Consider the following 144,179-nt stretch of genomic DNA (forward strand, 5'->3'; position numbering starts at 1 on the left):
AACATTGGTACTATTATATTTTATAAAGTGTTTGAAGCACTTGCACACCTTATTTAATCTTCATAATAATAATAATCTTCATAATAATCTTGCAATGTAGTCAGATCAGAGATTATTATCTTCCTATTGTAGATGAGGAAATTGAGGTCCAGAAATGAACAAGGGAGGTCTGCATGTATGTATGTCAGAGAGGTAGTAGGTGAATTTGGTTCTTTTAGCATGTAATCCAGTACTCTTTCACATAACCGGAAGACAGGCACACAAACAAGCCCCTAGCACACACAGATGGAATGCAGTGCTTGGCACATAGTAGACATTTAACATCTTGTTAAATAAATAAGTGATAACCATATGTGTTTAGCCCAGAGGTATGCAGAAGGCACAAAAATTTGCTATTTGTATTGATAACAATTATTTGGGTAGGAGATGATCAGTTCCTGAGTAACTATGTCTTGTGGTCAAGAAAACGAAGAGAAATATAATGTCTTCAGTCTGGAGGAACTTTCATTCTAGGCGGGGCTGGATATGTTTTCATGACAAAGAGTCAGTTTCCTTGATGCTAAAGTGAGGATAATAATCACAGCTTTATTTATCCCATTAGACTGTTGGGCAGATCAAAAGAGACTCTGTATGTGAAGGTGTTTTATAAGTGCCAGATACACATGTGAACTGCTACGATATTAATATGGCAGTGCATGGTGATTGCCAACTGGGGGCACTACTAAATTCAGAGGCGAGAGGAAGCTCTACCTAAAGGGATGTGGGGAGTTTGGAAAACATAATAGAAAAAGGCATTTCCAGGAGGCACGGAGATGGAAGCCCCAAAAGCCAGAGATGGAAAAGAACAAGATGTATTTAAAGGTAAGTGAGCAACTTGATTTAGGAGCGCTTATAGAAGGCAACAAAAGGATTTATGCTTGGAAAGATGGGTTAGGGTGTATTTGGGGCTGCTTTGAGGTCTTTGTCCCGGGTGAGGGCGTCTGATCTCAAATGTAAACGTGAGGCTTATCGTGAGATCACGATTGCTTTCCATTTAGCTAATTGCAAATGAGGAAAGCAGAGAAGATATTTAGGGAGCTAACCAAATTCCTAAAGAAAAAAAATGACTCTCATGTACATGAGGGAAAGTTTAATTATTGTGAGAGAAAAAGTTCTCCAGATATTGCACAATATGAATAATTACTCTCCCTATTGGATGTGTGCTATATGTCTCACATTATTTTAAGGAAATTATTTATATTAACTCATTTAATCTTCATAATGGGGGAAACGATGATTATTCAAAGATGAGGTAACAGAGACCTAGAACAGTTAAATAATGTATCCTGGGTCACATCACTAGGAAATTGCTGGGCAGTATTCAACCTCAGGCAGTATGGCTTCAGAGCCTGGCTCCAACCCTCTGCTACACCATCATGGCCCCCATGCATTAAGTCCAAAAGCACATCAAAAACTAGTGATATTGGGTGTGTTCACTGTGAAAAATCTTTGCTTTATTCACTTTTTGTATGTATGTTATACTTTAATAATGAGTTAAGGTAGTGATAATAAAAAAGTAAGTACTATATGTACCTGTAGAAGAAAAGATTGGGAAGATACACCCAATTTTGTTAACCTGATTATCTTTGGTTATTAGGAATATGAATAATTTAAATTTTATTCATTCTACTTATTTCTATTTTCTAGATTTCTGACAATTATCTCATAATACTTTTGTAACAGGAAACATTGTTTTAAGCAAACGAGGCAAATTTTTGGTGAGAAAGAAACTAACATTGATTTAACAATTACTGTCAGTAATATCATATTTATTATCTGATTCTCAAAATAACCCATCCAAAGAGTTTTTGTACTATTTGTGGCTATTTTAGCAGAAAGTAAGTTTCAGAGAGGTAAATAACTGGCTCATGTCACACACGGCACCCGGCACATAACTAAAGAAGACAGGGTTTGAATCCAGGACTAGTTCTAAAAAACCAGGAAAAAATAAAGGAGAGAATTTTGGACTGGAGAAAGAACTATAGAAGTAAGGTTCTAATTTGGTGTAGTAAGACAATTAGACAATTAGGAGTCAGAAGCAATCATTTTGAAAAATCGCTAAATAGAAAGAAAGCAAAAAATAAGATTTTCTATTGCACAGAAGCCAGTACAGTTTGAAGTTTTTTGGCTCATCACCAGAAATCTTCTCCAAACAAAGCTATATCATCAAATTTTGCATAAATCCCTGGGAAATCTGACTCAAAGATACTGTTTATTCTACAGGACTTTTTTTTGTTTTACCAAGCATCCCCACAGCATTCCCCCCCCACCGCCCGCTTTTTTTTTTTTTTCTGGAAACAATGATGCCTCATTTTTGTGAACATTTTACAGTGACTAAATGATATTAGATGTCAAGCAATTTGTGTTACTGCCAAATTTGGAAGAACTAAAATGACCAAAACAGCTAAAGCAGTTAAGGATTTCAAGACTTTTTTTTTTTTTTTTTTTTTTTCTGTAAAATCGGGCAGAGAAGTAAAGAGAGAGACGACGGATTCTGGTGAGTGCAATAAAAAGAAGAAACCATTAAGTTCTCCTGTTTTAAAATAGACAAAACCAGAAACTCTCGGCATATGACCTTGGCCAGATTACTTGAACTCATTGTTCCTGTGTGAACCAAGCCATAAAACAGCATAAAAAGATATCTCTCGGACAATGCAGACACTATATCTGACTTGAGGTGCTCCAGATAAATAAATTATGCCTTTACTAGTTGAGGCTGGGACAAAAAGGTGAATACAGTTCTCTGTAAAGATGTTATAAAGGTTCAGCCTGTTTTCCTCCCACAATTTTTCTCTTCTATCCATGTGGCCATTTCACAGTTTATTGCTGAGTTTTTAGTAGATTGTGAAGCTGGCTATAATAATAATAAACACTGATATTTTTTCTTTCAGTAGATAAGGGCATAGAAGGGCAACACACGTTTTCTAAATGGTAACTTCCATGGTATTTTTCTGCGTTGGGAAACAGTTCTGAAGTGACACTACGTTTTCTATCTATTTTTATATGCCAGTAGTTGTGTTTTCTTACTGGCATCTCTGGTATTACCACAAATGCTGAGAAAATAAAGGGCAAATTCAGGAAAGTACAAGCCAATAAGTGTGATATTAAATTCTAGAAAATTCCAGAATGCATGGCTAAACAAATGGTTTTTAGTGACTCCTCAACAAAAACTACCTAAGAGGTTAGTGCTGTCAAACAAATGCTTGACGTTTTAGCAAAACACATGAGAGCCTCCAAAGATATTAAAATATCTTTTTTTTTTTTTTTTTTTTTTGAGGCGGAGTCTCGCTCTGTCACCCGGACTGGAGTGCAGTGGCCAGATCTCAGCTCACTGCAAGCTCTGCCTCCCGGGTTTACGCCATTCTCCTGGCTCAGCCTCCCGAGTAGCTGGGACTACAGGCGCCCGCCACCTCGCCCGGCTAGTTTTTTGTATTTTTTAGTAGAGACGGGGTTTCACCGTGTTAGCCAGGATGGTCTCGATCTCCTGACCTCGTGATCCGCCCGTCTCGGCCTCCCAAAGTGCTGGGATTACAGGCTTGAGCCACCGCGCCCGGCCAGATATTAAAATATCTTAATGACCCCTCTTAATGATCTTTCTTGACCACCCTACTTAAAATTGTAATCTTCCCTAACACTCTGTATTCTCCTTCCCTGCTTCATTTTCTCCTTGGTGCTTACTGGTATCTGACATGTTATTTTACTTTTTTCCTTCCTTCTTTTTTTTTTTTTTTTTTTTTTTTTTTTTTTTTGAGGCAGAGAGTCTCACTCTGTTGCCTTGGGCTGGAGTGCAGACAGAGGAGTGATCTCGGCTCACTGCAACCTCCACATCCCAGGTTCAAGCGATTCTCCTGCCTCAACCTCCTGAGTAGCTGGGATTACAGGTGCTTGCCACCATGCCCAGCTAATTTTTGTGTTTTTAGTAGAGATGGAGATTCTCCATGTTGGTCAGGCTGTTCTCAAACTCCTGGCCTCAGGCGATCCACCTACCTCGGCCTCAAAAAAAAGTCTCAGGTGGACTAAGTACTTTAGGCTTCTGACTATTCTTAATAAATCCTGGTTGAAAATATAAAAGGCAGGTTTAGAAAAAATTGTTGATGAATCTAAGCTAGGAAGAATACCTATATAAGGACAAAACCAAGCTTTAACATGCTACTTACATGCTAAAGTGCTGGATTTAAGTAAAACATCTACATAAGAGAAAGAAATATAACCTTATCTATCTAATTGGAAGAGCTGAATAATACTAAATAATTTGTTTAACTTTCTCAAACCTGGGTGTCTTCTAATCTGTAATAGATGGACCTGACTAGGCTTAAGTCTCTTGTAGGTAATGAGATTACTTGATCTTCTGAAGCTAAGTGACTGTGTAGTCAAATTGGCAGCCAAAATGTGGATGTTACGGCAGCGAAAAAGTGAAATGAAAAGGGGCAGAGGTGGCGGTCATGGGAGCTGAAGGAACAGGGGCACATAAGTAGCATATATGGAGACAAGAGAGTCAGTTGTGGTTGAAGAGATGGTCATGGCTCAGAGGGCAGAGATGGAACCAGAGGTGGAGGAGGTAGAAAAAGGAGAGAAAGAGAAGGCAATAGAGATGTCTTTCGTACTGGTCTCTGCACTCCTACGACATTTCTCCTCCCTTCTGATCATCTATTTCTGCATTGATAGGAAGACATATTTTCTGTGGAGAATAAAGCAAAACAAAACAAAAAATCCCCCAAATCTTGAATAAAGGCAGGAATGGGATCCCACTAACAAATCGAAACAACTGCTGTCAGGGAAGTTTTGTGTGAGTGCTTCAAAATTTAGGTAACAAAACACACTTGCCAAGCAAGCCAGCACTTCTATATCACAGCCACCACCTCTTGGGTGGAACACCACCAGACTCTAGTTAGGTAGCCACTATATTGGTTATATACACTAGTAGTTCTCAGGTTTTAATGCATCAGAATTATCCAAAGGGCTTGTTAAAACACACATTGTTAGGGGTCCCACTCTCAGAGTTTCTCATCCAGTAGTTTAGAGATAGGACCCAAGAATGTGCATTTCTAACACATTCTCATTGATGTTAATGATGCTGGTCCAGGGACCACACTTTGAGAACCATTGTGTAGTCTGCGTTCAGCACCAGAGTTCTGGCTGTGGCAGTGAGAGGGGGATGAACTCCACAGACTGCTTTCCCTGCAGCCCTGCTCTGTGGGCTTAAGGCACTCTTCTGTTAAGTATGGAAAACAATACGAAACTCACCATTGACATATCTATTCCGCCCCTTTTCAAATGGAAGAAATAGGCTCATTGAAGAGAACAGGTGAGGTGAAATGGGCTTTGGTTGAAATTCTCTTTGGTAACAATAGTACTATTTCTCAGCATACAGAAAGGGAAGAATGCTGTTGGCCTTTGGTTGAGAGACATAGATTCTAGACCCTACATTGACTCTGACAGGTTGTATGGTCTTAGACAAGTCACTTAACTCTGGCTTCTGTCTTGTCATCTGTAAAATGAGAATGTCCTAGATGATGTTTAAGATCTCTTCCTGCTCTAAAATTCATTTTGTATGGTTCTAAGTCAGAAGAAATACTTACATAACAATGGAAAATTGACCAGTTTATCTTTGTGGCAATTGAATTGGTTTGGAGAGTTCTTGATTGGTGAAGGAAGGTCTTAGTGATTCAAATTTATTCTTAAATGGAATGCAAGGTTTCCAGAGTACATAGCACATAGTATTTAATAATATTCTAGCCTTTCAGTTTCTTTCCTTTATCCCTAATGTTAATAATTCTTAGACAAAATTTAAGTTGTTTCTTTTTAGCTGAAATCAGAAACTGTGTCATTTTAAAGAAATGTAATAAAGACTTAGACCCTTTCTTTGGTATCCAATCCCTTGTTGCTCTTGTTGTTTATCGGTTTTGCCACCAGATAGCAGAATTATTCTTGTTTTAATCTTTTTGTCACTTAGATGGGCTTACTTATTGGAAGCTCTCAAAGAAATGTAGGAAAGTTCTCCTTACCTCATTGTCTGAGGATGATTGATACTGGAGAGAAAAAGTCTTCTGAAAGTTAATCGATTTAAAAATGCTGGTTAGTCACGCACAGCAGCTCATGTCTCTAAGGCCAACACTTTGGAAGGCTGAGGTGGGCAGATTGCTTGAGCCCAGGAGTTCGAGACCAGCCTGAGCAACATAACAAGACCCCCATCTCTACCAAAAAAAAAAAAAAAAAAAAAATTAGCCAAGTGTCATGACGTGCACCTAAAGTCCTAGCTACTAGAGAGGTTGAGGTGGAAGGATCACTTGAGGCCAGGAGTTTGAGGCTACAGTGAGCTGAGATCACACCATCACACTCCAGCCTGAAAAATAAAACAAACAAAAAACACATCCTGGCAAAAGTCAGATTAGGAAAAAATGACTTGAGTGAGGCTTTATCTTAAAAAAGAAAATTAAGAATTATAAAAATATGCACAATTGTTCTTATATTTAACCAAATATAAATTTTATTTTCAACTAAATATCAAAAGATGAATCAAATTTTTCCCTGTTTTGGATAGAATTCTACTTGTGCTTAGATAGCTCAGCTCTGCCCCCTGGAGGAGGAATTGCTATCTCGGTTTATTTGCATAGTGCAATCATGAAAAAGTCATCTTTGTAAAATTACTCAAGAGTTTTATCAGTTTTTGCAAGAGTATCCCTTAAGCCTTTGACATTTGAATGTGTCTCTTTGGAAACACTTGTGTCATCATACTTACTGATGTTTCTCCTCTCCAGTTGTTAACTGGTTTAACTTTGTTTTGGTTACTGTCTTTGCATACCTGTATGAACAGTTTTATCAAAGCACTTTCTTTGACTTCATGGAATTCTGGATCTTATGTAAGATATGCAGTTTTACTTTGTTGTTGATTACAAAAGTGTGTTAACTGAAATATAGAACTAGACATTAAAGAGGAAAAGGATTTTTTTTTTTAAAGGAAAAGCTTTATGTTGCATTCAGTCAGCCTAAAATCTCTCTCTCTCGCTACCAAAATTATGCAGACGTTTAATATTTCTTTGTTTCATTGTTTCAAGACATTTTCAAATTTGGTTTTGGTTTCATTTATCAAAAGTATACAAAACGATTCCATGCCTGTAATCCCAGCACTTTGGGAGGCCGAGGAGGGTGGATTACCTGAGCTCAGGAGTTTGAGACCAGCTTGGGCAACACGTCTCTACTAAAATACAAAAAATTAGCCGGGCATGGCGGCGTGCGCCTTTGATCCCAGCTATTCAGCAGGCTGAGGCAGGAGAATTGCTTGAACCTGGGAGGTGGAGGTTGCAGTGAGCCGAGATTGCACCACTGCACTCCAGCCTGGGCGACAGAACGAGACTCCATCTCAAAAAAAAAAAAAAAAAAAAAAAAAAAAAAAATATATATATATATATATATATACACCCACACACCCACACACACATACACACACACATGTATGTATATATACACACACACAAATCCTGTATTTATGGACTGTTGCTATAAGCATACTGTAAAAGAAGCCATCCCCAAATTCAGTGATTTTAACACAACAATCAATCATTCTAATGGATTTGCAGGTTGTCCGGGTGTTAGCTGATACACAGTGAGCTTGACTGGTGTAGAAGGGATATTTTTAAAACTTTTTTTATAATTCTTTAAAACATAAATTCATTAGGGAATATTTTTGTACTATGGCATATATTCTTTCTGTGAAACAAATTTCAACACTGCCTGGATTCAAATCCTGGTTCTGTTCCGTAATAAGTATGTTATCATACACACTTTACCTAGTTTTTCAGTGCCTTCATTTCTTCATCTGTCAAATGGGGATAATAACAGTATTCACTTCATGGGATTTTATGAGGACTGAATGAGATAATTAACAGATAATTGCCTGGCACATATGGAATGTTTGTTAGCTTTTCTTTTAATTAAGAGAAAAAATATCTCTGCTTGTGATTAAAAGGCTAATGAGTTGGACAAAGGGGGACAGAAAAATCATGGAGTTAGAGGAAGAGGCAATATTTGAATTTCTTTGGTCATATAAATAAAGAGAGCCAGCAGAACCAATATTTTACTTTATTTAATAAAACTTATACAGTGTCATTTATTATGTGCCAGACTCTTTCTACGAGCTTACCAAATGTTAACTTATTTAATTATTATATCAACCCTTGGAGATAGATATGATTATTATCTCCATTTTATAGATGAGAAAATTCTGGCACAGAGAGGTTATAAAATTTCCTCAAGGTCACACAGCTAATAAATGACAGAGCTGAGGTGCAAATGCATGGTAGTCTGGAGGCAAAGTGTGTAGTTTTAAGTCATGGTGCTTTTCTATTGTAGGGAGCAGTAGAGAGGAGGCCAGGCCAAGGTGTTATATTGTCCCAAATGTACTTATTTGATTTACATGCTATAATTTTGAAGATTTGACTTTATTCTTCTAAACCTGAAGATTTGAAGCAATCTTCTTTTCTGTGATCATTTTGTCATGTGCTGTACCCTCTATCCATATTTCAGGATGAGAAAGAGATTCCATGAGACTTAACTACAGGCTGCTGGAGAACCACTTCATGAAGAGGTGGAAAGGGGGAGAATTGCCTTTCCTGGGCTTGCTGACTTGTCATTCTCCTTGATACAAGGAGAAAAATCAGGAACACTATGTCAGTTATTTTTGCTTTTTGGTAATAGAATTTTTATTGCTAACTTAAGGAATATGGATCAGTGAAAACAAACTTAAGTTTTTACATCTAACTCTATCCTGTAGAGAGAAAACACACCATGCTAATAAATCTTCTGTATTACAAATATACCCACACAGGCAAAGGATGATATTTGTAAATCTAATTAAATTGAATTTCACTTTTGTAACTTTTTGGGGGCATGGTTCAGGCACGAGGAACATGCAGTTCTGTAGTGCTCTCCTGTGGGTCAGCATTACAGGTACAGGTAATTGGAATTTTTTAGCTCTGAGATTATGACTTATAATAAACTTAGTTGAAGCTCTAAAATGCTCAGCCACATAAAACTGCAATTGTCATGGGCAGGCTGGTCAACATGTGTGGTGATGCTCAGTATTTGAAATTATGTATTTTTATTTGGTTTTGTTTGTATCTCAGCTGAAGCAGCTTTCTTTGATCCAACAAAGATAGGGTGGTTTTTATTAAAAATTTAACACGTATCTCACAGCAATGTTTACTTTAATGTGGTAAATCAAGAAATTCTTCTATTTCTGAATGAGATATGTTGGTAAGATAAACTCAATGCTGTAAAATAAATATTAACTTTGTAATGAAAACTACAGAATACCTTATCTGATACATTGTATCTGTATTTCTCTAAGGAGATGAGACATCCATGCTTCTTGCTCTACCTTGCAGGAGAGGTAATGGTTTAGATTTTAATCCTTAATTATCTGTCCTAGCTCACTTTATAGTGACATCTCATCCTGTGTATTCTTCAACTTCTAATTTTAAACATATTGAATATGTTTGCTCATGCAAGAGACTAGCTGATGTGAGAGTTACAAAAGCACCACCAGGCACTTTTACATGCAATAGTCCATGGAGGAAATGCTAATGTCGGTAGGCAAAATTCATTAGTTGAAAAGGAGATTTTGAAAGTTTTCAAGTTAAAAAAAAGTCTTATAGGAACTCTGGCGAACACAACCTAAAATCCAATTAGCAAATGTCAGAGTGGAGTTCAAAGGACATCTGTGATAGTTTTGATAAAGTTACTGCTCTGGAAAGAACTGAGATATACCACTCTTCGCCACGGTGATTGTTCATGTGTGGGTACCTTCACTCAGTGGCACCAGTTATGAATCCTGTAAGTGACCTATTAATAACTGCAATACGAATGAAATGTGCTGCCTAGAAAATGAGGTTGCCTGGTTCTCATAAAATACCATTTTTTTTCATAATTTACGGGATATGTTGTCCAAAGAGATGAAGTATTTCATGTTGGTCAGTTGTGCCTCTGCATAGGTCTAACACGGTGTGGAATATTTTTAATGGTTGACTGATAAAACATTGTTTCCTGCAACTCACCCCTTTTTTGATTACAAACATCAAGGCTACAGGCACAACTTCTTACCTGGTTTATCTCTCTAGTAGTTAGAAATACTATTAGAGACTCAAACCAACCAAGCAACTTTCAGTATATGCAATTAATGTGTGAAAAATTCAAAATTAAAAGGTGTGGCCCTTGCTTTCAAGGGGCTGATAGTCTTGAAAGCAAAAGATGAAGTCTCTGCAATAATTATGTTAATCAACCAATCCTATCGATTTTTACATATGTAACTTACATAGGGAATCGTCCTCAGAGAGAAATAAGTTCCTGATTTTCCCTCAGGGTTCATGCATTTTTAGTTAGGTTGGTGCAAAAGTAACTGTGGTTTTTGCCATTACTTTTAATGGCATGAACCTCGAGTCTGATCATGTGATCAAGCTTTTAACATTCTGTATAAAATAATATTGTAAAAATTCTATTTGGTATCTTCCATGTGCTTAGCCTTGGTCTCCTTTGACACACACCAGGTCCTTTCTGTCTGAGATATTTGCATCTTGTTCTTGGGCAGGGCAAATACTGACAAACCTGCACCTTTTCTGTACCTACCCTATGAGAGTTATGACAAGGGTGGTTGGAGTCTTAGAATAAGATAAAGACAAGCACAGATGAGCGCATTATGTGCTCTCTTATCATGGCTGGATTTTAGGTGGGGACAGAAAGTGAAGATATTTGGGCTTGCAGATAAGGCCACAGGATAGTGGAGAGGGCTGGTGCATGCATATGGTGATATGGATGATCATCAGACTGCATGCCATCCTTAATTCTGGTGCTTTGTTTATGTTTCTATCTTCCCTACCATACTCTGAGTTGCTCTGGGTGAGAGGGAATACAATTGTCATCTGTAGGTCAAAAAAGTGTGGAATATCAGCAATCACAAATGATTCAAGCTGAATCTAAGGTACTGTTTGAGATGGTGACAGATTGAATTTTCCCCACCACCTTCTCCCTTCCCTAGCAGTATGATCTCAGGTAAGTCTGTTAATCTGTATGAACATTATTTTCTATACTTGTAAAATGGGGTAAAGCATGCACTTCCTCATGGAGGTGCTGGGAATATTAAATTATTAATCAGTAATGAATATGTATTTGTGCCTGGCATACAATGAATACGCTGTAAGTAGCACCTATGACATCTCTTATTCTCTCTGCTTTTGAGCCTAGCACCCTCCCCTGCTTGTACTAGGCGCTCAATAAAAGTTTGTTGAATAAAAAACAGCCACGATGAAACCTATGGTTATGGTAAATGCCCAACAAATACTTGCTGCATGAGTGAGTGGTTCTTGTCTTAGATCAAATGGCCCAGAGAACCACCTGGGAGTTACTCATCTCAAAGTTAGCCCTGAGAATTCTAGCCTGCGGGAGCTCCACTTCAAACAGGGATTCTCATGAAAAGCAAATCAAAAGTGAATTTGAAAGAGAGGCAAAATACATTGTTTCTTATTAGGCTTGCTGTTTGATTTTCATTAGGCATCCTGCCTGATTCTTATTAGGACTGCCCTGATTTCTTTTGGTACTGGTCACTTAGGGTCAGTGCTCATGTGCTAATAATGATGTCATTATTTGATTTTATTACATACATGATATAGGTAATGATTCAGGGTTTATTCCAGAAAATAATCCTAAGCACCTAATGCTGATTGGTTTAATGATACAAAAACTAATTTGGAAAGAATGGAAGGTTTCCTGGGGCACAGCTGATGATGTGTATGTGAAAAGGCTTCATTTCCCCCATTTAAAGAATGGAAACAACATGCAATTACATGTTCTTCGATGAGGTGTTTTCTTTGAAATGGTAGAACTTGGAAACTATCCATATGAGAAAGGTGGAAAAATTTAAGTAACTGTGCCAAGATTCGTTTTCCTTTTTTATTTCCTTTATTATTGTTATATTTATTCTTGGCTATAAACATATGCTTTCTCATTTTTCTTCTCTTTCTTTTAATATGAAAACCTAATGGGGAGACTGATGAGATTGGCCAAGTCTGTGAAATTAAAATGAACTTTGTAATTATGTTTATCAGCTTGGGGTCAATGATATAGAAATTCTGTAAGCTATAAATGTAAATATGAACATGAATTCCATGTGCTGAATTCATTCATGCAGAAGGCGGGCCCATTCCCACTCCCTGCCATCGCCCACCTCCCACCAGTTAACAATTAGTGAGTTAAATAAGCCACCTTGGGGTTCTTTGTGTCTGTTTTACTCAGCACCCTGTGGTGCTTATCCAAGCTCTTTAAGAGAGATTTGTGCTTGGATCTGATCCGTGTGATGCATTAAGAAAGATGAGAAACTGACCATTTCTTTCTTTTAATGCATTTCCTTATGATGGGATGGAGTAGGAGAGCACACAGATTGACCCCAGTCACTCACCATAGGCATCATGCAAGTACCGGCTTGAGCTTAACTTGAGCCTTAATTAGGTGAGTAAATTACCCACTATCTCTGTTATTTTGATTTTCAAAATCACGTTCATCTCACAATCCCTGATTTCTACCCAATCGTAAGTCCACTGCTTGCACTTACCTATTCCCGACTGTCTTGCTAGAAGTTATTTAATAATCAGGAAAATACTACCTCTTTTGGCATTTATTCTCATTTCTTTCAATGGTAAAAATTTCATTTCTTAACCATCGTTGAGTTTTTTTTTTTTTCATGGTTATTTTCTCCATCAAGGTTATTTTTGAACCTGGAAGGGGAGATCATAAATATGGCAGTCAAAAGTAAGAACATGAGCTCTGTTTCTTCTCCTTTCCAAGGAGGGTCTGTCTGGATCTTCTCTCTCCTGTCTTTTGCTGAACTCCAAAATGGCCTGTTCCCCCAATTTCTTATTCCTTCCTCACTGTTTCTGAAGTTTGGCATTCTATCTCTATTTTTCATTGTCAAATATTAATTTCCCCCAATTTCTATATATGTTTTTAAGTGCTATGAGTCAGAAAAACAAAGACCATAGTGAGCATTAGGGAAGGAAAGAAGAACAGAATCCCGGGGCTGAGCTCAATCTCTGAGCTTGTTACCAACTTGCTGGATATTTTTGGACCAGCTGTGACCACTCATGGCTCCCAGTCCTCGTGTGTAAAATGAGGGGCTCAGGGTGGAGCATCCGGGGTCATTTCTATTGATGTTCAATAATTTTCTCATCTATAAAATGGCCATATGAATAGAACTTGCCTTATATCAACTTAGGACTAAATTAGATCATACACACACACACACACACACACACACATATACACGCATACATACACATATATGTACACACATACATATATATTTTTAATATGTCTGCAACAGGATAAGAGATAACAAACTCAACAGCAGAAAAACCCTGAGATAGAGCCAATTGGGTATATTCTTCTGTCCAGTCCTGTTCTCAACTAAAATTCTTTTCTAATAAGGGAGAAAGGGAGGGAGGGGAGGAGAAACCCGGGTCAGGGAGGAGAGTCCTTAGACAGGTCCCTGCATCCCCAGTATTCTTCTAACCCATGCATCTTGGATCAGATCAACAAAAGTTTCCAACTAAGCAGCAGAACCCTCAAATCACTACCACTTATCCTGTCCCCCCAATATGTAAGGGAGAGTGGACAACTCCTATCAGGGAGCAGGGAGCAGCAAGCAGCAGCTAGAAAAAGGTTGGATTTGGACTCTGCAGCCAAACCCTGGAATAGCCCAGCTAGCTCTGCAGTCTCACTCAGTCACTTGATGAACCTCATGATAACACAACTTTGCATTTGATAAATTTCAAGTTTTAGAACCCATTTATCATATTTAATTTATATCTGGGTGCCTTATTCCATTTAGTGTTGCTATAAAGAAGTACTTGAGGCTGGGCGTTTTATAAAGAGAAGTTTGTTTGGCTCACAGTTCTGCAGACTGTAGAAGAAGTATGGCACCAGTATTTGCCTTTGGTGAGAGCCTCAGGCTGCCTCCACTCATGGTGGAAGGTAAAGGGGAGCCAGCACGTGCAGGGATCACAAGGGAAGCAAGAAAGAGAAGGAGGTGGTGCCAGGCAGACTCTTTTCAACAACCAGTTCTTGCGGTAACTAATAGAGAACTCACTCACTCTCTCCCACCTCAGGGAGGGCATTCATCTATTCACAAGGGATCTGCCCCATCACCCAAACACCTCTCATTAGGCCCTGTCTCCAACATTGGGGATCAAACTTCAACATGAGTTCTGGAGGGGATGAATATCCAAACTATAGTCCTTGGTGAAAGGTGAAATGAATGTATGAACAGAGAAGGTTGTTATATATTCCCTACATGAAAGACTCTACGCTTAGATAGCCTCTTCATTATTGTTTTTGTGTCTGGTTTCTTAGATAGAGTATCATTCAAGACTATTTTGGTTCCAAGTAATAGAAGTCTAACTCAAATTAGCTTAAATCTTAAAGGGAATTTGTTGGCTCAAATATTTGAAAAATCAGGCACAGCTGCATTCAGTGACTCAAAAAAGGTCAAATAGAGGTTGGCCTTTTTTTCTTCTCCTTTTCCATATCCCTTGTCCAAATCTACTCTTTATGTTAACTGGAATTCCAGACAAAAACTTGCCTATGGTGACCCTTAGTAAATTCAGGCCTCTACTCCACTAGCTTCAAATCCAGCAGATAAAGAACTTTTCTTCCAAAAGATTGTTTCTCACTGGACTGAGTAGGGTCACATGATTTTTTTCCCCCATGCAGTCAGTTCATACAATCCAGTCACTACCCAACTCCTAGGCCAGGGTCAACCCTACCTCAACCAAATGGGCGTAGGTAGGAGCAGGCTGGTGTTCCAAACGGAGATGGCTCTTGTACTATGGTCCTTGCAGAAGGGCAAATGAATCCTGAGCAGATGCCTACCACAGATCTCTTTACTGGGATTCAGAGCTTCAAAAAAATTTTAAAAAAATGCTTTCAATCATTCAGCTGAGTATTCAGAATAAACCCTAGTTTCTAGTTTAAAGCCTTGCAGATGATAGCATTTAAAGTGACAATTATAAACATACAGATATGTTTATGGTATAAGTAGAAAAACGTAGAAAGAAAGCTTTATGTTCACAATGGTCACAATGACCCAAATTAACTATGGAAAGGAAATTTAGAATATGAAAATAGTTATTTTAGTTTAGATCAGAATGTTTATAGATGATTTTTCATTTTAAAAAAATCTTGAATTTGGCCGGGCGTGTTGGCTCATGCCTGTAACCCCAGCACTATGGGAGGCCAAGGCGAGTGGATCACTTGAGGTCAGGAGTTTGAGACCAGCCTGGCCAGCAGGGTGAAACCCTGTCTTTACTAAAAATACAAAAATTAGCCAGGCATGGTGGTGGGTGCCTATAATCCCAGCTACTTGGGAGGCTGAGGCAGGAGAATCCCTTGAACCTGGGAGGCGGAGGTTGCAGTGAGCCGAGATCATGCCACTGCACTCCAGTCTGGGAGACAGAGCAAGACTCCATTTCGAAAAAAGAAAAAAAATTGAATTTATCTCTATGGTTTTCAAAAAAAAAAAAAAAAAAAAGAAGAAGAGAAAGCTCAGTGAATGAAGCTCGGTGAATGAATGAAAGTGTAGTATCTCCTTAGATGGAAATGTGTTTGTGTGCAGTTCACCATGACATCATGACAGTGGCCTTCAGTGTATTAATAGTAGCTTTGAGAGAGAATCCCGTGCCCTTCATAGCATAGTGCCTGAGTCAAATGTTCTGCTTTCTCTCATACCGAAGACTGGCCCAGCATTTCACTGAATTTAGACATTACCAAGATATTATACTTTTATTCAATCTTATCAGATATTCGTCCTTTACATTTTCTAACCTTGATGTTCCTCTTTTTGAGTTGTTTTCTCCCACAGCATAGACTTAACTTACCCAATTCTTTTCTTCTGCCTTTTCCCCAGAGTTGCACTGCTCAATTGTAAGTTCTTTATTAGGGGCAGTCATGGGACAGACAAGTTAGGATCAGAATGGCACCTCAGCAATGCCACCAGGTTCCCAGGCTCTCTACATTTTCCCATTCTGCTGTCCCAACTTATGAATTGTACTGGGAAGCCAGCCTATTAAGGTTTTAAGAAGTCATTTGGCTATTTATTTCTATTTAGGTTTCCTGATATTACCCATTTTAAAGGAAAAAGAGTATGAGTCAACTAATTTCATAAAGAAGACTTTCCTCATGAGGTCAGGAGTTCAAGACCAGCTTGGGCAACCTAGTGAAACCCTGTATCTACTGGAAATACAAAAAATTAGCTGGGTGTGGTGGTGGGTGCCTGTAATCCCAGCTACTCAGGAGGCTGAGGCAGGAGAATCGCTTGAACCTGGGAGACAGAGGTTGCAGTGAGCTGAGATTGTGCCATGGCACTCCAGCCCAGGCAACAGTGTGAGACTCTGTTTCAAAAAAAAAAGAAAAAATCAAATTGCTAGGATATTTTTCTTTATTTTCAAGCTAATTTTGTAATGCAATGTATTCCTTTTTCTTTCTGTTCTGTCTTGGGTGGAGAGGAAGAAGAGTGTATTTTTGTCATTCATAGAAGAGTTCTTAAGGTTTGTTATTACTTGTTGTCTCTGTGTTATCATCTTCATGTTGGTTTTTAGCCTGTATTCTTTATTTCTCAGCTTTTATTTTAGAATCAGGAGTTACATGTGCAGATTTGTCACAAAGGTATATTGCATGGTGCTGAGGCTTGGGGTATGATTGAACCCATCACCCAGGTAGTGAGCATAGGTAGTTTTCCAGCCCTATGCCTCCTTCCTTTCTCCTTCCTCTGGTAGTTCTCAGTACCTATTGCTGCCATCTTTATGCCCATGAGTACCTGATGTTTAGCTCCCACTTATTAGTGAGAACATGCAGCATTTGGTTTTCTGTTTCTACATTGGTTCTCTTAGGATAATGGCCTCCAATGGCAACTGTGTAGCTGCAAAGGACATTATTTCATTATTTCTTGTGGCTGCATAGTATTCCATGGTGTAAATGTACCACATTTTCTTTATCCCATCAGCTGCTGATGGGTACCTGAGTTGATTCCATGTTTTTGCCATTGTGAATAGCACTGTGATGAACATACAGGTGCAGCGTCCTTTTGGTAGAATCATTTATTTTCCTTTATATATATACCCAGTAATGGGATTTCTGGATCAAATGGTAATTAAACTCTTAGTTCTTTGAGAAATATTGAAACTGCTCCATACAATGGCTGGAGTAATTTACATTCCCACCAGCAATGTATGTGTCTCCTTTACTCTGTAGCCTTGCCAACATCTGTTATGTTTTTACCTTTTAACAAAAGCCATTCTGACTTGTGTGAGATGGTATCTCATTGTGGTTTTGATCTGCATTTCTCTGATGATTAGTGAAGATGAGCATTTTTTCAGATATTTATTGGTCACTTATATGTCTTCTTTTGAGAAGTGTCTGTTCATGCCATTTGCCCACTTTTAATAGAGTTATTTGTTTTTTCCTTGTTAATTGTTTAAGTTTCTTATAGGTTCTGGAATTAGACCTTTGCCAGATGCATAGTTTGAATATTCTCTCCCATTCTGTAGGTTGTCTGTTTCTCTTGCTGTGCAGAAGTTCTTTAGTTTAATTAGGTCCCATTTATCAATTTTTGTTTTTGTTGCAATTGCTTTTGAGGACTGAACCATAAGTTCTTTGCCAAGACCAATATTGAGAAGGGTATTTCCTAGGTTTTCTTCTAGGATTTCTATAGTTTGAGATCTTACATTGAATTCTTTAATACATCTTGAGTTAATTTTTGTACATGATGGTAGGTAGTGGTCCAGTTTCATTTTTCAGTATATAGTTTATGTTCTTTACATATAGTTACTCTCAGGGATTTCTCTACACCCTCATCTACCTGCAAAATCTGTCTCTCTGGGTTTAGGTGTGATGCTGCTGGTTTGGTAGTTATTTTATATTTTTAACTATTTTTTATTTTAAATATAGAAAATATTTTTAGTTTTTTATTTCAATAGGTTTTTGGGAAACAGGTGATATTTTGTTACATGAATAAGTTTTTTAGTCATGATTTGCGAGATTATAGTGCACCCATCACCTGGGCAATATACACTGTACCCGATGTGTAGTCTTTTATCCCTCACGACCCCACCCTTTTCCCTGAGTCCCCAAAGTCCAGTGTATCATTCTTATGCTTTTGCGTCCTCATAGCTTAGCTCCCATATATGAGTGAGAACATGTGATGTCTGGTTTTCCATTCTCGAGTTACTTCACTTAGAATAACAGATTCCAGTTCCATCCAGGTTGCTGCAAATGCCATTATGTCACTCCTTTTTGTGGCTGAGTGGTATTCCATTTTCTTTATCCACTCATTGATTGATGGACATTTGGGCTGGTTCTATATTTTCGCAATTGCAAATTGTGCTGCTATAAACATGTGTGTGCAGTTTTCTTTTTTTTTTTTTTGTATAATGACTTCTTTTTTGTATAATGACTTCTTTTCCTCTGGGTAGAAACCTAGTAGTGAGATTGCTGGATCAAATGGTAGATCTACTTTCAGTTGTTTAAGGAAGCTCCACACTGTTTTGCATAGTGGTTGTACTAGTTTACATTCCCACTAATAATGTATAAGTGTTCCCTTTTCACCACATCTATGCCAACATGTGTTATTTTTTGATATTTTGATTATGGCCATTCTTTCGAGAGTGACATGATATTGCATTGTGGTTTTGATTTGCATTTCCCTGATAATTAGTGATGAGCATTTTTCCATATGCTTGTTGGCCATATGCTGTGCAGAAGTCTTTTAGTTTAATTAAGTCTCCTCTATTTATCTTTGTTTTTGTTGCATTTGCTTTTGCATTATTGGTCACGGATTCTTTGCCTAAGCCAATGTCTAGAAGGGTTTTTCTGAAGTTATCTTCTAGAATCTTTATGATTTCAGGTCTTAGGTTGAAGTCCTTGATCCATCTTGAGTTGATTTTTGTATAAGGTGAGACATGAGGATCTAGTTTCATTCTTCTACATATGGCTCGCCAATTATCCCAGCACCATCTGTTAAATAGATTCCCCACTGTATGTTTTTGTTTGCTTTGTTGAAGATCAGTTGGCTGTAAGTATTTGTCTTTATTTCTAGATTCTCTATTCTGTTCCATTGGTCTTTGTACCTATGTGTATACCAGTACCATACTCATGTTTTGGTGACTAAGGCCTTATAGTATAGTTTGAAGTTGGGTAATGTGATGCTTCCATATTTGTTCTTTTTGTTTAGTCTTGCTTTAGCTATGCAGGCTCTTTTTTGGTTCCATATGAATTTTAGGATTTTTTTTATAGTTCTATGAAGAATGATGGTGATATTTTGATGGGAATTGCATTGAATTTATAGATTGTTTTTGGCAGTATGGTCATTTTCACAGTATTGATTCTATTCACCCATGGACATGGGATGTGTTTCCGTACTGATGTATGTGTTATCAGTAATTTCTTTCAGCAGCATTTTGTAGTTTTCCTTGTAGAGGACTTTCACTTCCTTGGTTAGGTATATTCCTAAATATTTTATAATTTTTGTAGCTGTAGTGAAAGGGGTTGAGTTCTTGATTTGATTCTCAGTTTGCACACTGTTGGTGTGTAGCAGAGTTACTGATTTGTGCATTAATTTTGTGTCCTGCAACTTTGCTGAATTTATTGACCAGTTCTAGGAGCTTTTTGGATGAGTCTTGAGGGTTTTCTAGGTATACAATCATATCAGCAAACACTGACAGTTTGACTTCCTGTTTACTGACTTAGATGCCCTTTATTTCTTCTCTTGTCTGATTGCTCTGGCTAGGACTTCCAGTACTATGTTGAATAGATGTGGTGAAAGTGGGAATCCTTGTCTTATTCCATTTCTCAGGAGGAATGCTTTCAACTTCTCCCCATTCAGTATGATGTTGGCTGTGGGTTTGTCATAAATGACTTTTATTACCTTAAGGTATGTCCCTTCTATGCCTATTTTGCTAAGTGTTTTAATAATAAAGGGATGCTGGATTTTGTCAAATGCTTTTTCTGCATCTATTGAGATGATCATGTGATTTTTGTTTTTAATTCTCTTTATGCTGTGTATCACATTTGTTGACTTATGTTAGATTGTCCCTGCATCCCTGGTATGAAACCCACTCGATCATGGTGGATTATCTTTTTGTTATGCTGTTGGATTCAGTTCACTAGTATTTTTTTTTTTTTTTTTTTTTTTTTTGAGACGGAGTCTCGCTGTGTCGCCCAGGCTGGAGTGCAGTGGCGCGATCTCGGCTAACTGCAAGCTCCGCCTCCCGGGTTCCCGCCATTCTCCCGCCTCAGCCTCCGAGTAGCTGGGACTACAGGCGCCCGCCACTGCGCCCGGCTAGTTTTTTGTATTTTTTAGTAGAGACGGGGTTTCACCGTGTTAGCCAGGAGGATCTCGATCTCCTGACCTCGTGATCCGCCCGTCTCGGCCTCCCAAAGTGCTGGGATTACAGGCTTGAGCCACCGCGCCCGGCCAGTTCACTAGTATTTTATTGAAGATTTTTGCATCTATGTTCATCAGGAATATTGGTCTGTAGTTTTCTTTTTTTGTTATGTCCTTCCCTGGCTTTAGTATTATCATGACACTGGCTTCATAGAATGATTTAGGGAGAATTCCTTCTTTCTGTATCTTCTGGAGTAGTGTCAATAGGATTGGTACCAATTCTTCCTTGTATGTTTGATATAATTCAGCTGTGAATCCATCTGATCCTGGACTTTTTTTGTTGGCATTTTAAAAAAATTACCGTTTCAATCTCACTGATAGTTATTGGTCTCTTCAGAGATTCTATATCTTCCTGGTTTAATCTAGGAGGGTTGTATATTTCCAGGAATTTATCACCTCTAAGTTTTCTAGTTTATATGTGTAAAGCTGTTCACAGTATCCTTGAATAATCATTTTTATTTATGTGGTATCAGTTGTAATATCTCTCATTTCTTTTCTAATTGAGCTTATTTGGATCTTCTCTTTCCTTTTCTTGGTTAATCTTGCTAATGGTCTATCAATTGGATTTATCTTTTCGAAGAACCAGCTTTTTGTTTTATTTATATTTTGTATTGCTTTTATCTGTTTGTTTGTTTGTTTCAATTTCATTTAGCTCTGCTCTGATCTTTGTTATTTCTTTTATTCTGCTGGATTTGGGTTTGGATTGTTCTTGTTTTTCCAGTTCTGTGAGGTGTTACCTTAGATTGTATATTTTTGCTCTTTCAGACTTTTTGATGTAGGCATTTAATGCTATGAACTTTCCTCTTAGCACTGCTTTTGTTGTATTTCAGGGGTTTTGATAAGTTGTGTGACTATTATCGTTCAGTTGAAAGAATTTTTAAATTTCCACCTCAATTTCATTGTTGACTGAATGATCATTCATGAGCAGGTATTTAATTTCCATGTATTTGCATGGTTTTGAGCGTTCCTTTTAAAGTTGGTTTCCAATTTTATATCACTGTGGTCTGAGAGAGTACTTGATATAATTTTGATTTTTTAAAATTTACTAAGACTTGTTTTGTGGCCTATCACATAGTCTATCTTGAAGAATGTTCCGTGTGCTGATGAGTAGAATGTATATTCTGCAGTTGTTGGGTAAAATGTTCTATACATATCTGTTGAATCCTTTTGTTGTGGGATATAGTTTAAGTCCATTGTTTCTTTGTTGACTTTCTGTCTTAATGACCTGCCTAGTGCTGTCAGTGAAGTATTAAAGTTCCCCACTATTATTGTGTTGCTGTAGTAATTGTTTTGTAAATTTGGGTGCTCCAGTGTTAGGTGCATATATGTTTAGAATTGTGTTACTGTTCTGTTGGACTATTCCTTTTATCATTATATAATGTCCCTCTTTGTCCTTTTTAACTGCCGTTGTTTTAAAGTTTGTTTTGTCTCATATAAGAATAGCTACTCCTTGGGAGGTCGAGACAGGTGGATCACGAGGTCAGGAGATCGAGACCATCCTGGCTAACACAGTGAAATCCCGTCTCTACTAAAAAAAATACAAAAAAACTAGCCGGGCGATGTGGCGGGCACCTGTAGTCCCAGTTACTCGGGAGGCTGAGGCAGGAGAATGGCGTAAACTCGGGAGGCGGAGCTTGCAGTGAGCTGAGTTCCGGCCACTGCACTCCAGTCTGGGCGACAGAGCGAGACCCTGTCTCAAAAAAAAAAAAAAAAAAAAGAATAGCTAATCCTGCTCATGTTTGCATGGAATACATTTTTCTACTCCTTCACCTTAAGTTTATTTGAGTCCTTATATGTCAGCTGAGTCTCTTGAAAACAGCAGGTAGATAAATGTTTGGTGAATTCTTATCCATTCTGCCATTCTGTATGTTTTAAGTGGAGAATTTAGGCCATTTACATTCAATGTTAGTAATGAGATGTGAGGTACTATTCTATTCATTGTACTATTTGTTTCCTGAATGCCTTTTTTCTTCATTGTGTTACTATTTTATAGGCCCTGTGAGATTTATGCTTTAAGGAACATAAATCTATTTTCGTGTATTTCAAGGATTTGTTTTAAGATTTAGAGCTCCTTTTAGCAGTTTTTGTAGTGCTGGCTTGGTAGTGGCGAATTCTCTCAGCCTTTCTCTGAAAAAGACTATCTTTTCTTCATTTTGGAAGCTTGGTTTGCTGGATGCAAAATTCTTGGCTGATAATTGTTTTGTTTAAGGAGGCTAACAATAGGACCTCAAACCCTTCTAGCTTGTAGAGTTTATGCTTAGAAATCTGCCATTAATCTGACAGGTTTTCTTTCGTAGGTTACCTGATGCTTTTGCTTCACAGCTTTTAAGATTCTTTCCTTTTTCTTGACTTTAGATAACCTGCTGACTATTTGCCCAGGCGATTATCTTTTTTGTGATGAATTTCTCAGGTCTTCTTTGAGCTTCTTGTATTTGCATATCTAGATCTCTAGCAAGGCCAGAGAAGTTTTCCTCGATTATTCCCTCAAATACGTTTTCTAAACTTTTAGATTTCTCTTCTTCCTTGAGAACACCAATTATTCTTAGATTTGGACCTTTAACACAGTTCCAAACTTCTTGGAGGCTTTGTTCATTTTTTAAAATTCATTTTTCTTTGTCTTTGATGGATTGGGTTAATTTGAAAGTCGAGTCTTTGAGCTCAGAAGTTCTTTCTTCTGTTTGTTAGATTCGATTGCTGAGACTTTCCAGTGCATTTCTCTAAGTGTGTTCTTGATTTCCAGAAGTTGTGATTGTTTTTTATTTATGTTATCGATTTCACTGAAGAATTTTCAATGCATGTCCTGTATCATGTTTTTGATTTCTTTTTTTTTTATGAGATGAAATATTTCTCTGTCACCCAGGCTGGAGTGCAGTCTCACAATCTTGGCTCACTGCAACCTCTGCTTCCCTGGTTCAAGTGATTCTCCTGCCTCAGCCTCCTGAGTAGCTGAAACTACAGGCATGTACCACCACGCCCAGCTAATTTTTGTATTTTTAGTAGAGTTGGAGTTTCACCATGTTGGCCAGGCTGGTCTTGAACTCCTGACCTCGGGTGATCCACACGCCTCAGCCTCCCAAAGTGCTGGGATTACAGGTGTGAGCCACTGCACCCAGGCATGTTTTTGATTTAAGTTGGACTTCTCTTTCCCTGGTGTCTCCTTTTAGCTTAATAATCAATCTTCTGAATTCTTTTTCTGGCAATTCAGAGATTTTACCTTGGTTTGGTTCCATTGCTGGTGAGCTGGTATCATCTTTTTGGGGTGGTAAAGAACCTTGTTTTGTCATATTATTAGAATTATTTTTCTGGTTCCTTCTCATTTGGGTAGACTATGTCAGAGGGAAGATCTGGGATTCAAGGGCTGCTGTTCCGATTATTTTGTCCCATGGGGTGCTCCCTAATGTGGTACTCTTCCCCTTCTCCTAGGAATGGGGCTTCTGAGAGCTGACCTGCAGTGATTGTTTTGCTCTTGTAGGTCTAGCCACCCAGTGGAGCTACCGAGCTTCTGGCTGGCACTGGGGAGTGATGGCAAAGAGTCCTGTGGTGTGATCTGCCTTCAGGTCTTGCAGCTGTGGATACCAGCACCTGTTCCAGTGGAGGTAGCAGGGGAGTGAAGTGGACTCTGTGAGTGTCCTTGGTTGTGTTTTTGTTTAGTGGTCCAGTTTTGTGCTGATTGTCCTCCAGCCAGGAGGTGGCACTTTCAAGAGCATATCAGCTGCAGTCCTATAGGGAGGATGCAGACTTGCCCTAGGGACACCTGGTTAAGTAATCAATCAGGTTTCTTAGGTGGTAGACAGGGCCATAGAGCTCCCAAGAGATTATGACCTTTGTCTTTGGCTACCAGCACAACTAGAGAAAGATCACCAGATGGGGGCAGGGCTAGGCATGCCTGAACTCAGAATCTCCCTGGGTGGGTCTTGCTGTGGCTGCTGTGGGGGATGGGTGTGTGACTCCCAGTCCAGTGGAGTTATATTCCCAGGAGAATTATGGCTGCCTCTGCTGAGTTATACGGGTCACCAGGGAAGTGGGGGAAAGCTGGCAGTCACAGGCCTCACCCTGCTCCCACACAGCCCACAGTCCTTAAAGTCCAGTATCACTTCCACTGTGCCCTCCCAACAGCACCGAGTCTATTTCCAGGCAGCTGGTGACCAGGGCTGAAAACTTGCCCCAGACCACCAGCCTCCCTGCTGAGAAGGCAAGCAGAGTCACAGATTTTTTTTTTTTGCATCTCAGGAAGCCTGCAGAAGTGATCCAGTTCCTTCAAAGGGTCTGTAGATTCTCTAGGCTTTCCTGGTATGTTCCTACAGTAGTTCTTGAAGCAAAAGTCCACAATGTGAGTCTTCACACACTGCTCTTTCTGTCTGATGGGGAGCTGCAAGCTAGTCCTACCTCCTATCTGTCATCTTAATCTCTGTAGTTATTTCTAAACTGGGCTCCACTACTTCCCCAGATGTCTGATCATGGCCTAGTTACTTATCAGTCTGGGTTCTAGTTTTTTCCAGCTCTAAAATGGGGATGATTATGTCTACTTTTTATGGTTGTTGAGGGTTTTGAATAAAAGAAATTACATTGATCATAATAAATTGCCTCTATTTGGCCTATAAGATGATTATTCCACGTTGTTCAATCTCATATTTGGAAGGTTTAAGCACAGTACCATGGGTGTTGGCTTCATAAATGGCATTTGTTATAGTGACAGTGGGAGGGGTCACATAAAGTTGAGGAAGATAAGGGGTCTGCTTCACAGTTCCAAATACATAAAACCTTTATATAGTTCAATCCATGTGAAATAGAACAGTTCACCCTGGCTATAGGCCAAATTGAGGCAACATTCAGTGGTTAGCAGCTCATAGCAAGTTGGAAGGTGCAGGACGACCCTTGTATGGAATGGGGGAGCATACAGTCTTGGATGGAAACCTTGAATGGTAGATGAGAACCTCTGATGAGATATTTCTTAGCATACCTAAAGCTACAGAGGTCTCCCAAGCTTTCTCGCCCCAGCGACATGATGGCCAAAGGTTATCTTAAGGACCATGTATATGCATTTATACTGAAAGAATAACAGGGGGAGGTGAAACTTACATAGTTCTTGTACTGTACAGATTCATAAGATTGAATTTGAGCAGAAGTAACAGTGAAATACAATTAGTAACTTTGTGTGGTTCAGAGAGAAAAATTTGTGAGCAATTGCACATAGAAAGACTGACACCTCCCCAATTTTAACATGCCAGCATCAAGATGGAAGTGAGCTGTCCAGAATGAAATGAAGAAGGGAACAGCACTAGGTAAATAAGCAAGAGTAAGACTTGGAAAAAGAGGACCAGGCTGGGCACGGTGGCTCATGCCTGTAATCCCAGCACTTTGGGAGGCCGAGGTGGGTAGATCAAGAGGTCAGGAGTTCGAGATCAGCCTGGCCAACGTTAGCCAGGTGTGGTGGCAGGTGCCTGTAATCCCAGCTACTTGAGAGACTGAGGCAGGAGAATTGCTAGAACCCCCAAGGTGGAGGTTTCAGTGAGCCGAGATCGCGCATTGCACTCCAGCCTGGGTGACAGAGCAAGACTCCATCTCAGGAAAAAAAAAAAAAAAAAAGAGGACCAGGTTCAAGGACAGAGATATAACCTGAGCTTCTGCTGGTTACTGCTTCACTGGTTTCCCAGAAATGAAGGGTTAGTCTTTAATATCACACCCACGCTCTGGTGATGCTTGGGTTAACTTTTAATGATATAGACATGTACAATTAACTGTTAGGTAAGCTCTTTGTGGGTTTTGTTCCAAATAACTTTACAGCTTTTTCTTAAGATCCTGTTTTGAAAGAAGTAGACTTTACAGGTAAACTCAACTCACATGTGCATTAATCACAGGATATTAATCACATTAATATCCTGGTATACGCTCAATCTATGTTCTTCTGCCTGTTTAAAGGACTTCTCAATTCATTGACAAGTTTCAGTGACTAAAGGCTAAAGCCAAGAGTTATAATAGTGATACATCCCTGCAACTAAGACTGCCAACTTGCTATTAATGACTAAGCAATCACGAATAGCAAGTTGCTATTAAACAGTCATTAATAGCAAGTTGACAGTTTTAGGTGCAGGGATGTATCTGGTCATAGACTTAGGGGAACTAAGAAGAAAATGGACGGATGGTGGACACTGAAGAGGATCATAGGGTCTCCCAGGTGATGGAAACTGAGAGTCCCTCTTCCTGCCACCTCTCTTTATCCTCTGAGCCTTCTTAGGCAAATGTTTTAAAAATGAAAGGAGAAGAAGAGGGACCCAGAGAAAAATATCCTCTTTCCCTTCTTTTAAACCTTTGATTTGCATTCTTCTTTTCTGAGACAGAGTCTTGCTGGAGTACAGTGGTATAATCTCAGCTCACTGCAACATCTGCCTCTAGGTTCAAGCAATTCCTGTACCTCAGACTCCCAAGTAGCTGGGATTAGAGGACGTGCCACCATGCCTGAGTAATTTTTGTATTTTTAGTAGAGATGGGGTTTTGCCATGTTGCCCAGGCTGAGCTCAAGTGATTTGCCTGCCTCAGTCTCCCAAAGTGCTGGGATTACAGGTAAGAGCCACGGTGTCCCACCTCTAATTTGCATCCTTCTGTTTAGTGAATAACTTTTACCAATACTTTGTTTGACCTGTACGACAACCCCGAAAGATAGACTTGATGAAAATAATTAATTCATGTGACAGATAAAGTAACTAAGCCTCAAGAAAATTTAGTGATTTGCTTGAAGTTGAGCTCAGTTTGTAACTTGGTTCTTCCCCAATATATTTCTGTTTTCATGGAGACATTTTATTCCTGTGCATTATTTGACATTAAATACTCTTTTTGTTACTTTGTGCTATTAATGTCTATTAAAAGGAAAATTGGAATCTGGGCAGTGGAGCAATATAGGATTAGAAATCAAACAATATATGTCTAATTAATTCAATGAATACTTGATTAATATTTGGCAGTTGCATTTTCATTACAATATAATTAATTAGAATTTCTAGATAAACAACTTCACGCAGTTGCTATGAGAATTAAATGTGATAATGTATGTGAAAGTGTCTACCACAGTGACTGGCAGTTAGAAGGAACTCAATTAGTTGAATATGAATTCTTATCAAGACTAATTTTCATGAGGATTTCTTTGAGGTGAAACTTTACTCTTTTGTAGAGAGCTAAAAATAGAGAAGTACTATATAATGCTATCATCAGTTAACAACTAACTTCTGAAAAGCAAACCTCAGGATTTCATAGTTGGAGTACTAATTCTGAAACAGTCTCCATTTCTTTGGTCTTGTCCACATTGGAAACTTCTGAATGAATCATCCTAAAATCCTACTTTTATTATGTTAATCATGTGACTAATAAACCTCCAAGCTTCCCAATACCTCATACAACAAGTCTAACATCCTCTTGATTTTAATTTACCTTTATAATCTAGCTTCTTCCAATTGTTCTAAACTCTATCTCAAGTTCCTCTTCATCTAGACACTTGAAACTTCAGGCCTACATTTGGTTTCTTTCTTTTTCTTTTACATTTAGCGTTTACTTAATGTTGGTCTATGTTGCCTAAGAATTGCTTCTTTTATTTGTTTGCCTTTCCATCTTAATTATAAGCCCTTTTAAGCTAAGGTCCCTATGCAATATTCTTGTGTTCTTAACAGTCTACACCAGTCCTAAAAATATAGTAGTAGCTCAGTAGATATTTGCTACAATAAACTGAATTGAACTGGACTTTACTAATGGGATTTTATTTCGGGGTATTTATAGTAAACTTGCACAGAGCTGTCACCAGGTGGTGGTAAACACGGAAAAGCCACCCAACCCTTGACTTGTTCAATAAAATTGCTCTTTACATAATTTGCATATGAATTTAAATTATGGCTTTATACTGCTTCCTTATTTTTCTTATTCTTCCCCAGGTTTTGTTTTTTAAATTATAGTACACTCTGATTAATACCAATGCATTAGCAATAGTGCAATTTTTATGTTTGGAGAAGATGCTGTTCAAGTTTTTGAGAATTAGAGATACCACAAGAGCATAATTTTAGGTAAAGGTATTTTAGGTTTAAGATATAAAAAGAATGCCAATCTCCTTTTTTTTTTTTTTTTTTAAAGAAGAGCTTGCTAGAAATATTCAAAACTCTTACAAAATTGGAGCCAAGCAAGTCAGGTCATCAGCTGTGTAGAAACCTTACTATGGTGTGATTTTTGGTGAAATTTCTGTCATTGGTCCTTTTCATGAATATTTATTTAAATCCCAGTGGAAATCATTGCTCATCTGAAAGGGAGTTAACAGTCCTTAATAGCCTCTTCTGATGTGATTGATGTTTTTGTCACTTTCTTTGAAGTAAATAGATTCATTAGCATACCAAATATGCTATCTGTCCTTTTACCTCTCCAGGCACTTAACTGACCACTCACTTAAGATCTAAATATCTCACCTACGTTTTTGTTGTCAGTTCAGGGTCAATCTTCTAGAGAGAAAAGGGAAGAGCTTTAACTAGTTAGCTGGTGAGTAGTTTCTAAACAGAAGAAAAGTAGTTTTCTTTGTAATAAAATCTAATCTGTCAGGACTAGTCATTTATTCTGCCTCCAAAGTGTGTAAAATGCCAAGATAGTTGAGCTTATTGGAATCAGTGTGTACTGGGTAAAAAGTGAACAAAAAAAAAAGAAAGAAAGAAATGATTGGGAAGTGGTTAAACTGTTCAAGAAAAAGTATAGAAAAACTCAGGAAAAAGAGATGAAAATAATTATTGAAACTAAGGCATGACATGCCAAAGTCAGTAAGTCTGAGTAAAAGTCTATTTATATGTATTCTTCCAGTGTGTAAATGAATCCTGGAGAGACCTGTGGAGTTGTGGTTACTTTTTCAGGCCACTAAAGCTCAGAGTTAATTAAAGGGTATGAAGTAGCCTGGATGAGATCACTCTTGGGACAGTCTCTATTCTTTCAAGAAACTAGGATGCCATTCAGTCATGTTAGGGTCAGAAAGAAACCAGAAGAATGCCACTTCCTCAATTTAATATACGGTAAGCCTTCACTTGATGTTGCCCATAGGTACTTGGAAACTGCGGCTTTAAGCAAAATGATTTACTTACCAAAGGCTAATTGATATAACAAGAGTTAAGTTGCTACGTCATATTTCTGGTCACAGAAACATCACCAAACTTCTAAATAAAGACCCGAAACACTTCTAAAATTAAACATTGAAATATATGTGAGCCATACATAGGTTTTAAAAAGATAATAAAAAAAGTAAGATAATTATTTATCCCATTTTCGGTGAATCAGTGAGTGATGGTGGTGGTCTTGGTGGTGGGTTAAAACAAGAAATAAATGTTTGCAAAGAGAACGTTGTCAGGCGTACCTCCTCCCTTTACACAATTCACAAACATTAATATGCGATGGAGGGCTCGCTGACTGCTTTCGTATCACCTTGTTTATTGTTGTGCATTTGTATGATTACTGTGAACACGATGAATATTTATTTTATAATAATTTGTATTTATTCATTAATTCATTTTTCAAACCACTTACTCCAGTTCAGGGTGGAGGTGGCCAGAGCCCAGCCTGTAAGCTAAGAGCACCAGGTGGGCACCAGCTCTGGACAGGACACCATCCCATCGCAGCAGGTGCACTTACACACACACCCACACTCACTCAGACTGAGACCAGGCAGACAGGCCAGTACACCTAATGGCCACATCTTTGAGATGTGGGAGGAAACCAGAGTACCTGGAGAAAAACCCATGCAGACACTGGAAGAACATGAAACTCTACACAGACAGTGGCCCTGGTTGGAAACTGATTTTTTTTTTTTTTTTTTCCTCATCAAGGTTATAACAAAACAACATTGGAGGAAACGACATTATGCAAGGATCTGTTGTATTTCACTCTTCCTGCAAGTTGCTTTTTGATTAGATTTCATGGAGAATCTGAGTATTTGCATCTTTGTGATCCCAGTCCAGGAAACAGCGATCAGGAAGCGGATGTGGATGAGAGTGAGGGGAGATGTGTAGCAGAGTGGATGGATCTAATGAGACCGTGATAGTTTCCACAGGCTTTCAATAAGCTTTTAATCTTTGATGACTTTGGATATGGAGAAGCAAGGCTGAATTCATTTATTTGAAGAATTATTTACAAAATGTTTCTTAATGATGTAAAACACTTAAAATGCCTCAAGGTAATTGATTTGAGTATTTTTTTAATTAAAGAGAATCGTAGTAGTGTGTAGAACCATGTACTTCAAGTTAGAAGTCTTTTAGTTCCAGTTCTGACACTCTCTGAGCCTGCTTCCTTTATTAGGAAAAAGAGAAAGAAAAAGGCTATGAGAAGGATTTAGTGAGATAGTGTAGTACATGAAAACAGTTTATAAATATAACTTACCAACAAAATACAACTATTTTAAAAAGTTATCTTTGAAATAATAGTAAATGATTTCAGACTTTCAGAAAAGTTGCATACATTAGTATAAAGAATTCTCATATTTCTGTAATGGTCACATTTTTCTGCATTTGCTTGATCATTCTCTCCTTTTCCTATTTATTTATTTATTCATTTATTTATTTATTTTTTGAGACGGAGTCTTACTCTGTCGCCAGGCTGGAGTACAGTGGCACGATCTTGGCTCCCTGCAACCTCTGCCTTCTGGGCTCAAGCGATTCTCCTGCCTTAGCCTCCCGAGCAGCTGGGGCTACAGGCACACGCTACCACACCCGGCTAATTTTTGTATTTTTAGTAGAGATGGGGTTTCACCATGTTGGCCAGGGTGGTCTTGATCTCTTGGCCTCGTGATCTGCCCACCTTAGCCTCCCAAAGTGCTGGGATTACAGGCGTGAGCCACCATGCCCTCCCTGTTTCTTTTTATAGCTCTTTCTGTCTCTCTACATATATGTATTTATGTGTTTTATTCAAAACCATTTGTGAATAAGTTGTAGGCATAATACCTTTTTCTCTCTAAGTGCTTCTGTATGTATTTCCAAAAAACAAAAACATTATCTTATATAGTCACAGTATACTAGCACAATCAGGAAGTTAACGGTTAGTACAGCACTATTATCTAATTTACAGAGCTTATTCAATTCAAATTTCACCAATTGGCTAACCGCTGTCTGAAATTTACTACTATCAAATGGCTAGCAATTTTAGAAACATGCATTAACACACATGAAATTTCTGGCAGTCAGAGAAAATGGAAAGAAAAACAATAAAGAAAAGAAAGTGTGAAAGTTTTACTATCTAAATAAAGGCTGCTTTTTTTCTTTTAAAAAATTCCTTCTGAAAATGCCGTCTTCATCTTTGCACAGGTTGCTATTTGAAATAATAGCGTATATTAATAATAATACTGGCAATAGATCCAAATATTTTGTTAAAACTTGAATAAATACTGTTATTTTTAAACCACAATAACTAGCATAACAGACAGAATATACTAATTTAGGCAGAATACACTATGAAAGGAAAAACATGCAAAATAATTTGGGGAACATATGCATTTCTACCAAGTGATACAGACTTTAGGAAACGAAATAATTCAGTTGAGTCAATTTTTAGAAAGACCAAGAAGGAAAGTATGACACTAAAATGAAAATTGAAGGAAAACAAAAACAAAATAAGTTCAACTAACTTACTTCACTAATGCAGATGGTGGATGTTTTAAGGCTCATAATAGTAAGTGCCATATAGAAATAAACATCTTTATCAAATTTGGGAGTCATGATTATCTTTAAGGTATGAAGTATATTTGTCCCTGGTCAAGTGCATATAGGGGCGACAGTGTACAACAAATCATATACATAGGCAAAATGGTAAATAAACAAAAAGGAAATGTCCAGATACAGTCTAAGCCTGAAATACTTTGTTAGACTTTAGGCATTCCAGTACCAATAATTTGAAGAAAAATTGGAGCTAGCCCAGGAGAAAGCAATTGTGATGATTAAGAGAAGAAAAGGATTAAGTTATAAGTAAAGATTTAAGTAGACAAATATATAGCTCAGCAAGTAATGACTACGGAGTATATTATAAGATTCTACAAATATTTGAAAGTTAAAAAGGTGATAGTGGAATTATTTAAAATGATATAAAAGAGTAAGTTACCAGGAGTAATTTAGGCAGAAGAACGCTTTGACATTGAAAATCATTAGTTTTTGGAAAACTCTTCTAATAGGAAGTTAAAAATACCTATTCTTTCTGAGAATTTGAAACTAGAGAGAAAATGATTCTTGACTGAGTAGTTGTTTTCAGGTAAGTGAAAAGACTGATCCCGTCATTTGACTCTCCATCTATTTCCACGAACAGAAAAGTCAAAGATATTAAATCTAAGATGGGCTAATGTAGTGTCCACCAATTATTCAAGAGCTCATGTTAATCACAAGTGCCCCATAACATTTTTAGATTGTGCTACATAATTAATCTCTGTATTTTATACTGACTTCAGCAGTTTATTATATTTTATTTTGGAGGAAATGGTTGGCTTGAGGCTTTATATTTTCATTCCAAACAGAGGTTACCAGTGTTGGATCTCAACACTGGTTAATCCCATTAGGATCTCAATATATACTTCATTAAGTGGAAAGCTATGTTTGCTTTCCAAGGAGCGTGTTTATATCTGAATTGATTCCAGAAAAAATTTGAGGCTCTTACTTGTTTCCACTTCTGATTTGGAATATTTTGTTGCATGTATAAAAAGACATTTTTCCTGTTCCATGTTTGTCACCAACTTGTTTCAGTCTCAGTCATTCCATCCTTTCAATTCCCATTTCCATTCTTTCCATTTAGTCCTTTATCATTTCCCACGCAAGAGCTAACACTCTATTTCACTGTATTGTTTTCTTTCTTCTATGCCGTTACTGCCTTGCTGCCAGAGACATCTTTCTTAGTGTCTTTTGTTGGCTCAAAAATATTTGGTGGATCACCAATTGCCAACCGGATAAAGTTTAAATTGATTCACTTGAGTCCTTTCAGGATTTGTCCTCAACTTACTTTCTCAGGCCAATCTCCAGCTACTTCCAGTGCTTCCGGTCCCACCGAGGGTCACACAGTCTTTCTCATACCTCTGCTCGTGCTGTTTATTTGCCCTAAATCCTTCTCATCTTCCATGGCCCCATGCAGATGTCACTTTGTCTCTGAAACTTTTCTTGAATCCTTTAGGTGAGATTAATTATTCAATTCTTTATATTTCTTGTAGCAGTTATGTCACATATCTAGATCAAATTAGTTTTGTGTCTTTTTTTTTTTCCCCCATGAAAGTACAATTGCCTTGAGGACAAAATCTGGATCTCATTCAACATACACAGTCCTGAACATACAGCCTTGTACATAGGTCTCAAATATAGTAGGTCCTCAATAAGCTTTTACAGAATGAATGAAAAGACAGAATGGTTATCATCTTCATGGGGAAGAAGGGAAGAAATTTCGGAAGCAAACAACATGGCAGAACATTTGTGTTTTTCCAACTATTCTGTATTTTCCTGAGCTGTCTAATAGGGCAAGGTATAATACAAAATTTTTCTTTGAATAACCTAGGTTTCCTTAGATTGTTTCCAGAGTTGACCTAACTCAAGCAACACGAGGATGTTATGTCCATTTCCATCCTCTGCTACCCTGATTCCTTAGCTGTGTGCTTTTCTTTTCAACTATTGTCACCACTAGACATATTACATATTATTGTTACTTAATTGTTAATTATTTTCTATCTTCGTTCTCTAGAGTGTGAGCACCAAGAAATTAGTGACTTCATTTTTGTTCATTGCTTTATCCTCATTGCTCTCAGCGATGTTTGACATGTAGCAAGTGTTCAACACATATTTGTTGGATAAATAAGTGAATTTACATTATGTTGTTTGTATTATTAAAAGAAGTTCCTATTATGTAGGATCAATTTTGAGACTTGAGTTTGGCATTTTATACAACCCAAAGCATGTAATAATAATTTGATTCATTCAGGAAACTCACAGTGATTATTTAGAATTTTTATTTTGATTTAGGAAATGGTTGATCATTAGTCATAAATGTTAATTGGAGTTTCTAATGTCAGTCTTACAGTAGAAAAAGATATGAGGTATTTATCTACAGGGCCTTGTGCTTGTTATAGAAGATAGTATAAACCTGAAATACAGCTTAGCTCCCCAAATAGTCCTCTGTCTTTGGGGATAATGGTGAATCTGGTTTGACATAATTTTCAGCACATAGTTGTACATCATCTGTTTTTCATCATTTTTGTTCTTTTCATAGGTCGTCACTGAAAAAGCTATTCCAGTTCATTTTTTGAACTGATAGAGATCTGATCGCTTTACATTACATGTATCAAAACATCATTATGTACCCTATGAATATGTATTTGCTGGTTAAAAAATAAAATAAATAAATAAATAAAGCCTTTACACATCTCAAGGGTAGAGCTTCTGCAACTGAAGGACGAAAAGTAAAATGCATAGCTGCCTTAAATTGTGTAAACCAATGATTGAGCTTTTGATCTTAGGTAGTCTTAGGGATGTAGTTCACCTTGAACCACATACCATGTTTACCACTCACTAGTGTATGTAAGGACTGTTTTTAAAGGACTTTGAAAATGAACATATTCTATCAGCTTTAAAAAAAATTAAGTTGACACTTTTTTCTTTTCTCTTTTTTTCTTTTTTTTTTAAATTATACTTTAAGTTCTAGGGTACATGTGCATAACGTGCAGGTTTGTTACATATGTATACTTGTGCCATGTTGGTGTGCTGCACCCATCAACTCGTCAGCACCCATCAACTTGTCATTTACATCAGGTATAACTCCCAATGCAATCCCTCCCCCGCTTTTCTCTCTTTTTTAAAGACTTGAACATCTAAATATATAATTACCAATTACTTTTGCATTATATTCATAATGAAGTAAATTTAAAAAGAGATAGAAATCTTCATTGATATAGAAGTGTACTGTAACAATTTTTTAGTTAAAAAATTTTCCTAAGATTGAAGGGCATTGGTGTTTGTCCTCCTATATTTGGAGAAAATATGGAAGTTCCTTTAAACAAACCACTGAATTTTTTGCTCCATTACCTGTGTGTGTGTGTGTATATGTGTGTTTGTCTGTATCATCTTACCTTTATTATTTATTGATAATTTTGGGCTTCCAAATGCCAAAATTTCTTCAAGAAAAAGACAGCATTTTCTCAGAAAGGGTTCTTATACATATCAAAACTTCTTTGGAGTTTAAACCAGGCATATTAAATGCCTAATTGAGAAGGAAAGTTTTGATTTTGTAAAAGGATGAAGCATTGATTTTTTGCATTTTATAGAGTTATTCAATTTAATTACCAAATTCATGATGCATACTACTCAGATAATATGAGATTATAACATGATTCCAAATATGTGAATTTATAAAGTAATGCTAAACGTTAAGGCAAATTTAAGATATACCATTGGAAAGAATTTTACATTTCAAAAAGCACAAATTCTATACTTAGTTTTGCTACAGGGTTGTCTGGGATCTTGGCAAGTCAGAAACTTCATTTGTCTTAGTGTTCCCATCTGTAAAATTGTGGTCATTATACTTGACACTTTCTTTCTTAAAAGGGGATGTTATGAGGATGAATAAGGTAATGCCTTGTGGTAAAATGCTTTGAGCTCCTTAGAAGAAGTGGGTTACATAAATACAGAGTATTATCTCACATGAAAAATAGCTACAGTACTTTAAATATACCTACTAAGAGGCACAATCAACTCCTCATCTATTTTTTTTTTCTCAATGTGGAAAAATTTTTGCATGAAAAGAAATGATCTTCATCTATTGATTGGCAAATACATCATCAGCTCTCTCTATTATTGTGTCACTAATACTCTTTTAAAACTTAAATAGTAATCAAACACACTATCAATCTTTCCTGTTCTTTACACGGGAAAATTTGGAGTCATCTTCAGCTCTTTTCTCTCATTTGACCCGTAAATATTTACAGTTCTTTTTGGTAATGCTTATGAGCTCTATTTTTTTTTATCTCTTTATATTTTGATATGCACCCTGCAGTGAGTTATAGTAGCTAATAGATAAGACTTACGAGCCGGACTGCTTGGGTTCAAATCCCAGTTCTTTCATTTACTATGCAAACTTAGGTGTGTGATTTAATGACCTCGTGCCTCAATTTCCTCATCAGCAAAAAAGTTACAATAATGCTGCCTATCTGAATAGGTCGTAGAGGGAAATAAGCAAGGTGACACACGGAAAGCTATTTATAACTTTACCTGGCACATAATACACTCTCAGTAGACATTAGCTATTATCATTATATGGACAACTATAATAATTGTGTGTTCATTTATTGTTCATTAGTCTTATTGAGGCACTAGCATATTCCACTAGTCCACCTTTACAACACAATGCAACTTTCTTTTAAAAATTAAGTTGTTCACTTTTATATTTTGAATCGAATCCTCCCCAAGCTCTAAAATGATCATCTTCTGTCTCCTAATTATGTGCTTGAAATGAAACCTCTAACGTTCTTGAAGAACCACTTGCATCTTTACAAATTATCCAACCTCATTGTCAATAATGCACAGGTGGGCATGCTGCTTCAATCAGGTAAATATCCCTGTCATTCTTCACCAGTGTATCATCAACTTCCAGTTTTAGTCTCCATTTCTCCTTATAAATATATGCCCATCCTTTCTCTGCTTCAGATTTCTGTTCCTCTCTGGATCTCTTCCCAAGGATTCTCTCTCTCCTGATTTGTCTAATCGTTTCAAGAATAATAACGCATCAGCACATTGTGTAGATCACTAATGTATAACTGAATTTGATTATGTAGTTGGTGTGTTTATATTTTTATGTGCAGTATAACTTTATATTGCTTTTTGTATCAGGGTGAGACAATATCCTTACCAAAGAGAGGAGCCTGGAGACCTTTTCTCCCTTACCCTGGGTACTGTAAATTAGGCTGGAATGGGTATCATATGTACAGAGTTCTCTGACAAGCTCCTGAAATTATCCTTTGTTGGTTTAGTAGTTCCATAGCATACGGCTCCTCTGACTTCCTGTTTAGTCTCTTAGGTCCCCAAATTTTAAATGAACTGCTTACTACTGCAAGTTTCAAGCTCGGTGCATATCATATGTAAATATATTGTTTTAGGGAGCCTTAGAGAAAAGTTCTAAGCAAACAGTAGTAACTACCCATAGATTCATAGATGCTGATGAAGAATAGAAAAGTCCTAAAGTGTCACCTGTCCTTCAAGACCAAGGAGACACAGTAATTTCTGTTTCTATTAGCTTAGTAAGAGATAATTCCAGAGAATAACCTGATATTTCTATATCTCCATAAAACATTAATTTAAAATATTACTCACTTCTGGTTTAGAGCTATTACATCATGTAATTCTAGTAAAGCTTGGAGCCAGTTTGTGATTTGTGGATGCAATGTCTAATGCTGAATTGGAAGTTAATACCATTTTTACAGTCCACTCTTTTTTTTGTCTCAACATTCGCCCCAACATTTTAGTAAAGTCTATACTGCCTTTTAATACTGTGTGTGTGTGTGTGCGCGCGCACGCGTGTGTGTATGTGTGTATGACAGGGTGATACGGGAGGGAGGCTCACATTTTTGTAAAAACGGTGCAGAAAAGAAACAGTGTACAATTAATCCTTGAACAAAACAAGGGTTAGGGATGCCAACTCCCACCTCTGCTGCTGCCACAGTCAAAAATCCGGATGTAAATTTTAAACCTCCCCGAACTTAAGTACTAATAACCAACCTTTGACTGGAAGTCTTACCAAACACATAGTTGATTAACACATATTTTGGATATTATATCTATTATATATTGCATTCTTACAATAAAGTAACCTAGATAAAAGAAAATATTATTAAGAAAATCATAAGGAAAATACATTTACTGTGCAAGAACTGGAAGTACATCATCATGAATGTCTTCATCCTTGCTGTCTTCATATTGAATAGGCCGAGGAGGAGTGGCAGAGGCAAAAGAAAATCTGCCTGTAATTGGACCAGTGCAATTCAAACTCCTGTTGTTCAAGGGTCATCTACAGATAGAGGCAGATTTCTGAGAGGGAGAATTGAGCATAAGAGTGAAAATTTACTTCCTTAGAATATATGGAGATCTTTAAGGGGGTCTTAGACTTTCATAGGGCCAGGCTTTGGAATTTGAGCCAACCTTACTGAGATCTCCAATATAAGGTACCCCCACTTTGTATCTGGGTTAGACGTATAACATTATAAATTAATAAGGATAGTTTTCATTGGATACATTTGAAAGATGGTCCTATTATTTACAGCCACAGACCATCTTCATTAGAATCACATGGAATTTTGTTAAATTACTAGGCCTCTCTCCAGATCCACCAAAAAATCTCTGGGGTTGGACACAGAGATGCTTATGCACATTAAAGTTTAAAAACCACTGCCTTTGAAGCATATCTCCTTATTTTGTGTATATTTCCCCTTTAGACTATAGGTATCTTGAGAGCTATAATATTTTATATTTTTGCAAAATTTATGGGGTTTCTATTTAATTTGTAGGTCTCTTGGCAACCATCCCATCACAAATGCTCAATAAATATTGTTAAAATAGAATGGAATTACCTCAAATGTATTTGCCATTTTATATACTTCCAGAAAATCCCACAAGATGTCAGAAGGAATATAACTGTGTAAAAATGTCTGCTCTCATTATATTCTTGAAAAGTGCTGTGAGAATAGATTTTAAGTGTTCTCACCCCACAAATGTTAAGTATGGGAAGTAATGCAGATGTTAATTAGCTCAATTTAGCCATTTCACAATTTACACATATTTTAAAACAGTATTATCTTGTTGTACATGATAAATACATACAATTTTAATTTGTCAATTAAAAATAAATGAATAAATAAGGAAATAAATAAAGGCTCTCTTTTGCTTTCCTGTTTTGAGGTTCCTGAACACCAACACATTAGGTGACAGTTGAATTAAGACTTGAATTGACAGTCATTATAGTTTAAGGTGAATATAGTATCCACCCATATCTCCGTGTTTTAACCAATTGTATAAGCTTTCTAGATGTATGGAATGACCTTGGGCCCAGACATGTTGGTAAACTTTCCAGAAGGGTGAGACTTCACAGATCTGTCACGTTCAGCAGTTCTTACAGTTGGTAGTGGCTCCCCGGACTCCAGACCTGTGTGTCCAACTGCCTTCTCAGTCTACTTGATGCCTACCAGACACCTCAATTTCAATCTTCCTGTGTGTTCAAAGTCCTCAGAGTCAGCCTGAGCTCCTCTCTGTCTTTTGATCTATGTCTTCTCTCTGATCAAATATTTCACTGCTGTCTGCAAAGTATGTATGCAGAGTCTAACCACTTTTTAAAAAATGGACTTTAGCTTTTAAAACAGTTTTAGGTTTACAGCAAAACTGAATGGAAGGTGGAGGGATTTCTCATATACTCCCAGCTCCCACAACTGCATAGCTCCCCCATTATCAACATCCACTACCGGAGTGGTGCATTTGTTACTACTGATGAACTTACATTGACACATCATTATCATGCAAAGTTCATAATTTACATTAGGGTTCACTCTTGGTCTAACTACGTTTTAGTTCTTTCACTTCATCCCTGGTCCAGGTCAAGATCACCTTTTTCCCAGATCATTTCAATAGCCTCCTAACTTGTCTCTCTACTACTTTTGCCTCCTTTGGTCTATCCTCAATATAGTGGCCATGGTGAAAAAATATTTACCAGATAATGTCATTACTTGGCTCTCCAGTACTCTCCAATACTTTCCATTTCATCCAGAATAAAAGCCAAAGTCCTTACAACAAAAAATGATTTTATTTCAGCAACATAACCAATTTTATTTTAGCAACATATTATAATTGTATTAGAAGAAAGCAAATATTGAATTTAGATAAATAATATTTATTGACCTTAAATTATCTTTTACTCTGCGCATTAAAAAACAATTACTTGGTATATACATGCTTTCACTGCACCCCATCCATTAATATTTATCAAGTATAATATTTGTTAGTTATTAATCAAGCCCATGCTCAGTACTGGTTCAAACACTGTAAGTATCCAAGACACTGTAGAACACATGGTTTATTGCAGATCTATGGTTTGAAACCTGGGTAGAGTTGGGAAAGCCAACCACTGTGATTGCCAAAAGATCTTTATTTCTTTTGTTGTATTTAACGCAAGATATTGCAATTTTTGGTGACCCTTCCTTCCTCCTTCCTCCTTCCTCCTTCCTTCCTTCCTTCCTTCCTTCCTTCCTTCCTTCCTTCCTTCCTTTCCTTCCTTCCTTCCCTCCTTCCTTCCTTCCTCTCACTCTCTCTTTCTTTCTTTCTTTTTTTTTTTTTTGAGACAGAGTCTTGCTTTATTGCCCAGGCTGGAGTTCAGTAGGACGATCTTGGCTCACTGCAACCTCCGCCTCTTGGGTTCAAGCGATTTTCCTGTCTCAGCTTCCCAAATAACTGGAATTACGGGTGCACACCACCATGCCTGGCTAAGTTTTGTATTTTTAGTAGAGACGGAGTTTCACCATGTTGGCCAGGCCGATCTCAAACTCCTGACTTCAGGTAATCCACCCAACTTGGCCTCCCAAAGTGCTGGGATTACAGGCATGAGCCACTGTGCCCTGCTGATGTTTTCTTTAGAATGGAATGTTTTATTCACTTTTAGTGTTGCTTTATATAATCCTTCTTTCCATAGTTAGTGTCTTTCAAACTTGTTATGGCTATAACGAGAGCATATGTAGAAAACATTCGAGAGAAAGTTGAGATTTGGACTTTGTCTTCATAATTTCTATATTACATTTTGTTTTTATCCACCTTTCACTCACACAAAAGAAACTGAAAGAAAACCCACCAATTTCAACACACGGGCATTTAAAACTAATGACTAAAAGTAAGTTTTGCTTATCTAAAAAATAAACCTCCTCTGATAGTTGGGTCAATGTTACAATGATAAAACCACAATTTCTGTCTTATAAAATTAATAGCTTACTGAGAAATGGCTATTCATTAGAAATTTGGCATACTTACAAACGTAAGTATGCAATATGTAAAATAATATTAAATGACTAATGGCCAAAACATGGACTTAAACAAATCTTTCCAAACATTGCTTTATTTAATGATGACAAAAGCCTCAATTTCCCATTGCACAATACTTAACTGAACAAACAAACGAACAAACCCAAAGCTGTGGGAAATACAACTTTAACATTTGTTTTTAAATGTAAAAATGTTTCTGGGGTTTGATAGCCTATAGGAAATGTATCACTGTAGTATTCCTTTCAAGGAATTGAGGTACTGCAGTGGCCAGTAAACCACTACTGCATTAGTGCTATAGCTGTGAAGTAATATTTTTTATAATATTATTTTGTTTTCAAGGAAAAAAATTGGAGAGTGGTACTTAGACTAAAGTATAATCCTATCAGTTTTACATAAAATATTGATAAGAAATAAAAACTTAGCATCCCTGGTGTGAATTCACTAGATTGCACGAAATACAAACATATAGATTAAGGAAAGTTAACATAATCCTTTTATGGGAACTAAAATCAATTACATGTCAGCTTTGTAGTATTATAAATGTATTTAGTCAGCATAGAATTTTTCCAGCAGTGTTTCCTGCAGATTGAAATTGACTAACCAGATGTTAAATATTAAATAGAACTAATCAAAGCATGGTTCAAGAGACTTTAAAAACAATGATCAAAGGGAGCTATTTATTACCTGATTCATGTTACTGTTAAAATATTGGCTCTGTGATATTATATTTAAACTTAGTTTTTTTTAAAGATTGCATTTTCTAGCTTTACATGAACAATAATTAATGTTAATAAATTAACTCATAAACTATGTAACTGGATCATTTTATGTAATAATGGTTGGAAACTTGACCAAGAAATGTAAAGCTCAATTCACAGACATAAAACCTTAGTGGGATATTTAGTACATATATAACTTTTAGTAATAATGTAACTACTGAAAAACACCAGGGCTCATTTACTCCATGTCTGTACACATACACATGCACAAAATAAAAACAAAAACAAAAAAGAAGGCAATGCTAGAATTATTTCTGAGGGATCTTGGAGCAATCATTTGCTCAGGCATTTTTTAATTCCAGAAAATTAATTATTCTTTTTTAAAAAATAAACGTAAATTGACTTTGGGGAAAGATTTCTAAGACAAGGCATTCCATAATCTCTTATAAGCTCATTCCATTGTTTTATCATAGTGACAATTTATTTTTTGCTTATTCAATGAGAATCTGTCATAAGATCTTGTTGGACCCACTTTCTCTTGAAATATATTTGCATAGATGGAAAAGCAGCGTTAATAGACTTTTCAGTATCTAATGTTGTAAGTTTACTATTATCAATATTTTATATAAATAATTTATGCAGCTTAAGAAAACATTTTTCAAAGTTTCAGGGTTCCAATAAACAATGAAATTGACAACCATTCATATGCCAATAAATGTTTTCACCAATATACATAGTTTTTTTTTTTTAATTTCATTTGGGATGATAAAATAGGGAAATGAGGTCAAACTGTAAAACTGTATCCCAAATGTTCTATTTTATTCTTAAATTCCCTTGCTAAATTGTTTTCTTGAACCAATTTTCATTCAACTTCTGCTTGTTTTTAATAACTTGTATTCTAGTGGTAATCACTTTTAATTGATCATTATAACAACTTTTTAAAGAAAAAAATTTATTTTGATATAGGCAATATTGATTTTTCTATAGAAATGAAGATTTGCTGTATGTCATGCTAGCTTCTGTGCCTTGAATATAAGAAGTTCCATTATAGTTTTAAAAGCAAATCAAGAAAAATGTATTAACTAGACAGGGTGTTGTATATTCATACACCATTACCATACATGTCTATCTTTAAATGTCGTTCATACACTGTCCTAAAATGCTCCTTTTCAGCTGGTTCAGGACCTACCCTCTCCAAAAGTTCTTCTCCCAGTTAAAGTAGAAATCATTGATGAAATAAGGCACTATACACCTTTTAGAATTTGGCATTTGTGAGCTTACCTTACATGATACTAGACACAAAATGGTTAAACAGGAGTATTCTCCAAACAAGTACAGCAGGAGCCAAGGAGAAGGTATAGAGTGGGGAAAGACATTTTATATTTGAACGTCTTATGTTACCTATATTTTTCCCCACTGTGAGTCTTCAGACTTTTTTTTGCCTCCTTGCCATTTGGACTTCAGTTAGGTATCCTACTAAAAGGATATTAGAACTGCCTTCTTTGCTTCAGCATTGCATGAAGATAAAGCATGCAGAAGGCATGAGTGGGCGCCTGAGGGCTCAGATGGACTAGTGAAGGCAGAGGTGATGCGTAGAAAAAAATTTGGCAAAGCCTATGTGAGAAATGTGTTTGTTTGAAACCTGAACATTGAGAAAGGAAACAAAGGCTAAGTAGTAAGTGTTCTGCACGATGACAGTATGACCGTGCAGATGATGACACTAGCCGAGCACAACCATGGACACAAAGACCAATAACAGCAATAAAACAACACCAGGTAACAAATCCGGACCAGACCTGCAAAGGCTATATTTTATTATCCGTTTTGGATACAGAGATTTTACCAGATCTCTAGTGAGGAGAAATAAGTACAATCAAAACCTCACTTTACATCATTTATAGTTTTGTTGTATATAATTAAGCTTTAGTTAATTATATGATAGTATGTATCTAATTCTCATTTTTAAATGTTTTTATTATTCTCAGTAAATCCTTTTGCTGTGCCCATGAAATTAAGCTTCAAATTGAAAAAACTAATCATTCAAACTCTGCATATGATTTATTTTCAAAGTTTTGACTTTTATTTCATGAAGACTACAAGATAATTTTGTTGTTGTTGTTGAGAATGGAGATGACACTTGGATAGTCTCTAATTGTTGGAGTTTAGATTCTGTTGCCTGGAGCAGGAAAAACTGGGTAAACAGCACCGCTTACAGAACGTTGCTTTAGAAAGGCCCCTTTCTTACTGGGTAGGGAAGAAATTGCACAAGGAATCCAGATTTTTTTGAGTGGCAGTTTTCTATATAGTAAGCTTTGTGTGCTTAACAGATTAACTGCTTTTCATGTTATTCTTTTCCCCAGGATTCAGGAAAGAAAATGACATAATAGATTTTTTTTCCCTGGGATCACAGTAAACCCCCTTAGTCAAACCCAGTTGCTCCTTGGGAGGTAAAGAGCGAACTAACGTATGTTTCTACAAGTTACAAAATCATTTACATTTATTACCCTTGCATAGTGAGGCCCCAAAGCCTCGGAGCTATGGTTCTCCAAATCACTGCATTCTAAGCTTGACTGATTGGTTTAAACGCTTGTGAGAGATTTATAATGATTCACTGTGTAAGCCAATGATTTTATATTTAAGTCAAGAGACTGCTTATAAATGACAGAAAGCTTTAGGCTCTCCTTGGACACAGCAGGTGACCAACTGTTTCCATAGGTTTAGATAAAAATAGCATTTCCTTTGCACCATTTGAACCCAACAGTTGTAAAGCACACACACATTATATAATGTATACAAGCATATAATATTACCTCTCCATTTATAGTGCTATCTTCGGATTATTTGACCATATTAATATCTGTGTGTATTTGCCACAGAAACTTAAAGAGCTCTGTTGCTTTTGAACTTTTTCTTATTTGCTCTCATAAACTTTAATTGCTTCCTCAAATTCCAGATTTGTTATTTAAATAGCATATATTGCTGTACATTAAGTTTGGAAAAAAATGCTATGCTTAGGTTACTGCGATGTTTCACAACACATAGTAGCAGTGTCTTTTACAGTTTAAAGTTTATACAAATAAATTGCCACTGTTTAAATGGTATAAATGAAAGAAATAAGATTAATAGAGTACATATTGAAAAATGTTAACCTTTGTATGATATTTTGCCTTGTTTGATCGATGAAGAAAATTTGAGATTTGTGAAGAACACCAAATGTTTAATCAGGAGGTTGTTAAGCGTTATAAAGTTCTTAAAGGAAAGGCTGCAGAAATGTCTATGCCACCAGCCTTGGAAGACTCTTTGTCAACCAGTCTGTTTATTTCCTCCAGCAATACTGTGGGTGCCAACTGGATTGGTACAAACTTCCATACAGATGCAATTACTTTTTTTTTTTTTTTTGAGACAGAGTTTTGTTCTTGTTGCCCAGGCTGGAGAGCAATGGTCCAATCCTGACTCACTGCAACCTCTGCCTCCCGGGTTCAAGTGATTCTCCTGCCTTAGCCTCCCCAGTAGCTGGGATTACAGGTGTGCACCACCACGCCTGGCTAATTTTTTGTGTTTTCAATAAAGTCGGGGTTTCACCCTGTTGGCCGGGCTGGTCTTGAACTCCTGACCTCAAGTGATCCTCCCACCTTGGCCTCCCAAAGTGCTGGGATTATAGACATGAGCCACCATGCCCAGCCTGAAGGTGCAATTTCAAATGTATTTGTTAGAAGAAAATTAAGTCACACCATTCTTTTAATCTGCCTTATTAACCACAATTCAAACCACCATGTTCTGTCTCTATTCTCACACTAAAAAGTCCCTACAACTTGTCTCCTGTTCCCTTGCTCGTTTCAGTCTTGTCATCCATCCCTTCTGCCTGTTATACAAGAGGCTTTCCACTGCTCCCTGTTTCTCTAGGCTTCTTCCTTTTCAGATCAGGTCTACATTGGTTTCTCCACATTGCCTGGCACTGTTCTGTCTTATTTGGAATATGTGCCTAGCATTATCTCAAGTATGGCATGACATTTTAATAGCACACTGTTTGGCTAAGACCCAGCGTATAGCCTCCATTCTTGCAGCTACTAGCTGTATTATTTTGGGCAGATTATTTAACCTCTCTGAGCCTCAGGTTCCTTGTTTGTAAAAGGGAAAATAAATTTACCTAAAAAGATTGTGGTGAAGACTAAATAAGCTAATGTGTGAAAGAAATGCTTAGCACCAGAACTGGCATGTAATAAGTGCTCAACACATCAATGCTATTGTTATTAAGGTTATCCTGATAGTGATTACACTAATTTCTTGCCCTAATTGACTGGCATCCCCCCATACACAGTTACTTCCCTGGAATCTTTTTTTTTTTTTTTTAATAGGAACCACTCTTTCTTTCAAACTCCTATAATCTGTTTCTTGAAGCTCTTATACTCTTCTTATTCTAGTTCATATAGGTCCATCTTGTGTATGTGAATTTCAGGAAAGAATTTGTCACATGCTTTCCTTAAAGTTCAAGTATATCAATGAATTTTGCTGACCCACTGGTATATCTTATTCGATAAAGAAATGATGTAAGTATTATATATTCTTGGTTAACTCAAATTGTGTCCTAGGAACTCTCAAAGAGCCCTTTAGTCACTTGTTGTAGCTTCTTGCCTAGATTTGTTGTCATGCTTCATGTTGTAGTGTTTGCAGAATTTGCCTTTCTTTTCGATAATTATACCCCATTTTGCACCTGCATCTCTGCTCCTTGAACATTCTCTTTTCCACTCTCTCTGATTATTCGAAGGTCACACTGTCTTTTGTTTTAAACTTCTCTGTTTTACACTTTTAAAAAATTTAGATTCAGGGAATACATCTTCAGATTTGTAATATATTATTGCATAATGGTGAGGTTTGGGTTCCAGTGTGCCTATCAGCCAAATAGTGAACATTGTCCCTATAAGTAATTTTTTAACCCTCACTCTCCTTCTTCCCTCCTCCCTTTTGGAGTCCTCAGAGTCTATTATTTCCATCTTTATGTTCATATGTAGCTATTGTTTAGTCTCCTACTTATAAATGAGAACATGCAGTATATAATTTTCTGTTTTTGAGTTATTTCTCTTAGGATAATGGCATCCAGTTCCATCCATGCTGCTGCAAAAGACACGATTTCACTCTTTATTGCTGTTCAGTATTCCAGGGTGTATATATACCACATTTTCTTTATCCAGTCAAGCACTGGTGGACACTTAGGTTGATTCCATAACTTTGCTGTTAGAATAGTGCTGAAATAAACATATGAGTGCAGGGTGTCTTTTTGATATAATGATTTCTTTTTCTTTGGGTAGATGTCCACTAGTGGGATTGCTAGCTTGAATGGTAGTTCTATTTTTATTTCTTTGAGAAATTGCCATACTGTTTTCTATAGATGGCTTACTAATTTACATTCCCACCAACAGTGGATAAGCAATTCCCTTTCCCCACATCCATGCCAATATGTGTTGTTTTTTGTCTTTTTAGTAATAGCTACTCTGGTATAAGATGATATCTTCATGTGGTTTTAATTTGCATTTCTCTGATAATTAGTGATGTTAAGCATTTTTTCATATACTTGTTGACCATTACTATGTCTTCTTTTAAGAGATACCTGTTTGCAAAGATTCCTGTCAGTGGCTGGGAAATCCCATTTGCAAGTTCTCTCAATATGCTTGAGTACAATTACTCTGTATCAGGAAACTGAACGTGGTAGAGCAGTGAGGTGTTTGCTTCAATTGCTTTCCTCATCTGAGCCTTGGCTTTCCTCTTACCATTGTTAATTGGGGGAGCTCATTACTACCACCCACTTATTGCTCGCTTCCTCTCCTGCTCTGCCAAATTTTGTGGGTCATGTCTCTTATTGGAGGAGGCTGTAAACCTTTGGAATTTAGTTTACAATATTGCCCTGTGATTCTCTGATGGGCCCAAGGAAAGTTATGACTTTTGTATGTTAGTCAAGATTTTCTCTTTGTTAGGGTGAATGACATGCTCTGGGGCTTTCTACATTCTAAGTGGAAGAGGAACTATCCCCCCTCCTCTCCACTCCATCATTTCTTAATCCCTTTGGATCTGCCTTTTGGCATAGCCAATATAGAAAGACTGCCTTATGGGTCTGTTATTGGTGCATTAGGCAGCTTTGCTGCAGTGACAAACCACCTAAAAGTATCAGTCACATAAAAAAACGTATATTTATTTTGTACACATGTAATGTATTGTCACTTGTGGATGGGGTGCTACTTCTGTGGCTCTCTCCTCAGCTCTGTTGGGCTCTCACTATTTGTCTTCTCATTCAGAACTTAGGTGATAGACAGTCCCAATTTGGGATGTGGCAGATGGAAAGGATAAGGAAAATCATGGAAAACTTGTGATGCCTCTTAAGGTACCTACTCATTTGTAACATATGCCCATCCACTGACATTTCATTGTCCACTCACATCCAAGGTAGGATGTGTATTTCTGTTGCAGGAGGCATGGGCAGTCACATGCCAAGGCATAGGAAAATGTAATCTTCTTTCAAGGGGAGCAGGGGTAAATAATGATGAATCAGGGTACAGTCTACTCAACTGGTGAAAGCCAATTTTCTTATAGTTGGCCTTGTCTACAATATTTGAATTCTTTTAATTGCACAATTTTATTGGTCAGAAAGATTTTGTCTTCAGAAAATGGTTTTAAATGATAAGAAAACATATCATTTTATGTAAGAAAAATCCCAGAGGAGGCTAGAATCTAGACAGAGCATGTTAGAGCTGTAACTTTGCTTTCTCATAAACTCGTATTTTCTCCTTCCCACTTGAGTTGGCTTTTTGCTTGTACCTGCTGCCCTCATGGTTGCAAGGTGGCTTCTAATGATAATTGTTGCTGCATGTAGCTTTGGGCTTATCTAGAAAACCTCTCCCAACTTAGAAATATAAATTCTTCCCTTCAACATGATTGAATCAATATAGAAAATGTATATTAGTTTCCAGGGGAATTCATTCGTCCATGTGGCCTCGATTAATCATCTGGGATGGAAGGAATGTTGAAGAGTTAACCAGAATGTTCCTGTTTATTACAGCCATCAGGAATCTAAATCTTTTTCTCTTTCATCTTGCTATGGTTATATGTTTGTGTGTGTGTGTGTGTGTCTGTTTGTGTGTGTATGCATATGTACATATGCATATGTAGACTCATATTATTTATAGTTTTTAGTTTTCTCTTCTTTAAACTCATTTCCTTGTTGATCCCATACACTGAAAAAACTATCAACCTTTTGGAGTAGTTCTCACTTCTTTGCCCTAGATTCCAATTACTGGCTTATGGTTCTATGTGAATTTCCTGCTGGAACCTCAATCCTGCTGGAACCTCAATCCTGCTGGAACTTTTCCTTTCCATCCAGCTTCTCCTCTTGACTGTCTTCTTCATCACCAGTCTTGAAATCTGAATGATCTTTTTCCTTTTTTCATGTTTTTGTATATTCAATCTGTTTGTATTCATAATTACACTTCCTTTGAAACGTTTTCTATATTCATTCTTTTCTTTTGTTTAGCACTTGCTGTGGAGTACCAACAGTGGCTAGAAAGACACTGTGACTCTCAGAGACAAGCACATATAAAACATAAGAGGACATTCCCTTGGTTGTTCTAGAAACACTTGGCTGTGAACTGGAGGCTTAGTGTCCAGCACATGTAGACAAGAGTCAGTGATATTTGTATTATTACTGATAAAGTAACACCTTTTTGTCCACAGACTGGGGAAATCTGGGAAACCATGGTTACATAGATGTATTTTGTTCTGGTAAAAGGGAACATTCATTGTGAAATATGGCACACATGCCCTTGTCTCTGACCTTTGCTTAAAACATTCCATCAACCAGAAATGGCCTCCCCCATCTTTACCTGCTTTATGACTTAGGGCACATATCTGCCTTTTCATAACATTTTCTGTAAGGCAATATCATAGAGTTTGTCTCAGCATGGATTTGGGCTTGATTTCTGGTTCTTTGTGATCTCAACCTCTCAAAACTTGTTCCTCCATTTGAAAAAGGGCATAACCTCAAAAAAAAAAAAAAAAAAGAAGAAGAAAAAGGGCATAACAGTACTGTATTAATGTCTATTGCTATATAGAAATATTACCACAAACTTCATGGCTTAAAACGACAAATGTCCATTAGGTCACAGCTTCTCTGGGTCAGGAGTCCAGACATAGCGTTGCTAAGTTTTGTGCTTTGGGAACTCTTCTGAAAGCCGCAATCAAAGGGCCAGCTAGGGCTGTGGTCTCACTCAAGGCTTGACAGGGGGAGGATCTGTCTCCAAGCTCACATGATTGTTGGCAGAATTCAGTTCCTTTTGGCCTGAGGACCATCAGTTTCTTGCTTGGTGGAGGCTGAAGGCTACCCTCAGCTCCTTTACCATGTGGCCTCTTGTTTCTTCAAAGTCAGCAAGGTGGAAAGTCTCTCCTAGCAAGACTGATATTACAATCTTACATGTTATGATTAGGGAAATGACGTTCCAATTCTGCCATATTCTAATGACTAGAAGAAAGTCTCAGATACTGCCTGCACTCAGGCAGAGGAGAATCACACCAGAATATGAGTTTCAGAAGGTGGGGATAATTAAGCAGCCATATTAGAAGCTATCTGCTACAATTGTCAACCCCCACAATTTGAAAATTATGTGTATGAAGATTTCAGCAAGATGCCTGATGCTTGTATTCCATAAAGGGCAGTATTATTATTCCTCCTCACCAGATGTGAGGGCAATCCTAGGACCTTCTATTTTTTAATCACTCTAAAGGTTCTTAGAACTACCAACTTGAAGTGCAGTTATTTGTGTATGTATTTAATTTTATTACAGAGTTATAAGCTTTTGGAAAGCAGGGACATATTCTTTTACATCTTTGAAGCTCCCAATATCTAGTAGTATGCCTTTCTCATAGAGATCATTAATTACTTTATCCCTGGGCTCCCATAATCACTTACATTTCTGTACTCTAGCTCATGTCACATTGTATTATAACTAGTTATACATACCTATTTTTCTTACTAAACTGGTAGCTCCTTAAGGGAAGAAAGACTGGGCCTTTTCTTTTTGTCTCTATTGCCTTTTCTTCTCTCCCTTAATTTCCTCTTACCAAGCATCAAATTCAGTGCTTGGTATATAGTAGATGTTCAAGAAATGAAAGTTTCTTGAAAAAATAAATAATTATTTAGAAACAATTTACTGAATGAATAAATAAATTTTAAGAGACAATGTCTATCACTAAACTTTCAAGAAATAATGCAAACATAGGATGCAAAAAAAAAAAAAAAAAAGGAAAAAAGAACAAGTATAATTCTCTTACATTTTTACCTAAAACGAAAGGTTTTATAAAAATATCAGTAGTTTGAGTTTTGAAAACAAGTAGGTTGTAGAGTATGAAAGAAATTAGTGGCACACCAAAACGCGAGAGCTGAGATTATGGTTCCCTTCTGATCCATGAAACTGCTGCATACTCTTTAAAGAAAAATAGATGTTTTAGTAGCTGCCTGCTATTTATTATTGTGTTGAATTTGATATTTTGAAAACTTGAGATATCTACCTCATAGGATTGTTGTAGGGATCAAAGGAGGTATTATGTAGAAAGTATTTAGCATAGTTAATTTAGTTTCTTCCACGGCCATTTAATTTTTAGACTGTTTAAACATTGCTGAATCATTTTGCCAGCCTCAGGTAAAAGTGAAAAGTAGAATCTTCTGAATTTTTTTGTTTTTCAGGAAGCCTGATATCTGACATTTGTAACTCAGGAGAAAATTTAAAAATTATTTATTATTGCTATTTTGTTGAGATAAAGTATCACTCTGACACCCAGGCTAGAGTACAGAGGCACAATCGTGGCTCACCGCAGCCTTGACCTTCCAGGCTCAAACAACCCTTCCACCTCAGCCTCCCAAGTAGCTGGGACTACAGGTGCATGCTACCACACCTGGCTAATTTTTGTATATTTTGTAGAGATGGGATTTTTCCATGTTCCCCAGGCTGGTCTTCAACTCCTAGGTTCAAGTGAAGTACCGCCTCAGCCTCCCAAAGTTGTGGGATTACAGGTATGAGCTACCATGCCCAGCCGAATTTTGAGTTTTTATTATGATTGTGGTCTAAAAGTCTTAATAATTTGGGGGCTTTAATTATCTTTTGAGGAGGCTTGGTGTCTTAGTCCATTTTGGCTGCTGTAACGAAATAACTTAAGCTGGGTAATTTATAAGCAACAGAAATTTATTGCTCATAGTTCTAGAGGCTGGGAAGTCCAAGATCAAGGTGCTGGCAGGTTTAGTGTCTGCTAAGGGTCTGCTCTCTGCTTTGTAGATGGTGCTTTGTTGCATCCTTACTAGCAGAAGGGGCAAATGGCTCCATAACATCCCTTTTATGAGGTCACAGATACTGTTCATAAGGGCTTTGCTCTCATGACTTAATCACCTCCTGAAGGCCCCACCTCTTGATAATACTATCACATTGGCAATTAAGTTTCAACATATAAGTTTTCGGGGGGACACATTCAGACCATATCATTTGGGCAAGGAGGAAGGAGTCTTGCTGTTCTCCTGAAGTCTTGCCTTGTTGATAGTTACCTGGTTTATACGTAATCTCTGTCACCTCTAATGACTAGCTCTGGGCTTGATGTATAGTAGGTGCTCAATAAATGCTGATTATTAATGAAAAAATAAAATTGGCTCTGGGATCAGTATTCTCCAACAGACAGTAAACCCTTAAGTGCAGAGACCACAAATATTAACTCTGTATCTCTAAGTCCAGGCAAGGGATTTAGCTGACATGCTCATTTTCTATTCACAAGATTTATTATATATAGTTTGCTGTGTTTGAGGGCAATATTTGTAGTTTTCCTGTTAGGTTCAATGAGTATACCAGTTTCTCAAGTGAGTACCATGTGTGAACCCCAGTTCATTCTTACATATCCACTTCATGATCCCTGTAGTCTAGTTTCTTCTCTCACAACTTTGCTGATCTGTTCTTCCTCCATCGTGCAGCTCCCAACTCTCTTGGTATTAAGCCCATTCACAGTGTTATGCAACCATCACCACTATCCATTTCCAGAACTTTTTTATCATAGCAAAGAGAAAAAAAATCTCTGTCCTCATTAAACAATCATTCCCATTCCACTCTCCCCACAACTGTCAACCTCTATTCTTTCTGTCTCTATGAATTTGCCTATTTTAAATACCTCATATCAGTGGAATTATACAATATTTGTCATTTTGTATCTTGTTTACTTCACTAAGCACAATGCCTGGAGAGTTCATTCATGTCGTAACATGTATCAGAATTCCACTCCATTTTTGTGGTTAATATTGCATTGTATGTATACATCACCTTTTATTTATCCATTTACCTGTCAGTGGTACTTTCTACCTTTTTGCTATCGTGAATAATGCTGCTATGAACATTGGCATACACATATCTTTCAAGTCCCTGTTTTTTCAATTCTTTTGGGGATTTGCCTTGTAGTGGAATTGCTGGATTATATGATAATTGTATGTTTAATTTTTTGAGGAACCACCACCAAACTGTTTTCCACAGCAGATATACCATTTTACATTTCCACGAGCGTTGCACGAGGTTCCAATTTCTCCACATCCTTGTCATTACACTTGTTGTTTTCTGTTTTCTTTTTAATTTTATATATACATATGTATGTATGTGTATGTATATATATTTCTAATTGCCATCATAATGAGTATGAGGTGGTATCTCATTGTGGTTTTAATTTGCATTTCTCAATTGATTACTGAAGAGCATCTTTTCATGTGCATATTGGACATTGGTATATCTTCTTGGATGATCTGTTCTTCAAGCTACCAGTCCTGTCCTTCTAGTCAGAGTCAGTGGTGGTCTTTTAGCTGGGATAGCTGGCTATTACTTCAGGCTCAACATATATGATGCTTAAATTGTCATCTTGGTCTCATTGCTGTCTCCTAATTTCTGTCCCTGTCTCAGCTTTTTCCTTGACTTTATCTTTGGCTTTATCTTTGTTTTCTCTATCTTTATTCTCTATATTCAACTACTCACCAGTTCTACTTTATTCTTCCTGCACTTTTTTTGTTTGTTTGTTTCCGAGACAAAGTCTTGCTCTGTTGCCCAGGCTGGAGTGCAGTGGCATGATCTTGGCTCACTGCAACCTCTGCCTCCTGGGTTCAAGTGATTCTCCTGCCTCATCCTCCTGAGTAGCTGGGACTACAGGTGCGTGCCACCACAACTGGGCTAATTTTTGTATTTTTAGTAGAGACAGGGTTTCACCATGTTGGCCAGGATGGTCTCAATCTCCTGACCTCGTGATCTGCCTACTTCGGCCTCCCAAAGTGTTGGGATTACAGGTGTGAGCCACTGCACCTAGCCCAAAGTTTTTACCTGTATCCTGAAAAGATGTAAACTGAAATTCTCATGAATGGTGGACATACTTTCTATTTAATGATTACGTCCTTTGTGAAAAGATTGATTAAACTGTTTATATCTAAATGAGAAATGCTATTGTGTTCTCTACTACAATGCCTTGCACATAAAAGGCATTAAATAAATATTTGTTGAATGATTTGAGTTCATTTTGAATATTGAGTGTTAGCATACAAGTCTGTAGTAGTTTATTGTTTAATTTCATCCTAACATAGGTTTAGGAGGAAAGAGCAGTGTGAATTTCAGAAAACACACAAAAATGCGAAGTTTTTGTAGTATGTGAAACATATAGATGTCTTAAAAATTTAAATTACAATTTTTGCTTTCTTTTCAAACATTTTATTTAAAAGTTTTAAACAATTTAAAATGTGTCTAGTAGTGCTTACATTTGATATCAAATATAAGTGACTTATAATTCCATGTTCTCTGAATTCTTGATTTGTTTCCTGTGTCAGAGATTTGAGACTATTAAGAGGCGATTAGGGAGGATATCCTTGAAGTCTCCTTCACACCAAGAATCTCCCTTTTTTTGGTTCACTTAACTTAATGTGGGAGCTGCTTGTGATATTTTCTACATTTCACCTTCTGAGGTTATAGGCCCCATTCATATGCCATATCTCCCTCTCAGATGAGTAAGTATGACTTTTATGAATTTTCTTCACTTGTAGAATTTAATTTACATGAATAATTAGGAAAGGACCAAGTGAAATTTCTCTCTCCCTAGGCAAACAATCTTGTTAATAAAATCGACTGCAAACTTTTCCTTTAATTTTTTTTGTATCTTTAAATTTATTGCTTGCTACAAAGAAGCAAAATAAAAAGAAATATAGGGCGCTACAGTATACTGCTATTTTGCATATTGATATCTGAATAATTACCTTAGGGCATATTGAGTTATAATATGAAATACTATTCCCTCAAGACATTATCTTAAAATATTTTACTTATTTAGCATACAGTTCAATATTTTAGAATTATGTAGAGAGTATAGTTGTTAACTGACATGGAATGTGCTGGCAGAAACAAAAAATTAGAGGGACCTAATAGGGAAAAAGAATTGTTCTTGGAATGTTACAGTATTCAAATACTGCTGCAATATAGCTGGTCAATTATAATAGCCAACATTGTAAAGGAGAAGAAGGTTGTAATTCTGTATAGGTGGTTAATATGTGCATATTTTTCCTTTAAAGTGTATTTCACATGGAGTTTGTTTGATATTCAGATCTGTAATCATGTATTTTACAGTTCCCTTTGCACACAGCCAGCAGTGGGGTATTCTTTTACAATACAAAGCCTGGAAATAAATACCAAAAGAATAGTGCCTGAAAATGAAGAACTGTAGTTTCTGGAGGAAAATGCTCATAATGTGACCCACAGTCAGCTTAGGAATTGAACACCACAAAACATGGAGTGGAAGGCAGGTTGGTCTGGTATTATGTACTCTGGTGCCTACATCTTAGTTGCTATGACGAGTCTAGCTGAGATGTATGTTCTCTAACAGCCTAGGTCAGAAGGAAAGCCCACCAATGACAGAAACACTGTGGCCAAGCTGGACATAGTGAGGCTTTAGTGTAGCTTTGAGTTTTGTGATTCCACTGACTGTGTGACTGTGGCCAAGTTATTTAAACTCTTTAACTCCCCATTTCCTTACCTGTAAAACTAACTGTGTGAATTAAATGGAATCATATGAGAAAAGTACATGTTTTGTTTCCTGATGTTATTATTATTGTTGCTGTAATGAGGCCAGATCTTTATAGTCCTAGAAACAAATTTACTACTGGTATACTGTTAATTGAAACTGTTAAAACTGGAAACTGAGGCTGAGATGGTAAGATCCCTTGAGACTAGGAGTTCAAGGCCAGCTTGGGCAACAAGCAAGACCCTGTACCCATTGAAAACACAAAAAACATTAGCTGGGCATGGTACTGCATGCCTGTAGTCCCAGCTACTTGGGAGGCTGAGGTAGGAGGATTGCTTGAGCCCAGGAATTCGATGCTACCATGAGCCATGATGGCACCAATGCACTCCAGCCTGGGCAACAGATGCTGTCTCTAAAAAAGAAAAGACTAAAGAAAACAAATCAAACCCAAACAAAAAACCAGCATTGACTCCAGAAGAAAAGATAAAATGAAAACAAATCTTTATTTTATATGTGAAGTCATGAAGTGTGTTTTCTTTTCTTTTCTTTTTTCTTTTTTTTCCATTTTTTTCAAGCAATTGTCTGAAATTTCTATAACCTTACTCTGGATGGAGCAGGACAAACCCTCAACTATTTCAATACTGTTCTGGCGAGCAGTGTAGGAATGCATAGGTCACCACAGACCCAAGCATGCTGGAGGTTTGCCAGTATTTGCTTTTAAAACTGTTTTTGATATGCCTTCTTTTAGAAAATTAAAGATTATGCATATTTGTTTATAAAACAGTTTTTGTCATGAGGCCATTTTGTGACCAAGAATGTATCTTACTCACCTTGTTTATCATAAAATTGGTCAGTTTCTATGTGTTAAAACACTAAACTAGCTATGTCTCACTTTCTGATATTTGAAGGGGAACAGGAGTATTACCCCAATTTTGCAGATGAAAAAACCTACCTACAGATTAAACATTGTGATTGATGTTTTATCCCAGGTTAATGGCAAAGCAAAACTGGAGTTGAGCTTCTTTCTCTCCTTGGTCTCATAGACTTTATCACATTTCATGTTGCTGCTGTAAAAAAGAACCTTAGGTGCTTTGTAAGCATGAGGAACTAAGTGATGGGTATTTAGCGTCTCTTGTGCTAACTGACCAAAAACTGAATTGACTTCCACTACATTATCAAATTATTTTTACAAAAGGGGTATATTGGACTTTCTCATCTATTAATGCTATTGCCAGTGCCTTCTCAATTGCAACAGCAAGATGGCAAAAGGAAATGTAAGTTGTCATGTATTAAAAATCAATTGAAATGACATTTCAACCTTCAATTGCAGTAAATTCTTTGAGAGAAGGAAACGAAATCCTCATGATAGCAGTGATAGTGATGTCTGTTGCTGCTTTTCTAATTAATTAAATGCATGACTCTTAAGCCCTGCCAAGTGTATATTTTATTTTGCTATCTGAATGTCCCCTTTCTTTGACCTTTCCTCTCTTTTCTATACCTCGTTTCTTATGCACCTGCTCCATCTATGGCTTAGCTCCTTTTGTCACAGAGGAAATAGTATTCTAAATTAATTTACACTTAGGTTATTTAAACATTTTCTTATTCATTGAAGACCAAGTAATGCTAGACCCAAATAAATAAATCCCTAATAGTGTGATTTCAGGCACCATGCTACTCGAATGGGAAGAATATTTTGCTGCTGGCATGGTCTTTAGGAACACCTCAGATCATGCCCACTTTCTTTCTCTATAAGGCTGTCTCTGCTTTTACCTGTTTCCTGGGTAGATGTGTTTGACTGTGATTCTGGAGAGATGCTTATTTGGCACAGGTTCCCAATCTAATGAGGAATGAGAACTTGTGGTTAACTACTATTTTAGAAGAATGACTAAGGTGCAAAGTCGGCAGAGTAGGGACTAATGAAATAGGCCTGTGTGTAGATGGAGAAGGCTTGGCAGATACATGAAATGGGTTAAAGGCCATGCTCTCAGAGAGTAATATGTAGGCAGGCATGAAAATGGGTAGCAAGTTTAGAAGCTGTCCAATGTCTGATGTGGTGGACGTGTGTGGGGATAGATGGGAATGACCGATCGAAACCAGATTGTGGAGGATTTTAAATACCATGCCAAAGCATTTGGACTTGAGTCTGTAGACAATGGGGCTCTGCAAGATTCTTCAGTCTGTGTCTCCATAGCCACTTGACCTCCTCACAGGAGCTCTGCACTACCCCAGAATGGTAGGAAAGTATATTTGGAATCAGAATGCTTATGTTCAAAACCTCTTAAAGATTGTATGATCTTGGGCAAGTAATTAAAACAGAACTGGTGACCTAGTCCTCTTGCTTGTCAGAAGTCTTTTGACAGTGTTGCATATTGGAATTCAAGTTGATATGGTCCAATTAAAAAAGTTGTGACAATGCATGCTAGAGCCAAGGCTTGGAACTAATCCATTTCATGAGGGTGGGTGATATGGTCGAGCTTTGTGTCCCCACCCAAATCTCATCTGGAATTGTAATCCTCATAATCTTCATGTGTCAAGGGAGAGACCAGGTGCAGGTAACTGAATCATGGGGGCAGCTTCCCCTATGCTGTTCTCGTGATAATGAGTGAGTTTTCATGAGATCAGATGGTTTAAAAAAGGGTTCTTTTCCCTTTGCTTGGCACTTCTCCCTCTTGCTGCCTTGTGAAGAAGGTGATTTGCTTTACCTTCATCTTCTGCTATGATTGTAAGTTTCCTGAGGCTTCCCTAGCCGTGCTGCACTGTGAGTTAATTAAACCTCTTTCCTTTATAAATTACCCAGTCTTGGGCAGTTCTTTATAGCAGTATGAAAACAGACTAATACAGTGGGGCATGAGTGAAGCATGGGAGCTGGAGAAAGGCTCTTTTGGTGGGCAGATCAGATAATCTAGAAGATATGGCAATAGATAGCAACTCAAATCTCATCTCCTCTGTAAAACAATCCTAAAGTCAGTTATTGGCAGCCATCTCTGGGCTTCCAAAGCTTGTTCTATATGCCTTTATTATAGTAGTGTTGGATTGGTATTAATTATATGCATTTTTTTTTTGAGATGGAGTCTTGCTTTGTCACCCAGGCTGGAGTGCAGTGGCGCAATCTCAGCTCACTGCAAGCTCCGCCTCCCAGGTTCATGCCATTCTCCTGCCTCAGCCTCCTGAGTAACTGGGACTACAGGTACCCACCACCATACCTGGCTAATTTTTTTGTATTTTTAGTAGAGATGGGGTTTCACCATGTTAGCCAGGATGGTCTCGATCTCCTGACCTTGTGATCTGCCTGCCTTGGCCTCCCAAAGTGCTGGGATTACAGGCATGAGCCACCGTGCCCCGCCTTTCACACTAAGTAATAAAAAATCTCCAGGAACCCAGGTATCTTTTTTCTTGTTAGATTGATTCTTCTTTTTCTGCTAAGGAACCTCTTGGCTTCTCTGTCCCAAGACATGACAACTCAAAATTTATAGGATTTGCAGTTCTAACCACTGACAGTGACTGATTGGCTGTCTCAGAATCTCAGTTCAGATTCTCTAAAGAAGCACAGCTTGTGGGTCAATCAGGCTTCAGATGTCTATCCCAGTTCAGTCCACTTTGTCTAGGGGAACAGAGTCACACAATCCCTATCTCTGTACAGGACCACCCTGTGAATGTGGAACAGTTCTCAGGTCAGGGAAAACCAGTGCCTGGGCTGGACATATGCTATAAAGGATTTCCAGTACATTGATTTTGTGCTTCTTCAAGGCTAGGGACTGTGTTTCATTGATATTTTTGTCACTAGCACTTTGCGTACCATTTTGTACATATCTAATAAGCATTGATACATTTTCGTTGAATAAATAAATCACTCCTGGCTAAGATCAGAGTTGCTCATAACAATAATTAATATTTTCAGAGATTTTTATATAAAACACTTTCACAATCCATTCATTACATCCTCCCAATGATCCTGTGAGTGACTAGATTTATAATTCATTTTTGAGAGGGAGGAACTGAGTCATGAACCAAGTGACAATGTGAAACACACTAGAGTTGAGCCATATTGAGGTCTGGAGAAGCAGTTAGAAGAATGCTGGAAAAGTATAGTTTGGACATGAGGGTCTGGTTTAGGGCAGCGCCAGTGTGAATGGAAAACTGAGGAAAGATTCTAGAGATATTACTCTAATGTCTCTAAAGTTAATGTCTCTGAAGAAAACAAAACTAAACAAAATTAAGCAAAAACATCTTACTGAAAGATAGTTGCAGACATTTAGCTAACTGCCTCTATTGTAAACTTTTCTTTTTTATTAATGCATAATCCAAATACAACCAAGTTGTCATGAACAGAAACTAAATCTATGCGTGTTAAGTTCAGAAGAATAGGAGACATTCCTAAAGTTAAAACTCTTAGGAATTCATGACCAGTTTGTTGTCAAGAGAGGGATTAGTATACCTCGTCAACCAAAGCAACATCTATGTACATTTGAAAAACAGTGCCTATATATGAAGACATACTATTTATTTAGTTAAAGAACAATACCATGGGTGGGCATATGGAATTTCTACTCTCTTATGAGACCTAATAGTCTCCCAGGGTCTCACAGCCCTGAGATTGAGAATTAGTGAGGTAAGTATTAAGGATCTCACATACCAAAAATGAACATTGGATTGATCAAGGAAAAACAGTCAAACAACTAATTTTAAAATGAGAGACAAATGGCAGCTGACTAGTAGTGGGAATGAGTAAGGATCCAACTGTGGGTCAAAATAAGAATACTAAATTTTTGGCTCAAATTCTTGAGCAATGTTATCGTTATCAATAATCCTGCAAAAGTCACTAATTTAGAATCCTTTCCTGAGTTTTCCAATTAGCCAGAATTTTAACTGTCCTATTTATGTAGATTTACTAAGATTAGGGAAATGCTCATGGCTCTAATCCCAGTTTGAAATTCTTAATGTGTTGCGCCGGGCATGGTGGCTCATGCCACTGTGCACTCTGGGAGTAATCCCAGCCCTCTGGGAGACTGAGGTGGGTGGATCACTTGAGGTCAGGAGTTCAGGACCAGCCTGGCCAACATGGTGAAACTCCATCTCTACTAAAAATACAAAAACTAGCTGGTTGTGGTGTTGGGCACCTGTAATCCCAGCTACTTGGGAGGCTGAGGCAGGAGAATTGTTTGAACGCAGGAGGCAGAGGCTACAGAGAGCCAAGATTGCACCATTTCACTCTAGCCTGGGTGACAGAGTGAGACCCTGCCTCAAAAAAAAAAAAAAAAAAAAAAAAAGAAAAAAAGAAAGAAAAAGAAATTCTAACTGTGTCCACACACACGGTTGTGTCTTTAGAAACAACAATACTAATGTGTATTGGGTGCTTCATATATGCCAGGCCCTGGACTAATCACTTACACATCTTATCTCCTTTAATCTTCACAACAGGACTTTGAGGTTGATGCTCTTGCTATTCCCATCATACAGACCAGGAAGCTGAGGGGCAAAGAGGTTAAGTGACTTAACGTTACTTGGCTATTAATTACCATAACTGGATTTCAAACCTGTTTATTTGACACTAGAAGCCAAATGTTAAAATGCCATATCATATTGGGAGGAGTCTATGTCCCCTACCTCCAAATCTGTACTCGTGACTGCTGAAATGCTATGTTTTATGTAACTCTACTTCTTGTTAGTTCCAATGTGATTGAAGTTGAATGAACTACAGAAGACTCTATATATTTCAATGCTTTCTATCCCATGAGTATAGGAAACATGATCAAGTCTAAGATTATGAAAATGTTGAATTCTATAAAAACAAGGATAAATATTGTAATAAAATAAAAAATATTCTGATTTTCATTTAACAGTAGTTTGATGACCTGCCTCTCCTATTCATCTGAATGCAACATGCATAGATTTAGTTTCTGTTCATGACAAATTGGTTATATCTGGATTATGCATTCATAAAAAAGAAAAGTTTACAATAGAGGCAGTTAGCTAAATGCCTGCAACTATCTTTCAGTAAGATGTTTTTGTTTGATTTTGTTTAGTTTTGTTTTCTTCAGAGGTGATGGGAGCAATAGAACTTTCTGGATAATTTACTGGAGTAAATTTTAAAAAAACATGGCCATATATGCATACTTTTCAATTTGAATAATAATTTACAATCAAATGGTAAAGTCCTAAAAATAGGCAACACATTGTGTTAAGAAATGAATACTGGTATTATTTATCAGGTGACTACTGATTATCTTTTGATGAAGAGGAAAATAAAAGATTAAAGAGCTATTTCACAATGACAATAGACAGTTTCCTGAAATTTAGTCTTTAAAATCTTCTGTGGAGTTAAGACAGTAAAGGTTAAAATTAAATACAAATATTTGAAAGATATTTTGGCCACTTTTCCCAGGAAATAAGGTAATAAAAATAAAGTAGAAGACATAGAAACAATGATAACATAATAATTTATTTGTCCTGATCACTTGTTTGCTTTTAGTAATTTTTAAAAGTTTGATGAGTCTGTATCTTTGTACTTCAGTGACAAACAGATTCATGACAATCATTAGTTTCCTGTGGTGTTGTTATATCAGGTATATTTTCATCAGGACTGCTGGTGAAATTATCAACCATAATATTAAGATTGGAATAAACAAGAGAGTCTTTCCTTACAAAATCAATTCAAGTTTTTATTTCATTAAAGTGTAAGATGATAATGTCACTAAATTGCTATCTAGGCTATTACCAGTCTGTGTTAATAGTCTTAATTTATCAACATTTATTTTAACCTTTGCTATAAAGACCCGAAAACAAAGCTGATATTTATTAATTTTTAAGGTAAAAAAAAACTAAAATTTTGTGCCTGAGTTCTTTTATCACAGTTTGTTCTTAGCAGAAGGTTGTTTTTGAAATCTTTTAAAAAAATGTATGTCTTCTTTATAAGTCCAACCTGTTTCGTGAATATTTATATATGTATGTAACTTCTAAACAAAACCTATGATGCAGCAGTGTGCTATAAGCTGAAGTGTAGTTCTCGAAGGAGCCTGGGCTCTTGATATGGAAGACCTGGATTTGAATATTAATTCTGCCCACTAAAAGACAAATAACTTTGGGTAACTTAACTTCTCTAAGCCTCACTTTCCTTATCTCTGCAATGGGAAAATAATACCTGTCTTGTAGGCGTCTATACAATGGCAATACTTATTATGTAACTACACTGCAATGACTAGAGGCAGTGTGTACTCTAAAGATTTTTTTTGACCATGTGGTTTTGAGGTCAAGCAGATGTCTATTTCTCTAAACGTGAGTAACTTATTGCAAAACAAGCCCTGAGTTTTTGCAGGATTAGCATGCCAATGTCATCCTGCCACCCTAGTTCATAGGTCAAAAAGAGTAAAAGTGAAATCTAAATCACTCCGAATTGCTTGATGTTTATTTGATGACATAACGTTAATTAGGAGCCTCCATTTTCGTTTACGCTCAGCTATGAAAATTGGAGGTGAATTGTCATACAACATATTCTTTAGTCCGCTGTTAGTACAGGTTCTGCTACCTCAACACACTCTCAAATATTTTATGGAGAAATAAATGAATACATAAGGGTGTGGGTGGCAGAGTCTTAATGTAGGTACTGGATCCATCTGGTGAAATGTTTCATCCAAATCTTCTTTGGAAGACATTATGCTCCATGGGGAGAGGGGCTTTCTAGCCAAAATGATTAATTAGTGTCCCGTGAAGCCTAAAGCTGTTTGACTGTTTCCCTGGGCTTCTTCCCACAATTTTACCCATGTCTTCTGATTGGTCATTGGTACAGTGTTACTTTATGATAGTTAAGTAATCATGTTCTTGAGATATGAGTAACAGATAAAATCCCTAAATGTCTTTACAAGGAAAAGGGACCTTGGTTATTGGGTCCCAGCTCCCTCTGCTTCTTTTTGGGCAATGGGGTTTTAAATCAATCCTGCAGCCTGGCATTGGAACGTTTGAAAGCCAGGAAATCAAGCATAATAGCAGAGGCAAAGGATTATATTAATTTCTAATCAGGTTTCTTCCCTTTCAGAACCAGCTTACATATAAATGTATGCAGAAGACCTTAAATAGATATTTGAAGTTCATTCATTAAAAAAAGTTATTGAGAGTCTACTATATGCCAGCTCTCACTCTGGTCTCTGTAAACGACACTGATTTTATTCTTAAAAGTGATTAAGGGCTGGACACAGTGGCTGTAATCCCAGCACTTTAGGAGGCCGAGGCGGGCGGATTGCCTGAGGTCAGGGACTTGAGACCAGGCTGGCCAACATGGTGAAACCCTGTCTCTACTAAAAATCCAAAAAAATTAGCCGGGCATGGTGGAGTGCACCTGTAATCCCAGCTACTAGAGAGGCTGAGGCAGGAGAATTGCTGGAGGTCGCAGTGAGCCGAGATTGAGCCACTGCACTTCAGCCTCCGTGACAGAGCGCTACTTCTGTCTCAAAAGAAAAAAAAAGAAAGTGATTAAGGTCCAAAAAAATATATAACATATTTAGGTATAGAGTTGTAAATACTACAAAAGAAGCAGATAAAGTGATCAAGGAGTTCAAAGATGAACATCAAATACCACATATAGTGCCAGGCATATAATGAGGTATTGGATAAAATGTAATTTCATCATTTCTTCTTTCCTTTGCCTGTGGGAATTCTCTCTCTCTGGCTCTCTCTCTCTCTCTCTCTCTCTCTCTCTCTCTCTCTCTCTCTCTCTGTGTGTGTGTATGTAAAGGAGCAATGAAATACTTTATGAAAAAAGTGATTTATTGGCTTTGGATATTAGATGATAGGTAAAAGGCATTTTAGGCAAAAGAAATAGTATACATTAACAAATAGAGGAAGTAATTGTATGTGGTAAAATCCATTTGTTAGTTTCCTGGAGCACAAGGTTTGTGATGAGAGTTGTGAGAAATAAGGTTAGAGGGAAGGTTAAGGACTGCATTGGTGTTAAAGTGAGTATTCCCTGCGTATCTCACAATAATGTCAACTCTGGCAATATCTGTAAGTTTGTATGTCTGGAAAAAAATGTAAGCTTCTATATGAATTGAGGATTTATGTATTGAAAAAACACTGGTTTCCAATTTTTATTTGCCAGAAATCCAGAGTACTACATGACTGGTGAAAACCAATGAAGCATTTAACAAATTTCATGCCAAAAATATAGGACAGATCACCTCTAAGATTTAGATGTTGCCCCAGTGTATCCATCAGGATAAATTGTTATGCTGCAATAACAAACCCCAAATCTCTGTGGCTTAATCCACTGTAGTTTCTTTCTCACTTATACGAAGTGTGCCATCCTACCAGTGTTGATCTAACATTCCAGGCTGCTTTAATGTTATATCTCTTCCCGATTTAAGTGTCCTCTCATGTTTTCTTTTTCTTTTTTTTTTGAGACACGATCTTGCCTTGTCTCCCAGACTGGAGTGCAGTGGCACAATCTTGGCTCACTGCAACCTCTGCCTCCCAGGTTCAAGCGATTCTCCTACCTCAGCCTCCTGATGATTAGCTGGGATTACAGGTGCGTGCCACCATGCCCAGCTAATTCTTTTGTATTTTTAGTAGAGATGGGGTTTCACCATGTTGGCCAGGCTGGTCTGGAACTCCCAACTTCAGGTATTCCACCCACCTCAGCCTCCCAAACTGTTGGGATTACAGGTGTGAGCCACTGTGCCTAGCCCTCTCTCTTGTTTTCTATGGCAAGGAAAGAGTAGGCTGGACAATGAAACAGCGGCAATTAAATGCTTCCACGTGGGTACATGTCACATATCCTGCCCACCTACATTTCATTGGCCAAAGCAAGTCACTTGGTCCTGCCTGACTATTTATCTTTCATATTGTTTCTTTCTGGAAGGTAAAGATTTCATTTTGTTTATATTTTTTGCTCAATGCCTGGCAAATGGTAGAAATTTGATAGATGCTTTTAATTTTATTTTTCTTTTAACTATTTTATTACATAAATACTGCATGATCAAAGTGAGCGTTAAAACTACACAAAGGCAAATAAAATGGAACATGAAAGTACCCGTTCTCAGAATGTTTCAAGAATAAATGAATGTAAGATTGATTTCAAACTCTTTAAAACAACATACACATTTTTTTACTCTCTGGCCCCAATGTATCTTTTCACTCCATTTTTTCAGCATTTACTCACATTGATTATTTTCTGTTAAATACATTCCCAAATATTATATCCATTCACACCACTCCACCCTTCACTCACTATTTTCTTTGCCTACAATTTTCATTCACTGTTTCCTCTACTGGTCTAACTTCCTTTATGAAGCTTTCTGGACTCTTCTTGACGGTGCTAATGCCCCCTATGCTCTTGTAACACCTTGTACAGATGTCATCTTTCTTGACTCTTAGCCCCTCAGTTTCTTAGAGGCAGCTAAGTGCTTATTCATCTTAAATAGCCAGTACCCTTTCCAGGGACTGGTACAGAGGAAGTGTTCCATCATCTGGTTCACCATTCCCTTGTATCTTCAATATTTCTCTATCTGTTTGCTTCTTCTTATCAGCTTATATATGCTTTCAATGATTTCTCATTCTGTAGAAAGTCCTCACCTGATCTTCTCATCACAGTTTTAGCTCTCTTCTTTACTTTGTCTTGAAATGTCCTGAAACAGTTGGCCATACTTCCTATCCCTACCCCTTCACTTCTCATTCATGCTTGGACACACTGCTACCGGGTTTATGCTTTTACAACTTCACAGAAATGATCTAGGAAATCTAACAAATGATCTAAATGCCAAATCCAATTGCAATGTTTCAGTTCTTAATTTAAATGTCTCCTCCAATGTATTTTAAAAATTGAATTAAAATAATTGAATTAAAGTCATATTTGCACACAGTAATGTAGTTATCTACTGCTCTTCTCTCTTCTCCATCCCAGTTCCTATGTTGATTGGGATCCAGTATAATTTCCCTTCACTTTTTTACACTTGTTACTTGTTAAATGCTGGGATTTAGGTTGAGTGAAGTCTAGCCTGAGGAAATCAGTCATAGGACAAGAAGAAATGACATCCAAATGTAATGTGTTAGGTTTGGAAAACAAAAACAAAAACAAAAGAAATAAACAAAAAACTAAAGTCTATGCTATATGCAATTGTGAAAGTATGAGCAAATAGGAACTGTTGGCCAGTGTACCTAAGATTTAGAGGGCATGGCTGAGTTAAATCATAGCTTACTAGGCTAAACAGCCTTCGTTTCAAATGATTCTTTTGAAGTGTAGAATTTTGTAGTGAGAAAAGGGAATATTTATGGCATAGAGAACAGATTATTTACATGGTATGTAAGAATCAAGTAGACAGCATTCAAAACAATCTAAAGGCATCTGCCTTTCAGATGTGCAGGGAAACTATAACTCCTCCAGGTACCATTACACAGTTGTGTGAATTTTCCATTGGTATTACAAATAATAGAACTTATGAGGGAGATGAAATTGATAAACACCATGCTACTGAGATTTTGAAAATCTACATTTTAAAGACTGCATTTAGAACTGAAGCTGAAGACAGAGTGACAGAATTCTCATACTGTTGTGAGAAGCTAAAGCGGACTAGGGTAGGACTGTGGGTTTGGAACAAATGTGATCTAAAAACAAGCAAGGGCAATTAAAGAAGAGGATTCATACTGACATTTCAAATGTCTCCTGGAAATCCAGTAGAACTTTCTAGTCTTATCTCCCACTGCTGCCTTTTCTGCTCTGTTGCTTCAGCCAAACTGGACACTCTTGTAGCTTTCCGGTTGATATAAAGTTCTGAAAAATTTACACCTCTCTTCCTGTTAAATTTACTACCATATTAGTGTTTTGATATCCTTAGAAACTTGGAATAAACTCAAAAGCAAATGTAGTTTCATGTCTTTGTCATTTGCCTGTATGATGATCTGTCTTTGTTTGTTAACTCTTCCTCTTGAATTTCAAGAATTAGTTACTCATTCATTATTATCATTGACATTTCCTGTGCTTTCATTTGTTTCTCTACCACTGACTGTTTCCTCAATTTCATTATTATCAAACAGCCCTTCTGTGATAGACTGCTGTTCCCCATCTTCATATTGATTAATTTCATTTTCACATGCATCATTCTGATTTCCAACATCTTCAGAACAGTCTTCAGAAGATGAGTCATTTGCAAAGACAGATTTTCATTAGTGGAGTCATCCTCAGAGTCAGAATGTGATGGTCTGTTCGCAGGAATATTGTTTGCTCCTCTGTGTCTTTCATTATCTCTTGGAAGGGATGTGCCTGATGTACTTGCTTGGTCATTATCCAAGTAATTAAAATCAAATGTACTTATTTTGTAGATTAAACAAGAACATTCTTTATTATGATTGTTTGCAATTGAAGCTTCAGGGACACTTTAGGCTGGATATTACATTAAATATTATTTTCCATTTAAATTAAAACATTTAATCAGAAATTCTGAAAAGCAAGATATGTAAGCGAGTGCCTCATATGTTAAAATCATGAGATGCAGTGCCACTGTAATATTCTCTCATGAATTTAATATACAACAAATAAAATGTTTAAGAGATTACCAATGCTGATTATAGATTCTAGTCACTGGCATTGTGATGGTTCCTTGTGTGTGCGTGCATGTGTGTGTGCATGTGTGTAAATTTCCAAAGAGGTTATAAGCTGTTACATAACTGTGTTATAAAAGCACTGCGATCCTTTAAAATTTTTGATGAATTTTTCCCCTATGGTAGGGACATTTTCTTCTTGTCAGCAAGGACATTTTGGACAATTAATTGATTAAAATTCCTGTGTAAAAACATGCAATCTGATAGCTAAGTGGGTACCAGAAGCAAATGAGAAGATAAATTATTTTGGGTACCCCAGAGCTATGAGGTCTACAGAATGTGCCTGCTATCTTAGATTAGATGAGCAGCGAAGTTGGTGACGGGGTGCTCTGGGGATCATATAAAAATGTATTTCAGGAGCAAGAAAAGCTTAGGGGCCTGCAGAAGAAAGCCTAAGGGACCTTGTACTCCACAGATATAATGGGGAAGGTAGCCTTATTTATTTATTATTTTTTGAGACAGGGTCTGACCCTGTCACCCAGGCTGAAGCACAGTGGTGTGATCATGGCTCACTGTAGCCTTGACCTCCCGCGCTCAGGTGATTCTCCTACCTCAGCCTTCCTAGTAGTTGGGACTACAGGTGTGCATCACCACACCTGGGTACTTTTATGTATTTTGTGGTAGAGATGGGGTTTTGCCATGTTGCCCAGGCTGGTCTCCTGGGCTCAAGCAATTTGCCTGCCTCGTCCTCCCAGAGTGCTGGCATTATAGGTGCTTGTCCTTATTTAAAGTAAGCTGGTAAATATCATACCTTACGATTTTAAGAGCCAGAAGAAGTAAGATGGTAGAACTTGCACATGCAGGCCTTGCTGAGCTGTTCTCTCTGCTGCTGCCTCCAAGGCAGTGAAACACCCCCCGCCAGCCCCTCCTTCTGGGCTAGTAAAAATCCTGGCATTGTGAAGTGAGTCATTAGAAGAGGGGACAAAGAAGGAGCTAGGAAAATGTAAGATTTCAGTGGGATCAGCATAAAAAGCAAACACTACAGAGATGTACCCAGCCCTCTTGTGTGGCAAGAGTCATGCCAGGAACTGTTCAGTTCTGCTAACTACACAGCAGGAAGGCAGAGTTATGTCAGAGGAATTGCTGCAAGGTACAGCAATTGCAGTTACAGTCTTGGGACAACATGGAGCAAGCGCAGCCTTCAGCCTAGTGAGGCACAAGGGAAACCGTGATTCTCAGCCTTCAGTCTCGGGAACACCAGACGTCCCATAGGTCTGGCAGCTGCAAAGAGGGAGTTTTCAGCTAATATTTGAAAAAGTGCTGGTACTAGGGGATAGTGTAGATAGGTTAAAAATTAACCCTTCACTGGTGTGTCAAACCAAAGATCTTAGTTTAGGGTGCTGGAAAAAGAATACTATCAACTGAGTGACATACGCAACTAACATTTATTTCTCACAGTTCTGGAGGCCGGAACCAAGATCAGAGTGCCAGCATGGTTGGGTTTTGGTGAGGACTACCTTCCTTGCTTACAGACAGCTACCTTCTTGCTGTGCCTCACATAGCAGAGAGAAAAATAGAGAGAGGGTGTGTGTGTGTGTGTGTTTGTGTGTGAGAAAGAGAGAGAGAGAGCATGCCAAAGTTATCTTCTTTTAAGAGCAGCACTCCTGGCTGGGCTCAGTGGCTCATGCCTATAATCCCAGCACTTTGGGAGGCCCAGGTGGGTGGATCACCTGAGGTCAGGAGTTTGAGACCAGCCTGGCCAACATGGTGAAACCCCATCTCTACTAAAAATACAAAAATCAGCTGGGTGTGGTGGCACATGCCTGTAATCCCAGCTACTCAGGGGGCTGAGGCAGGAGAATCGCTTCAACCTGGGAAGTGGTGGTTGCAGTGAGCCAAGATTGCGCCATTGCACTCCAACCTGGGTAACAGAGTGAGACTCTGTCTCAAAAAAAGAAAAATAAATAAATAAAAAAAGAGCACCACTCCCATCATGCGTGATTACGCTTGTTACCTAATTACCTACTGAAGACTCCACCTCGAAATACCATGACAATGGGGATTGGGGTTTCAACGTAAAAGTTTTGGGAGGACAAACATTCAGTCCATAGGACCAGGCAATGCTGTCCTCTGACTGGTGGTTTTGAAAGCAGTTGTTTAGTGAAGAGTTTTGTAGACAAAGAGGAAACATAGGTATTTTCTTCTCTCTTCTGGGGAAGACAGGCCCTCAGTGGATTGTAGTTTTAGAGCCCGAGCTGGCCATACTGTCTCTGAAAGGTTGGGTTTGGCCCTAGTATTATGAGAGGGTTCTTGATGCTGCCCGGGCCTGGTGGTAACTCAGGTAACAGGGAAACTATGGCAACTTGAGACTAATGGAGCTTTGGAGGTCCTATTTGATATTCATGCCTCTTTCTTACCTTTTGGATTTGTGTTTATTCACTAGAGCACTTTAGAACTTCTTTTTTTTTTTGACTAATTTATTTTTCAGCTAATTTCCTTTTGTGCTGTTTACTAGATTTATCCTCTCAGTCCACCTGTGTGTGTGTGTGTGTGTGTGTGTGTTTGTGGGTGGGTGGGTGTGTATGTATATCAGCAGGATAATGTATGTTTTAAAATGAATTCTCAGTTTGAAAAAAGCATTTTTTAAACGAAAACTAAGTACAAGATCTAAGGTTGTGTATTTAGATTTTAATGACATCACTTTAAACTATAATTCTACTGTGTGTAGTAATTTCATGCATATCACACAACTCAGGTCATTTATGAGTTTACTTCGAGTTATTTGCTCTAATAAAAGACAAAAACAATATAAATAGTTTTGTTGTTATTTATATCACGTATAATGCTCTTTCCCTTCTCTAAACAAGTTAATGTTATTAAAAAATCACTTATGAGTAACCGTTGTGGAGAAATGGATTGCCTTAGTGTGATTCCATTGTTAATTAATGAGAAAAATGAACTTGACAAAACAAAAGACAATATCTGAGAGAGGCTGTTGAAGTAAGTGGAGAAAGTACAGAAATTTCCCAGAGTACCCTCTACACAACACAGACATTCAGGCCAAAACACATCAACTGATTTGCTACAAATTATAATCGTTTTGGGAAATAGGAAAATGCAAGAAACATTGCAAAAATAAAAACCAGTCACTGCTACAAATGTTATTTCCTTATCTTGTTCTCAGCCATTATACTTTTATGATAAAATTTAGAACATATGTTTTGGTAAAATATTGTTTTCTATTTTTAAAAACTACACAACACTGATGGTAAAGCATTAGTTTAATAATCCATCCCTCCTCACTGTCTATTTAAAAATGTGTTCTTTGTTTCCAGGTCCCACTGAAGTAAAACAGAATGAAATTAGTGACCTTCATACCAGCTTCCTAACCAGCTTCTGGCAACGGACCCAGCCATCAGTCTGTCAATATCCTGTGCAGTTTCAGATTTCATCTGAAAAAAAAAAAAATCAGTTTCTTTCCATAAACATCGTATTTCAATTGTTTCTTTTAAAAAAGCTAATTACATTTACGCATGTTACATACAAATAAAGATGTATTTTGTTGGTAAGCTTTCTGCAGAAGCAGAGCTTGATTAGAAATGTTCATTTGAGGCATATGGAGAAAGCTGCAATAGTGAGGCAAAATATTTATAATTCTTCCCTGTTTGGTTTAGATTTGTCAATCTTTTTCCTTCTTTACATAAAACAACATCTTGCATACAAACTGTTTAAAATTGAAATAGTAGCATTCCAAATGTAGCCAGAGAAAGGAAAATACAGTCAAATTTAGAAAGAAAAATGTAGGCCAATGAGAAAAAACTCTTTGAGATAAGATTTGTAGTTAGGGGAAGGTCTTAAAAGATGAGGGATTGCTAGTTTTCCTACGAGTGGGAACAGAGAAGACTCATGTACACAGCTCAATCTTTATATTTTAATTTTTGTCTTAAATGTAAACTAGTTTGTTTGGCACCTTATTTATTCTTCTTTTTCATTCTCAGTGTTCCCATCTTTTCATGATGCTCTTTAAAAAAAATCCCCATCCTTATTTATTTTCTTCTCTGGCTTCAAGAGTGAAACATTAAAATTTTGTTGTTATAGTGAGACTGTGTCTTTATAAAAAATTAGCCAGGCCAAGTAGTCCTAGCTACTTGGGAGGCTAAGACTGGAGGATAACTTGAGCCCAGGAATCTGAGGTTGCAGTGAGCTGTGATCATGCCACTGCACACCAGCCTGGGTGACAGAGCAAGACTGTCGCTAAAAAAAAAGAAAGCAAAAATAAAAATAAAATTTTTGTTCTTTTAAAAGCTATCCTTAGTCATTTCTAAAGAGAAAATATCAGAAATTGTTGAAATTGTGTCCCACAAAGTCAGAAGCTGTTTGGTTTCAGTTGTACCAACAAGTAATGCCTGTTTTTCAGCAGTGGATTTTTTATTAGTGAATTCCTTAGGGTGTGGCACATTTCCTCAAAGTCAAATTTCCTGAAATCACAAACGTTTTATTATTTCCTTTCATCTTTCATGACTTTGCATTTCCACCCCTGTACTATTTATGATCCCTGGACTCTTAGATGTTTCCCTACTGTGACCTTAAAACTGCTTATCTTCCAGGCTAATGTCTTTGTATTTGGTCCAGAATGGTCTCATAGTGAGTGCTATGATGCTGTGCCCTTTGAAGATCTGCCTCATCAAGGATTAGCATTTTAGTGTTAAGGAAAAAGTTATCTCCAGGATGATTTATAATTATTTCATATGTATATATATTTATGCAGTACTTGGAGGGATTAATATGCAGTACTTGAGGTCTTAATATGTTTCACCTATAGGAAATGCTGTGTCTGGGCTTGTTCTGCAAGGTACAAGGGACTGCTCAACATGTAGTTTTCAAAAACCAATGACTTGTCTTTGAGGAAGTTTCTTCTATCTTGCAGGCAAGCTGACAGGGTTACTATTTTGAGAAGCAGGGTGAGGTTGGACAGAGATTGCTTGTATTTATTTATTTTTCTAGACCTCTGTAGTCTGTTTACTGTGTGTATACTGGTATTTTTTTTTTTTTTTTTACCCAATCTTCTCTCAAGGTTGGAAATGTCTTTGTCATTTAAAATAAGCTGCCAAGATAAAAGAGTCATCTTAGGATATTTTTGATATTTTTCTCCTGCGGTTGATACTTTCAAGAATATTTTTCCGTATACTTTTCCACCTGTTATTCCCTTGAGCTGCAGATAGATTCCTTAGCCTATTTAGAAACACCCTCCTGGGACTTTGTTCTGTCCCTTCTCCCCCCAAACAAATAAACACAGAAAGCTATGTGAACAAAAATCTTGTTGGGAAGCAGTGCAGTGAAATAGAACTTTGGAGTTTGAGAATCCTGGGCCCAGCTCCTCACTTAAGCTTAGTATATTTGGCCAACTTGCTGAATTTGGCTGAGTCTCAGTTTACTCATCCATCAAACAGGATAATAATACATTTTGTTAGAATTAATAGCATATAATGTATGGAAAGCTCTCAGTAAACAACAATGAATGGTCTCTAATAATAGTGATAATATGACTGTATTTTAGTTAAAGTCTTATTAGATGGTGCCTTTTTGGATTTACGTTCTTGGAGTGTTAAAGGGAAACACAACAGTGCATTTCCTGCCTCTCAATCTCTTTTCTTTATGGCGTCAGCATCACTGAGCAAAAATGTAAACCGGAGTGTTTTCTGCTACCTGTATGTATTACTTTGCTTTAATGCTGATGATAAAGACATACCCGAAACTGAGTAATTTATAAAGAAAAAGAGGTTTAATGGACTCACAGTTTCATGTGACTGGGGAGGCCTCACAATCATGGCGGAAGGCGAAGGCATGTCTTACATAGCAGCAGACAAGAGATTGAGAGCTAAGTGAAAGGGGAAACCCCTTATAAAACAATCAGATTTCATGAGGCTTATTCACTACCACAAGAACAGTATAGGGTAAACTGCCCCCATGATTCCATTATCTCCCACTGGGTTCCTCCCACGACACGTGGGAATTATGGGAGCTACAATTCAAGATGAGATTTTGGTGGAGACACAGCCCCAACCACATCACTCTGGTTAGTATTGGATGCTGCCTGTCCCGATTTACTTTAGGGTAACCTGGAGTGACTTTACATCTCAAAGATTCAGAGGCTGCCTGAGGATTTTGTGCAGTGATTTGAATTGGCCTAAGGAACCTTGAGCTGCTTCTCAAATAAATCGCCATAGGATTAAAAGTCACGTGATATGTCGAATAATCATGTTCCTTGGAGACAACCATGCCTGGATTCCAATCCTTGTACTGCCACTTAAACACTGTGGTCTCTTGGGTAGTTTCCTTATCTCCCTGGGGCTTACTTTTCCTTCTTTGCAGAACGATGCTAATTATATTTTCTTTGCAAGTTGCCAGTTGCATGGAATTATGTATGTGTAGTACCCAGAAGCGCTTGCTGGGATTGCAAACATAAATGGCCTCAGAAAAGAGTTAAAAGCTCTTGGGTTTGAGTTTTAATCTTAAATTTGCCACTAATTCACTAGGTGAACAGGGCAGATTACTTAAACTTTACCTCCAAATGGATGTGTTGGAATTAAGTATTTTATTTTATTTTATTTATTTATTTATTTATTTTGAGACGGAGTCTCGCTCTGTCACCCAGGCTGGAGTGCAGTGGCGCGATCTCGGCTCACTGCAAGCTCCGCCTCCCGGGTTCCCGCCATTCTCCCGCCTCAGCCTCCGAGTAGCTGGGACTACAGGCGCCCGCCACCGCGCCCGGCTAGTTTTTTGTATTTTTAGTAGAGACGGGGTTTCACCGTGTTAGCCAGGATGGTCTCGATCTCCTGACCTCGTGATCCGCCCGCCTCGGCCTCCCAAAGTGCTGGGATTACAGGCTTGAGCCACCGCGCCCGGCCGGAATTAAGTATTTTAAAAGGAATTTCTATTTTTTAAAAAACATATGATGGATGTAAAGTAGTTAAGTATAATCCCAGAATATTTTTCCACAAATTTTCTTTTGGTGCTACTTTCAGAGAAAGAGTAAGGAGTTGGAAACACGATGTATTTTACATTTGGTTACTTCTTTTGCTCTTCTGACGTGTGAGGTATGTGGACAACTGCTGGGTCTTCATTCTGGATCCTTGGAAGGTAGAGTGAGGGGCTTAGTAACAGTTTCTTTCTCCTAAATGTTTTCCCCCAAATTTAGGAGTAATGCAAACATGAAATAGATGCCCTGACTACTGCAGGCTGCAGTGCTGAGAATTAAATGACGTGAGTCTCAGAGTCTCTGAAAACATGATAACACCCACATCAGACAGCAGACAGCAATGGGTCATTTAGGGGTTTGCACCCCAGACTGGATTAAAAGGAGATTAAAGAAAAGAAAGGTTAAGGGATGTGTTTACAAAAGGAACTGGACACTTTTCTATCATTTAGGATGTTTATTGTGTTTAACTTGCTTTTCCTTTTTGAAACAGAAAGGTGCACTTCCCGATTAATTTGCAGCATATTTAATTGCACGAGGAGTTTCTGTCTCATAAGGCTATACAAAATAATGAGCAGATAAGAAACAACTAATGGCAGCATCTGCATGGAAGTTCATGACACATTTATCTGCATAAAAATGCTCTCCTTATTTCTAAGGAGTAGTAAAGACAAATAAAAAATGCATTCGATTAAATCACAAAGGACATAGTAGTGCCCCCTGAAGGTGTGAGCTGGACTTCGCTGGCCTGAAGGCTGTGACAGGGATAGCTAAATGGCAGACAGTAACTGCATTTCTGCTGTCACAGTTTCAGCAATTGTCACTGTCAAAATGTAGCACATTCATTATTCAGGTACAAAACTATAATTAAGAACATTGGCCAAGAAAGGGGGAGGGGAATTGGACGGTTCAGGGAGTTGGAAGTAGGATAAAGAGCAGTTCTCCTCTAGGTCACTAGTTCAAACTTCGCCCATACTGGTAATGACTGACAGTCATTAATATATGATGGCTGTTTGATGGCCTATATGAGTAGGTGCCCATATCAGAAAAGTCACCATTGTAATTGGCATTAATTGGCACTTCTGTTGGCAGCGTCAGCTGAGAGGCTGAAGATTGAATGGGCTATAGTGAGAGAATTATTCTCTCATCCTGGGAAGCGGCCTCCCAGGGCAAGGATGAAGCACTGTCTCAGTGCATGCTGGGAAAGCGGCTCCTGTCCCAGCTCCTCCAGCTCTGCAAACACAGGACATCGGTTTGTAGTGTTCTCCGTTTGGCACCTTGCTTGATGAGCCCTGAATCTACTTAAAATCCAGCCTCACCAAAATGAACAGTGGGCCCACGAAAAGTCAAAGGGCCCAAGTGTGAGATAATGAGGGGGACCTGCAGGGCATCGGCCCCTCGTGGTTTGCTTCCTGCCAAGCCACACTTGGTCAGAGAGCTGAGCAGCTTCCTATGTGATCTGCAGCAACGATTTATTTTAGCTTAGGTTTTTGTTTGTTGGTTTGTTTGTTAAAAACAACAACAACAACAAAAAACCATACTCTTTTTAGAGATGAAAAAGCAAAGAGCTCTCTCTCTCCCAACGACCCACAGTAAAACACCGTTGGGCATGCCACCATGTTGACTCTTTATAGTTGAAAATTCAATGTCCACTGCAATCATTTTTTGCTCTCCATTGATTTAAGGACCCAGTCGAATAATAATTTAGACTCAACTTTTCATCTCTGCATAGATTCATGATTTGTAAGCTGTTTCTGGCAACTATCTCTGTAATACCAATGAAATTTCTTTTTATTCATCTCACTTTTTGGCTCAACTCCCTCATAATTAGCTTTTAGGTCAAAGTAACAAGTATTTAAGATTAAATTTCTGTGGATATCAACTCCTAAAGGACATTTCTCCAGCAGTACTTCTAGTCACCATTTCCTTAGCATTCTCTTACATATATGCTGAAGTAATGTACTTAAGGGATGTATTTTCTGAAAAATTAAACATCAGAAAGAAGTTTACTTGTGCTTTAAATAGCTATTGTTTTCAGGTTTCAAAAAAAGCAGTTTGTGAAAAGCACAGTTAAAAAGCAAAATAGAGAATATTTAAAAAATAGTAAAAATTATAATGCTTTTATTTGAATTATTATTTATTTAAATTAGGAGAAAGACTATCCCTGTGGTTTAAATTATCTGGAAAATCAGAGCAATTTCTTCCTTAAACAGAAAATGTCTTGTCTTATAATATTCATATTTTTATTGAAATAAACTTTTTACCACTTCTTTTTTGTGGTGGTTTTTTATGTATACATTAAACCATAAATCCCATTTCTTGGATATTATTCTTGACTTTAAAATCTTCTCTTCAAAATCTAGTATTTTTCTGGGTTTTAACATTGTGAAATAAATGTGGAAGTTTTACTATAGGTGGCGCTCTTGCATACATCTTTCAGAAATGTCTATATAGAATGAGTTTGGCAGGCAAGTTTAATGGAAGCTGCTTAATAGTATACATTATATATCATAAATTCTACTTAATGATTCTGCCCAGATAAAGAGCCATGAGCCCATTCCTCAATGATTGATATGCTTGTTTCATCCAAATTACCGCCATTTGGTATATTATGACTTTTATTAGCAATCCAAGAATTTTAACAAGTAGATCATGGCTCACCCACATTAAAGTGTGAGAGAAATTTGGATCTTTCCATTTTCTCCCCAACTGCAGAGATGGCACCATTTATGTTTCCCATTATAAAAATAAAAATTTCAAGACACGATTAAAGAAAGGTAGACAGTGTACTACCGAAAGAGCAATTCACTCTCTTGGAAGAAAGATGATGAATGCAGGATATCACGCTGACCCAAAGTAAGGGAATGTTTATAGTCAAAATGTTGACCAATAATTTGATGAAATTCAGTATGTGGAGAAAGTACTTATTATACATGTTATTATTTATTTTAGGTGAAAGGAAGACACCCTGAAAATTTTAATTGTAGGCAAAGAGATAGATTAGATTAAGAGAGGTAAGAACATAGAGATCTGTGTGTGTTCTTGAGAGAGGTGGCAAGAGGAAAATGAGAGAAAGGTGGGAGAGAAAGGGAGAGGAAAAAGACTTGCAGAAAGGAGCAAACTGATTGGGGTTGCAGACGGATTGCAGAGTCCTTCCTCTGTCTGGTGTTAAAGCTCTTCTCTGGGACTATAGGGATGCTGGTGTTCTTCCCAAAGGGGCCTCTTATAAGGTTCACGTCGAGTTTCTAGTGACAATATTTTGTTGATTAGCTAAATCTGTACTGTGGTTTAGCCACATGCAAATATTCCAAAGCATCTCAAAGAAAATGTTTAGGAAAATGTGTCGTTCCTATTCTGTAAATCTTTTCTTACTCTTTTGGAAAATTTGGGACAAATTAATTCTCCATGATCCACACATATATCACCTTAGTACACTCAGAATGTACAAATACTTCTTTCTGCTTGACATTTCATACTCAGAGAGCACTTCTTGATTTTTTTTCTAAAGCCTTTATATAACAAGTTAAAAATAATCTTCCTTGATGATTTAGTGGCATGAACTGAGATTAGAACTTCAAAGACAGTTGCACACAAGATGTACTTACTGTTCTTGTGGTCCTTTAAATATTCTGAAATGTCATTTTCAAAATGTCATTGCCATTTATTTACTTCTTGTTTTCTATTTCTTTGTATAAAAATAAAAACTCCTCATTGTACCACATTTAAGGCGTTCACATTTCCACTTAAAATAATAATTTATATTTCCACGAAATTAGACTTTTTCTATACAGAGAGGAAAGTCACAGCTTGTGCATCATAATCTCACAATCTTTTAAAAAACAAAATTAGCAATTTTAAATCTCAAACACAGAAGAAAATGCTCATTTATTAAGGAGCTATATCTAATACAATAAACTATTCTAAAATAATTTTCTTTATAACATTTGAATTAGATTAATTTTTTCCCTTCTTTCTCACTCAGTTCATAAGAACAAACTAGGAATGATATATAGATTCTAAAAAAGTGCACTATTCATTATCTACATGTTTCCCCTAATATTGTCAATGATTTAGTAATATATCGTTAACTTTGGCAATTTGGTAAGTAGTTTGCTGATGAATAAGCTTTCCTAGCTAACCTAAAAAAAACTTTATTGATTAACAAAAGCTTTATCAAATGTGTATGTGCCAGGCACTTTCATGAGCTTCCTATAGAAGAACTGATTTAATCTTCCCCCAAACTTTAAGAAGTAGATGTTATCACCCTCCTTTTACAGATGAGAAAGCTGAGACATGGAGGACTTTAGTAACCAAGCCAAAGCCCTACAGCTAGTGGGCAGCATTTCCAGGATTTTTCTGCTACACCTGACTCTAGAGGGCATGCTTACCTACCACACATGTGGCTCCCACTTTAATAAGTGGAAATGAATGAAAGTAAGGCAGAAAAGTGTGAACCAAAGAAGTTACTTTTTGGTTTTGAATTTTTTGAACTATCGGGATGGAGCAGAACCAAGGAGACATCCAGTAGGAGTATGGGGTGAGGAGAGGAGGGGGATATCCTATTCTTCCTCAATATTGTTTACATTATTTATGTTGAGTACTTAAGAATTTTCAGATATACAGATAGTGCAATGAAATCAGAAAATATTTTAGGAGATTTTCTCCATGAGTCTCTTGTACTTCTGCACTTTTTGCAGACAGAAACGTTGACTGATTTTGTTTTGGATTATCGTTTCAGGCGTGTTTGTATAGGTGAACAGCCTTAGAAGTTAGAGATAGTATCACCTCCTGGAGAAGAGGGCAGACAAGCTTACTGTTTATTACAATAAATGATTCAGGATCCCTGAGCTGAGGTCTTCTCTCCTCTAATGCAATGTTATGCATGAGCAGGGTCACCTGTCCCTCTTTGCATCACCCTATGGGGACTGGGATTTGGGAAACCAAAGCAAAAATAATGATACTCTGGCTATTTCTGTTACGGATAGTAACATCTTTTGTCTCTGACCTCGGGGTATTGTGTCTTCTGCCAGCATCTATGAAATGATGGCAGACTAACTTGCTAGCGTGCAAGTATGGTAAAATCTTAGACCTTCATATTTCTTAATAAAGACATACTATTATTAAAAATGTTTTGAATTATTTATTGGATGATAATCTCATTTTATTGATATGTATGTTTGAGTTTAAGTTAACTCTTCAATATGTTAATATGGACTATATAGCTTATTTTCTGCAAATTTTCTATTGGAAATTTAATTATTATTACCTCAGACACTCTTCTTACTTTTTATGGAAGATATTCTTTAACACTTTCCCACGTTAGTAGATTCACATTTTGATACTTGTCTCAGAAAAGCAAAAATATGTATAGCGACATGGCAATGGGACCTGAGAAAACTGCCTAGAATATTATATGGGTTACAGTTTGGAAATCATTGTTTTAAATCATTACGTCTCTGTAAGATGATCAAACTATATTTTCCTCCCATGAGCACAGAATATTTTATTCATTAGAGACTCTCTATTAGTTTAGTAGCAAAGTGGCTTAACAGAGTTCTTAATTAGTATCAGGACACCTAACTTCTAGTCCTTACTTGGTCAAGAGTGCTGTGTCAGCAAAATGTCTCATTGTCTCTTTTTTAAAAAATGGAGATAATAAACCTTGCCACTTGCCTTCCTCACTGCAATATTAAGAATACTAATGAGAGTCTCTGGAGAGATTTTGAAATCTGCAGAAAGAATAAGCTATATAAATACGTAGCACCAAATCATGTTTTAGAACTGAAAGAGCTTATAGAAAGTACTCAGGCTAATTCTCTTATTTTATAGGTGAAGAAACTGAGGTCCAGAAAGGTTAGATGGCCAGTCTAAGGTCACACAATTGGTTAGTGTGTAAGAAAGTCCAAGAAGTTTAGTCACACAGTTTTCCTTTTTAAAAAAGTTGGTTAGTGGTAAAAAAAAAATTAATAATCCCAGATATTTCAAGGTGTCATAGTGACGTTATTCCCTTGGCGGCTTGGCATAAGGCAGGTTGCTCCCCAGAGGCAAGTCAATTTGATAATTGCGGTTCATCAAGAATTCTACTTGCATCAGTTCAACATAGCATTTGGTTTTTGGCAGTTGTACTGACTCTATCTGGGTGAACATATTCTTAAAGATACCCTTGGAATAGTTGATGCCTCAGTTACATGTGGAAAGGCATTGATTAACTCTTTCGGATGACTGGAATAATGACTTAGGCTGAATATGAAGCACATATGTGGGAATATGTTGCTGGATCCAGACTCCCATATTTTCTCTTCAGTGGTTTACTTGGTGTGATTGGATTTCTCCAACTGCTTTGAATGTTTACTAGTGTACACGTGCCAAGGAGCGTCAGCACCTTCCCTGGGTTATGTAGTGCCAGTGACAGCTGAGAGCTGTCAGACAGCCAAGATTCACTAGAACTGTTTACCCATATCCAGGTACAAACAGTGGGGCCAGAACCTGCATCACTTATCGTGTTGATGCTCTTAATTAGGTACTAATTAAATATTGTGTCTGGAATCTTCCTTTATCTGTGGTACAGAAGAACAGTTTGAAGCAAATGTATGACCAAAACCAGACAAATCTATTAAGTCATCAGGAATTTCCAGATGCCTTACATTAAGAGATCCTTATCCAATATTACCATACCCAGGTTGCAGTAAGTTTGTTAACTTATCATTTGGAAGTATGTCCTTGTTTTTGGTTTTGTCCATTCAGGGTACCAGAGTTTTGATTGGTGTTTGTTTTTTAATTCAGGGATTTTTGAAAAAGACCAGGTGTTTTGATCTATTGAGACAGGCTGAAACCACATTCTGAAAAACATCCAAGTTTTACTGAATATATAACATACACTAAATGAAATACAGTAGGTTCTAATATTCATTTCCATCCCCTCTACCATAAAGAACAGATGAGGACCTTTAACCCTATATCAACATAGTAAGGGGGTTATAAACATGGTAAGGGACTATATAAACATAGCTTTTGTTTTGGTCTAGCCTGGGGTCTCATTGGAAAGCCAAGATGGCTCTTGCCTCACACCCTCTGCCCTGGACCACCGACCCCTATTTCACTTGCACAAAGTTCTCTCTAAATAGCATCCTTCTTGGTTGCCCTAAGGATGCTAGTTGCCCACCTTATCAGTTACTGGGCCCCATTGTTTCTACACCTGAAGCGCCCCTGTTCTCTTCCTTGTATTCTCCCTTGGTCATGACGAGCAATGCACTGTTACATGAGAAAACAATTTAAACATGCTTTGGTAAGAACATCAGTGGACACCCCCACCCCAAATCCTTTGCACAGTGCCATGATATTACTGGTGAGACACCATTAATTGTCCCCTGGCACCTGCAGCTCAGAGCCATTGTCTGTTTCCTCACTTCAGTGCCGATCTCCGATGGATACATATATACTGTTCATTTGATAGGGCGTAGGTAATCGTTTCTTGCCTGTATGGTGCTTCTGTCTTGATTTGGATAAATAGTAATTACTAATGATGATATTAACAACTCACATTTATTGGATGCTTGTAGGGTGCTAACACTGTTTCAAATGATCTACATGCATTCACTCAAACTTTAAAATATAGAAAATATTAATGTACATTATTGAGATGCTTTTTTTCTGTCAGTGATGGGGGAACAAAATATAGATAGCAACTATTAAAGGCTATTCTATTTTCTCTTCTATTATGCATTCTATCTTAGAGTTGAGGCAGTCCAGGAAGTGTTTTGTGCTGAAACTGTGTATCAGTTGGTAATAACTACAGCAGGGACCCTTGTACCTTTAAGGAAGCTTATCTCAGGTAAAACAGAAACCCTTTCTCAGTATTTCTTAAGAGACTAAAGAGATACCTTTTTAGAATGTCAGCAACAGATGTTAGGTTTACTGAAATGATAAAATAAGACTATATCAAATAGGTTTACATTGTTATATAGTTGTTAATACAACAATTCATTAACAGCAGGCAACAAGTAATGGCTTATTTGGAAGAACTGAAGAAACCAAGCAGTTTTAAAAAATAACAGATACAGTTGGTGTGGGGTCAAGGGTGCACCTGTATTGAGATTTTTGAGGCTCTATAAAACAACTTTTTGGCAATGGTAGTAGGTAAAAGCCTTCTTTCAAAGGAACAAATGCTGTCCAAATGATATCAGCTTGTGGTTTGACTTTCAACATTATAAATGCTAGCTTTTTAAAAAAGTCATACAGAAAATTTAAATTTTACACGATCAAACAGATACATTCATTCCTTTCACGATTTCCATCTGTTGTGACATGTTTAAAAGATGTCTCCTATTTAAAAATTATGTAATAGCTCATCACAGTTTACTTTTAATAACCTGTAGGTTTATTCTAGAAATTCAAATATTTGATTTATCTGAAATGTGTTATAGTGCATGGCATGAGGTTGGTATCTACCTTAATTTAAATATTTATAAATAATTACAACTTTCCCTATTCATTGAATAGTTCAGATTTGATTTGAATTGACACCTTTGTTGTACAATAAATCACTGATGTACTTCCTGGAATGTGTATTCTGTTTCATTGATCTTACCACATAATCTTATGCCAGTACCACATGGCACATGGTTTTAATCATGATAACTATACAATGCATTCCAATATTTTATAAAACATTTTCCTCCTCCTTATCCTTTTTCTTCCCCTGTTTTCCTATCCTCATCCTACTTCTCTTCCTCCTCCTCCTTTTTTTTTTTCTTTTGAGACGGAGTTTCACTCTTGTTGCCCAGGCTGGAGTGCAATAGCAAGATATTGGCTCACTGCAACCTCCGCCTCCCGGGTTCAAGCAATTTTCCTGCATCAGCCTACTGGGTAGCTGTGATTATAGGTGCCCACCATCATGCCTGGCTAAGTTTTTATATGTATATGTATCTTTAGTAAAGACAGGGTTTCACCATGTTGGCCAGGCTGGTCTCCAACTTCTGATCTCAGGTAGTCTGCTCACCTCAGCCTCCCAAAGAGCTGGGATTACAGGTGTGAGCCACTGCGCCTGGCCTAAGAATTGTCTTAAATATTCTCAATATTCCAGCATCTTTATTTTTTAGATAACATTTCAAATCACTAAAATGTCCTCTGAGATTTAAAATGGGATCATACTAAATTTATGAGTTGATTTAGGGAGAACTGACTTTATAACAACACTGAATCTTCATGTCTAAGACAAGGTTTACCTTTCCATTTATTCAAGAATTGTCCTGTAGTGGGATTTTATAGTTTTCTTATTGTAGGATCTAGACACTTCTTTATGTATAGATTTTGGAGAATAAAAATATTTTTAAAATGTATATTATGTGAATATATAACATGTTAAATGTCTAAATTGCTGCTATGAATGGGATCTTCATTTTTTAAAAAATATTTTCTTTAAATACTTTTTAACTGGCCTGAAGGATTACCAGAGAAAGAAGGTAATCATGTTCCACCAAATTATTACATAAGAATGTTTTAAGTGCTCATCAGTGATCGACTTAAGAAAATGTAGCTAATGTGTATTAGTGGCTATAATATTGCAAACAAAATGATGGTATGGATTCATATTTATTGTGACAAGAAAAAGGACCATACAATATTTTTGAGAGAAAAACATGCTAAAGAATACCATTGGGCATGATATAATTAATGTAAAACCATACACACATAATTCATATGTGCATATATGTTTGGAGACAGAGAGAACATTATTTCCCAAAGTGTCAACAGATTATTTCTGTGTGTCAGGTTTTGGAATAATTTTTATCTTGTTTTGTACATTATTTAATTTTTTAATAGCATTTACCACACTTTACCAAAACAGTAATATAGTTAAATCCAAATAGAAAACAATATTATAACTTTCATAAGCATTACAAATAAATATATAAAATTAGCTTTGAGCATAATTTTTTCCCCTAAAGACATTCTTATGGATTTAATATAATGCTTATGGATAGCCTTGAAAATAGTTAAACAACTTATTTGGCCTAGTAAAATCTCTTCAGCTTGCAAAATTGTTGGTAATTCTATTTATTTGGGCTGCACCAATCACATTGATAATAATGACTAGCGGAAGCATCCTCACATCTGAAGAACTGGATGTCTTGCACTAGATTCCTGTCACTGTGCAATCACACATCGTCAAGTGATTCATAACACTCTGTTTCTCTTTAACTTAAAACAAAATCACTGAATACCTTATTGGTTGTTTTAAAAATTCCATTTGAAAACTTTAAAATTGTGGATATTTAAATAAAAGAGTTTTAAATGAAAGCAATAAATCGTGATAGCATTTTTTTTTTTTTACTTTCATGTTATATTTACATAACTTAAATGTGGTAAACTTGACAATTGAAATAGGAATTCAGTGGAGCTGTGGAATTCAGTGGAAATTCCTATTTCTTACACTTGATATAACTTTTATAATTATAACAATTTGTGAATTGATAGGAGATTAGTTAGAAAATTGCTAAATTTTCTTACGGACATCATGATCATCATGATTTTAGTCACCACCCAAACAAGTTATTACATTCTTACTAGTTCCAAGCCTTATGCTTTATATGCATACTCTTATTAGCAACTACTTGTGAAGTAAGGACTACTATTGTACCATAATAGACATGTGGATTGTGAGACTCAGAGATGTTAAGGAATCTCTCAGTGGTCATACAGGTTAGAAGCTGGATTTGACCAAGGCCAAACTGCTCCTAAAGTTCAAACTTCAAAGCACAACCCCACAATCCAGTCTCCCAATATTTAATTTCCAACAACTCCACTCTTCTCTTTGGCTTTACCTCTTTTTTCTCATGACATTACACCGTTTCCTCCTCTAATTATTCCCCAGAGGTGACTTGACATCCACATATGTTGGAAGCAAAATTTGCCTAGTCATTCAGAGAAAGATATTTAATAGTTTCAGATATTTGGCTAATCAGGATTTAAATTCAGCAGATTAGATTCTGTGCAATCTCTTCATATTATAAAGAATGTAATCTAGGCCCAGACAAGTTAAGTAACTTGTCTACACTTGCATAGCTTGCTTCATTGACAAACACTTGTCAAACACTTACTTTGTACTAAATATTTTTCTGTCTGCCTTATGAATATTAATTTGATCCTAATAACTCTATGAGGTAGGTGAAACTATTAGTATCCCTATTTAACAAACGAGGAAACTGAGGCATAATGAAGCTGAGTAACAGGGCCACTGTCACACAGATAGCAAGTGATAGAGCCAGATTTGGAAGGAGACAACTGTTAAGTCTTCACCTGTAATCACATGAGCCATGTCGCTTAGAGCATCATTCATTCTTCTTTCTACCATATTGGCTGATTACCTCAACCTATGAATAAGAAGAAAGTTGTCTGAAACCTGGTTTTGAAAAATAATTAGTTTTATACATTTTAGAAAAATTAACTTAAAGAATACTGTGAGTATAATGAAAGTCTAAGTGAGTGTTGTGTGTACTTTTAAAATGATGCTTCTCTGGAGCTATGTTTATTGTTATATGGGACTGTCTTCTTGATGATGGCCTTTTCACCCAATACCTGCTGATCTTCCATAATGCTAATATACACCCAAAGTTGACGCTTGCTAGACTGTCTTTGCAAGCATAAATATTAGACATACTAAAATTTGATTTTGGCTCATCTTTTACTTTGAATAAAGAGATCTAAAAATCAATCCATACAGCTGCGTTTCATTTTCTGTGAATAGAGGTCAAATATATCAGGGCAAGAGTAGTATTAAAGGTAATCTATGAGGTCAAGGTCAATGTATTAGGTAAGCAGTTTTTAAAATTCTGATTTTAACAGCATATACAAACCTTGTATATTTTGTTTATTTTTTGCTGTCTTGCAAAAGATCGTATGTGAAATTTAGCATTTAATTCCTAAAAATAGCATTAATGAAGTATATCTGTGTGTTTGTTTAATTTTATTTCTCTTATAATCGGAGGTATTAGAGAAAAGACCTTGGAGTTTCAAGGTCTGAGTTCAAGTTTAACACTTACTGGCTATGTGATTTTAGGCAGATTACTTTTTTTCTGTAAGTTTTAGTTTTCTTATCTGTACAGGGGGAAACTTGTTCCTAACTAATGAAGTCATGAGGATTGAATAAAGTAATACAATTGATTTTTTAAAATAGAAAATGCAATTTATTTTCAAAGTGCCATCAAATGCTATCAATTTTACCACCAGATTTAGCATTCCATGTTGGGGTGGGCTGTAGCAGTGGGCCTCATGCCAGATTAGGGTTTTCTCTCTTAGATTCTAATCTGGCACCAGTCACCACACTAACTATAGGAGCCAGGGCAAATATCTGAGACTCAGTTTCTTGCACAATCAAAGGTTTGGACTAGGAGAAACTTAAGGTCCTTACCAGGTTAGAAGTTTAGTGATTCATGATGTTCTTTGCTATATGTGTTCAAGAGATCTGAGCACAAGGCTGGGGTCACAAGTCACAGCCTAAAATATCTATGTTTGACACTGATTTGGTGTATAGATAAAAATCACATAACTGTATAAGCACCTCCTTTTCACCTTTTAAAAATGGAATTGGATAATTATGCAAAACCCTTCATTCAAATCCATATGTTTTTAATCTTTTTTAAAGCTAAAGAATCCTTATAAATGGAGTTATGTGGTGATATGGTTTGACTCTGTGTCCTCACCCAAATCTCATCTCGAATTGCAATCCCCATAATCCCACATGTTGAGGAAGGGACCAGGTGGGGGATGATTGGATCATGGGGGCGTTTTCCCTCATGCTGTTTTCGTGATAGTGAGTGAGTTCTCACAAGATCTGATGGTTTTAAAAGACAGCTTTTCCTGCTCTTGCTCACTTTCACCTGCTGCCATGTAAGATGTGCCTCTTTCCTTTCTGCCATGATTGTAAGTTTGCTGAGGCCTCCCCAGCTACACGGGCCCAGTCAACTAAACCTCTTTTCTTTATATTATAAATTACCCAATCTTGGCTGTGTCTTTATAGCAGTGTGAAAACAGGCTAATACATGTGGTAAACCCTAGTATGTAAAATACATGAAATGAATATATCAAACATGTAAAAATGCAGATTTTTTCCCTAAAAATAAAAGTCTAGCAACTGAACTTGTAATCTTTCCCTCTAAACCCTTCTTCATTCTTTTTATTGTGTGTGTGGTTTTTTAAAAAAATTCTTATTTTTTATTTTTCAGATGGAGTCTTGCTCTTTCACCCAGGCTGGAGTGTAGTGGCACGATCTTGGCTCACTGCAACCTCTGCCTCCCGGGTTCAAGTGATTCTCCTGCCTCAGCCTCCCAAGTAGCTGGGACTACAGGTGCGTGCCACCACACCTGTCTAATTTTATTTTATTTTATTTTTTGTATTTTTAGTAGAGACAGGGTTTCACTGTGTTAGCCAGGATGGTCTCTATCTCCTCACCTCGTGATCTGCCCTCCTTGGCCTCCCAAAGTGCTGGGATTACAGGCGTGAGCCACCATGCCTGGCCCCTTAATTTTTGATTTTTATTGGTACAAAGCTGGTGTATATATTTATGGGGTGCATGTAATGTTTTGATACAGGCACACATGTATAGTGATCCCATGAAGATAATTGGAGTATCCATCACCTCAAGCATTTAACATTTCTTTGTGTTAGGAACATTCCAATTCCACTCTTTTAGTTATTTTAAAATATATAATAAATTATGGTTGACTTAGTCATCCTGTTGTGCTATCCAATACCAGATCTTATTCATTCTAACTATATTTTTGCACTCATTAGCTATCTCCACTCTCTCTTATTCCTTGCCCTTCCCAGCCTCTGGAAACCATCATTTTACTCTATCTTCATGAGTCAATTGTTTTAATTTTTAGCTTCCACATATGAGTGAGAACATGAGAATAAAACCCATTCTTCTTTATTCTTTGTCACCAGTTGCTTTAATATTGAATACCTGTGAATTATCTTTGACTTTCAAACTCACTTTGATATGCCATGGATCACCAAGATAATTTTACATCCAAAATAATTGGACTTGCCCCCAATCCTGTACCCAAAAAACCTCTGACCCAACTGGCAGAAGGCATAGAAAGAGAGAAGACGAGAGGCAGCTGGACATCAGAGAGAAGCAGCTTGACTTCGGAGGGGCAACTTGACATCCGGACTTCGGAGAAGAGTCCCTCACTGGACTCCAGGGGAAGATCATCTTCCTGCTCCATCTCCCTTCCAGCTTCCCTTCCCACTGAGAGCCATGTTCATTGGCAATAAAATCCTTTGCATTCATCATCCTTTAATTTGTTCATGCAACCTCATTTCTCCTGGATGTCAGACAAGGACTCGGGTGTGGATGCAAAAGGCTGTCACACTGACACTCCACTGAGATGTTAACACTTAAGCTGTCTACAGAGAGCAAAGGTAAAAGAGCACACTGTAACACATGTCCTCTGGGGCTTCAGGGGTCATGGGTAACTCCCTAGATGCTGCTGTGGGACTGCACGGAGTTTTGTTCCTGCTGTAACCCAAAAGTGCTTGTTCTGGCTCCTGCATCTGCTCACCTGTGTGCTCCTCTTCCCATGAGGGGTAGGGAGCTGCTGGCTGTGTGAGGCATCCCTGTTGTGAGGACCCAGAAGGGGTCAAGGAGTATTTTCTGTTTCAGTATAATCCTTTGTCTGGTTATCTATCTATAGAATTCTATTTATTAGTGTAAATACACATGAGTTCTTGATTTTTATATCAAAGGCTTCTTGATTTAAACTTCTTTCCTTCCCTTCAGGAAGAATTATAATTGTTGGACAGTGAAATAAATTTTTTTCCTAAAGCTTCTTCACATTTAGAGTCTGTTTTCCCCTTTAGAATCTGTGCCTGTGTGATTGTAACTATATTTCTCTTAAGCTTTTTAACTGTAGGACTTAACATTTAGCCCCCTTAATTTTCTCTTTTTCAAGTCTAGTATGCTCAGAGGATATGTTCGATGCCCCTTTCATAGAGCAAAAGTGCCAAATACTATGACTGTTGCTGTAACAGTGAATTTGATCTTTTCCTCTTGATGTTTACCAGACTCCCAGTGGATGTGACTTATAAAGAATATCTAAGTTTTTAAAAAATTTGTTGGATATTATTTTAGTATTTTCCTTTTTATTCTTCCTAAAGGTACTTTTTCTCACATAAAATGAGCTGAACTTTATCATTTGTATATATTCAGTTAAACCACTTCTATAAATAGCACAATCTCAGTTGTTCATCATCGTCAGGAAATGAACTGTTTGGGTAAGTAAATTTTCTTAGAACATTATCTTTTCAAAGGCTAGAACTTTCCATTTATTTTGGATTGACATCTCTCCAAAATGCAATACTATATGTGATATTTATTTTCCAACCATGGCGGCTAGCTTCTTGAAAACCACTGTGTTGGAGGAATTTAGTTGTTAAATATAAAAGAAGATGAGAGGGAAGTGATATGGGAAGTAAAGCTACTAAGGCTCTTATAAATATTTTTGCACTAGAACTGTGTGTTTATATTCTTAAAAAGTACACTCACTAAACTAATAGCAATTAAATGAAGAGAATTTGAATTGCATTTTAGAAATGGCTAAGTAACAATGAGTTATTTGTACTAATTTTTATTTATTCTCTCTTTGTTACTGGGATATCCTCTCCCCTTCAGTGAAAAGCTTAAACAATAATTTACTTTTGTTTTTGTTGCAGATGCTATGCATTCTATGTGGCACTTATTTTGGTAACTGGTTGCTATGGGTGGATTTATGTCCCCTCCACCCCTATTCACACACTGAAGCTCTAATTGTCAGAACCTCAGATAGGGTCTTTACAAAGGCAATCAAGGTACACAGAGGTCTTGTAGGGTGGGCCGTAATCCAATATGACTTCTGCCCTTATAAAAAAGGGGAAAGGTGGAGACACACACACACGGAAAGCACCATAAGAAAACTCAGAGATTGGGTGATGTGTATAAAAGCCAAGGAATGCCAAAGATTGTCAGCAAGCCACCAGAAAAGAGACATCAGACAGATTCTTCCCCATAGCCCTTATAAGGAACCAACTCTGCCAACAGCTTGATCTCAGACTTCTCATCTCCAGAGCTGTGAGACAATACATTTCTGTTGTTTAAGTCACCAAGTTTCTGGCACTTTGCTACAGCAGCCCTCACAGAATAATACATTAGTTTTCCAACGTATTATTGATTGTTGATTTTATGAAAAGGAATACTGACTTCCACCTTGTAGGTCCTGTCTTCTGTATCTCACCATGGTTTCAGAGACTTAAAACAGTTTGGCTTGTGGAGATGGAAAGAGCTCAGAATATTTGCTGGTATGTCTTTGTCCTTCTCTGAAATATCCAAGATCACCCATCCATCCATCCATCCATTCATCCATCCAATATTTATTGAGTGTCCACCATGTGACAGGCTGACATCGACTTTGCCCTTATGAAACTTGCATTCAGCAATTAGAGTGTTCATGGAATTTGCAATCCAGGATTACATTAGCTTAGTTCATAAAAATGTAATAATCCCTCTTAAGTACATCTGCTGGCTTTACATCTACCTCCTTCTTCACTGATAGAGACTAGATTGCAATTATAATGCCTTATTTAATTTTCCTCACGATGTTTTGTTTTTCTCAGGGCTTTTTAGCATTTTTGCATGCAAAATCCTGTATTTACTCCTATTTTGTCACTGTTTCTTCTTGTTTTTCTCTTCTAATATCCACAATAATTCAGCTTATATTATATATATCTCAGAAAGGAAATGGTGTTGACTCCAGAAAAGGGCTATCAAAATGAATTCATATACAATAGTGCTAATGATAGAAGGTAGAACCCTCCTCATTCACTCGTGCAGCAAATAAATATTTATATTTGAACTTTTTCTGATCAATGGTAGCCAGGAAAACATGGCCATGTCAGTGGTATGGAACACAGAAGTGGCTGAATGTGGCCGGAGGCGGTGACTCACGCCTATAATCCCAGCAATTTGGGAGGTTGAGGCGGGTGGATCACTTGAGGTCGGGAGTTAAGAGACCAGCTTGACCAACATGGAGAAACCCCATCTCTACTAAAAATACAAAATTAGGCAGGTGTGGTGTCGCATGCCTGTAATCCCAGCTACTTGGGAGGCTGAGGCAGGTGAATTGCTTGAACCCGGGAGGCGGAGATTGCAAGAGCTGTGATCGCACCATTGCATGCCATCCTGGGCAACAAGAGTAAAACTCTGTTAAAAAAAGAAAGAAAAGAAAGAAAGAAAGAAAGAAAGAAAGGGAAAGAAAAAGCAAGCTGAATACTGATCAGGGGTGCTGAAACTTAGTTTCTGGAAGAAGACAAACCCTCCATTAGTCTGCCCTGAGGTCATTTGTTTCTTTCTCATAAAAAGGTGGAGGGAAGCATGTGCAGCTGCAGGACCTCTTGGGCAGCTGCCTTTCTGCAAATTTAATTAATGAATCAAAGGTGAGTGCTGTATCTCCCAGGTGCTTTCTGCCCTCAAAATCACCTCTCTTGGTGCTCTCTTCAGTGTCCTTTGACTTACCAGTAATAAACAAAGCATCCTGTATTCCTACATCCAGCTGAGCAGACTGAGAATCTCCTCACCCTCTCCTCTCTGACTTGAACTAGGTATGCTGGTGATGAGCAAACAGAGAGCCCTCTCCTCCAGAGAACTGGCTAGGTCATGTTTCCCAGGCTTGCCTGGTCAGAGATACAGAAGTGGAATCTCCAGTTAGAAGTCTGGGAACCTTTATTTTTAATACACACACCAGGTACGTCTGTAATTCAAAACATTTAGAAAGCTCTGTGCTATGGCACTTTGAGGTAAATCAATACAGGCTTAAATTTCCTAAACGTCAGAAACAAAAGAAGCAAACCCACAAATAAAAACAGGTAAAGTCACAACGTGACAAAGAAGAAAATCTAGAGATTCTGAGTTTCACTTTGTTAATAATCAAGGATAAATTTCTTAGTTGCTGTGTGTTGTATGTAAAATGAAGAGGTTGAAACAGATCCATTAATTTGTTCATAGATATGTATTGAGGGCCTACTATGTGTTAGATTTTTGTTCTATTCTCTGGGAAATAGCAGAGAAAAAGTCACTTATTGACTGGCTTCAAAATTGGCCCATTTTCACTGCACCGTGAGTCTATTCAATATTATCACCCACTAACATCCCATAGGTGATGGATAAACAGTACTTACTCTTGTCTTCTGAAATTATTATTATAAAGCCCCATTTTTCCCCAGAGGGATCTTGGAATTCCAGCCATGCTTTAGGGTTGTTAAATCAAGTTCTAAAATCTGCTCTATTGAAATGAATGTTTTCCTAACAGAAAAATGACCAGATTAATCCTAAGGACTAAAGAGAAACTATCCTAACTCCAGCCAACTTCTACCTGACTTTCAGAATGAAATGAGTTGAAAAGAGCTTCCTATTAGATAAATGTGTTCTGAAGCCAAGATGGACAAGTTGAATAAGGTTTCTTCTGAAGTGAAAACATGACATGAGTTTTTCAAATATCTCAGTTAAGGATCTTATGTTTTTTTTAGGTGAGACGACAAAGTGCCCAGTTATGTGCGGCAGGTCTTTGGTTGCATGATTGGAGGTAGAAGGGGTACTAATTTTATCTTATTTATTTCAATATTTGGTTCTTATTCAACATTACTTCCTACATTGAATCCTACCAAAAATTTGGAGCACTTTGTCTTTAAGATTAAGTCTGTAGTAGGATTCCCTTGATGCCTTTTTAAGATTAAGTGAGGCGCTCCCAGATGCCTCTTGAAGTCAATAAACTTCTCTTTTTATTTATTTATTTATTTATTTTTGAAACAGTCTCACCCTGTCACCCAGGCTGGAGTATAGCAGCACAAATCTCGGCTCACTGCAACCTCCGCCTCCCAGGTTGAAGTGATTCTCCTGCCTCAGCCTCCCAAGTAGCTGAGATTACAGGCGTGCACCATCACACTCAGCTAATTTTTGTATTTTTAGTAGAGACGGGGTTTCACCATGTGGGCCAGGCTGGTCTCAAACTCCTGATCTCAAATGACCTGCCCACCTCAGCCTCCCAAAGTGCTGAGATTACAGGCGTGAGCCACTGCGCCCAGCTAATGTGCCCAACTAATGTTCATTGTACTGGCTGGGCTGGGCGCAGTGGCTCATGCCTGTAATCCCACAACTTTGGGAGGCCGAAGCAGGCAGGTCACTTGAGATCAGGAGTTCGAGATTAGCCTGGCCCACATGGTGAAACCCCATCTCTACTAAAAACACAAAAATTAGCTGGGTGTGGTGGTGCATGCCTATAATCCCAGCTACTTGGGAGGCTGAGGCAGGAGAATCGCTTGAACCCGGGAGGCAGAGGTTGCAGTGAGCCGAGATTTGTGCTGTTATACTCCAGCCTGGGTGACAGAGTGAGAATGTCTCAAAAAAAAAAGAAGTTCATTCCACCAATTAAATAATTTCTCATCCCTCACACCCAACCCATGCTTCCACCCTTCCAGGTCTCCAATATCTATCATTCCACACTCTATGCCCATGTGTACACATTGTTTAGCTCCAACTGATAAGTGAGAACATGTGGTATTTGACTTTCTGTTTCTGAGTGGTTTCACTTAAGACAACGGCCATCGGTTCTATCCATGTTGCTGCAAAAGACATGATTTCACTAGTTTTTCATGGCTGAATAATATTCCGTTGTGTATATATGACACATTTCCTTTACCCAATTATCTCTTGATGGACACTTAAGTTGATTCCAAATCTTTGCTATTGTGAATAGTGCTGCAATAAACATATGGGTGCAGGTATCTTTTTGATATATGAATTTCATTTGCTTTGAGTAGATATCTATCCAGTAGTGGGATTGCTGGATTATATGAAGACCTTAGATTTTAAACAATTAAATTCTTTAAGGACTGAAAAGCTTTTGGGATGAGAGAGTAACATTTTCTGTAACTTTCTTAAACTGTCTTTATATCTGGATTTATTGCCATTTTGTGGGAAATTTTAAATTCATAATTCAACTGGCTTATGAAGAGCGGTGGTCTTAGGTTTCTCACTCCCACAGAGTATTGTCTTTAAGGTCAAGGAGATAACTTAAAATTGGAATAGAGATCTGTTAGTAGGGGATAATAATCTTTTTTTCTTTTTTTTTCTTTTTTGAGAATTATTTGTCCTTCTTTGGGGTGAAAGCTTATCCTTAGGCCTTTTAGCCATATGCTGCTATTTCATTTGCTAATGACTAAGAAAAGAAAAACTTGAAAAATTATAAAATATAGCAAAATATAAAGTTGGAAAATAAGACATTCTATTTTGTCTTTAAAAAGGACAAACCTATTGTCTGAAATAACATGGGAAAAAGTTGCCAAAAGCTGCCAGGTTGGCTGAGAACTTCTAGCACGTGAGATCCTTACCCAGAGGCATGGGAGGAAAGAGAAGGCACTGGCTCTAGGGCTCTCAGCTCATGTGCAAAGTAAGCATATTCTAGCCCTGCTGCCTTTTGATGCTGCAGTTGCAATCAAACCTACTATTTTACGGGGGAAAAGCATTCTAAAGTATATCATCTTGGGTAAGTCTCTTAATGTTTTTGATTCTTAGTTCTTCGTCTACTAAAAAAAGACAACAGCATGCACAGCAGAGCATGCCTGTTAAAACTGAATGGGAAATCATAGGAGAATTATCTTACACAGCCTGGCACAGAGTAGGTGGTCAAATAATGTTTCCTGGATATATGGCTGTGTACAATAGAGCCTGCAAGGGCATGTATCTTAACCATAGAAAATAAGGTTTGAATTTACAGGTTATTTAGACTTAAAATGTGCCTTGTTAGGACCAAAGAAATATTGTTGGAAATATGTTGGGTCCATCTCTGACGATACAGGAGTATATCAACTGATCCTTGGCAGGCTTGGATTAGAGGTACTCAGAGGCTAGCCCATGGAATGATTTGAGGTTCCCACCTGTAGAAATGAAAATGCATAAATGTCGTAACTCTTCTTGTGTGTTACTGGGCAGGCAACTCCTGTTCCATACCTCACTCTGCCACCTGCGATCTGATGTGCTGTCACCTCTTCAATTATCTAATCCTTTGCTTTGATTCATTCCTTTACAATGTGTTTGTCCTCTTGTAAAAGCTACCCATCTCGCACAGGGTTGGTTATAGACTTCATATCAATTTCGAGGACTGCAAGATTTGATTCCTCCCTTCTCCTCAGTATTTTATGATGATTTGACATTGGTGAAAAAACAGGCATCCGTCGTTTTATTACAGATGTTGCTGTGCTGCAATAGCTCTTTGAAGTGAACACAGCAAACAATTATCCTTTTGTCTCAGTGGCGTTTTCGTCTTTGTTATATGTTTTTGGTACCTAAAATCAGGAAAAATTGCAAGAGTGGACAATAAGGCTAGTTATGTTTTAAAATAATTTTCCTTGCCTCTTATCTATGTTGCGTCTATACATGATACATTTATGACAGCACATAATTGAAGAATAAAAGCAAGAAGTTGGAACAAGTAATTTATTCTTTCAATACCCATCAAATTAAGAATTTTCTGTGTTTACAGTTCTTGATAATCTATAATTCTATAATATTTATATGTCTTCTGATTTTTTCATCTCTTTTTTTTTTTTTAAGAAAGAGCCTCGTTTTGTTGCACAGGCTGGAGTGCAGTGGCATGATCATAGTTCATTACAGCCTCAAACTCCTGGACTTGAGACATGCTCCCACCTCATCATCCTGAGTAGCTGAGATTACAGGTGTGAGCCAACACACCCAGCCCTTTCATCTATTATAGTAACAGTCAAAGTTATACCTTAGTCAAATTTTGTCTGTATTCTATGAGGTCAGTGATATGGTTTGGCTGTGTCCCCACCCAAATCTCATCTTGAATTGTAGCTCCCATAATCTCCATGTGTCATGGGGGGAACCCAGTGGGAGGTAATTGAATCAAAGGGGCACGTTTCTCCTGTGCTCATCCCATGATAGTGAATAGGTCTCATGAGATCTGATGGTTTTATAAAGGGCAGTTCCCCTGCACTTCTCCTTACTGCCACCATGTGAAGAAGGACATGTTTGCTTCCCTTACACCATGATTATAACTTTCCTGAGGCCTCCTCAGTTATGCTGAACTGTGAGTCAATTAAACCTCTTTCCTTTATAAATTACCCAGTCTTGGGTATGTCTTTCTTAGCAGTGTGAGAATGGACTAATACAGTTGGTGCAAAAGTAATTGCAATTTTGCCATTGACAGTACTGCCCAAACCACAATTACTTTTACACCAACCAAATAATTCGTGCTGGTTTTCTTCTTTATGCACTCTTATTATGTCTATTGAGAATTATTTCTGTCAATGAGTGTGGAAAATAATATTTATTAAATACCTATTATTTTCCAGTTGCCTTTTAAAAATTATTTTTAAATAATTTTTGATTGACCTTTAGTTATTATACCCATGTCACAGGTGAGGAAACAGTGGCTCACAGGATTGAGGCCCTTTCCAAGGTTTTCAGGAAGCTGCCTCAGCATGGTTTCCAATGCTCCCTCTTCATTAAAGCAACTTCAGACAAAGTCTATTTTCTTATGTTTGCATATTGAGTATTGGAAAATGTGTCTCTGCAGTGGTAACCTCTGGATTATATATGTGTTTTTGGCAATTTTACCCTCCAGAGTGGGACCTTGGCATATACAATGATAGGTGCAGAGTGCAGAGATTCTGGGTATTTGTAGAGATTGGAATGAATGTTGATGCTGATTGTTCATGGTTAAACCACCAGAGGAAGTACAAGAACCATGTGGTCCTTCTTCTGCTCTTCACATACATTTAGAAAAGCAGAGCTAGTGTTGATTTAGCTTTACAAAACAGCCAGGGATGAAAACGTTACTTTATAATGTATAAAGAAAGACTAACAGAAAAAGATAGGCTGGGGATTCATTTGGGCCTGAGTTCAAAGTACAGCTCCTCTACTTGATGGCTGTCTAATCTTGGGGACGTTTAATCCTATCCTCTCTGAATGTTAGTTCTATCACTTGTAGAAGTGGGGTAATAATGCTTTGCAGGACTGTTGTACAGCGTGACTGAGATATTGTATTTCAAAGTACACAATGGAGGCCTTGCACACAGTAAGTGCTCTATCAAAGTTAATTTCTCTTCTTTATTTATATCAGCTTCATGGAGGCTGGGACAATTAAAAAAACTATTTTATGAAGCTTTTGAAACTATTAGAAGAGCCCTATTTCTATCTGTATGTGATGAACTTTTTAAATGCTTTAACCCATAAGTTCAAAATTTACTTGTATAAGATTCTTTATTTCTTACTATTTCTATTTATTTATTTTACTACTCCTTACTGTCCTCCATCTAGTTATCCATTCAAACAAGTATTTTTTGATAATATATTAGATAGCCAGCCACGAGGTCATGGAGAAGAAGAAACACATAAGACGGCTGTTTGTCTTCATGATAATTGCACTGTACTGGGGAAAAACCGAATACATGAAAATAACTCAAGAACAAGGAACTAAAAATGATAAGATTTATCATATTGCCAAAGAAGTTTCTAGTCAAGGTATAGTTAGCTTGAAGCAAGGAAAGGATTTGGACAGGGAAGAGAAGGTAAAAGGCATTTGAGGGTGGTAGAAATAGATTGATCAAAGGACTGGGGTTAGGAATGAACACTGAATGCAGGGAAATATTGAAGAAATCTTCCCCTAGAGTTGGGGTCAGGGGTGGAGGGCAGAGGAGAGGTAATTTTAGGTTGGGCCCCAAGGAAGAATAAATTTAGTGCATGTATATTCTCATGTTTATAGCTTCTGTTTTCTTTCTCTTTCTTAATTGTGTAAAAGCTGAGACATCTGGTGGACTGACCTGAATCCAGACAAGCTTTGAGGAAATTACTTATTTTCTCTGTTCCTCTGTTTCCTCTAAAACTGATGTGATAATAATAATCAATTGTGTGTATGTGTGTGTGTGTTTGTCTGTTTGTGTATCTTTAAAGCAACTTTTTTTTTTTTTTTTTTTTTTGCCAAGAAGAAGTGTTGAAAGACCAATGAGAGAAGGTGGAGCGTTACCCTGAATATTTTGTGTTGGGATCAAATACTCATGGGATTGTCAAGTTTTGTGATATCTCTACAGCTTTGTTTCTGCAACTCAGAGGATATCCTGAAATAAAAAACCAAAGTTTTATGTAGAAAGGATAACAGTCAAATTTAGGATGTGAATTTAGATCTTTTGATTCTTGAGCAGTAAAAAACATAGTAATAGAAGATCTTGCCATTTAAAGAGTAAAATAATTCCCTCCACCTCAACTGAACCCACAGCCTTATCTTTATAGAAATTGTGTTTCATTTCAGTGGGCTCCAGACCTTTTTAATCCTATACTCTAATAAATAAAATTATTATTGATGCCTAGATTACATAGACACACACTATAGTTAGATATATATACTAGTGTATCTAATTGGAACATCTGTGTAACTCCTGAGTGTGTTCCTTGCTTTACAGACCATGTCTCTGCTTAATGGATCTGATTAGTCTAGATGAAACATGCCTATAGCTATTTTTTATTTTTGTCTTTCCACCCTTCCCTTTAGAAACAATATGTTGTGGCCCATTGACAGATGTTCTATAGATAGTTAGATACAATATCATGAGCTGTTCTCCAGGTGGTTAGATAAAATGATTCTTACTTCAGAAGGGAGGTCTGGGTTGGAGACTGATGGAGAATGGTGATGAGTACTGTTTATCACCAAAAGAATGATGTCCACCCTCCCCTCCAAAGTAAGGTGTGTACAATGAAAATAGATCCTTCATAAACTCAACCTTTAAAGGTAGATAAAAAAGCAGAGGCTCACAAAGGAGCCTCAGAGGTAGAAGAAGGCATATAAGAAAACTTGAGTGTGTGTCAAAGCCAAGAAAGTAGAGTTTTAAAAATGAGGACACACACACACACACAAACATACACACACACACACACATATAAAGAGTTTTAAATGCAAAAGTAGTTCAGTAAGATAAGAATGGAAAAGGATATTTTTGATTTGACATCTAGGAGATTACCTACCTTCTAAGTGGAGAAAGAGTGTTAGTGAAGTGGTAACTGGAGAGTAAGTGGGAAAGCAGCAAACAGAGAGAGTAGTGTTTCACGAAATTTGCAAGAGATAAGGAATAAAATGGGATGAGAGAGGAATACACACAGAGAGAGAGAACAAATCAAGAAGATATTCTATATCTCTCTCTCTATCTCTCTATCTATCATCTTTATCATCTACCTACCTACCTACCTACCTACCTATCATCTATCTTCTGTCTATTTTAAGAATGACTCTGTGTATTTACTGAATTGCTTGCTCTGTCTGAATAGTCCGTCTCTTCCTGGTAAAATTTGGCAGGTTTCAGGCTGATGCCTTCTCCTTAGGAGGTATTAATAACAGCTTCAGCTGGGTACCTACTGCTTTTTGTGAATACATACTCACAGAACTCTTACAGCACTTACCACTCTGCTAGTTATTTATGTGTCTGTCTCTCTGGATAGATTTCGAGCTATTTAAATTAAGACACCATGTCTTCATCTTCAAACTCCCAGTTCCTACCACAGTGCCCAGCATGGGTTAATTGCTCAGATTTGCTCCTGGAATGTGTGAACACACACAAAAGGCAAACAGACAAGCATGGAGTCCTGTGGGAAGGTTAGTCTGGCAGCAGCATTGAGGGTAGATGGGGGGTGGTCAGGGTAAGGCTGGAGGCAGCAAAGCCCACTTGGCGAGCTGTGAAGATTCCCTAGTTAGATAGCTAGCTTGGTGCCCTAACTCAGGGAATACGGAAGAAGGAACTGTTTTAAGAAACACTTTAATAGGAGACTTGCCAAATTTAAATTAAAAAAGAGAAAATAATGATGGATAATAACAGATGTCTAATCTTTGAAAAAGGAGAATAATGAGAAAAGTAAAATCGTGATCATGGTGGTTGGGGAAAGAGAGGGCACAGCGCTGGGAGGTGAGCCTGGTTTCTGTTCTGTTGAGTGGTCTTCTGAGAAGTCTTTCATTTTTGCCTCCATGTCCTGTTCTTGGATCTTCCCCAGAAGCACGCTGTCTTCTCTGTTTTTGTACGTGTGTCAAGCAGCCACCTCTTCCTTCGTCATTTTCTTCTGAAAGAAAAAATGTCTTCCACGAAGACTTTCAGCAATGATCCTCCACTGACATCAAAAACATGTCAGAACAAAGCAAAACCTCAAGCTCCCAAGATTTAACAAGCACAGGCACAAGTCGGCTGAACCTGGAACATCTGCCTTAGGAATACTTAGTGTTTTCTAAGAACATTCCATTTGTTGGTCAGGAGTGATAAATTATGTAGAACACTGAATTCATCTGCCTTGATTTATATATTTATTTTTAAATAAACTTCCACATTGGGGTGTTTACCATCCCCCAGTGGCAGCAGAAGATAAATCCTTCTTTTCAGATTACATTAACTTCACTCTTTTTATGAGCTCTTACATTCATAGAAATCGTTTGATAAGAATTAGAAACTACTTTGAGGCCTCTGTCAATTTTCAAATAAGAAAGATGAAAAGAAAGACATTATGAACGGGAGAGCAGCTGATTATTTGGAAGGAAGTGTTAGCTGTGGTTCAGCATTCATCACCAGCCATTCCTTGAATGTATCTGTCAGAATCTTTTGAAGGCCACCTTCACTTCTTTTTACTTTTTCCATGCTACACCAATAAAATCAGTCATCCCCTCAGCAATAAGTATGTAAAATGACTTCTTTTGTAGAACAAACCCTTTGTGTGTAAATAATTTGTTAGCCCCCTCCTCCCTTCAAGTATTGTGTTGGGAAAAAATATCCAACATAAATTGATTGTATGGCTAGCCTGATTGTAAAGCAAGATTAATATGAAAACACAAGGAGTCTGCAATAAAACCTACTAACTTAAATCATTCACATTTGTGTACAAGCATTCATATTTAGCAACAGTCCCAAGACTGAGATTAAAGCTGTTCGGTAGGTTACTTCAAGGCCTTTTTATTGCTAAATCTTATTATGTCTCTAAAATGTAGAAATTAATCACCTGTCATCAAAGCTGCAGTGGATTATTGACTTCTAAATGTCTCTACAAATTGATTCATGACAGAATGAAACAGGAGACTGAACTAGCATTGAAATTCTTTTGCATGTGATAAAAAAGGTCTATTAAAAGCGTTTCAACAAATGCTGCCTATTAGGTAATCATCACAAAGTACTTTCCTATCAAAATGAGGTGCTTCTGGAATAGTTTTGATGAGATACATTTTTTTTTTTCTGCACTGATATGGTAACATGAAATTATTCTGAAACCCCAGGAAGCTGATTTGGAAATCCATTTAACTCTTATATTACAGAGTGCACAACTTATTTTTTAGCCCTAACACAATATAAAGATGGCTAGGAAAAAATCCACGTGTGTGTATGTGTGCGCGCGATTATTCATGTTAAAATTTTTAGAAAACAGTTATAATTTACTATAGTAGAATTACAATAATTTTTGCAATAAGGATCCTCTTCAGTAGCTCATTAAATTCTTTGACTGTGTTCTGACTCCTTATCCCTGTTAGTTAAAATCACTGATTCTCGAAGTGGGTTAATTTTCACCCCCATGGGACATCCTGCTATGTTTGAAGCATTTTTGTTTGTTGGAACTGATATATGCGTAGGAGTACTACTTGAATCTAGTGGCTAGAGGCCAGGGATGTTACACATCCTATAATGCAGAGGACAGCTCCCTCTCCCACCCCGCAAAACAAAGAATTATCCAGCCCAAAATGTCAATAGTGCCAAGGTGAGAAAACTTGGTTTGAATTAAGAGGATCTCAGGAAAACATTCCTTGAATTGGAGCAGGCAGAAGTTTAAGTAGAATTCAGAACAATTTTCTTTAATCAAATTTAATTCCTTATTTGAATCCACTAGCCCTTCCTTCTTAGTAAACATTTAACTGCCAGTGATGGCTTCCTTCCTTTTCAGAATTTTCTCACAGAACTTCTTACAGCCCATTCCTTGCCATTTCCACACTCTAAGCACATCAGCCTCCCCTGCAATCCAGTTCAACTCCTTATCTTTTTTAGCTCTGTGGAGACTGAAAGGTCAATATAAGAAATGGTCATTGAGCTAATCACTGATCAAAATGAATTTTGATTTTTGATTACCATTAAAGGATAGGAATTACTATTTTTGATTAAGAGGAGAGAAAACATTGTGGACTTCTACTGGAGACTTCTATTTTGGGCTTCTGTCTCAGAAAACTATCTACTCAACCCAATTACTCAAAACAATTTAAAACTGTCTCACAAACCTAGATAACCAACTTCTGACAACATGCAAGTTTAAAAATATTGTTTCCACTGGACTGTGAGTTTCACAGTCAAGAACACTTTATTCTTCTTTGTAGCTTAGTGATCAGATTTCTGAATGAGTGAACTTTATTTTAGTCCTTAATATACAAGTATAACTTAAACGTAAGCACACAATTTAGTACATACAATCTTGTGTGTAGACGACAACACCACACACATGTCCTATAAGCAGAGATGTATTTGTATGGTATTGGCAAACGCTTGTTCCTACCCACCTTATGGTCTACACAGTACCTGTGATATATCACACTCTCTGCCATCTTGGGCCTGCCATCTTGGGTAGCCAGCTTTACGAAAGCTTGGTTCTTTCCTTGGGAGGCATTCTACTACTGCTCCTTTTGCTTGCCTACTGCTTAGTTCTCCTCTCACACAACAGTTCTTCTAGGCCTACTCATGACTGAATTGGAGCCTTATCCATGGGCTCTTATGGTCCTACAATGTACTAGACCTGCCTGTGAACTCATCTAGATTTTGCTCTAGACAGTCAGCTCCTTGAAGACAAGGGTTGTGTCTCAATCACCATTAAACTTTCCTGAACTCAGCATAGAACTGAACTGGCACATATTTGGCACACTGTAAACATGTGGAGTGAATGGAGGGTAAGTGGAACATATCATTTGGACTAAATTAAAAATCTCTTCTGTCAGTAGAGGTAGCACAATTGACATGTTAGAAATCTGCAAAGGGTTCTTCTCCATAAAGACCCCTGGGGATTTGGTATTGCTGAGACATGACACAGAGTCCCCAAACCAAGGTGACTAGGGAACCTCTTTCTGGCTCCTCTTTCTGTCCCCTACATGCATACTGTTCCCTCTTCTTTAATGCATACATGTCCCATAATGCATACATGTCCCCTACATGCATACATGTATACATGTCCCCATGCATGTCCCCTACATGCATACTCTCCCCCTCTGTCCCCTACACACATACTGTTCCCTCTTCTCCTTAATGGAAAAGAATGGCAAAGAAAAACCTACCAAAATAATACATGACTGCTGGTTACAGAGCCCTGTCTGCGGCTTTACATTTCAGCAAGAAGAGGAATTGCATTTGTTCTTCAGTTTCTTGAGGAAATAGAACGAAGTCCTGTAAGTAGAAAATACAATGATTATTTCAGAAAAAAATAGATTTAGGAGAATCCGAGCCATCCAAGACAAAAAGGACTGCTTTGGGCAAAAGGCGTTCCCCACCTCCACAGTACCGGCTGAATCGGGCTTGAGTGAAAATGCTGGGAGGAGGTGTATGTACTCAATAGAATATTGAACTGCTTCCCCCGTAAGGCCCCTCATCAGTGTAAGATTCTGTGGTGTTGTGACATGTGCCTGCAGTCCATAAATTGTAGGAGAACAGAGCCACAGGTCTTATGAACCCTTAGTGTCCCCTCCAGGATGTCTAAATGTACTTCTTAAGAACATTTATGGCCGGGCGCGGTGGCTCAAGCCTGTATCCCAGCACTTTGGGAGCCGAGACGGGCGGATCACGAGTCAGGAGATCGAGACCATCCTGGCTAATACGGTGAAACCCCGTCTCTACTAAAAATACAAAAAACTAGCCGGCGAGGTGGCGGGCGCCTGTATCCCAGCTACTTGGAGGCTGAGGCAGGAGAATGGCGGAAACCCAGGAGGCGGAGCTTGCAGTGAGCTGAGATCTGGCCACTGCACTCCAGTCGGGCGACAGAGCGAGACTCCGCCTCAAAAAAAAAAAAAAAAAAAAAGAACATTTATAACCCTCACCCAGTAAAGAGGGAATCGTCAGAAGCCCCGCCCAGGCTCCTCTCACGGGAAATCTCACATTCCTCCTGTCCACAAAAGCTCTCCACATGTGAAGGCCTCTTGATCACCTGGAGACCTGGCGCTGTTCCTCACCATTAGCTTTACTGTTAAACATGAATATTAACGGAATTCCTTACCTAGCTATACATTGTAAAATGTATTTCCATTTTTCCTCCCTCTCCCGTCCCCTACCACCTTTGCTCTGCTTTCCTCTTTGGATCTCACTTCTCACTTCCAGCGAAATATTCAGTACATTGTGTAAAATTAGAAAGATGTAGGGAAACTAATGTGCCGTCTCTGTGGAAGATTCAGATATAAGCAATTGTTAGGCAATGGAGGTAAAAGGTTTAAGGTGGAATTTATAGAGTTGATTATGATATCTAAAAAGGGCTTTAAACTTTGGACCCTATTTCTCAAAGATGCTGGAATAAACCTCAAATCGGACAGAATAGCTTCAGGTGCAGATTTACCTGTGCTGTCACAAGGACTGAGTACTTGTAATTGCTTTCATGCATGATTATTCTATGACAATCCTCTTCCAGTCTTCTGAGAAATCTCTCTGGAGATAGTCTTCGGAAAGCGTTGCCAGTAATCATGAACTCTCAGGCCCCTACGGTCTGATTACCAGCAACGATTGCAGTGTGTATTTTATCTATGTGTTTATGCCATGAAGTTTTCTCTAGTTCTACTTTTTTCTTCAAAAATGCCGAGGTTATTCCTGGCACTCATATAACATTTACAGGGAACTAGTTAAAATTTAACTGATATTTGGGGAAAACTTTTGTTAACAAAGACTGTTTATGCAAAACTACATCTCATAAAGAATCTCCAGTCTTTTTGAAGACAGAGAACTTAAAAGCCAGCTTTTGGGCTGAATTCATATGTCTTTGTCTCTCTTTCAGTTGATGTTGGCAACACCTCACATATAACCCAAGACCAAAATAAAGTTACATTCGGAAGACAGTCACAATTCAGCGATCTTATCCTGCAGAACTCTTTCACTTGGCGTTTACATCATATAATTTGGTAAAGCGGTTTACACATTTACTCCTGTGATTTTCAAGGGGCTTTTATGATCTGCCAAGTGGACAAATGTCAACAAGCTTTAAGGATTGATTTACCAGGATTTCTGTCTCTTGTGAACAGATTACTGTAGCTCTGAATAAAACACATGTAAACAAGCCCAGAAATCTTAGTGGAAAAAGCAGTTCCCACCAGACCTGGTGGCTTGATCAGGAATCCTAGTGGAGCTGCCTCCTGTCACTATGAAATCTTGGAGAGGTAACAGCTTTCCCTCTCATACGACTGCCCTGGAAAGATTCCCTGAGTCTGCACAGCCTGTGTGCAGCCAGAGAATGAAAGTGGCGAGGTGTTAGCGCCCAGGAGCCTCCCTGCTCACAAGCTGCAGGTCTTGTTAAAAACTCCTGCCCTGTTTGTTCCTGGAACTTGCCAATGGCTCTGACCCTCAAGACGTTTTACCTGTCAGTCTAATCAGAGGCGATACCCTCCTGTGGGCGAGAAGACTCAGTACCAGGCAGCCGACATGAAGTTTCAACTAGGAGTGGGCACTGAGTTGAACTCTTCGGCATTTCCGATGTTTGGAAATTCCAAAGTTTTCTTTGTGAAAGAAAAATAATGTCAAATCTCATCACTCATGTCTTTTAATTTCCATGTTACAACAATTTTTGAGCTTTGATTCTGCTTCTGCTTTGGCTTTATTCATGAGAAAGAAGATGAAGGATACGGGCTGTTGTTCTTCCGGCCTTATCATGCTCCCTGTCACTCGGTTGCTAGAGTGGGGACCATGCACTCCGTGGTATGTGGTTCTTTTTGAGGACTGGAGTGGGGAACTGGAGAGGGAACTCTGGCCCACATTACCCCTGCAAGGGCATTCCCTTAGAACTAGAACTCGGGTTGCTTTTAGCATTTTCCTGGCTGCCCCAGGAATATGGGAAGAACAGACAGCCTTGTTAGCTTATTCTTCTCCACAACTCTGTGTCCAGATTAAGGGAGGCCTAGAAAATCACCATTCTTAAAAATGAGTTAAAGATCGATTCAGGCCAGGCACGGTGGCTCACACCTGTAATCCCAGCACTTTGGGAGGCTGAGGCAGGAAGATCACCTGAGGTCAGGAGTTCGAGACCAGCCTGGCCAACATGGGGAAACCCCATCTCTACTAAAAATACAAAAATAAGCAGGGCGTGGTGATGTATGCCTATAATCCTAGCCACTCAGGAGGCTGGGGCAGGAGAATCTCTTGAACCTGGGACACAGAGGCTGCTGTGAGCCGAGATGATGCCACTGCACTCCAGCCTGGGTGACAGAGCAAGGCTCCATCTTGAAAAAAAAAAAAGGTAGATTAACCCTAAAATTTATGTTTGCTGTAGATTTGCACACAATATTTATATTTTCCATCTTAAAGAAATGGTTTTTTCATCTTAAAGAAATGGGTGAATGTCTGTTTAAAAGGGAATACTAATACCAAAATCTCTCTCATGAGTTTGTTGCAAAGTGAATTCAGAAACATATATGCCTGGCACACAGGAGGCTGACACAAAACCTTCATACTCACTCCCATCCAAGTAAACCTGAGGCATCAATTCCTGTTTGTGTGGACCACTGACAACTCACATTGGCTCTTTCAAATCACATTCTAAGCCCTGTTGGACTGGCCCCAGACACATGACATGGGCTGATTGGATTGAATTGGAACTTTCAGTTCTGCCTTGAATCGGTTCCCCTGTGTAGACAGTCTGTGTGATATCAACCCTCTACTTTAGGGAGAAAGAGGCTGTTTGGGCATGGGTATTATTTTCTTAAATGCAGAATAAAGTGGGACCAGCAGGATATTTCAGTGAAATATTTCCTTTGAACTTTCCTATTCATTTGCTCTTTTATTCATTCACAGCTAGGGGTTTCCAGCTGATCCATTTGATTGCTCTCTTGTACAGATTGTAGAGACAGCAAAGAGGGGATTCCTGTAGATTCTTAACTTGTTAACAAAGGCTGCTATGATGGTGGCAAGCCCCAGAGCTGACAGCCAGTTTCAGTCCTTTGTAGGGGTTAAGAGAGGGAGACAAGGCCAGGAAAGAGGAGTAGGAAGTTTTAATAGAGATACTGAATCTGAAAAACACCAGGGCATAAAGAAGGGCCAGAGGGAAGGGAAGCTGTGAGTCGTGGAAGCACCATCCATCCACAGGCTTACTCTGGACTTGGAGTCCCTTAACTCATTCCTTCTTCAGTCTCCTGTCAGAGCAGATGGTCTGTGAATTGACTGCCTCCCTTGTGGCCAAAGCGTTGGTCCAAGTCTCAGGAGACCTCAGGGCCAGGCTTAGTATCGTCAGCTGTGTGGTCATGGGCATACTTTGTCACTTTTCTGTGACTATTTTTTTAATCTGCAAAAGTCACACGTACAGACATAAAAGGGGTTGCTTCGAGGTTCAATTGCAAAAAGATATATAAATAAAGTATATAAAATAAATAGTATCATCATCTATTATTTTCCTCATGCAGAATCTACAAATGTGAATGTTGTTATCCTTAGTTTCTCATTGCGGAGCATCCTGGGGTTGGGAATAGGATAGAGAGCATGGTGTGGTTATACCCACATATATATATACCACTATATATATGGTACTCTTAACTTTGAAATAGGCACTGAAGTTGGCTTGGTTATCACTGTCCCAGGTTAAATATCAAGGCATCTATCTGTATGGTGGACACAGCCTGATATATTCCAGGCTGTATTCCTTTCTGAGGACAAGTCTCAGAGGTATCCCCAGGCCACAGAGCTAACACGATGGAAACCTGGCTCCCCTCTGCTCCCTTGGTCTCTCGAGATACCTTCTGCAGCAGCACAGAGCTGTTTACCAGGCCTTTGTTTTTGAGCTTGAAAGGTTTTCACTCAGGCTGGCATATGAGTTTTTGACAGATTTGAATTGACACATGCAGAAATTACCAGTGGCCTTGGGGTCTCACTGTGGCTGTCGTGAACCTGCTTAAAGTGCCTGATGCCTGCACTTCTCTTTACTTCTCTGGAAGCCATTTACTACCAGCAGCTCCTCCTTCCGCTTTCCCAAACCAAAGAGTCAAGTCTTGGGCATGGGTGGATAACCGGGAAAGGTGAAAAGCAAGCCATGGGTAAAATGAGTTCGTTCTTAAAAAGCATCTTTTTTGGTATACCCACAGGACTTCCAGTTGGCAATTTCTATGCTGCTTTATAGCTTGCTTTAATTTATCTAACTAATGACATGAAAGATATAAAATGGGTAAAACTATAGTGTTTGGCTTGCTTAAATTAAGTTTATGAGTTTTGCTTAAGCCTGCCAAACAAGTTAAATATTTCATGGCTTTCACAGGCTATAGTTCTAATATTTATAACTCTTGTGTACAGATTTCAAAAAATTATAATTACAACTCCCAGGATCCCAGATACAGCAGATGTTCAATATTTTCTACAATGTTGGCAGAAAATGCTTCTCATGCTCTTTTTGATCCCCTACCCATGTATTGTATCTGTTGGAACAAGCTCTTGATAAGAAAGTCTACTGTCGTTCTTTCATTTTAACGACCTTGGAAAAAACTCTAACATGAAATAGGAATAGAGATGGAAAAGGTGATTTCTACCCTTCTCTAAAGATATTACTGCATGGAAATAATGTTTTACCTAAAGGAGACTAACACAAAAGTGCATTTTGCCATGAGAGGCATTTTATTTACTTTATGACCACAATGCTTTTCTATACAATTTCCATTTTTGCCCTAATTAAACATGCAAAATTTCTTTCTTGTCTGGGTGACTGACTTTCCTTGGCCCCTTTAACAAAACATTTACCTCATTTGCTCTTCAGAAAATCTTGAAAACCCTCTATCAGTCACTTATTTGTGTTAAGACTTTGTAAGTTTCTGTTTAAAGCACTTGTGCTATCAGCTTTCGTAACTATAAACTCTCATATATGAATTTATTAACCTAATTTTTTGCTGTTATAGACAGACTCAGAGAGATTGGGCACTGCAGAAATTAAATTTAGTTTCGGAAGTTTCTGGCTTATGAGTTCTAGAATGCCTTGTGGCGGGATGCAGATTTGGAGAGCTCTGAAGTACTCAACTTTCTCTACTTCCCAATTTGCCCAAGGCCAGTCTTGGATGGAAGGAAGACATGGTAATTCTAAAATGAAATAGAACTGATTCTATTTCTCACTCAGTTCATGCACACAATTAACAGCAAAAAGAGACGTAAAAATTGACATAGATTTTAGTTTTCTTAGATTTAAGTATGTGAAAGATTTTGAAACTCACACTCTTGTAGAATACTATCTGTACATATAATGTACAAAATATATCTAAAAATAAAAAATTCCTGAAAAATTGATAAACCTCAAATTCACAGATTCATGTACTTTTCTTCCCACAGCACCTTCTCTATCTTCATTGTTAGATTCAAACTTTAAAACTGCTCTGTGATGGCCAGGCGCAGTGGCTCATGCCTGTAATCCCAGCACTTTGGGAGGCCAAGGTGGGTGGGTCATGAGGTCAGGAAATCGAGACCATCCTGGCTAACACGGTGAAACCCCGTCTCCACTAAAAATACAAAAAATTAGCCAGGCATGGTGGCGGGCACCTGTAGTCTCAGCTACTCGGGAGGCTGAGGCGGGAGAATGACGTGACCCGGGAGGCAGAGCTTGCAGTGAGCCGAGATAGCGCCACTGCACTCCAGCCTGGGCAAAAGAGTGAGACTCCGTCCCAAAAACAAAAAACAAAACAAAACAAAAAACAAAAACAAAACAAAAAAACCCCACAAAACTACTCTGTGATGAAATTAAATGTGACTTTCTGAAATAACTGCTAGCCTAAGGAGATGCCAGAGGAGCATGCCTGAGAGAGGCATCGCCACTGGAAATGGATGTAGGAGCAGGTGTACTTTGAAGAACCCAGGAATTGTGAAATGCCTCAGCAGGAGTGACTATAACGCTAAGGAGAATGAGCTGGTTCTCAGAAGGCAGCATGCTGGAGAGACTCCAGGTAAGGCAGAAGTGTCCTCTGGATGGTATAACGTAACGCTGCCTTGCTGCTCACCTTGCGAAGGGGCAGCAGCCTGCTTGCTGTGTAGACATGGCCAGGTGATGCAGGCACACAGTGGCTCCTTATTACCCGTTTCTTGAGTGTACTGAGAACCTTTCAGGTGAGACATCAAAACCCAGCTTTAAGAGTGCAGGCTTGGAGGGCTCCATCAGCCGTTTCCACCTTTTTCCACTCTTCCAACGGTGTGCTCTCTAGGGCTCTTAATTCATTCCTCCCTAGTAATACTGCAGGGACAATGTGAATGAGAATCTGTTGTCAGTTCTGTCCCGATGTCACTGTTGGGAATGGGGAAACTGATAGAAACTCTTTCTGGATGCTGTGAATTTTCCTCAGGACTGCCTTGAGAAATACTTTTTAAAAAATTTCCATAGGTTTTTAGGGAACAGGTGGTATTTGGTTACATAAGTAAGTTCTTTAGTGGTGATTTGTGAGATTTTGGTGCACCCGTCACCTGAGTATTATACACTGAATCCAACTGGTAGCCTTTATCCCTCACCCCCCATTTTCATTTTCCCCTGAGGCCACAGAGACCATTTTATCATTCTTATGCCTTTGCAGCCTCATAGCTTAGCTCCCACTTCTGAGTGAGAACATATGACGTTTGGTTTTCCATTCCTGAGTTACTTCACTTAGAATAATAGTCTCTAGTCCCATCCAGGTTGCTGTGACTGCCATTAATTCCTTCCTTTTTATGTCTCAGTAGTATTCCATCATACGTGTGTGTGTGTGTGTGTGTGTGTGTATTACAGTTTCTTTACTTTAAGCCAAGCTGAGGACTTGTATGAAGACTCTGGCTGCTCTGTAGGTATGGAAATGTAGGAAAAGGGCATAAACTGCAAAGCCAGAGATGGGTGTGCTCTGCGCTCCAGGAAGTTTACCTAAGCAGGATTATAGAGATTTCACCTATGAAACAGAGAAAACAACAGTTCTACAGAGTTGTAGGATTCCAAGGTGTATTAAAAGTGCCAGACAACTAGCAGACGCTTCCCACCTACTTGCCAGAATTCCCTCCTCTGCATGGTGTGTGGACTTCGAGGGACATTTTGTATGAGATTTGGAAGACACAAGTGAAACTGCAGTCATATTTTTGGGGCTGGTGTTGCAGCTCACACACATTGTCACCTACCTTTTGGCGTCCTGGTTGCCATGGGCATATTTGGGTCTTCTGGGTCTCCTTCTTTGACTTCGTTCTCTTCCAGGCAGGTGTGTGTTTAGTTACAGGATGAGGGTAAGCTTCACCCGCAGAACACCCTCCTCATTAAAGGTGGAGTCTTGAGGGTGGTGAGACACTGATATGGCTTCTGGTCCACCTTCGCAGACTCCACTCATCTTTATGGGTTCCATTTTGTCCCAGTTCCCCTCTTTGCAGCTGTCTGTCTTTTCTTCCTGTGTACCTGTCCTGCCGACTTCAGGCTTCAGCATCAAACACAGAAGCAACAGCCTCTGCGTTCTGTTTAACATCCTCCCACAATGAAGCAGAGCTAAAGCCCTGTATAAATCCCTTAGTATGTACGTGTTTCCTAGTTCTGCTTTTCTGTTTGAACTCTGATTCATATATCTATCAAAATACCCAACATAGTTCTCAGCTTGTAGCAGACATCTCACTCATCTAACTTCATTCACAGTCATTTGGAGGGAGGGTTAACTGCTGGACACGGGGGATACGAAGATGAACAAAGTAGGATCTGATTTGCACACAATCTAGTGGAAGCAAGTAAAGCTTCCATATTAATATGATTCTGGCATTATCCATGAAGTTGGATTGTCTGTTTCCCCTGGGCCAGCAGAGCTTGCCCATCCAGACTCTGGCCATGTGGTGATTTTGACATAGAGGAAATCCTAAATGGTCATAATGATTTCCCAGATATTAGTACTGCTAACATTTTACATGTCTAAAGCACTCGCGCTCCAAAATCTCTTTCCAGTGCATGATTACATTGGCCCTCACAAGGACATCGTGAAGTGAGCAGGATGAGTATTATCGTACATATTTTATAGATAAAGAAACTGTCACCCTGCAGCTGGATTTGCATTCAAAATTTCTGACTCACAGGATAGAGCTCTTTCCATTATGGCACAGATTTTCTCCTTGATAATCCCAAAGGAGGATCTTGTTTAGTAAAATGAAAAGCCCAGAGGCTTTAAAGACTTATAGATCGTCCTCTATAAAATGCGTGATTATTTGAAGGCTCACACATATACCATGTTGTCTCTTGTTTTCCAACTTGAGTAATGCTTCAAGCAAAGTCCAGGCCCTGGAGAAATCAGTGTTTAAATCCTTAAATGCATTTCTTTTGGATACCACCTAGTATTCATAAATAATAGCCCGTTTCTTAAAACCCAGCACCCTACATATTCTCATTAGGTATGCCTTATGTGTGCTTTCCATAACAAAATTCACTTAATAGCCCACAGAGATTCGTCGCATTGGATTTATCTTGCTGCCAGTTTCCAGAAATGTGTAAATGCGACTATCTCCCTTTTTCCTTTTTGGATTTAATCTGATTTGCTTTCTCAAAGTTGAAATAATTTATAAAACATTTTAAAACTAGAGAACCTGAAGCAAAGACCATTGCTGTCTGAAAGAAAGAAGAAAAAGGGAGAGAGATCCCAGGGGTAATGTTAAGGGCTCTGTCTTACATTCTAATATACAGTATGCATTATCACGTATTTTGGAACAATCTGCGTTAGGCATGTGCATGCAAGTTTTAGTAGGTGATTGTTCATATTATGTAGCACTTTACACCAACTGCTCGGAGAACAAAACAGCACCCTGAGTTGAAGAATTGATTTGCAAGCTCATAATGTCTGAGATGATCTGCTTGTAGTATTCTCTTATTTAATTTAGCATGAAGTGTTACCTGAGAAATCTCAGGTCCTCAAATACATCCAAAGACAATTTAATGCCCATCTAATGCCTAAAACATAGTCATCTCTGGTTGAGGCCAGTGCTACAGGGTAGTGTGGAACAGGCAGGCATGGTATGAAATGTTTCATAAATCTTCATATAGGATGCATTTGTCATTGTCTCCAAAATATTTTGATGTTAACTTCTTCCTTTTCCGTTTCTGTTTTCCATCTTGAAAATCATCTTAAAGGTTGCTGAACGTATAAGGAACACTATAGAATGTTACTAAAGTCACTAAAACTCAATGTAAAATCACAAATGGTGTTAGTAAAGCTACTGTTTTCCTGTGGGCCAAAAAACATTTGTGTGTGTGTGTGTGTATGTCTGTGTTTATCTAGCAGACAAGAACATACATTTTCTTCTGTGCTTTAGTAAAATTTTCTCCTATATATAGGTGAAAAGTTCAAATCTAATGAAACAAAGCAAAACAAACAGAAAATAGGAGCAGCTGATTTGAAGCACCAGGAAATGCTGTCAATATAAATGTGTGCTGTTGATCTTAATCCTCAATCTTTATTCGTAGTCTGAGTTGTTTATCCCTACCTACTAGATTAGAAAAATGCAGCAAACCACTCACAATTTTTTAAAACTACTGCTTAAGAAAAAGTCCTTAAACTACTGCTTAAGAGAGGTCCTAGACATCTGAATGCTTTCTCTGACGAATAACCTTGGAAACATGGAAAACTTCCAATGCAAATTTATATCACAGCTAATTGGTATATGGTTGTTAGAGGTAAGAGCTAACCACAGTGATACTGATAGCAGTGTGATTCCTGTGGATCTTGGAGGAGAAATCACAGTAGGCCCATTTGGTCTCAGGTGGATGGCTTTTAGACTTGCTGCTGCCTGTCTTATTAATATTGTTTGCAGATTTCTGTTTGTACAATTTTATTTGTCTTACAAGAGAAATTATTTTACAGATCTAAATAGACTAAGAAAAAGTTGAGGATAAAAGTGCTGAAAGAAAAAGCATTAGTTTTCCTTGCTACTTAAAACAACAACAGTAACAACAACAACAACAATAACTACGACAAAACACACTTCCTTTATAAAACGGTGTTTCCAGGTTTTTTCTCCTAGGATGAGTTCTGGATACCCGGGATTGAGGGTAATGGAGACTCACTCCTCACTATTGATGTGGTTTGGCTGAGTCCTCACCTAAAATCTCATCTTGAATTATAATCCCTATGATCCCCACGTGTTAAGGGAGGGAGCAGGTGGAGGTAATTGAATCATGGGGGCAGTTCCCCCATGCTGCTCTCGTGTTAGTGAGTGAGTTCTCACGAGATCTGATGGCTTTATAAGTGCGTGGTAGCTCTCCCCGCATTCATTCACCTGCCTGCAGTCTTGTGAAGAAGGGTGTGTTTGCTTCCCCTGCGTCTTCTGCCATGATTGTAAGTTTCCTGAGGCCTTCCCCGCCATGCTGAACTGAGTCACCTAAACCACTTTCCTTTATAAATTACCCTGTCCTGGGTAGTATTTTTATAGCAGTGTGAGAATGGGCTAATACAACTATATTCCCCTTTATACATTTTGGATTTTGTATCATGTGCATATAATACCTAATTAAAAAATAATGTGACATTTGAAAGCAGTTTTTAAAACAGGTTGGAGCACTGCATTAATACATTTATTTTTATTGACACTAAATGGCTTTTACTGAGTCAACTCAATTCAGTTTAACAAACAACTGCTGTGTGCCAAGCTCTGGACTAGGCTCAGGGGGTGGTTTACAAAGGAACCTGCTTTCAAAAGGACCTTAACATCCTAGTATGGGTTAACAGAGGTTGTTGTGTAATTCAAAGCCTCTTTTTGTTTGGACAAGTGTCTTAGCCAGTGTTCACCATTCAACACAGCAGAAAGCAGCCTCTCCCTTTGTATATCAAAGTGGTTACCTCTGGGGAAGTTCTTTTGCACATCCACTCAACAAGCAGAGTGTCTGCTATGTGCAGGGCCCTTTGCAGGTGACCGATGGCAAGCAAGTCTAGTTCCTGCCCTCAAGGGGTTAACATCTAGGTGAGATGCAGATTCAGTTCTGTACTTCCAGTGTCACCTGATGTCCGAGAATAGGTATTCGAGATATATCCTGTATTTTAAACAAATTGTGACTTGGGAGATTTTGTTTGTTAGATCAACACTAACTTAACAATGGCTAATATTCCTAAAGACTTAGTGTAATGCATAAATAGGAATATTTCAAATATATGTGGTATCCCTTAAATAAATCATTCCTTGATGCAGGAATGGGTCATTTATGCGGTAAATATATTGAACCCAAATGGGATAAGTGAGCTGCTTTAAGTTCTACACATAGCTCAATTAGAGCCATCAGACTTCTTTCCACAGTAGTTGAATATGCAATGTGATTTGTTAATAAAGCCTATTGCCCGAAAATAGATAACAGGAAGATTTCTTATTTTAAAAATAATATACTCTAAGTTCTAGGGTACATGTGCACAATGTGCAGGTTTGTTACATATGTATACATGTGCCATGTTGGTGTGCTGCACCCATTAACTCGTCATTTACATTAGGTATATCTCTTAATGATATCTCTACCCTCTCCCCCTACTCCACGACAGGCCCTGGTGTGTGATGTTCCTCTTCCTGTGTCCAAGTGTTCTCATTATTCAGTTCCCACCTATGAGGGGGAACATGTAGTGTTTGGTTTTCTGTCCTTGTGATAGTTTGCTGAGAATGATGGTTTCCAGTTTCATCCATGTCCCTACAAAGGACATGAACTCATCCTTTTTATGGCTGCATAGTATTCCATGGTGTATATGTGCCACATTTTCTTAATCCAGTCTATCATTGATGGACATTTGGGTTGGTTCCAAGTCTGCTATTGTGAATAGTACCGCAATAAACATACATGTGCATGTGTCTTTATGGCAGCATGATTTATAATCCTTTGGGTATATCCCCAGTAATGGGATGGCTGGGTCAAATGGTCTTTCTAGTTCTAGATCCTTGAGGAATCACCACACTGTCTTCCACAATGGTTGAACTAGTTTACAGTCCTACCAACAGTGTAAAAGTGTTCCTATTTCTCCACATCCTCTCCAACACCTGTTGTTTCCTGACTTTTTAATGATCGCCATTCTAACTGATGTAAGATGGTATCTCATTGTGGTTTTGATTTGCATTTCTCTGGTGGCCAGTGATGACAAGCATTTTTTCATGTGTCTGTTGGCTGCATAAATGTCTTCTTTTGAGAAGTGTCGATAACAGGAAGATTTCTAACACTTGCAGTGAAAAAACATGAATTCTTTAATTTCCATAAAGTTAGAAGGAATCTTATTTATAGCAGCAAACTAGTATCAAGAGAAAGGAAAGACCTAGAGAGAAATATTTGATTAGAAAGGCAGAGATTTTGGAAGCAGAAGCCATGTCTCCTGTGAGGGAGATAGTGCTTAGAGTTCTGATTTATTTGTTTGAGAAAGATGGTGACTTTTTTTTTTTTTGATGGTAAGAAGAAAGATTGTTAGCCTGAAAAAATCACTAAATCCTAAGACATTTCTTAGGTTCTAATAGTTTACTTAATATTTTAATCATTCCTTTAAAATAATCACAGATATGAACATAAAAAGGAAAAATGCATATGTTTACATTGTTAATGTGCTATAGACATTATTGGCATGATACCTGCCTTAGTAATATCACTTTTGGGGGCTAGTTCTGAAAATCAGAATATTTTGTAATTGATTCTACTGTAAAACATCATTGAAGGGATATCTGCTGTCTGGCTTAGTTGTGCACTAAAATAAAGCCATAATTCTAAGTCTCCAGCAAGGTTAGGCCTTATATGGCAGGCTAGACAAATTGAATCTTAAAAGATTTAATCTTCACTGTTTTTTTATTTTTTATTTTTATTTTTATTTTTGGTAGCTGTCCTTTTCCAAAAGCTAATGTAAGGATTTTGGAACTTGAATTGTTTTATGTTGTATATTTGTCTTTGATTTTTATAAATTTAATAGTCTGTAAGTTCATTCTCCAACACTAAACTACTACATAGTAGAGATGAAATCTGATTTGAACCATTCAGCTTTGTATTGCCAGTGATGTTATCAGAGGAGCTACAAGAGGAATTTCCCTAAATGGGCATATGAATCTTACAAATGTGAAGCTGGTGCTCCAATTTGTATTCCAAGTAATAGGAGCCTTGTTTGAATGAAGCGGTTGTTGTAATGCGAGGCTGATATTAGATCATTGACGCTTAACCCAGTGACTCTGTAGCTGTTACGACCTCCCGGATATGCCAAATACACTTGGCATTTTCAGCTTACTTTGCTTCTGACCAAAATTAATATCATTAAGTCCATAATCATATATGAATCAAACATATAAACTGGAAACACAAGGAAATTCTCCAAGGAAAAATAGGAGGAAAATACAAGGAAGTACTGAAAAGATCATCATCTAAGGAAACAAAATTCATATGAAGAGCAAGAAGATACTGTTCAACCTGGCCCTCACTGCCCACATGGGCACTTAGCAATCTGGCACCCGCTGCAGTAGCTATAAGCCCCTTGCCTGAGGAGGACTGTTTCCAATCGGTATATATTGTTGGGTCCACAAACAGGACTTCCTGGGGAGAATGCCAATGCCAAGGACCTGGTTTTTTGTCATTCAGATTGAAGGGCTTTTCTTACAACCACCCTAGAGCAGATTTTTCACAATCGTTTATTGGCTCCATGTCCCCTGAAGATGCTCTAGATCAGTGCTGCTCAAAATGGAGTGTGCATACAAAGCACCTGGGGATCTTGTTAATGCTGCCTCTGGTTGAGCAAAATAGGTTGGCATTTCTAATAAGGTCTGTGGGGTCTGAGTGACTAACCGGATCCTGGGTGATCCTGACCCTGCTGGTTTTAGCATGTGAAAATCCCACAGACCATGCTAAAATCCCAGGACTTAACCAGAAGCTCTCAAGGGGTGGTCCTTGAAAGCAGCATCAAAACTACCATGGTGTAAATTCTCACGCCTCATCCCAGACCTAACAAATCAGAAACTCTGAGGGCAGAGCATGGCAGTCTCCATTTTAACAAACCCTTCCAGGTGATTCAGATGCATCCTGAAGTTTGAGAACCAATGCTTTTAAACTAGTGATTTTGAACCAGGCCTAATGAGCTGGGTCCTTGAAAAAAAAAAAAAGATCCAAGTCCAAACGTGGTGACTTATTTCTATAATCCTAGCACTTTGGGAGGCCCAGACAAGAGGATTGCTGGAGCCCAGGAGTTCGAGACCAGCCTGGGCAACATGGTGAGACCCTGCCTCTTTTTCTGAAAAAGAATAAGGCTCGTCCAACTTAGGAGGATAAAACAGCATTATTATCATCTCTGTCTTACGAATGAGGAAATGAAGGGCAGGTGAAATACCTGTCCACCTTTGCACAGTGGGCAGTGAGGCTGGAACTGAAATCTAGGACTTGTTACTCCAGAGTCCTTGTTCTCTCTACTCCCCTAGCCTGTCTGCTGAGAGTATTTACAGGATGGAATCTGAAAGTGGAGACTGATGTTGTTTGTACTGCTCTGCCCACAGTCTGTGGCCGAAGAACCCATCAATCTAGGTTCTTTCAAGAGAACTCCATTCTATGAGGTCTTTCACATCATTTGGTATTTCTCCCCATTAGTCATCAAGTATACACTTAATTTCTTTTTAAAAGCCACCTGGTTTTGTTTTTTGTTCATGTGTATGCCTTTTTGTTAAGTGGGTGAGGGATGTGTAATCTATCTCATGCATAATTTGTTTAAGATGAGTCATTAAGAATGTGCTAAACTTTAATTTGCCTTATATGTTCCTGCTAGCGTTCTTTTCCCCATGTAAATGATTTTGAAAGTTTTAAAAATAGTTTTAAAGGTTTTATTGCATGACATTATTTGTAAGACCTCATTTTAAAGCTCTAAAATTAACATTTCTTTCCTATCAATTTTATCTTCTATTTGCCTGTTATTGATTTTTTTCCCCCTCTGCATGTCTAATGGAAACAGAGCTAATGGGTCTTTGCTTTGTTTATTCCCTTGCTTATGCAGCAGCATTGTTTTGATGTGGTCAGCACAGATCTAGGAATAGGGCTTTGAGTGACAGCAGAGAGACTTTACTAACACACAGCATTTTATTTGTGTAGATTCTGAAATAATCCTCTGTTGCTCCCTTACATTGTCACTGTTCCTTTTGTGTTTGTTTCATTTAGTTGTGCTTTGGTGGGGCAGCCTCGTTTTCCTTCAAGGATATCCTTGTGAGTGATAATCACAAAAGATATATATCCTCCTTGAATGACTAGGAAGATCAAACTAACGGCCACCTGTGAGAAGCTTCACCCTGATTCATGAGGCAATCACAACGTCTGACTAATCCACCAGCACCAGCTTTTTAACCAGGGAGAATCCTTGAGGGGTGGGGGCAGGTGGCAGGACGCTGATTGCTGTATTTTATCTACCAACCCACAAATAATTCAGAAAAAGCGCACCTTTCCTTATTCCTTTCCATATTCCTTAATAAATGTAAGATGCATTTATTGAGGTTTCTTTCCTAGGGGTAAGGAATGTGGAGTTTAAAAACGTGAGTGTTGTCAAAATCCTTCAGATGATTGCGTCTTTTGTCAAATTTCGATGATCTGTGATAATAAGCATCAAGTACAGAATTAGAGAAAAATAAATATGCAGAAGAAAAAGCAAAAATGGAGTGGACCCTTCCCTGACAAACTAATGACACAATCATTTGTTATTGAGTTAAACTCTCTAATCTATGGATAGATTCAACCTCAAGATAATCACTAACCTTTACATATTCAGTGGTTTCTGTCTCTTTGCCCACCAAATCTTTTTACCAGACTCACCAGCCAAGCTGATCTGGCCTCTGATGCAAGTATTAATGAGCAGTGAAATGGCCCAAAGACAGGAAGCAGGAGAGAAGGAAGGGGAATTGATAAGCCACAAATGGATAATTATTCTCTAAATAATTAAAAGCTGATGCTATACAAAGGAGGAACACAGCTCAAAATACTGACGTGACAGAAAATACATGTTTTCTCTACTTGTGGAATTCTCATCTGAACTTTCCAGAAGTTATCAGAATAAGGCCCTTTTATCAAGTGATTTCCAACTCTGAAGCACCCTCTTCTTGCTGCCAGTGTCAGTCTGTGCCAGCAGAGGTGCTCACGGAGCAGGCGAGGACCAGAGCGCTGGCTTCCCTCTTGATTTGTTGTGCAGCTTTAAACAAGTCACCTTATCACCAGCTCTCTATTTTCTTATCTGTTTAGCCAGGATTATGTTGGCTGCTCACCCAGCAAATATATTTTAAAGATTAATGGAAGAGTGCCGGCATAGTAACTTTGAACTCCTTATGTCAAAATGATACGCCGTTCTTATTATACCATTAAAATTAATAAAGAAATATTGAACTCACTTTTATCAAAACACAGAACAACACTAACCCACACACTGTATCTAGAAGACCTAAACATTTGGTTTTAATAGTTGCTCGAGGTATGGAATGGGGGAAGTTAAGTATAGCTCTAGACCAGTATTTTCTCTTAGAAGTCTGTTTGCACACATCACACATCTTGAGGATTTTCTCCTAATCAGTTGATTGGACTTTTAAAATGTTTCTTTCACTCCACTCTTCCTCCCTTCACTCAGGAACCCACCACCATTGTTCCTAGCAGATGAGAATTAAGAGGGGCTGCCTTTGCCCATCGACTGTCTGGGGCTACAGCAGTTACCTTTTTTGGTTTATGTCCAGTAATCTTGGAGGGGGGAGGACAGTTGCTTTCATTTCACTTCCTGAAAGTGTATGAGGAATTTACTACAGGAAATGAAGGGCTCAGAGGAAAAAAATAGATTAAATAGTTGTGCTCATGGAGGACTCATGTTGTTTGTCAGGGATAAAAATTTGACTTTGTTGGTAGCTTTTCAAAATTCTTCACATATAAAAATATATAGCTGCATGTCATATTACAAGTGAATAAATATATTTTGGGGACTTAACAATGTAAGCAGCATTGACTAGGTCCTGAATAAAATGTAAAATGGATAAAAGGCATAACTTCAGAAAGATTGCAGTCGAATTAAAAGAAACTATGCAAAATGTAGAAAATTCTCTAAAAAATTAATGCACTGATCTCTTCAGTAATTAATATCTCAACTAAAAAGCCAGAGCAAAAGGAGATTTTAAGTCACTCTATACATACTGTGTAAATCTTTGTTAATTAATGCTTGCCTTCTCATATTCAAAGTATTTTTAGGTTTGATTTCTTCCAAACATTGTATAAACCTCACTAATTATATGTACATACTGAATATCAGACCATATTAAGTTAGCATGAAGGTGCAGCTAATTGAGAAAGAGAATGGGACAAGTATTTAAAAGTTTTTCAAAATTTGAAAGAGGCTTTTCGGTCAGGAAACGAGGACCATAACATCTGGTTAAAACTAAAAGAGAATTTTAACTAATTGTCCAAGTTGGACAATAGCCAAAACCCTGGAGTTAGCACACCTGGATAATATCTGTATAATGTTTTCTAAAGAAATATATTCTGGTAAGGAAGAAAATAATAAAACTTTTAAAGACTAATGGGGGAAACTTTTAGGAAACACATTTATGAAATAATGTTGTATAATCATGTTTCAAGCTTTGGAAGACAAACCAGGTTATATGGAGAAATAAAAGAAGCACCATGAAACCTGTGTGGTTCAAAAAATGTCTTTAAAGTCTTGTTATGCAAACAGACCAAGGAGGTTTAATACTTCAGTTTTCTTCATATGTGACATATACTTGCTATCCAGTGAGACAGATTTAGATTTACCTTTTGTTTCAATTTTGATAAATATTTCAGTTCTCCTAAAAAACAGAGAGGCATTACATTTGAGGTGAGGCGGTTAGTGAAGACAAAGGAAGAACGGGAGGAATATCAGGCTGTAGATCGGAAGCAGGAAAAATGAAAATCCTTAGAAAATGTGTTTGTTTAGTAACCCTTAGGCATTCATGTTCCTCAGTCAAAAACAAAGAAAAACCTGCCAAGGTATTTAAATATTATTTACTGAATGACTGAATTAAAACAAAAAATCTAGCTTTCACAGTGCAATGGCCACACAAATGGATTTCATACGCTTGTGTTTTTCAGAGGCGCAACATTGCTAGTTGTATGGAGACAATGGATGGAAGTCATTTTAAGAACTATGGCCTTGTTGATAAGACCGTCTCGGGTTCTTTTTCTTCATTCCCACCATTATATATGATGACTTTCTCAGACTGAATACCTCGGCTTCTTATTGGAAATTTGGAAACAAGCATAGTTTTGGTATACAACTGCAAATTAGAAAGGATGAGAGCTAGGAACTGTAAACCAAAACCATAGTCGCCACCACCAGAGTTATAGTATTAATAAAATGATAGTATTAGTGAAATGGTAGTATTAATAAGGTATGACACAACCAAATTATAAGCACTAACCTGCCCTTATGCATATGATGCCCAAGTGGCAAAATTATTGACCCACTACTGATTGGATTTTAAAACCAGAATGAAACTTTAGATTGCTAAAGGTAAATTTCAAGCTATATCTTATGGATTAAAAGATGTAAGATTCAGGTAATTATAAATACTAGATATAATTAGTTTAACCTCAAATAAAATATAGAAATAAATGCTAAGAAAGGGAATTTACTAATCAGCCTCTAGAGAATTGCAGGATGAGCCATACTGAATAAAGAATAAATAATGAAAAAAAATCTGATTACTTTCTTGATAGAATTCTGGAAGATTAAGTCAATGAAATTGGTATATTATACTTTGATTTTGGTTTTACAGATCATGAAATTATATTTGCAAATTTCATGCAAATTTACTAAGAGATTAATGTTGTCATGTTCTGTAGATCTAGGACAAAGAAAATCCTGTTAACAACATTGGTTAAAAAATGTACAAAGAGATTCCAAGGTCAGGGATTCTGTGTCTAGAAGAGCTAGATGGTTTCATTCTCTTTATAGCCACATTGCTCACCTTTTCCTGGATGCACATAGTCCATAAATGGTTACAGCTGATTACAATAATGGGCCGGGGAAGTCAGCACACCTACTGACAAACCTGTATGTGGTTATTATCGTTATATCACTCATTCTTTCAGTAAATACGCTTCGAATGCTTACTGTATAGTCCAAGCATTGTTTGAAAGCCTTGGAGATATCAGTGAACAAAACAGATGAAATCCTTTCCCTACTGAAATTTACATTACAGTAGGTGGAGGCAAATAATAAGCATAATAAAAATGTAAATTGTATAATATGTTAGAAGGTGATATGTGCTGTAAAAAAAAAAAAGTAGAGCAGGGTAAGTTTATTAGGTGTGCTGAGGGGGAGTGCAATTTAAAGTATAGGTCTAATTAGGAAGATAATATTTGGACTGAAACTTAAATGTCATAAATGAGTTGGCCATATCAGGGAGAAATGTTTTCCAGGAAGAGGGAATAGACAGCATGCAGGTCTTAAGAAGGAAGTGTGGATCTGGGTAGCCCAGTAGTAGATGGAGTCAGAGAGTTAACAGGGGACCCAACTGTGTTAAGTCTTTTTGGCCATTGTAAGCACTTTAGCTATTAAACTGAGTATTAGAAGAGTCATTGAATAGTTTCAAATAGAGGAGTGAAATGATTTAACTCGGTTAAAAGGATCGTTCTGGCAACTGTTTAAAAAAAATACTCTAAGTGGACAAGGATAGAAGCAGCATGACCCCTTAGAAGGCTCTTAAAGCAACACAGAGTTTGCTTTATAGAATGTAGTTATTTTAAGAGCCACAACCTTGAATTTTATAGCCTAAATTCCATGAAGGCAAATATTTTTATTTCAGTATACCTTTAAAATTAAATTATTTCCAAGAGTCATTTATTGAAACAATATTTGATCCTCAAATTTTCAAGACCATAAATCAAATACATAATTTAATTAGTATAATGATTTATGTGTGCAATACTTTACAGCTTTCTATATGCTTTCACAGGTAAAAACTTATTTAAACCATGCAAAGGTGCTGTGAGGTTGGAGAGCTGATTATCACTATTTCATCTAAGATAAAGATAGCTTATGTAACTAGTTAGTAGCAGAATCAGGGTAGAAAGCAGGCATTCTTACTTTAAGCTTAAAGCTCTTTCCACTCTATCTCTTTGCTTCAGACGAGTCTTTGGAATTTGTTCTATAGGACATGATCTACATTAAAATTATTGTTAATGACCTACAAATGAAGGAAATTTTCAGAAGATATTAAATCAGAGGGGAAGGGGTACTGCACAGGCAATTAATGAGAGAGAAATAATAAAAATCAATCCTGATAACTTCGATACTTTATCTCCTGACCTCTTATTTTCACCTAAAAGTCACCTATTCAAATACTACTAGAAATTGGAGCTCACTCAAGGTCAAAACTTATAGTGGTGTGGCTACTAGCCAAAGCTAGCTTTCTGTCAAAATTATCTTTAAAAGAGGCTAGGCTGAAGGTGCCTTTTAGGTCAGATATAAAGGTATTTCAAAAACCTTGGGTCAAACACACCTCTTAAAAAATTAAATGATGTGAGATTTGTCAAAAATTAGTAAGGTCTGTGAAACTCCATTTAAGAAGTGAAACTATCATAGATCATAATGCTTGCTAGCCTTTTAAACGTTAAAACGCTTTCTCTAAATCAGCTTGCAAAACAGTCAAGTTGTTACTTTAAGTTTCACTACCAATGACTGTCCTTTTCCTACTTCATTCCCATCTCAAAACCTCTGAGCAGTCCTTCTAATACCTGCTGAATGAGTTATTTTATGATATATAATTTCAAACTCTCTAACAAGTTTAACATTGAGTGAGGATTCGGACTTTGCCTTACAGCTCTGTCATTCCTCTGCCATCTTGCAACCATGACCAGTCTCAGAAGCCACGCTTCTTAGGTTGACCAGTAAGCCCACTTGATCGGGCTCAGCTCGGGCTCCAGAGAATGCATTGTTTTTCCAAGTTTTCTTTGCTTGCAAGGGAAAAGCAGTGTGAAGAACAAAGTTTGGAAAGTTGAAGTGTTGCATGGCAGAATCTCCCCATGAATGAAGTGGGCTAATCAATCGAGACTGAGTGTAAAATAATATTTATTGAACTTTTGCAATATGTCAGGCGCTGGGTTTGTTATGTTCACATTTTATTTCTCCTCAACCCCATGAGGAGAAAGTAAAATATATTTACATCTCATATAGAAATTGAGTCTGAGGCTTTAGGTGACTTAAGATTCCAACCAACAAGGATTGACTCCAAGTCCCACAGAGTGTATTTTTTCCTCACCAAACTGCCTCCCATAATTGATCTAACCCCAGATCATATGTGCAATTCTCTGAGCCCTGTGGCTACCACAAACTTTCATTGTAACCGGAAGGTGAATGCCTATGAGTATATGAAAATGCCATGTCCGTACATATTGTGGCTGTGGATTAAATTCATTCGCTCATTGAGGAAACATTGGTTGGAATGAGGACAGCGTAATCATGTAAATTGTAATGAAAACTGAAGTGAATTAGCTGAGAAAGATGTACATCCTAGGGCCACATATTGTTCAATGACACCTACCCTACATGAATGTTCTTTATACAAAATGGAGGGCTCCACTGGCTGTCAAGAGGGATGACATAGCTAAAAGTCAGAATCCACATCTGGAAAGCCCCCTTTTCTTTAATTTCTGGTTTGGTTATACTGAAATTCAATGTTATTAAAATAGGAAAAGAGCCACAAAAGAAAGTAAAATGATTATGCATTGGAATAAAATATTGATGATTATTTCTGAAAGAAATGCTGACAGACTATGGGTGAAATCTGATTAGAAGATTAATGTCAGATATATTAGCCAGAGATAATCTCTCCATATCGATTTAAATCACATCACTCAAAAGAACGGACCCTGATGATTCTCAATGTTCTTTCCGCAATAATGACCTACATTCAGAGCAATACCTGATATTCCACTCCATCCTCCTCTTCATTGTCCAGGAAGATATCCTGACCCTATTTGTCTTTCTTTCAAGTCCAGAATGTTGTTCTCTCAAGATCATTGTTTTCTTTAAATTAAAAATATAGACTTCATTTTTTTCCTACAGATAAGTCATATTCTGATGTGCGTCATTTACATTGTTTCGGAAATGAACTATCACATCTTAAGATTTGTCACTAAGTGCAGTAACACTCTACTTGTAGAAGTTACACAAAGTAAATTTATGAGCAATTTTATAACATAAAACCTCAATTTTATTTTCCCTTATTTAATATTTAAGATCAATTTCTTGAAGGAAATAAACTACACTTGCTCAGAGATTGTCAGGTGGAGGCAACCTTTCTTAGGCTTGCATGTTAAAATTTGAAAACATAATGAGGTGGAAAAAATAAAAAGAGGTGAAACCAAACAAGGCATCTCTCCCTCGCTTCTCTTTCCTTCCTGTTTCCTTGTCTCTTTTTCTTTCCTTCCACCTCCCTCCCCTTTGTTCTTCTATTATCCTTGTAACTGAAAAAGGCAATAATCTGAATAGGTAAAGCAGAATAAACAGTTTTGGTCCCTTAGCATTTTAGTGTAAAAAAAAAAAAAGACATCAGTACTGATAAATTCGCACTTGGTGATGCACACAAAAGATACCTAAACAATGCTCTCAAAAACTGCTAAAAAAAAGTCTCAAGAGAAATATATGTATTTTCATGACTCTAAATAAAGACGTTTGAACTAAATACAAGTTAGTGTTTATCAATGTTCTTTCTATATTTTCTTTGCATAACAAAGGATTAAGTCTTTTGTTATGTAATCAAGTCTTCTGGGAATTGGTTTATATATCAAATGTTAAGGTCAGACAGGTCATATCCAAAGTTCTTTTCAGTTCTAAAATACTGTGACAGTAAAACATCTCAAAATATCAGGTTTGATGTCCTTACATGCTGCTCTTTTTGCATTATGAATACATCGTTTAACTCGCATGAGTATTACCTTTACCCACAAACCTTCATTTTCAAACCTGTTTCCTCAGGAGACACATGGGATGAAATGTCAGCTTTAGCTCATCCAAATTTCAAGATATATAAAATGCCTAATTCCTGGTGGAAATTTAATAATAGTATTGATTGATGATCATGAACTTGAGCTCTACTATTAGAGAACTAGCATCACCTTCTTTCCCTCCATGGAAGATCACTCACAGGGAGGTGTGAATTTGGCTGCATGATAGGACAATTTTATCAAATTTTAGATCTAGGATGGTTTAGGGCCACCTTGTATTCACCCAGTGGGAAATAGAACAAGGAAAAACTCTCAGCGGAAGAGGGAAAGGCTACCTCAAAAAAGACTTAAGAGATAGTTTTGTTAGTTTTCCATCTATACTATACTATGTTAATGAATTATTTTAAACTTCTAAGCCAATAGCATAGAGTACAGGTAATAGGATCTAACTTTGCCTGTTTCACACTCAAGACTCAAGACATTTTACAAAGGTTGCAGGTTCAGCAAAACAAAAGGCATCACATTAAGCACGTTTTTCTTAACTGTTAAGCACATGTATCCATGAAATCATATTTATTTTTTGTTCATTTAGACAAAATCGACCTAGCAAGACCACTTTAAAATCTAACAAGCCTTGTGAGTTCATTTTCCCAGCACAAATAATGTATTTTCACTTAGAAACTGAAACACAATATTTTCCCAAGAAATTAATTCTACATTTAGAAGTTTCCACTGAAAACAAACTATGGTTTTAATAAAGGTCTTGAAATTCAATGGCACGTGAATGTTTCTGTATTGGAGTACAACTTACATTCATTAGGAGTATGACTAAATTTCCCATTTAATTTTAGATTAATGAAATAAATACTTCAATAGAGCCCTCTCTTTATTTTTTCTAATCCTAATATTCTATGAATGAACAGGCAACAAGCCAAGTTCTGGGCTTACTTTCTGCCTCCCACACAGGGTCAAAAGGCTAAAATTACTTAGCAAACTATCTCACTTTGAGGACAAAAGAAGTTATAGGAAGTCTTTTGGTAATCACAGAGATGTGATGAAGAACTCTTATAAGACAAATGCAGTGTTTTCTCCGGAGATGGGATGCTTCACCATAAAACTCAAAAGCAGGCTACAAAATGGGTGCAGTGATCTCTTTTGGGGACTTGGGAATAAGTGGCCCCACTCAGCTACAAGGGCAAAGTGAAATGATACCTTAGCAGTTTCCAACAGCTCAGAAAACTCCACTCTGACATTTCATTTTACCTCGGCAAACAACTACAATGAAAAATAGCCCAGACACGTTACAGGATATGCCCTTATGCATGATATTTTGTATCAGATATATCAGTCACATTGCAAAGGACTTAGATCAACTTAAAAAAAATAAAACCCAATAGAATGATTACAGTCGCTGCCTAGAATGACAAGTATTATCAACAAAAATTAATCAGGCGCATCTTTTAGTGAACTCAATTAATAATGTGCAACAACAGGGTATCTTTTCTTAAGATGAAAATTAATTAGTGGAGGGAAGGTCACTTGGAGATGCTGACATCACTCATCAGAATGCTCTGGCAGCTCTAATTATTTGTCTTCCAGGCTTGGGTGATCAGAAATTATTGCAATACCTGAGCAACATTTTGAAAAAGCTTTGTGCATGGCTCTTTTAATTAGACCTGGTATTTGATTAATGCAGTGGAAGCGTTTAGATCAGCCTCTTATCATTGAGTGACTTAGAAGTTTTAGGGAATTATACTGTAGAAGACAGGGTCACTGAAGAGGTTTTGAATCTACGTATTTTTATGAAAAGAGTTATAATGTTAAATTCAATTTATCTTTCTCTTAGCACTTTGTTCATTGCCAAGCATGATTATATGTGGGATAGAAATTATGAATTTGTATTTAAAACGAATTTTTGCCTCTCAGATAAAATAAGTATGGTTGGAGTTTTAGAAATGAACATTTTATTTGATGATCTTCAATGACTTAGTGTAGCAAAACATCTCAAAAAAAGTAAGCATCGTCATTATATCAAAATTCGACATTAAAACGTTCATCAGGCTCTTTCATGTTCCGATGTCGTAGGCTTACCATGTGAATATAGAGGCACACTATCTTGGGAAAATAGACCAAGGAAAACATTGTGAGGCTGACAAAGTTGATATAAGTGTATTTCATGAGTTGAATAATTGAATTTTCAAATATATGAGGATTAAAAAATGAGCTATAGTGTAAAACTTGTCTATATTAAATGTGTAATAGTTTAAGTATGATGTTTTGGCTTTTAATGCAATTGTGAATGGCATTCATAGTCGTAGGACCTTTGTAGCTGATGTTCACATAATATATTAAATGTCAGCTATGGTTTGGGTATAGAGTTCTTCAAAGAACACAGGATGAAGCGGAATTATGGTTACTTTCATAATAGCAATTTTGTCCGTAGAGGGATATATTCAGATCTTTAAAACCATGGTTTATAAAACACATCTAACATTGTACCTGACTTTCTATGTTGAAGATTCATTTACCTGAATGTATTAATTTAATTTTTACCTTTTATCATAGGATGGAGGGTGATAAGGCTCAGCTAAGTTGGCTCTTCTGTGGGAACAATGTGGAGGATGGCTTCTGGAGGTTCCAGCTCAGGATGATGGTGAGTGAAGTACACTCCTCTCCATTCCTCCTCTACTAATCCGGGGAAGGCATTCCTGTGAGGCTGACTTTACAAAGAGAGAATACCCTGCAATATGTTTTTCAGGATTCATAGCAATGGAAGGGGATACTTCCTGCTTTGGGAGGAAAAATCCCCAGCACTCTGTCTTATATTTGTCCCATCTGTACATATTGCTCCTTTTCTTTTTTTCTTTTTCTTTAATACCATGCAAGTTCTCTGGCTATATATAGTGTTTTGGGTTGTGATTGTCATAGAAAATCTCAGACAGACAAAAGTATCCAGAGAGTAAATCTCTCTTCAGCCCCTCTCACCCTACCCACCCTCTCATACCCCTCCCAAAGTCAAAAGCCCTTCCTGCTGGAGGAAATAATTCTAAAGTAGAAAATGTTTTCCAGGGGCTGATGGGGCTGCACTTGCTGAACAAAGAGGGAATAAGGAACTAGTAGGGCCCAAATTTGGGCCTTGCAATTTTGCTGCCCATTTACCCACCAACCCAATAGTATATGTGTATGTATCTATCTATAAATAAATATATGGATAAACATCTTTTTTCAAGAATACGGTTTGTTTTATGTACAATTGCTGAGCCAATTAGAGAAGTAGCGTGGTATAGTAAAAGGAGACTGGCTTTAGATCAAAGAAACCTGGGATCAAGTCTTGAATCTGCAGTTTAATATCTGTGTGATTATGGGTGACTTAATCTCTCTGGACCTTGGTGCCTTCACCCGTAAATGGAGATAATAGCCCCCATCTCATGGGGCTAGGGGTGGGAAAATTAACTGAGATAATGTGAAATACTTACTATAGAGGTAATATGAAAATATCTCCTATAGTGATCGAAACATTGTAGTAGCTCAATAAATGTTAATTCCACTTACAGTCTCAGGTACTGATATTTTGATTATCTTTCAACTATGTGTAAAGGGATCAAACTGCCCTGCATTATTTTCAGTTTTATAGCCCATCTTTAAACTGGGATGAAGTACATTTTTAAGACATAAATATAAATATACCCGTAAAAATCAACAAGTTGATATTTATATAGCTTAACTATGTAGCTTATATAGTTCAAATTATCAATATTATAATTATCTGGGATATAACTATGATTTAGATATTTAAAAATGAAGTAACTTATCCTACACTTACAGGTAAAACATTTTAGATACTTATTTCTACTGATGAATTATGCATGCAAAGGCCGAATGGGGCTCATTGATTTATTTTCCCTCTTTTATGCCTTGATTTTCAGGCTGTGTGCAAAGCAGTGTATATTTTTTCTGTCCTGAACTCCCACTGACTATATTATGCTCCTGGGGCTCTTCAAGTGGAGGAGACACGCAGCTTTGCTCACGGATGGCAGTTTGGCCTATAAAGCCAAGGTAGTGAGCAGGCATTTGGGAGAAAAGATTTTAAAATTAGTGTCAGATGTGGAATTACTATGCTGAAGTACAACATCTCCACTTAGATGTCAATTCTATTCACACTTCTATTGCACCTCTAAAAAACCCATCATTTAAGAATCTTAAAGACTTAAAATTATGATTATAGAGTTGACATGCAAAATAACAAACTTGGATAACTTTAAAATTTTAGCAAATATTGATATAGCACCTACTGTGTACCAGACACTATTCTTGGTCATTATAAAGATGAATGAGAAAGAAAACCCCAAATTAGGAGTCACATGGAGCTTCCAGAAGGCAATAGATAGCAATACATGAGAGGAAAATGCCTTTAAAACATGTATTTGATAGCTTTATATGTTAATTGGTGTTACACCATAGCACCTACCCTGAATGGTGGGAAACACCAAGTCACTAGTTGCCAATAAGGGTGAGATTTTCTTTTGCAGCTCCCGGTCAGATCTTCTGGTTAGGGGATGGCATTCCATTGTGAATGGTTGTGTTATTGGACTGACTTCAGCCAGTGCTGATGCTCTTGTATGGGTTCTTAGAGCCCTTAATTTACAGGGACTATCCCTAGCATCCCTCCTTTCCTGTTCCCAGTCATTCCGGAGCTTCAGATTGAGGTGGGATGGGCTGTCCTCTGCTCCACAGGCCACTTGGAAAACTCTGGTGAAGCCTGGGCCATGGATTAGAAATCTGGAGACATGGTTTCAAGTTCTAAATCTGTGGCTAACCCACTATGAGATTTTTAAGGTTGCATCTGACTCTGCCATTCTAGGGATATGTCCCTGTTAGACTGTGAGTTTACAGCATTAGCAACCGTGTCTAATTCATGTTTGTATCTCTGATGGTAAAGAAGGGATGGAAGATAACATTTCCCACATTGAGTAAAGATTCTTCCTTCCTTTTGTGCACCTTGCTTATTTGATGTAGATCCAGTTTTCTATTCAAAGGACAGATAATTTACTGTATTATGACAACTAACTCATTTTATTGTTAGAAAACTTAATGCTGATATCGTCAGCCGATGGTACCATGACTAATACCTCATTTAACTGTAGTGATTGAAATTTTTAACATTCTTTAAAAATTTTCCTAAAATGTTGACCCCTGTTTCTTAAAAGTAGTGAAGATAATTTGTTAGCCAGCATTTTGATCCTTTCGTTGTAGAAATCACTTCTGCTAATCACTAATTTTATGAAAGCATATTTTAATTGACAGCAATTGATGGGCTACTGAGGATATCAATGGAAAGTTCTCACTAAATATTGTTGAAAGTAGAAAAGTTTTGAAAATATTCCATAGATAAGAAGCAAAGTATCATCTAAAAAATGATAAACTTTTCATGTAAGACTCTAAAGTGAAAATTTTCAGGGTAATGTTTTAGAGACATCAACACTGATTAGTTATTAAGTAGTACAAAGCCCGGCTGGCTGTGGGGAGTTAGACAAGTCACTCCACTCAGAGCCTCAGTTATCCTCTCTGTAATCTGGGTTTGGGCTGGGATAGTCTACCTGGGCTCTGCAGCTTGCCAGTTCCTAGATCCTGAAAATGGTACTTGAATAGCCCAAAGAATTGCAAAAGTCACAAATCTTCCTTTTAGAAGAAAACTCTAATGTATCTAGACTGCCAAACAACCTCAGATTTCCTATAACATCCATTTGTCTACTATAGGTAAATTGTAATATCATTCAAAATTTCATAGTTACTTAAGAATATTCAACTTTAAGGGAATAACTCTTCCATTTCCTTCCTACTCAAGTGAACAACAATTAGGAAGAAATTTCTTTCTAAGATTATTTAACAAACACAAAGGTGCACTTAACTTGCCCACCAAGTTTTAAATAGATTATATTCAAAAGTGGGTAAACTTGAACTGCTTTCTGATTTGAAGTAAAATATGATACTTTTGAAAAGGTTCTATTATCAGTTGCCTGCTGAAATTTCTATTAATTTATAGCATTTGAAGCAAATTATAATAAACAAGCCCTTTACTTCTTAGCATCATACATCTTATTGTCTACAGGACCTGATGAGTAACTGATTAAATTAGCACAACCTTTCTCTGCATTGAGACACGGGGCTTTATTGGCAATAGTATATATCATTTCTCAACAAATTCCTCTGTGATTTTTCTTAAGCCTGTTAGTTTGATACTATCCAATCAATAAGAAATGTTCATAAGAAAAATATTGCTGTTAGATTCTTATTCTTTCTCGAGGACACATTATAGTTTAATTTGTCAGAAATATTTCTATGTATACACAATAAAAGGTTTCTCCGTTTGTCAAATATGAGGATGCTAAAGTTATCCTCGTCAAATGCATCATCTCAAGCTATAAAGCTAACGATATGCATTTGATCACCTTGCCAACTGTTTTATATCTGAGAAACAAAGGACACTACACATGTATGCTAAAACTGATTAGCATTGTACCCTAAAGCAATTAAATAAATATTAGAAGAAACTCCCACAGCCCTTTGTTTTGCTATAAGGGGCTCAGCTGTGCTCCTTCTAACCCTAACTACATCACTTCAAATTACCAGTAAATTAACAGAGGAACACTTTCAACCTCAGAGCAGATTTGATCCAAATAGTCTTTAAATGCCATTTCTGTTCCTATTAACCTAAGGATCGGCAAAGCAGATATTTTCTCGAGGCTGCCCAGCAGTCCAGGGCATTAACGGCGAAGTTGTGACAGCACTTTTCATGATGATTTATGATTCCGTGTTTAACTTGATTACGCCAATGCTGACTCTGAATACTATTTCAATTAGTGCACAGAAGGTCACATCACAAATATTCCTCTATAATCTATTCCTATTAACACTAATACACAGAGTAACCAAATCTTTTCACCCTTGTTGATTCACATCATCCATAGCCCTAACTGCAGGCTTGTTTACCAGTTTACTGCTTTGGACACTTCCGAAATGGTAATTTTCACTCCTTTGAGTATCATTAATAGCTGTACCATGACACGGGGAATAAAGCATCTCTCGGCTGGCATTTGTACATTAATAATTATCAAAGTCTCAGATTTATTAAACAGGAGGTATGCTTTCTAAAATACCTGTCTAAAGCATTATTTCATGACCAATTACTAAATAAATATACAAAAGATTTTTTAGGGAAATGAAACTGGCTTCCGCCTAAAATCAATTTTAGCAACAACTCTTCTCTCATTATTGCTCCCTTAACGACTTCAGGGAACTGTTCCTATTTATATGTAACCAATCATAATCCTGTTTTCTTTCTTTTTCTTTTCTTTTCTTTTTTTTTTTGACTAATCTCTATGTTTAATCATTTGGGAAACCTGAGGATACTGGGTCATCAGGTCTTTCCTTTTTACCTGCAAACTGTTTATTAAACAGTCCCTGTGGTACAAAATTAAGACTACAAAGAGGAGTGGAGTTTTACTGAAAAAAAGTTTTCAATTTGTCCAAAGGTTAAAGTGAAACCAACTGCTAGAGACAAAATCCACACAGCATTTAAACAATTAGTGAGGAATGTTCAAAGACTTTATGTTCAAATTGTGTACAATTTGTATTTTAAGTTGTATGTGGAGGGAATCTAGACTTAAAGTTAATTAACAATAAACCAAGAGGGCTTCATCACAGACGTTTAACTATGCACAGAGAGGCTGGCGTCCAGCGGAGAACGTGGTGAGAAGTAGGAGTGGGAAGCTGGAATGTCACAGTGCTCAGTGGGTCCTCTGTAAATGCTTTATTAATAATGATGATGTCAGCCTTGCAAAATATTAAAGGGGCCTCGTCTCAGTGGTTTGCTTTTTTCTATTTTTTTAGTGCCCTTAATTTTTTTTTCTTTTTAAATAACAAGGTATTTACAGATGGAAAAGGAAAAAAAAAAAAATCCCAAGAGTAAAGTAGCATTTCACAGCTCAGTATTGCCAACTCTGTCACAATCTAGCTTTTAGGGGGTCTCTAGCAATCAAAAATTATGTTCATATCTTTATGTTCGTATCTCTCAGCTGATTTTACTGATTGTTCATGAGAGATTTGCTGTAAGCTAAGTGCTTATTGAAGCAAGAAACAGCTCTCCTTTTTTGAGGGAGGAGCTGAATTTGCATGATCATTGTACTTTTAAAAAGAACAACCAATCGAATTTATAAAAATATCAGTTGATATGGTCTTATTTCTTCTCAGTGTTTTAATACAATTGTTTCACATACCAAATGTAGACAGCTAGCCAATACTATGTATCAATCCAGCCTTTTTTCCCCAGGCACTAACTCACTTTCCTCCCTTCAAAATTGGTTTCTTTTCCCTAAATTCCACTGGTAGGTCATCTTTCAGATCGCTGTCCCATATTCCAAAGGTCTACCCTCTCCCACTAATCCTAGTTAGACTATTAACTGACAAGTCAGTGTCTAATACTGACTAAATGTGTAACCTTCTTTGTAGTTTTAAAAAGGGAATCTTTGAGCTGGACATGGTAGCTTTTATACCTGTGATCCCAGCTCCTTGGGAGGTTGAAGTGGGAAGATCACTTGAGCCCAGAAGTTGGAGACTAACTTGGGCAACATAGCAAGACCCCTGTCTCTACGAAAAAAAAAAAAAAAGTAAAATAAATTAGCCCGACATGGTGGCTTACACCTGTAGCCTCAGCTACTCAGGAGGCTGAGGTGGGAGGATTGCTTGTGCTCAGGAATCAGAGGTTACAGTGACCTGCAATTGCATCACTGCACTCCAGCCTGGGTGACAGAGTAAGACGCTGTCTCTGAAAAACGAAAAAGGAAATGTTGAGAATCTAAAAAAAACAAACTACACCAGTAAAATGATGTGAGGTAGCATTACAATTTGTGGATGAAGGTGCTGCTAAACAATGCTTTTAATACAACAGGCTCTTGGCCTTGGCCCCCCCTGCAGCAGCTACATACAGCGGCTACATAGGAAGACAGAGTTCCTGTCTTTGAGATGTGCATGTCTGGTCTCAGACATAGATGGTGCCTAAAGCTGAAGTAAAAGTGGACTCCAGCTCATAAATTTCTAACTATCTATTTTCATATTGTAAGGTAAATTCCAAAAACTTGAGAAACTAGGAGGATCCTTCTTTATCCCTTTCAATAACATAATTAATGGGCTATGTACAGTGTCTGGCAAACAATAGCTGCTCAAGGAAAATTAGTTTTCTTCCTCCAATTCTCTTTATCACTTTTTATGCTCCCTGTTTCACTTACTCTACCCTGGACTCAACTTTCAAAGATGAATTGGCTGGAAGATGGAAGCCAATAATTCTGGAGATGTATATTCTACAACTGTCCCCCAAATGCTGCCCTTCACTATGGTTGATGTCTAAATGCATTTGAAAAAACAAGCTGTTTAGAAAGTTTTTTTTTTTTTTTTTTTTTTTTTTTCGAGGCAGGGTCTCCCTCTGTCACCCAGACTGGAGTGCAGTGGCATGATCACCTCTTATTGCAGCCTTGAGCTCCTGGTCTCAAGTGATCCTCCCGCCTCAGCCTACTGAGTAGCTAGGGACTACAGGCATGTGCCACCAAGCCCAACTAATTTTTAAATATTTTTTGTAGACACGAGGTCTTGCTACATTGCCCATGCTGGTCTGGAACTCCTGGCTTCAAGTGATCTTCCCACCTCAGCCTCCCAAAGAAGATTTTTTTAAATAAACAAATGATTAACTTTCCATTCCAGTACTGGAATACTGATTAAAAACTTATTTTGAAGTAGAACAAAAATGCAGTTGGGGGATGGGAGAAGAATTTCATGCCAGGATAGCAAAGTAAGAGAGAACCATCTAATTTCTCTTAGTTGCCTGTAGACCCACTTAAGGGGGCTTAAGTATGGACTGACAAAGATGAATGAACCTCCTTATTGTTGCATTAATAGGATAGTTAGAGTTAAGGATCAGTGAGCATTTATTCTTATAATAAAAGCTTTCTTTAGTTTTCCATATAAATGTACTTCTTTGTATAATAGTATCTGTGTAGTAATCATAAGTGATGCTTAGCTTACACGTCTGAGTGATTAGGGAATAGTTATAAATTTTTATATGCATATATCTGTATCTCCATGTGGATATAGCCTTCCTTCCTTTCACAGGTGGTTCATAAAAGGGATGTAATAGAAAAGATCCACTTCAAATGAAAGGTTGAGCTGTTACTTCTAGATTGAGAGAGATCACAGAAATTAGCCCCTTGCCCTGAGTAATTTATAAAAAGCAAATGAGGAGCTGGTGGCCATGAAAATAAATATAATTAACCCACTTAGAAAAACCTTCACTCTTGCTACAGATAGTTTCTGCTTGATCAGGATGACTGGTATAACAACACAAATAAATAAGAAGACTCCAAGATTTTAAAGTTTCTTTCTAATTTCTTCATAAATAATTGAACTGTAGAAGAATAGGCCCATTTTTCAAACTCTGAGTAAGCACCTCATGCATATGAGTCAGTTCATAATTTTTGCACAGATGTCACACTCCACAGGATATAAAAACAAACTAAAGATAGCCAGCCATATAATGTGTAGATATATCATCGTTACAGATGCTCAGTAGAGCTTGTGCAGTTTTTTTTGTCCAAAACAAATCTCAAATCTACATATTTTGAAGATATAAATTCCTTGTTTGTTATTCTGGGAAATGCTCTTTATTTTTTTTAAGTGAATTTTTAAAAAGTTTCTGGTCCACAAAGCTGGCATGCAACTGACAGGACTGGAAGAGCATCCCTACACAAAGAAGATACAACAAAGATGGGCAGTGTGTTTTTCTGGGATAGCCTATGAGAGCCTGCTTAGTGAGAACTAACCGCATCCTCTCCAATTAATTCAGGCTTTTGGCTCAGCCATTTGTAGTTCGGTACCCTGACAAAGAATCTGCAAATGTTACCGACACATGTGATTTACTGCAAATCTTCCTTTCGGGACCTGGAACATACAACAATGCATCTCTTGGAGCTGGGTAGAAGGAAGAAAAATCTTTCATAGACGGCGTACAACAATGCATCTCTTAGGAACTGGGTGGAAGAGGGGAAAACCTTTTATAGATGGTTCTTCCAGTTGGTTCACACACGTGATTCATTTGAGCTCTCTCAGCGGGCTGATGAAATTATGTGACTGCTGCTGCTCCACTATATTTCTATGACAGTCTAAACAGAGTTGAGTAAGGTTAAGGGGGTTCTCTGGGAATTCTGGGGACAGCTGGTTTACAAAAAGAACGTCAAATATTGATCATAATCCATTCCTCAGAGAGCACCCTAAAAGGGAGGGTCCAGCTGGAGGTTTCATTTTGGTGGCAGAATACTATTCTTACGGGGAGTCTGACAGCGTAGGTTTGAACCCTGACTCTCTATTACATCTCAGTGTATGACTGAGTTATTTCACTTTCTAAGCCTCAGTTTTTGCCTCTGTAAAATCAGGATAATGGTACTTAGCTTTAAGTTATTGTGAGGATTAAATAAATAATGCATGTAAAGTGCCTGGCACATAGAGCTTAACCCTTGTTTTTATTGTTGACATTTTGCACATTACTCAGAACCCTTTTCTGCAAGGTCTGTGGGAATCACAGGAAACAAAGGGAAGCACTACTTCAAATGGAAGGAAGTAAACCAGGGAGCCCGTCACATCTGGCGGTGACATAGGTTAAGAAAATACACAGGAAGTTCTTTGTCAACCAATGTATTAATAATAATAATATTGATAACAATGTAATTGTAATGGTAGTAGCTAACATTTATTTTATCTCATTTACTTATTAAATCAAACCAATATTTTATGAAATGATTCCGGTATTGGAATAAACATGTAATTCTTTAATCGTTAAAAATCTTCATGAATATCTTACATCAACGGTGGGGGACCAGGGAAAAGCAGACGAACTTATAGAATCCACACCTCCAGAACAACCGACCTCCATCTTCTGGACAATTCATCTTCTAGAGTGTAGGACAGACTAGTGGGTGGGGGGAAAGGAGGAAATGAAAGAGAGTAAAAGGGAGGGAGAGAACAAATATTTTTTAAGTATCTGTTATGTGCCAGATACAGCACAGAGTACATTGTGTCTATTATTATAAGGGATAAAGAAAGATTTCTCAGGTTTTTGGAGTCAGATTGCAATATACAAGTAATAGGAATTGAAGACAAATGGAATAAGCATTTCCTCATAAGCCCTAAGCTATCTCTGTAATTTAGAATGTGGGACAAGATAGACTAGAGATCCAATCTATTATACTAATTCTTTAGTACTTCTTTCCTGTTCTGAAATTCTCACAGAAGTCAGTGAGTAGATGAACCTCTTCACCAAATCTGTTTGACAACTACTTTCTGTGATGTCATGAGGCAAATTACGATTTATTATGTTATTATAAATGATAGGAGTAACATGGACGTGTTAGACATTTTTTTCTTTTTCTTTCTTCTATTTTCTCTCCTACCTTCTTTAATCCCTTACCTTCTTCCTTTCCTTCCCTACACCTACCTACCTTCCTTCCCTCTTTCTTCCTCTCCCTCCCTCCTTCCTTCCCTCTTTCCCTCCCTCCCTTTCTTCCTCCCTCCCTCCCTCTGTTCTCAGTAATTAAAAACTAGATAGAATATTTTTTCCGGTTATATCCCTGACTTTAGTCATCACACTTAATATCACAAAATTTGATTTTTTGTAACTATTCAGTAATCATTTCTTGTTATTATACTCGAGATATACTTTCCTAATCAGGATACATTCAAGGATACCCAAACTACAATAGGAGGAAATCGGTTAATAAATGTGATATCCATATTTATTGTTCCTATGTAGGCTCTTTCCTCTGTTATGAATTCTAGAATGTCATACACAAAAAAAGGCTGCAGAGAGACTTCATGTCTGAAGTGAAGTTAATTTCTAACAGATATAAGATATGGATTCTTATTTAAATTTTAAAATCCCCTAAATATGAACTGACCACTTCCCCTAAACAAACTTTGTCCACTATATTTTTGGTAGACTCAGGTTAAACACAACTTTTTCTACATATTATAAGTCACTTGGATACATATGAATTAAACTTAGTAATAATAGTTTGCTGTTAATATTAAACTTTGAATTTTGAAAAACAATTCTAGGTTTCTTTTGCCCAAACTGACTTTGCCATTATTGAATACTTCCTATAAAAATTGACAATGCTTACGGTGCTGACAGCTGGAAAGCCTCTTGGGGATGCACCAGTCTGCAATAAATGAAAAGCTCTTTTAGACTGAATTTTAGTTGTGTATTGTTATTTGTCTTAGAATCCATTTATTAGTCCAGAAATAATGTGACAGTTGACTCTTACAGTAACACAGTACTCATTAGCTAGCCTGACAGGGAGGTGCCAACATCCGCTGGAGATTGTATTTTATTAATCTTCATGGCTCATTTGGAAGCCTGGCTGGCTATCTTGTAATGTGCCCTCGTGCTGACTGTGACCGGGATGTGTAGCCGTGCTTATGACTGAAGAATATAAACTTGCATGATAAGATCTTTCTCCTTTCCCTGACCTGAAATGCAGAAATCTGGTAAAGCCCAAGTGGAATGCTGTAGCATCCAATAAAAATTTCTTCCTGAGAATCCGTAGCATTCCTTCCAGATGCTAAGGACCATTTGCATTTAAAGCTACTGAGTGCTTAGTTGGTATACAGCTGTCCCTCGGCATCCGTGGGGGATTCGTTCCAGGGCCCTCTGAGAATGCCAAAATTCATAGAGGCTCAAGTCCTTGATATAAAACGGTGTCATATTTACATATAACCTATGTATATCCTCCTGTATTCTTTAAATCATTTCTAGATTGCTTATAATGCCTACTACAACATAAATGCTATGTAAATACTTGTTATACTATATTGTTTAAGCAATAATAAGAAAAAATGTTGTACATGTTCAGTCCTGATGTAACCATTTATTTCCTCGGCTATTTTTGATCTGTGGTTGGTAGGATCCACAGATGTGGAACCCATGGTTGTGGATGACTGACTATATATGCCAAAATGTGAGAAAGCTTTAATTAAGTTTAAGGTAAAGTTTTGAATGACTTGAAAGTATAGTTTGCCATCATATCTTTGTCTCTCAATTTTTTTTTAGTGATAAAAATCGACTTCTGAGTTGATCCAGATTTTCTTCAAATGTATTAAATTTTCATAAATCATGGCCTTTGCATCTCTGAAAAACCTTAGGTTGTGTTTGAACAAGTTAAACTAAACATCATGATTCACAGCTTCCAATGCTCTTGCATGGTGGACTTTTATGTTTTCAGTTGGATTTTTGTTATTCGTATATTTGAGATTTTATTGAATTATTTACCAATCATATAGAAATCTCTTATATAGTAGTTGCCTATCAAAAATGATTTCTATAAATATTTTGAAAGAAGGTTGAAACACCTCTAAACCATCAAACTTTAGCGCTTTCTGGACACATGAGTTTCTATTTGGTTACTAAATCTCTGCATATAAAATCATAAGTGTATATTTCTATTGGAGTTTTCACTTGTTTCTTACCAATTCAAACGTATTTTACTTCATATTTACTGAAAAACGATTTGGACGTTTTCTTTGGCACTACACTAATAAGGCTAATCAAGATGAGATTCCAAGGTTTAAAAAAATGAAATCAACATGTGGTTTAATTCTCACTACTAATACTACCCTGAAAGACTGTTAAGCTTCTGATAGAAAACAATAAAAAACAAGGAAATTCACTGTTAAAACGGCAGCATACCATATGTCCTTTAATACCTAATTACAGCAGGGGCACAATAAGAAAGTCATTAAACCTGCACCCTATTGTGCATAGGTATCAGAGCGCATATGGCGCATTTCAACCATTAGTATGAATTTGATTGCATCTGTGATTCTTCTGTTGCAACTTTGACTGTATTTTCAAAAAGAAAATGTTGGTAGACATATTGGTCATTGGGAAGAATTGCCAACAATGAGAAACGGGACCATTTTTACCCCTCTAGAGATAGGTTATTATAAATTGCATAAAAGCCTACTAACAACCTTGTTTTCTCTTCTGACTTTCAATGTCTTTTGGTGTAATATTTTCCTCACTGAAAATTTCCTATTCAAACAAATTATTTTTATGGGTATTTGAGAGAATTTGATTCTGAGTCCTAGCAAAATATGCATTTCTCACTAAATATTGCCTGTAATGTTATAAATTTAC

At 37.6% G+C, this 144,179-nt stretch overlaps 1 long non-coding RNA gene and 1 other non-coding gene across 2 annotated transcripts; one reads left to right on the plus strand and one right to left on the minus strand.

Moving 5' to 3' along the window:
* Positions 1-710: 710 nt before the first annotated feature.
* LOC117063701 lies at positions 711-72,317 on the plus strand. Its single transcript, XR_004429041.1, has 2 exons — positions 711-861; positions 72,167-72,317. It is a non-coding gene; the product is annotated as an uncharacterized LOC117063701 (long non-coding RNA).
* Positions 56,886-57,016, minus strand: LOC117063812. The gene has a single exon (XR_004429096.1). It is a non-coding gene; the product is annotated as a small nucleolar RNA SNORA9 (small nucleolar RNA).
* Positions 72,318-144,179: the final 71,862 nt, after the last annotated feature.

The sequence above is a fragment of the Trachypithecus francoisi genome, unplaced genomic scaffold (assembly GCF_009764315.1).
Source record: "Trachypithecus francoisi isolate TF-2019V2 unplaced genomic scaffold, Tfra_2.0 Lachesis_group18, whole genome shotgun sequence".
Lineage (NCBI taxonomy): Eukaryota > Metazoa > Chordata > Mammalia > Primates > Cercopithecidae > Trachypithecus > Trachypithecus francoisi.